The 133,321-nt window shown below is 38.6% G+C and overlaps 1 protein-coding gene across 2 annotated transcripts; it reads right to left on the bottom strand.

The window, feature by feature from the left end:
* Window positions 1–12,733: 12,733 nt before the first annotated feature.
* On the bottom strand, window positions 12,734–80,738 carry LOC103722593 (prolyl 4-hydroxylase 1). Of its 2 annotated transcripts, none has more exons than XM_008813199.3 (11): window positions 80,459–80,738; window positions 73,415–73,462; window positions 58,544–58,600; window positions 51,253–51,318; window positions 42,254–42,328; window positions 30,383–30,457; window positions 17,118–17,188; window positions 16,978–17,029; window positions 16,802–16,891; window positions 13,373–13,465; window positions 12,734–13,205 (listed from the first exon to the last, which is right to left on the bottom strand). In XM_008813199.3, exons 3-11 carry the CDS (start codon window positions 58,580–58,582, stop codon window positions 13,098–13,100), a joined length of 669 nt encoding a protein of 222 aa, XP_008811421.1. In that variant the 5' UTR covers window positions 58,583–58,600; window positions 73,415–73,462; window positions 80,459–80,738; the 3' UTR covers window positions 12,734–13,097. The 2 variants fall into 2 exon arrangements, with proteins under 2 accessions (XP_008811421.1, XP_008811419.1); XM_008813197.4 differs by having other exon boundaries at window positions 58,548–58,600; window positions 80,459–80,737.
* Window positions 80,739–133,321: the final 52,583 nt, after the last annotated feature.

Here is a 133,321-nt window from a genome sequence, read left to right as displayed (position 1 = left end):
CGAGTATATTAAGTTTTGATATTTATCTGCTCTTATACTATACTCTATAAATTAATTAGATTGCTCTCATGTTGCTACATACTTAATATATTGAAAAAAAATTTTAAATGAAAAAGATTTCATATGATATTAAAGATTTTTTTTTTAAAAAAAAAGGGTTGGATTTTCATTCGTGCTTTCTTTGAATATCATTCTTGATACTCCTTGAAATAACTTGAGAAAGATTCTATCTACACTTGAATCTATATTTAGAGATCTCTTCTAGCTCGTATCTCAAATGTCTCATTTTTAAAGCCAAACTTTTCATCCTTAATGTTTTATTATTTTGCAATCTTCTTGATATTGTCAAAACGGGAGAGAAGTATCTGAGTATATGTTCATAATGCTTTATGTTTTAAATTGAATATAAATCAGCTTAGATTGAAATATGTTGATTATGTTAAAGCTGATTAACTCTAAAGCATTATCATAAAGTATGTTCTTAAAGTGTCTCCTAGATTTTATATTTGTTTTGACATGTATTTACTCTTTGTGGTAGTTTGTATTTCTTCTCTAAAATACTGTACTTTTGGCATAGATGAAATACAATGTTTCTCTTGAGTTATGATCTTTTTGATTGTCCTTACAATGCTATCTATTTCATTGTTATTTATTCTTTTTGATGATAACAAAAAGGAAGAGAAAATATAAGAGAGAAACTAGAAGCAAATTCTATAAGAAAAATTATATAAGGGAGAAAATATGAACATCAACCTTAAACTAAGAGTCATATATTATGTACTTAAGGGGGAGACATGTGACAAAAAGAAAATCTAAATTTTGACAAAAAGAAAATCTAAATTTTGGCATATAATCATATAGATTTTTCTTGCCTCGATACATAACATAAAACTCTTGTTTTGGCACAAACTTTTGGAAATTTTGCCTTTAATGATATACAAGAGTAAGGGGGAGCAAAGCCAAAAAAATTTTGACATTCATTTGGATAACATAGGAAAAACTTTCGGTTCATTGATACATACTCTAAATTGGACTATTTTGAAACTCTTGAACCAAAAGCAAGTTATAAATGTTAAATCTAATTTTTCATATGAATACCAATTTGTTTATACTCAATGTTTTGTAATCATCAAAAAGGGAGAGATTGAGGATTCTAGTATTATTTTGATGCTTACAAAGCCATTGAGGCCATATGGAAGTGCTAATGCCATTAACTTAAATGCGTATGTACATAAACACTTAAGGAAGAAAGAAATGATACATTCTCGATACGCTCGATACATACTCGATACATTCATAAAACATCATGGAAACGAGATCAAAACAACTCTCAAGAGTAAATTTCGAGATAAGGGTTATAATAGAGCAAGTGAGAAAACTTAGAAATTAATTATGACAAAGTTTCAAGTTAAGATTACCTTAAAGGGTAATTCTGTAATTTTACTATCAAGAGAATAAAATCTTATTGTGTCTGAGGATGATAGTAGTATTTTGATGATTAATACAATAATCAAGAGTATATTACAAGTTAATTCGATACATCATTTATAAGTCTGTTACTCTCAGTACATTAGTATAATAAGATAAAGATGCATTTTATTGTTTATATGGATGAATCTAACCTTAAGTTGCAGCAAAGTATGGATTGAGTCGACCCCAAGGTGGATTGGGTTGACCCCGGCACATCAAGAAAGCATCTGGCACACTTCTGCAAAAATGGCACGGATGAACAGTAGTTGGGTCGACCCAAGCAAAGAATGAGTCGACCCAAACCTCAAGCCTCTCAAGCCTCAAGAAAACAATTCTCTGGAAACCCTGAGAGGGTCGACCCAAATGAAACTTGAGTCGACCCAAACTTGCGTCAACCCTAAGCTAACATGAGTCGACCCAAAGGCAATGACATTCAAAAATAGGTTCTCTGGAAATCCTGAGAGGGTCGACCCAAGTGGAAGTTGGGTCGACCCAACTGAACCTTGAGTCGACCCAAAAAGATGTTGAGTCGACCCAAGTGAAGGAATGCTGAAATGCAAGGTTCTGTGATTCTGAGAGGGTCGACCCAAGTAAAGGTTGAGTCGACCCAAGTGAAAGTTGGGTCGACCCCAGTAAAAGTTGAGTCGACCCAAGCACGGGCAGAAGCATAACGGCTAGTTCTGCAGAAGTACTTTTTGACCTTCCAACAGTGAGTAACGGCTAGTTTTTGAATTCTAACCATTGGGGCTTGTCCAATAGATGAAGGAAACTATTTAAAGTGGCACTATTCATCAGAGAAAACATCCTTTTGCAAAATATCAAAGATTACACAAGAAAGACAAGTGTCCTAATCTTCTTCATCCAAGTGCTTCATTCAAGAGTCAAAAGAAAGTGGTTGAGCAGATTTCAAGAGACATTAAGAGCTCCATCCACCCTTGAAGAGTGAAGCATTCTTGATAAAGAAGAGAGAAGTCTCATCAAGCGATAACTATTCTCTAAACTCTTCTTTGTAGATTATAATTGTTATATTTGCTCATCTAGGAGCTTAAACTTTCTTACTTCTTTTATTAATCACCTTGTAAAGGTTTGTTGGTGAGCCCGCAAAACCAACGGTGTAGGTTTATTGGTGAACCCGTAAAACCAATTGTAAAGGTTCGTTGGTGAGCCCGGAAAACCAACATATGTTCGTTGGTGAGCCCGTAAAACCAACATAGGTTTTTGGTGATCCCGAAAAACCAAAGTGTAAAGATTTTTGGATTGTGAGCTCGGAAAACAATCCAACTGTAATCCGCGGGATTATAGTGAATTCCCAAGGGGTCGCTTGGGGAGTGGACGTAGGTGCTTAGGAGAGCACCGAACCACTATACTTCTTGTATGTTTGTATTGTGCTTTGTTATATTTCACTAACTCATCAATTGACATAAGTAAGATAGTAAAAATTAAGAGAAACCAATTCACCCCCCCCCCTTGGTTTGTCACCTTGGGCAACAAGTGGTATCAGAGCAAGGTGCTCCTATAGTATTTGTTGATCTCACAATCAAGAGTCAAAGATCATGACAACCCAAGTGGGATGTTCTATGAGTGAGGGACAATCCACAAATAGACCTCTTCTATTTAATAGCACAAATTACACATACTGGAAAGCTAGGATGAGGATATTCACTCAAGCTCTAGACTATGAATTGTGGTATATTATAACTAGAGGACCTCACACACCCACAATTAGTATAGAGGGCGCTATCATACCCAAACCAGAAATGGATTGGAATGAAAGTGATAGAAGATTAGCACAATTAAATGCTAAAGCGATTAATGTACTTTATTGTTCACTAGATGTAAGTGAATTCAATAGAATATCTACATGCATCTCTGCAAAAAAAATTTGGGATAAACTTGAGGTCACACATGAAGGAACTAATCAAGTTAAGGAGTCAAAAATAAACATATTAGTACATAAGTATGAATTGTTTAAAATGGAATCCACTGAGTCCATAACTGATATGTTCACTCGTTTTACTGAAATCATAAATGGGCTAAAGAGTTTAGGAAAGTCTTATACTAACTCTGAAGTGGTGCGAAAAATTCTCAAGTCTCTACCAAGAGTTTGGGAGGCCAAGATAACAGCAATTCAGGAAACAAAGGACCTCAATACACTGCAATTGGAGGAACTTCTAGGATCACTCATGACCCATGAGTTGACCATGAGGCAAAATTCAGAAGATGAGGTCAAGAGAAGAAAGACCATTGCCCTAAAGTCTGCCACTCCAAAACAAGAAACTGAGTCGGAAGAATCTGATGATGATGATGATGAATTTGATGAAGAAGGAATGGCTATGCTTGGAAGAAAATTTAGAAAATTTATGAGAGGTAAGAAGAGATTTCATAAAAAGAAACCCTTCTTCAAAGGTAGCTCAAGCAAAGAAAAGGGTAAGGACAAAGAAAAGAAAAAGAAAACACCTATTTGTTATGAGTGTAAAAAGTCCGTGCATTATAAGATAGATTGCCCAAAATTAAAGTGGATGGCAAGAAAACTTAAAAAGAAAAACTTCATGGCTGAATGGAGTGATAGTGAGGAGTCAAGTTCGGAAGAGGAAGATCATCAAGAGACGGCCCAAATATGTCATATGGCCAATGACGATGAGGTAGATTCTGAACTTGAATGTGATTTTACTGTTGATGAATTACATGATGCATTTTTAGAACTCATGGAAGAACACAAAAAACTAATCAATAAAAATAAAGTTCTAGAAGAAGAAAATCAATCTCTTATCAAAGATAAGCTGAAATTATCTCATAACTATGAAACATTAAGTAGGAGACTCACAAATGAAACCAAGAATCTAATTGCTGAAAATGTCAAGTTAAAAGAAGATTCTGAAAAATATAAATCCTTAGTAGACAAGTTTACACTTAGCTCAACCAAATTAAATATGATTCTTGATAGTCAAAAAGCTGTATATGATAAGGCTGGATTAGGATATAAAACAAATAGGAAACAAAAATATTTAAAGAACATATTTGTAAAAGCTAAAAATAAAAATATTACTTGTCATTGTTGCAATAAATTAGGACATAAAGCTTATGAATGTAACTATAGAAAGTCTAGCCAAAACAAATTGAGTAATAATTATAAGCTTAAATTCAAGAAAGTTTGGGTTCCAAAAGGAACATCAAGTACTAACCCTAAAGGACCCAACATAGTTTGGGTACCTAAAGCTCATTTTTGATCTTGATTGCAGGGGTGTCTTGCAGCTAATAAAGTGGATAAATGATGGAATCTAGATAGCGGCTGTTCAAGACACATGACCGGTGACGTAGACCAATTTGTCATCTTGGAATCTAAGAAGGGTGGAGTAGTAACCTATGGAGACAATGGAAAATGGTATATCATTGGAAAAGGTAAAATTTTCATTACTCCATCTACCTTCATAGAAAATGTCTTATTAGTTAATGGTTTGAAACATAACCTACTTAGCATAAGCCAATTTTGTGATAAAGGATTTAAAGTCACATTTGAAGCATCAGTATGCATAATCACAAATCCTAAAGATAATAGCATTGTACTTATAGGACAAAGGCAAAGAAATATTTACATGGTAGATCTTCATGAATTAGGCAAGAAAAATGAATTATGTTTAATTACTAATAAAGAAAAGAAAAATGAAACAAGTTGGCTTTGGCATCGTAGACTAGGACATGCTAGTATGGAATTAATATCAAAACTAGTCAAGAAGAAATTAATAAAAGATGTGCCAAAATTGATCTTTGAAAAGGACAAAATTTGTGGACCATGCTCATTAGGAAAACAAACAAAATCATCCTTCAAATCAAAGAATATAGTATCAACAACTAGGCCTTTTGAACTCATACATATGAATCTATTTGGACCCACTAGAACTGCAAATCTAGGAGGGAAGAAGTATGGACTAGTTATAGTAGATGATTTTTCAAGATATACATGGATTTCATTTTTGGCACATAAGAATGAAGCATTTTCAGCATTCTTGAAACATTATAATTATATCATAAATGAAAAGAAGCTCACCTTAATAGCAATTCGAAGTGATCATAGAACTGAATTTGAAAATCAACACTTTGAAGAATTTTGTAATGAAAACGGTATCTCACATCAATTTTCAGCACCTAGAACGCCTCAACAAAATGGGGTTGTTGAAAGGAAAAATAGGACCTTGGCAGAAATGGCATGCACGATGTTGTGCGAGTCAAATCTTCCAAAGTACTTTTGGGGCTGAAGCTATAAGCACTGCTTGCCATATTCTAAATCGGGTTTTAATACGACCTATAACCAAGAAAACTCCTTATGAACTTTGGAAGAATAAGAAACCAACCGCTAAATATCTTAGAGTATTTGGATGTAGATGTTTCATTTTAAACAATGGCAAGGAGGATCTAAGTAAATTTGATGCCAAGCAGATGAAGGTATCTTTTTAGGATACTCCACATCTAGCAGGGCATACAGAGTGTTCAATAAAAGAACTCTTGTAGTCGAAGAGTCAGTTAATATCATATTTGATGAGTATGATAGTGAGTCTGCTAGGAAAGAAAATATTCTTGATGATGATGCAGGAATTATTAACTTTGAAAAATTAAATCTTGATGACATGCCAATTCAAAATAAGGAAAATGATAGCGTGCCACCACAATCTCGAGACTTGCCAAAGGAATGGAGGTATGCATATGGACACCCTAAAGACTTAATCATTGGTGATCCATCTCAAGGGGTAAGAACTCGATCCTCTCTTAGAAATTTAAATGATTATCTTGCTTTTGTTTCACAGTTATAACCTAAGACTTATGAAGAAGCTGAAAAAGATACCAATTGGATAAATGCTATGCAAGAAGAATTAAATCAATTCAAAAGAAGTAATGTATGGACATTAACTGAGAGACCAAAGCATAACTTTGTAATTGGAACAAAATAGATCTTTAGAAATAAATTAGATGAAAATGGGGTAGTTATAAGAAATAAAGCTAGACTTGTAGCTAAGGGATACAATCAAGAAGAAAGAATAGATTTTGATGAAACATTTGCTCCCGTAGCTAGATTAGAGGCTATTAGATTACTTCTAGCTTTTGCATGTTTCATGGATTTCAAATTGTATCAAATGGATGTAAAAAGTGCATTCTTAAACAGTTTTATAGAGGAAGAAGTATATGTAGAGCAACTTACTGGTTTTGAGAATCATGAATTGCCAAATCATGTGTTTAGACTACATAAGGCATTATATGGATTGAAGCAAGCACCTAGGGCTTGGTATGATAGATTAAGCAAATTTCTACTAAATAATGACTTCAGTAGAGGAAATGTAGATAAAACACTTTTTCTCAAAAGAAAAGACGAAAATCTGCTAGTGGTACAAATATATGTAGATGACATAATCTTTGGTGCCACAAATGATAATCTTTGCAAAGAGTTTGCTAATTTAATGCACGGAGAATTCGAGATGAGTTTGATGGAAGAACTAAGTTTCTTTCTCGGATTACAAATCAAACAAACTAAAGAAGGTATCTTCATTCATCAAACTAAGTATACAAAGGAAATACTAAAGAAGTTTGGAAATGAAAATCACAAGGGAGTAGGCACTCCAATGAATCCTACTAGTAAGCTAGACAAAGATGAGAAAGGAAAGAGTATTGATATTAAGCTTTATAGAGGATTAATTGGATCCTTGCTCTACCTTACTGCTAGTAGAGACATCGTGTTTAGTGTAGGAATATGTGCTAAATACCAATCAGATCCTAAGGAGTCACATTTAAGTGCTGTTAAAAGAATCCTTAGATATTTAAGAGAAACTACAAACATAGGATTATGGTACTCAGATGCTGATTTTGCTGGATGCAAATTAGATAAGAAGAGCACTAGTGGAACATGTCAATTTTTAGGAAATAACTTAGTATCATGGTTTAGCAAAAAGCAGAATTCAGTAGCACTGTCGACGGCCGAAGCTGAATATATAGTTGCCGGCAGTTGTTGTGCTCAAGTACTATGGCTTAAGCAAATACTAGAGGACTATGGAGTTAAACTAAATAACATTCCTATAAAGTGTGATAATACTAGTGCCATCAACCTTACTAAAAATTCGGTTCAGCACTCTAAAGCCAAACACATTGAAATAAGATATCATTTTATTAGAGATCATGTGCAAAATGGAAACATATGTATTGAGCATGTATGTACTGAGAAACAATTAGCTGACATATTCACGAAACCTTTGAGTGAAGATAGATTTTGCACGCTTAGGAGGGAATTAGGCATATGTGATCCTTTTTATTGAGGAGATATAAAAGGGAGCAAGCAGTCTCATGATACACTCCTCCCATTTCTAAAAACCCATGAAACATTAGTCAAACTTGTCATCTATAGATTTCTTACTCATGTATCATTGTCCCAGTAAGAGTTTGTAAGGATTGAAAGAAAGAAAAATTTTTAAAAGGAAAAAAGGAAGAAAAAGAAAAATTTCTGAACTTGGGTCGACCCAACCCAGAATAGGGTCGACCCAACGTTGAGTCGACCCAAGAAAAAACTAGGGTCGACCCAACGACGGGACCCCAATGTTAAAAGGGGGACCCGTGAGCCATCTAGGGCACTGTTTTCACTTTGTCCTCTTCCGAAAACCCTATTCCCCACTCTCAAATCTCCTCCAATCGTCTCCAAACAGTAGATTACATCAAGATCTTGAAGAAATGGGACCCAAGAGAGCCGTAGCCAAGCGATCCGAGAGAGTTTCACGGATCACCCGTGCGGATAGGGCTGCTACAGAGCCGTCAACAGTGTCTCCACAAGGTGAGACACGTGTAGAGACTCCTCCTCCTCCCTCCCCTTCAGTTCAACTTGCAAAATTTGCGGGGAGACCGGTTACCACGGGGAGAAGGATCCATTCCGAGTTTTTGGATCAAGAAGGGTTCCGTTTGGGGGAATGGATCCGAAGGCAAGGATGGGAGTATCTTTGCTCCCTAGATGTGGTGATCTACCCAAGATTAGTCCGTGAGTTCTATGCCTTCCTCAAAACTGGAATGGGAGGGCTTATATCTGAAGTTCGCGGAGTAAGGGTTAGAGTCTCCGAAGAGAGTTTGAGTGAGTTGCTTCATCTCTCCTGCGAAGGAGCAACTCCAGAAAAGCCCGAAAACAAATTCAGAGCCTTGCAGTTGATTCTTGAGAATAAAGACTTCGATTACTCTGAAAATGTAATAGCAAGCTCTCTTTCAGCTGAAATGAGATTGTTGCACAACTTCATTGGTCGGATTTTATTTCCGAAGAGCGGGAGATTTGATCTCATTTCTGAGCGAGATCTGGTTGTTATGGAGCACATTATTCAGGGCATTCCCCTGAATCTCCCGGCTATGATACTGAGGCAGATGAGAAAGGTTATATGCAACTCCAGAGTCTCTCTGCCTTATGGTATGATACTCACCCTGATCTTCAGACAGCATGATATATCTGTAGAGGGCGAGATCTCCAGGCATCTACTTTTCACTGACACAAACACTGCACGATCCCTTATTCGCATGGGTTATGAGAAGGTGAACGGGCAGTGGGTACGTGCTGGAGCGGAGATTCAGGGTGATGCACCAGAGATTGGAGACCCTATCCCTGAGGATGAGGAGCCTACGGATCATCCTACAGCACCTTCAGAGGCTGGACCTTCGTCATCTATTCCTGCGGAAGACACAGATGAGTTTTGGAGTAGGATGACTGAGCTTATGTCAGCTCAGGCGACAACTATCACTGATGGACTGACGAGCAAACTGAATATTATGACTGCTGAGATCAGTGATCTTAGAGAGCAGATAGGAGCTCTACGGAGAGAGAGAGAGGTTCATGGACCATCTGTGCCACAGGCAGCTGAGTCAGAGATTTCGGCACAGAGTCATCCAGCTTACCGAGCTCCACGCCAGACTCAGTCCCATCAGGCTCGACCTCCCCTCGCCACTTATACTAGAGGGATGAGGACTAGATCACAACCATTAGATACCCCCTAGGCTGATATTAGCATTCTGATTAAAGCCTAGGATATGTATCTAGTTCTCATATGTATTTTGTGTTGATCATGTACTTTGAACTTTGATTGAGGAACATTGTATTTGTTTTGTTTTGGCATTACTGTACTACAATGTTCCATTTTGATCAATGAAACTAAAATGTTTGTTAATTATTGTGTCTATTCCCATGCACCTATTTGATGATAACAAAAAGGGGGAGAAGCAAGGAAAGAGAAATAAGTTGAGCAAGGAAAGAGAAATAAGTTGAAATTATAATAGAAAAGCATATACATTTAAGGGGAAGCAATTTGTAACAATGAAAATGTTAAAGTCTAAAATTTAAAATCGAATTTCAGAATTTGGCATATAGAATTTCAGAATTTGGCACATACCTTTCACACCTCGATACATAATCTGAAACTCATGCTTTATCTCAAATTTTTGAAGTTTCATCTTTAATGACATATAAAAGAAAGGGCGAGTAATTCAAAAGGGAAACATTTGGATGAAATAGGGGGAGACTTCACTCTCAAATTTGAAAAGCTGAAATTCAGCAACTTGAGCCCTTTTAAAACTAATTTTAAGATAAGTATCAATAGGCTCATACTCTATATTTTGTAATCATCAAAAAGGAGGAGATTGAGGATGATAGAGGTATTTTGATGATTAATACAATAATCAAGAGTATATTACAAGTTAATTCGATACATCATTTATAAGTCTATTACTCTCAGTACATTAGTATAATAAGATAAAGATGCATTTTATTGTTTATATGGATGAATCTAACCTTAAGTTGCAGCAAAGTGTGGATTGAGTCGACCCCAAGGTGGATTAGGTCGACCCCGGTACATCAAGAAAGCATCTGCCACACTTCTGCAAAAATGGCACGGATGAACAGTAGTTGGGTCGACCCAAGCAAAGAATGAGTCGACCCAAACCTCAAGCCTCTCAAGCCTCAAGAAAACAGTTCTCTGGAAACCCTGAGAGGGTCGACCCAAATGAAACTTGAGTCGACCCAAACTTGAGTCAACCATAAGTTAACATGAGTCGACCCAAAGGCAATGACATTCAAAAATAGGTTCTCTGGAAACCATGAGAGGGTCGACCCAAGTGGAAGTTGAGTCGACCCAACTGAACCTTGAGTCGACCCAAAAAGATGTTGAGTCGACCCAAGTGAAGGAAGGCTGAAATGCAAGGTTCTGTGATTCTGAGAAGGTCGACCCAAGTAAAGGTTGAGTCGACCCAAGTGAAAGTTGGGTCGACCCCAGTAAAAGTTGAGTCGACCCAAGCACGGGCAGAAGCATAACGACTAGTTCTGCAGAAGTACTTTTTGACCTTCCAACAGTGAGTAACGGCTAGTTTTTGAATTCTAACCATTGGGGCTTGTCCAATGGATGAAGGAAACTATTTAAAGTGGCACTATTCATCAGAGAAAATATCTTTTTGCAAAATATTAAAGATTACACAAGAAAGACAAGTGCCCTAATCTTCTTCATCCAAGTGCTTCATTCAAGAGTCAAAAGAAAGTGGTTGAGCAGATTTCAAGAGACATTAAGAGCTCCATCCACCCTTGAAGAGTGAAGCATTCTTGACAAAGAAGAGAGAAGTCTCATCAAGCGATAACTATTCTCTAAACTCTTCTTTGTAGATTATAATTGTTATATTTGCTCATCTAGGAGCTTAAACTTTCTTACTTCTTTTATTAATCACCTTGTAAAGGTTTGTTGGTGAGCCCGCAAAACCAACGGTGTAGGTTTATTGGTGAACCCGTAAAACCAATTGTAAAGGTTCGTTGGTGAGCCCGAAAAACCAACATAGGTTCGTTGGTGAGCCCGTAAAACCAACATAGGTTTTTGGTGATCCCGGAAAACCAAAGTGTAAAGGTTTTTGGATTGTGAGCCCGGAAAACAATCCAACTGTAATCCGCGGGATTATAGTGAATTCCCAAGGGGTCGCTTGGGGAGTGGACGTAGGTGCTTAGGAGAGCACCGAACCACTATACTTCTTGTATGTTTGTATTGTGCTTTGTTATATTTCACTAACTCATCAATTGACATAAGTAAGATAGTAAAAATTAAGAGAAACCAATTCACCCCCCCTCTTGGCTTGTCACCTTGGGCAACAGTGTCTAGCATCCTAATTTGCTTGGAATATAATATTATTGTTTCAATGTGCATAACTAACCTTCAAAGTGCAAAAAAACATGGTTAGAGTCGACCCCAATTAGTTTAGAGTCGACCCCGATATATTTGGCACGCCTTGGAACGAAGTAACACACCTTTGGAACACTTAGCACAGAGTAGGAGTTGACCCCAGAAGAGATGAAGTCAACTCTGGCACGTTTTGGAAACATTCTGGCACATCCTGGCACAAATGAACAGTAACTCGGGTCGACCCCATAAAAGCTCGAGCCGACCCCAGCTTCAACCACTGCAAAAACAACTTTTTAAAATTGACTGAGAGGGCCAACCTCAGAAAAGCTTGAGCCGACCCCAGGCTGATGAACAGTAACTTGAGCCGACCCCAGATTTGCTCAGGTCGACCCCAGCACGGCTGACAGCGTAACGGCTAGTTCTGCAAAAATACTTTTTGAGCTCCCAACGGCTATAAACGGTTAGTTTCTCCATTCCAACGGCTAGAAAGTCATCTTTGGAGGTTGGAGAAGCCTTTAAGAGCCACTATTCATCAAAGAAAGATATCATGGTGAAAATTAAAGTGTACATTCAAGAGAAAAAAAATCCAAGAGAGTTTCATTTATTGCTTCATCTTAAAATCTGAAAGAAAGTGGTTGAGCAGAATTCAAAAGACTTCAAAAGCTCTACCAACCCTTGAGGAGTGAAGCAATCTCAGCAAAGAAAAGAAAAGGATCTTCAAAGCGATAATTGTTTTCTTATCTCTTCTTGAAGTGCATATTTATTATATTTGCTCACTTAGGAGTTTTAAACCTTATATTTTTTTTATTTATTGTAAGGTTTGTTTGTGAGCCTGTAAAACCAACGGTATAGATTGTTGGTAAGCTCGTAAAACCAACATATGTTGTTGGTAAGCCCGTACCATTGACCAAAAGATTCAATCATTTATTTGGCTTTTTATCGAATTAGCGTGGTATCTCTCTCAAAAAAGTGAAATTTATACCTTCACAGAATATGCAGAGTGGGCATCCACAAAGAAGCCAGACCAAGTAGGATATGAGGAATTTTCCAGATTACTAGTAGGTTTAAATGCACCAGCATATAACAATAACCAAATCGAGAGGAAATTTTGTCTAAAATTATTGGTTCACTCACATGATGCAGGGCTATTGGAATTGAAAAGAATAAATTTCCAATACAATGTTGGTGATACCTACATCCTTTCATGTCTACTTCAATATCTAGTTACCCTGGGGAGATTCCAAAATTAACCGCCACATATTCTTTTAACCACTTCATGTAACCAAGGATCTTTCTGAAATGCAAATTCTCGTAAACGCTGTAAAAGGTTCTTCTCAAATCTAGTGTAAACTTGCAATGAAAGAGATATATACATGTCATCGTAATATTGACCAGTTTTTATATCTAGCATGTAACATGCAAGAAAAATGGAGGTGCTGGAAAAATTGGAGGTTGTGCGGGAGAAAATTATCAATAGCTAGTTCTCTGCCTCATCCATTTCGTGGCTGACCACTTCTCTCCTTTCAAAACTGCACATCCTCCATGAATACTGTTTGGGTCAGACTCCCCATTTAGACCCTGAAAAGAGCAATTACCAACGTTGTATAATGGTACCAAAGAACTATAAACCCAATCCATTCTTTTGAAGCCCACTAAATCATAATGAAAGAAATTCATTCACTCAGCAAGAAGCTAAAAGTTCATTGAAGCACATGGACAGCATTAGCATAGGATGGAAGACAAACCATGCTCCAAAAGAGAACTGCATCTCCTTTAATAGGCTTAACACACAGCCCCTTCATCATCTTTCCTCCACAACTGCATTCACCATTTCCAGCCTGAATATAGAGGACAATGAATATATTTATTAGCAGATTGGATAGAAGAGGAAATTAAGATAGGCCATAGCTCAGGCTGCCAGTGTTGATAGAAAAAGCTTAAGTATCAGATGTTTACCATAAATTCATCATAAAAAGCATTGCCAGAATTTTTTTATTTTCTTTTATCATAATCAGGATGAAACTTTAGATAAGAATTAGCATTTAAACATTTTTTAAGCCAAAACTGAGACCAGCAATATAGCCAAGAAGCAAACATATTTCATTTTGGAAAGCAGCATGTGTAAAATATTGAACATTAGTGAACTATCGTTCCATAACTTCTATTTAAATGTAAGACATTAAAATAAAAGTTTACATTTAGCATCCTTGGGTGTTTGTTTCAAAGTAAGTCAGGAGGGCTCGAGTTAACATGGGTCTAACTGGATTAGTTGGGTTTGCCACAAGATTTGCCGTCTCAGTATCAAATACCGTATTGGTACCATCCTATTAAAATGTTGGTACGTTTGAAATTGTCCTTAGTTCAGCATACCAATTGTCGATATGCCCCTATACTATGTGCTGGTTCGGTACTGGTATAGTATGGTACAATGGTATAATTAGTATGCACTGGAACTGGCCGGTATAGCAAACCTGGTTTACCATATTTAGATCTATTTTGGCCAAGTTAGGTTTACTCAGGGAGGGTATTAAACTGGACTGATCTAGCCTGTGCTGGGTAGATTGAATTGGACCAAGTCGAATCATGTTTGGACCAAGTCGAATCATGTTGGGGTAGGTCAGGTCAAGGTGGGGTTCCCTTAAATATAGTTACTAATCCATGAAAGCACAACTTTAGCTCTCAAGAGGCCAAAATCAAAATGTGATTTTGGGTTTTACAAGGAACTTGATGTTCATCTTCTGATACAGTAGTAGCACAACAGATATCTTGGAGTAATCACTTGTGGGTTGATCTAAAGTTTGGCTCTTCTTCTTATGCCTTTTGAATCAAAATCTAGGATAATTTTAGGTTTTCAGTGCAGGACTTGGCCTTATGCCTTATATGGGAACGAGCTTAGGTATCAGTCATCAAGATGTGATCAAGAAATTATTGTTCAAGATACACAGATACATGCAATATATAAATGCATAGATTCCATTAGCCAGAGCTCTCTCTAATAGCCAAACAATTCAAATGAAACAGCCAACCTCTAAGCAAACTAACAAAAAACATGCAACCAATCATCATGATCCCTGCTATGATACATCTAAATTATGGATTTAAAACAACACCCTACAAAATCCTCAATAGCCATGTCTCAAATAAGACTAATAAGACCCCACCAATGTCAAAAATTCTGACGCCACTTGATAATATCAGATTGGAGATAAAGAAGACTGCTAGTTTTGAGGACGAAATTGATGAGAAACCATAGCAAGACCTGGGTTAGAGCAATCAGAATGATCCAAAATATTAAAGATGTGAATCAATGACAATGAACAAAACAACCGTCTGCAACTTACATAAATCCATACCCAGAATGCTTTCATGACCAACGTCATGGAGGAAATAGGTTGCCATTAGGTTAAAAAGGGGCACGCGGATGAAAAATGAAATAGGTGCAAAGGCCTGAGGCACCAAGAGATCAAACGAAGAAACACGTGGGATAAAGAAGTCAATAATGTTTATGATATCTCAACTGGCAAGATGCAGACATTTGAGATTTTGATTTGGAAGTCAGAGAAATCACCCAAGCATAATAACTGAGAAAATTATATCCTAGACATGGAAGGGCATAGCCAAAAGAAACCACAAGGCGCACCAAACAATATATAGTTCACTAGAGAAAGAGCTTCCTCGGTGAATGGAGATGGAACAAAACAATTGACAGGATCGAGTTGGTTTAAAAAACTTGGAGAATAAAGGCAATCAACAGGTATGTAAGATTCAAAGATCTCAACAGAAAAGCACCTACAGTCCTTGAAGCACTTCAAGTTGAAAAGAGATACCTGCTTGAAGTATTGCAGAACAGCAATGATAAGAAGTCAATGGAAGCACTAGATACAAAGATACCATCAATTAACCAACTCGATTCAAGATAAATCGTATAATTTGGCCAGTAAACACAAACTGAAGGACAAGGGTAGATCTGATACAATTTCTAAGGGAGTTCTCATAATTTGGTTCCTAGATTTTTTTTTTATTTTTATTTGGGCGCGCCATGCCCATTAATAACACCATACAATTTATTACTATGTAATATTAAACACTGTTTCCGTCGCACAAACATAATAAATAGTATTATGTTATGATAGTATGCCTCTCGACAATATAGCATCATAGAATTTAGTACTAAATTACCAAGCCTTTTGGCTTGGTAACAGTTCAAACCTATGCGTACCAAGCATATAAACTGTAAAAGCTTGAAACAATCTCTTATATGATAGCATGAACCCCGTTCATAAGATGCCTGGGCAAGCACATGTGCTCCATGTTCACTCAAACATAGCATGATATATGCCACTTGGTATGTACTGGCATGGGTCAACACACTGAACCATGTGAACAAGTCTAAGCCATCTCCTAGGGATGAGATATATACAGCTTCTTTTGCCACTGGATTGTATCTAAATCTGAGTACTTCCAAAGGAAGCATGCAAAATTCTCTTACCATTACTATTCAAGCATTCTATGGTATGAAATTGATCGAAGACATATTGCTCTAACAACTCTAACTACACAAAAATATGCAACACTTTTCTCTTTTCTTTGTTTCAAGCAGCTGCTTTTATGCTAAGATCAACTTGCAAATGAATAGAGTGTTGGTTGGGCCTAGCGGAAGAGAACAATACAATAAAAGACAGAATCTCTAGTTATTAAAAGCGGAGAACAAAATATCCAAGCATACTCAAGGATGCAATCCTTAACAATTATGAGGATGTTAAGTTATAGTAAGCAGCTTATAGGTTCCAAGAGAAAATATGACATAATTGCAGCAAAAGCCTTAGTTTCAGGTGCAATTATAAACTTATGATATAAATTCGAATCTATTGACATCAACAAGCTAACTGATACAACTGAAATTAGTTTATTTTACAGGTATTAGAACCCAATGTTTTAGTTATAGTATAAAGGTGAGATGCAACCCTATTTCTTAGCAAAACACAGATTTTAAGTAAATAAAATTCTCTGGATTCTGTCATCTAATTTAATCCCCAAAACCATCCTAGATTTAAAATTTTAAAAAAAAAATCTAGATATGCCACTAGAACTGACACAACTAAAAAGCAGGTCTTTTTTCTGATGTCAAATGAAATGAATGATAATGCACCAGAAATTTCACATAATAAACTAACCAAAGGAAAATATGTTTCACCCCCTTCAACATTATCGCTTAAATACATGAGCATTGTTGCTATACGTTGCCCTCCACGCTTCAAGTTGAACTGCATTCAAATGGTTCATAACATTTCTATTAGCATATATAGCAATAAATAAAGATTATCAAATAAAGTTTTAGTAGGGCACTTACAGTGTCAGCAAAGTAATCATGATGCGGTTTGTAATATTGATTTTTTTCATACCTACATAATAACAAGCATTAGCTTTGATATGAACAACTGATTCATGCTTATAAACTCTAGCTAGAGGTGGAGAAGTTCAAAATTTTACCGCAGTACTTGAATGAGCTCTCCATTCTCAGCAGGGACTTGAGAAAAGACAGCAATCCGCTTTTCAATTGCCTGGGCTAACCAAAGAAAAGTAACTGTTGATACATGAAGTTGATCATTGTAACCATATGAAATTTACCTAAACATAAATAACCTACAAGAATGAAAATGCATGAGATTCATCCATTAGACAATATCAAGCATGACACCATGGCTAGACTTCAAAATATAAATACTCTAATGTTGTCAAACTTATTTGATTTCCTCTCTGACCAAATGCATCAAATGCAAACAGTTTCACTAATATGGCTCTTAACAGATAACTCTGGCATAGTGATGGTCAGCAGACCAGACAGCAATGAGAGATAAATTCGACAATAAACATTAGGCAACTTTAAACTAAGGATAGTAGATGTTGTGCATTTATTAGATTGCAGTCTACTAATAGATTATACTCAAGGAACTTTATCATCCTTGTAGGCAATGCCAGGTTAAAGTTTTAGCCATTGACCTTACTTCAATGTCTTCCTATTTTATCAAATTCTGTCAAACAGTTGCCGTGCCCCTCAGCAGATGCTATTATGTCAGGGGCATGACACACCCTTTTAATGTTATTCAAATTACTGAAAATGAAAATTACTATGCATATAAAAACCTTTAACTTCCACAAACCACATAAAAATACAAAACCCTCATGAAAGAGAAAGTGAGAAACAGGCGGTGCTGCCAGGACATACAAATGATAAAAAGTGATAAGATATTATGGAGTAGATAACTTAAATAGAAGGGATGATGTGGCACATAATATAAGCAACGCATGCACATAATATAAGCAACGCATGATCTAACATGGTTTTAAGGTGTTTCTGTCTCAGCATGAGACATACTAACACCCACTAAAACTGAAAAATAAACAGACAACAAAAGAAATTGCAACAAATTAATTAAAAAAAAAAAATAGAAGTAATCCCAATGATTTGCAGCTCTCTGCTGAATAAATGAAGGCCTATATAATTTACTTTTAGTGGAAGAAGAAATAAAAATAAGAAGCTAGTTATAATTACATGACAAAGTACAGCATAAAGTAAGGTTTTAAAAACCAGTACAGATGGTGGTTTCAGTTTTTCCTAGGATGGTTCGACTCTTGGAGCGGTGGTGCACATCGCTTACAGATTTGAAGGGCTTTTTTTCTTCTATTTTGACTTTTCATCTTTTTTAGGGTTCTGATACGTAATATGGATATTAAGTCAATTTTTCCTTATGTGCAATATGGATATGAATTGAATTGAAGTTAATTTAATTGCTTACTATATTGATCTGAATAGCATATATTGTTCTGTAGCACCACCAACTATGGTAGGGAATTGCCTCATGCACAAGGAATAAATTGTTCCACAGTCCCTACCACTCATAGTAAAAACTTATAACCATTTAGACAAATAAATTTTGTTCCCTTTTGTTATTAAGTCAATAATTCTATTTCTAGTATGATTTTGGTACCAGGTTTAATGCTCAATCAAATTTTCTTTCACACTTCACATTGCATCAGCCAATATGGTCATCCAACTTAAAAAAAATGCCCTGATCAGAATAGGCTTGGTATGGACCGAACCAGCCTTGGTACTAGCTCATACCAGTCAGAACCACTAGGGTGAGAGGTTTTTCCAGATCCCATGCTTCAAAAAAAATGTTCACATCTGGAGAGGCTTCGTACCGACTTTACCAGTCTTGGTACCGGTTACTACTAATCAGGAAGGCCATTATGTCATGATCCTGCGCTATTCCGGTGTCCAGGCACCCATACTAGTGTCGGTTTCACATCAGAAAAGTCCAATGTTGATAGTGTAATCCCTTTCCACCAATTTTTGAATCCATGCTGTTATGTGATTAGTTCCATTATCTTGGATCTGTTAAATAAAATAGCAACAAACGAAGACATATATAATAGAATTGAAGTTTATAAATAAAGTGAAATAGTGGGGAGATCTTTCAAGTTTAAGGATGTCGAGTGACTGACAAACTTCTTCACAACTTAAGAGAAAATTTGGTAACACAACAACAAAATTTGCTATGTTACAAAGGTTCAAAATGAGGCAACAAGCAAGATCCAATCAAACAAGATTACGAAAACTAGAAAAGTGAAATATTAAGATGGTTCTGTTGCATAGGAAAAATAGAATTAGGAACAATAATCTTAGATGAGGCATCAAAGTTGCATCAACTAACAAGTGCTGGCTTCATGATGAGTATGGTTGGGCATATGGAAGCTAGTTCTGCAGAGGGCCCCCTACATGTTGTGCTTTTGTCTGTCGACGAGTTTAAAGAGAGCAAGGGAAGATATAGGCTAAACATGGATGATAGATGGAACTTGTGCAATTTAGAGAGACTAAAGGAAGACATTGGCTAACATGGATGATGAACGGAACTTGTGCAAAGTCATATGAAAAGCCTTGTATTAAACGTAAGTAGTCCTTAGAAGTTAGAACATATGTTTGGTGAATAAGAATTTAACCCAAATGGTGAGATAACATAATACTCACATACTTTGCACAAAATATTAAAGGGATTGGTGTTAGATGTATGCCCTAGAAGCCAATTTGGCTGACACATTGTTGATTCTAGGGACATAATTTTGTACTTGACTATTTATTATTGAATAAATAAAAGGCATCTTTTCATTCATATTGTTTATGTGTCTATGAATCGTCCAAGAAATTAATAAGATGATGATACATATTCTCAAGAGTTGAGAATTTGAGCCATGTATCATTGGTGATTAATTTCTAAATGCTCCTGATCAATGGATCATCACGAGGACGGTGATCGATCCGATCAGTGCACAGATCACTTTCCTTCTGGATGGACGAGACTTGAGTCCACAGTGTAGGGACACTGAAGTGATAGTGCAGGTGCTTGTTAGAGAACAAGGGTACTGAGCGTGACCAAGACAAGAAGTCACTTGGATGTCTATCCACTCGTCAGTGACTTGCTTGATGTTGCAGTAGTGTGACTGGTCCTTTGACCTGCGGTGCTTCGGCTACTCACAGTGAGGTTATTGTAGTTTGACTGCACACATACATGGTCTCTAGCCATATGGGTCCATGCAGTGTAGATTGGCTGCAGTAGGTTCACTGTAGGAGTAGGGTATGCACCTATAAGGAATCTATCGACCTTGATAGAAGAGGAGTGATCCTATGTGATTTGTTAGACTGAGTTCTAAGACCTTGGCCAGGGCAGTAATATAAAGTGGAGAAAGAGTTTTCCACTATCGAACTCGAGTCGAATAAATCTTGACATATGACAGACGATGGGGTTTGACGAGTTGTCCATGACCTCCGTCCTGTAGGGATCCACGATAGTAGGACTGTATCACATGTTAACTGCACCTAGAGGTTCATCATTCCATTCTGCTGGGTAGCCACTACATGCTGCTAGGTGTCACTGGTGGATGGTGGGACTCATAGGGATTATCTTGATGATCGATAAACCCTAATGAGTTGAGTTGGAATCGTTCCAACCCATTGAAAGGAGTTTTCAATGATATTGAGATAGAGATCACAATATATCTCACTACCAGTCAGAATAGAACCTATGGGGTCACACACACTAGAAGTATTGACCGATCCGATGGTTGAAATCGTGATTAGGAATCACAAGTAATCAATTTGATTGATAAGAAGTTGAAGAAAGGAACAAAGGGAATTAATTAATTGGACTTGAAACAAGAGTCCTACTTCGGGTAGGATTCCTAGAGTCCTAATTGGATTAGGACTGGGAATCCTAGTTGGAGTAGGACTGGGATTCCTATTTGGAATAGGATTCCTACAATCCTAATGAGATTAGAAATTTTGAATTGGATTCCTACTTGGAGTAGGATTCCTAGAAATCCTAATTAGATTAGGACTTCGGATTCAAATAAAGTCCTAATTGGATTAGGACTAAAATTAAATACATCCTAATTAGATTAGGATTCCTTAAGTCTAAATTAATTATTAATCTAATGAATCAACATGACTCCTAATTGGATTAGGATTGAAGAGTTCAATTGAGTCATGATTCATTCAAGTCCTAATTGGATTAGGACTAGCATAGATTGAACCCAATTTGGTTAAGCCTAATTGGATTAGGACTTAACCACATTAGGGCATCCAAATCCTTACCTAATGAGGATTAGGGCAACCATGAAGGAGGGACACACGCCCCTCCTCCTTTCATTTTGCTTGGTGCGGCAACAAGAGGGGCCGGCGCCCCTCTTGGAATTATTTCAAGGGAGCTCCTAAAAGTTAGGAGCTCCACTTGTTATTTAAAGAGGGCTTCATGGGGGCTGACCTAATAGATGAGAAGGTTTCTTCCTTGCTGCCGTACGCCCCCCTCTTGCTCCTCCTTTGGTTCAGCCGCCATTAGCAAAGGGAAAAGAAGAGGAGGCGTCTCCCTCCTCTTGGTCTTCTTCCTTGGCTTCAACGCGTGTGAAGAGAAGAAGGCTGCGAAGGGCTTTGATCTTCTTCCTCTTCTTCATCCTTCTTCTTCCTCCTCTCAAGTGCAATCAAGAGTTGATTGAAAGAGAGGACATTAGCCATCAAAGCTATCTCTGCAAGGGAGCTAGCACCCCGGTGAGATAGAGAGCTTGGATCGGATCCTGCTTCGTGTGCATACCCGTAGAGGCCGGACGTTTGAACGGCTTCAAGCGAACCCTCTTCCAAAACCACGAATTCAGATTTGCGGTGATCATCTACCCGCGCAAGGTGAAGATTTGATCTTCCTAATAGTTTTAAAAGTTTTAATTCTTACCTAATTACGAAAGGTCTCGAAACAACGTTCATGCGATGAACGTCGAACCCGTGCATGCCGATTCCGCTGCCATCTGAAAAATTTTTGAAATATCAGCGGCATGGGCGGGTTCCCAACAGTGGTATCAGAGCCTAGGCTTCGTAGATTAAGGTAAGAATTAAATATCTAAAGGCATATTAGATCTGAAAATTGAATGATCATGCATGCTGAAAAATTCTGCATGCAGATTTTTCAGGGGTGCTGATTTTTGCATGCTGATTTTTATGTGATAAAAAGATGATTCTAATTGCATTGTTAATGGGATTACAAAGTTTAGAATCATGATTAGCATGATCAGCGACCTATGTCATGATATAATCAGTTAGTTTTCAGATCTGAAAATTATAATTGTTGCATACGGTGATGATCATAGGATTCAACCCCTTTTGGTATCAAATGTAATGACCTGCGATGTGATCTGCGATGTCATGAATTTTTCAGATGCTTGCATGCATCTTATTTGATGTTTTGAGAGGCCTGCGTGCCTCCTAAAAGGAGATGTAATTTATTTTTATTTTTATTTTACATCTGGTTGTATTTCTGTGATGTGATGTACATCAACGATCAAGTTGAAGCAAAGGCATGAGATGAAAGGTGATCCAAGCGGTTGATGGCGATGGGATCAAGGGTTGATCAAGGATCGAATCAAGGAGGCTTGGAACCAATTCAAGAGTTGAAGACCACTTGATCGATTGATGTGCATGTGCTTGTAATACGACCTAATTAGAATCCATGATCATCACCTATTTAAAGTTTAACTTTATTTGATGCTGCGATTATAACTGCCTGTGATGTGCCGTTTGCATGTGATGTAAATGCGAGTCGGGTAGATAGGTTTACATGTGATGTAGCAAACCCAATTGAGACCTAAATCAAAACCTCCTCAATCAAGTCGAGAGTGAACCGACATGAGCAAGTCATATTAGATTAATTGATCTAATTGGTGTCTAGGAAAGCATGAAAGGTGGTTACTTAATTAGGACCTTACTCTCTGAGTAAGAGGAGCCTCCCACCTGCTTACCTGGCCAATTGTTCGATTACCTCTTATGAAGGGCTCAAGTTGCAAACACTAAGACCTGATTAACCAATATTAAGTCAATAGGTCTTCCACTGTAGTAGAGCTGCTAAGGCCTTTCTGATGTTGATTTGTCTCGGCTGGACACAGTGGTCAAGTTGCATCGGGGGGCTGGACCTCTCTATAGACATGAGATGTTGTAGGGTAAAGGTGGGGTTGGGCACCAATAACTGTTAGGTGAGGACCCAATGACGACTTTATTCCTACGGTTATACGGTGGGTCTGACTTAACTAAGAAATGGGACCAATAACTGTTAGGTGAGGTCTTCATGGCTTAGAGACCAAGTTACACTGCAACATGCTTGAGAAGCATTGTACAAGAGTTGTACACTCATCCATCTATGTGTCACCAATAACTGTTAGGTGAGGTGGCATGTAAATTGGTGGGACCGCAGTACCCACTAGAAACCCTAGTCGTGTGGAATTTCCGTTTCCCTACCAGGGGAGTGTGAGGGATTCGAAAAAATAGTGGGAGTTACATTTGTTCTAAAAGACCTTAGAACAGATTAGGATCAAGTACAAAAGTCTAACTAGAATCTTTACTCTCTGCAGATACAATGTCGGCTTCAAACCCTTTGACCCGTATTCTTGAGACCAACCGACTGACCGGAACCAATTACAAAGACTGGCTTAGAAATCTCAAAATAGTTTTGGACTGTGAGAAGATAGGCTACATACTCGATTCAGATATCCCCACACTACCAGCACGTCCTACTGATGTTCAGCGTGAAATGCATAAAAAGTGGTTGGATGATGACATTAGAGTAAAATGCTATATGATGGCATCCATGTCTAATGAACTCCAATGCTAGCATGAAAATATAAAAACTGCTAGGGACATACTGGCACACCTGCAAGAGTTGTATGGTGAGCAGAGTCGCACAGCTCGTTTTGAAGTGTCCAAGAGGCTTTTCAAAGCAAAGATGCGCGAGGGGCAGTCTGTCCATGATCACGGTCTGACCATGATCAAGGACCTAGAGGAGCTTGAGAAGCTCGGTATGGACATGCATAAAGAATTACAAGTGGATTTGATCCTACAGTCATTTCCTGATTCATTTGGTCAGTTTATAGTAAACTACCACATGAATAAGATTGAATGCACTAAGACTGAACTAATCAACATGTTGGTAACTGCTGAGGGAGCCTTGAAAGGTTCAAGGGGCAATGTCCTTGCTGCTGAGTTGACTTCTGGTTCCAAGAGAAAGTCTACTTGGAAGAAAAAGAAGCCTGCTAAGAAGCAGAAGAAAGACAAGAAGCCAAAGAAGGAAGTTCAAAAGAAAAAGGCTAACGACAAAGGAAAATGTTTCCACTGCAATGTCGAAGGCCACTGGAAGAGAAACTGTCCTTCATACCTCGAGAGCCTGAAGAACAAGAAAGGTGACACACCTTCAGAAGGTATAGACTTGCTCATAATTGAAACTAATCTAACGGTTTCTTCTACTTCTAGTTGGGTTATAGATTCTGGTTCTAGTGCTCATCTGTGCACTACCATGCAGGGTCTAAAGGAAAGTAGAAGGCTGGCGGAAGGTGCGGTAACCCTTAGGGTTGGCAACGGGGCAAAAGTTGCTGCTGTGGCTGTGGGCACCTACCATCTGCGACTACCGTCTGGATTTAGTTTAATACTTAGAGACTGCTATTATGTACCTGTTGCTAGCAGAAATTTGATTTATGTTTCATGTCTAGCACAGGAAGGTCATGTTTTTACATTTGACAAAGACTGCTGTTCTATTTATTTGAGAAATAAAATAGTCGCACGTGGTTTTATGATTGACAGTCTCTATCATTTACATATGGATGTATCTGTGAATGTTACCGAGCAAGAAGTGAGTGCCAAAGGATCCAAAAGATCCAGAGATGAGATAAACCAAAGATATTTGTGGCACCTCAGACTTGGCCATATTGGAGAGGATAGGATGAACAAAATGGATAAAGATGGGCTACTCGGCTCATTGACTTCCGAGTCATATCCAGTTTGCGAGTCCTGTCTTCAAGGAAAAATGGCTAGACTGCCCTTTGTAGGACATGGGGAGAGGACCACTGAAATACTTACCCTAGTACATACAGATGTATGTGGCCCATTCGATGTGCTTGCCAGGGAACGTTATTCTTACTTCATTACCTTTACCGATGATTATTCACGGTATGGGTATGTGTATCTTATGAGACACAAGTCTGAATCTTTTGAAAAGTTCAAAGAGTTCAAGAATGAAGTAGAAAAACAAACTGGAAAACCTCTTAAGGCTCTTCGATCAGATCGAGGAGGAGAATACCTTAGTGGGGAATTCCGGGACTATCTCAAAGAAAACGGCATAGTCTCACAATGGACACCTCCGGGTACACCTCAACTCAACGGGGTGTCAGAGAGGAGGAATCGGACCCTGTTGGACATGGTCAGGTCCATGATGAGCTTTACTGATTTACCTATGTTCCTTTGGGGAGATGCCTTACTCACAGCGATTTATTTATTGAATAGAGTTCCCTCTAAATCCGTTCCTACCACACCGTATGAGATATGGCATGGTAAGAAACCAAGTCTGGGTCATCTCAAGATTTGGGGATGTCCGGCCCATGTCAAGAGACTACAGGCGGACAAGTTAGAGGCTAGGACCATAAGTGCTCGTTTTATAGGATATCCTAAAGAGTCATTAGGATACAATTTTTACGTCTCAGAGGATCACAATGTGTTTGTGAGCCGACATGCCATCTTCTTGGAAAATCAGTTTATCCTTGATAGAGGCAGTGGGAGGAACATTGAGCTTGAAGAGAAAGTCTCTGAAAAGCAACGAGTCATGGATCCTATTGAACCCATTCATACAGAGTCAGTACACGATGTCCCTCAACCACCTCGTAGATCTAGTAGGGTCTCCCATCCTCCCGATAGATACTTAGGTATACTAGCAGAGGATACCGAGGAAATGTTCCTAGTGGGAGATAGGGATCACATACAGGATCCCAAAACCTACAACGAGGCGATATCTGATATCGATTCCGAGAAATGGCTGGAAGCTATGAAGTCAGAGTTAGACTCCATGCATTCCAACCAAGTCTGGACCTTAGTAGATCCACCAGAAGGTATTGTACCTATTGGATGCAAATGGATCTACAAAAGGAAGATAGGTTCGGATGGAGAGGTAGAGACCTATAAGGCAAGGCTTGTGGCGAAAGGGTATAGTCAACGCGAAGGCATTGACTATCAGGAGACCTTTTCACCTGTAGCCATGCTAAAATCCATCCGAACATTGCTTGCCATTGCAGCATTTCATGATTATGAAATCTGGCAGATGGATGTGAAAACTGCTTTCCTGAATGGATATCTTGATGAAGATATCTATATGGAACAGCCTTTGGGTTTCACTTCCAGTGATGGAGATCACAAGGTCTGCAAGCTGCAAAGGTCCATCTATGGACTAAAGCAAGCATCTCGGAGTTGGAACACTCGTTTCGATGATGCAATCAAAACGTTTGATTTCATCAAAAACGAAGAGGAACCGTGTGTTTACAAAAAGGTTAGTGGAAGTGCTGTCGTTTTTCTCGTACTGTACGTAGATGACATTCTCCTAATAGGGAATGATATTCCCATGCTAACCTCGGTCAAGGTCTGGTTGTCAAAAGAATTCTCCATGAAAGACCTTGGGGAAGCATCCTATATTTTGGGAATAAAGGTCTATAAAGATAGATCTAAAAGGATGCTTGGCCTTTCACAGAAGATGTACATAGAGGAGGTGCTGAAGAGGTTCAGCATGGAAAACTCCAAGAGGGGTCTCTTACCTCTAAGGCATGGAATTCATCTCTCCAAGAAGATGTGCCCCAACACATCTGAAGAGATTCAACGCATGAGCAAGATTCCTTATGCATCGGCAATAGGAAGCCTCATGTATGCCATGCTATGTACACGACCTGATATAGCTCTTGCTGTGAGTGTCACAAGCAGATATCAGTCGAATCCAGGTGAAGAACACTGGACAGCTGTGAAGAATATTCTTAAGTACTTGAGAAGAACTAAAGATTTATTCTTGGTTTTTGGAGGATCATCAGAGTTAAAGGTAGAAGGGTACACAGATTCAGACTTCATGACTGATGTCGATGACAGGAAGTCAACATCTGGATATGTGTTCTTGTGCAATGGTGGTGCGGTGAATTGGAAGAGTTCTAAACAACCGATCATTGCTGATTCTACTATGGAAGCTGAATACATCGCCGCCTCTGAAGCTGCTAAGGAAGGCTTCTGGTTCAAGAAATTCATTGCAGAGTTGGATGTGATGACATCAGATGCCATGACACTCTACTGCGATAATAATGGCGCCATAGCCCTTGCTAAGGAGCCAAGGTCTCATCAGAAGTCTAAGCATATAGAGCGGCGCTTTCACCTCATACGCGACTATGTGGAGAAGAAATATGTAGAGGTGCAGAGAGTAGACTCCGCGGATAACGTGGCAGACCCGTTCACTAAGCAGCTGAGTCAGCAAAAGACTGAAGCCCACCTTGAGAAGATGGGCCTAAGATATATGACCAATTGGCTTTAGTGCAAGTGGGAGATTGTTAGATGTATGCCCTAGAAGCCAATTTGGCTGACACATTGTTGATTCTAGGGACATAATTTTGTACTTGACTATTTATTATTGAATAAATAAAAGGCATCTTTTCATTCATATTGTTTATGTGTCTATGAATCGTCCAAGAAATTAATAAGATGATGATACATATTCTCAAGAGTTGAGAATTTGAGCCATGTATCATTGGTGATTAATTTCTAAATGCTCCTGATCAATGGATCATCACGAGGACGGTGATCGATCTGATCAGTGCACAGATCACTTTCCTTCTGGATGGACGAGACTTGAGTCCACAGTGTAGGGACACTGAAGTGATAGTGCAGGTGCTTGTTAGAGAACAAGGGTACTGAGCGTGACCAAGACAAGAAGTCACTTGGATATCTATCCACTCGTCAGTGACTTACTTGATGTTGCAGTAGTGTGACTGGTCCTTTGACCTGCGGTGCTTCGGCTACTCACAGTGAGGTTATTGTAGTTTGACTGCACACATACATGGTCTCTAGCCATATGGGTCCATGCAGTGTAGATTGGCTGCAGTAGGTTCACTGTAGGAGTAGGGTATGCACCTATAAGGAATCTATCGACCTTGATAGAAGAGGAGTGATCCTATGTGATTTGTTAGACTGAGTTCTAAGACCTTGGCCAGGACAGTAATATAAAGTGGAGAAAGAGTTTTCCACTATCGAACTCGAGTCGAATAAATCTTGACATATGACAGACGATGGGGTTTGACGAGTTGTCCATGACCTCCGTCCTGTAGGGATCCATGATAGTAGGACTGTATCACATGTTAACTGCACCTAGAGGTTCATCATTCCATTCTGCTGGGTAGCCACTACATGCTGCTAGGTGTCACTGGTGGATGGTGGGACTCATAGGGATTATCTTGATGATCGATAAACCCTAATGAGTTGAGTTGGAATCGTTCCAACCCATTGAAAGGAGTTTTCAATGATATTGAGATAGAGATCACAATATATCTCACTACCAGTCAGAATAGAACCTATGGGGTCACACACACTAGAAATATTGACCGATCCGATGGTTGAAATCGTGATTAGGAATCACAAGTAATCAATTTGATTGATAAGAAGTTGAAGAAAGGAACAAAGGGAATTAATTAATTGGACTTGAAACAAGAGTCCTACTTCGGGTAGGATTCCTAGAGTCCTAATTGGATTAGGACTGGGAATCCTAGTTGGAGTAGGACTGGAATTCCTATTTGGAATAGGATTCCTACAATCCTAATGAGATTAGGAATTTTGAATTGGATTCCTACTTGGAGTAGGATTCCTAGAAATCCTAATTAGATTAGGACTTCGGATTCAAATAAAGTCCTAATTGGATTAGGACTAAAATTAAATACATCCTAATTAGATTAGGATTCCTTAAGTCTAAATTAATTATTAATCTAATGAATCAACATGACTCCTAATTGGATTAGGATTGAAGAGTTCAATTGAGTCATGATTCATTCAAGTCCTAATTGGATTAGGACTAGCATAGATTGAACCCAATTTGGTTAAGCCTAATTGGATTAGGACTTAACCACATTAGGGCATCCAAATCCTTACCTAATGAGGATTAGGGCAACCATGAAGGAGGGACACACGCCCCTCCTCCTTTCATTTTGCTTGGTGCGGCAACAAGAGGGGCCGGCGCCCCTCTTGGAATTATTTCAAGGGAGCTCCTAAAAGTTAGGAGCTCCACTTGTTATTTAAAGAGGGCTTCATGGGGGCTGACCTAATAGATGAGAAGGTTTCTTCCTTGCTGCCGTACGCCCCCCTCTTGCTCCTCCTTTGGTTCAGCTGCCATTAGCAAAGGGAAAAGAAGAGGAGGCGTCTCCCTCCTCTTGGTCTTCTTCCTTGGCTTCAACGCGTGTGAAGAGAAGAAGGCTGCGAAGGGCTTTGATCTTCTTCCTCTTCTTCATCCTTCTTCTTCCTCCTCTCAAGTGCAATCAAGAGTTGATTGAAAGAGAGGACATTAGCCATCAAAGCTATCTCTGCAAGGGAGCTAGCACCCCGGTGAGATAGAGAGCTTGGATCGGATCCTGCTTCGTGGGGATACCCGCAGAGGCCGGACGTTTGAACGGCTTCAAGCGAACCCTCTTCCAAAACCACGAATTCAGATTTGCGGTGATCATCTACCCGCGCAAGGTGAAGATTTGATCTTCCTAATAGTTTTAAAAGTTTTAATTCTTACCTAATTACGAAAGGTCTCGAAACAACGTTCATGCGATGAACGTCGAACCCGTGCATGCCGATTCCGCTGCCATCTGAAAAATTTTTGAAATATCAGCGGCATGGGCGGGTTCCCAACAATTGGATCCATCACTTAATTTAATCAAGTGAATCATTTATGAATGGTACAATTGTAAGATTTCTCCGTGTTCATGTAAATATATCCATGCACATCCTTGCTTCCAATATTCTCCCTCAAATGATGAAAATGTTATTCAAAACCTACATGTCAGCTTTCCACTGCCACTAATTATTCATGTAGTAAATGCAGAAACTTCATATCACTTTATTATTTCAAAAAATTGACAATTTGAAAATGTCATAATTAATATCACCGTCCTAAAAAGTAATAGATTTTGGGATATCATAGTTTCCTTAAGCTCAATTTTACAAAAAAACTTAGGAGAAACATTTGCAACAAGAAACACTCCATTCAGATAAAGTGTTTAAAATGCATGGCAGTCAATTTTAGGAGTTTAAATATAGTACATCTCAAGATTTTTCATAATTAAGAAAATAAGGTTCCATAAACCAAATGGCAAAGATTGAAAAACTTGAAACTGAAACCAACCTGTATAATCGGAAACTTTCTCTCTTCGGAACTCAAAAACATGCCAGAACTTGTACGGACATTACTTTTGATACCCTGGAGAAAAAGGATAATAATCAATTACTAAGGTATGAAGAATTATGGAATCTAAATTATAGATTTTTAGGAGATGAGTACATCTGCTTCTCATGGATTACTGTGTTCTGAACAGAAAATCTAACAAATGTATAATTTGTCTAGCTTTCCTAAAAATTTATGCTACCAACCACACTTCTAAAAGATCCTCATCAAACTCCAGATTCCAAGTAATGGATGCCTATGTTCATAACAATTCTATTCTAGTTGTAAAGGGTATAGATAATTGAAAAATTGAAGGGACACCAAACAATATGAATCTCCATCTATGAACATGGCCTCAACTGTTATTATAGACATGTTACGAACACACCATCAAACTTGTAATTAATGCTAAAGCTCCTTTTCAGAACGGATGAAAAGTTTTATTTCAAAGCTTTACACTGATATACTTGGAGTTCAAATTTAATGAGCAATGGCTATTTTCTATCCAGGAGATCATAAATGAGACTTTATGTAGACATTTTCTGCACAGTTTGTGAATCTACAATAACAAATATAAACTTTCAGTAAAACAACTCAGTCAATTACAACCCCCCATCCCAACACCACCCCCTGCCAAAAAAATGAAATAATGAAAGAAAGAAAGAAAAAGACAGAAATGAATGAAGCAAGTGATAGTCGGAAAAGATGGTAAGGAAGCATCAAGTCTTTCAACAAGGAAATGATGGTAAAAGGATGGTATTCTATTTTATACTAAATCTAATATGCTTCCCAACTTGATTGGTTGCATTATATGTGATTAATATTGAATTAAAGAATTTTGAATCATCCATAATACTGTGAAGCCAAAGTGAGCCAAACGACCTTTTCACATGGTCTACACCAAGCCATATATTTTACATAAGCATAAACAAAGGGAGAAAATTTGGCATCTTGTTAATTAACAGAAGCATCACTTGACAGTAAAAGCTGCCATTTTATGATAATTGTCGATTGTTCATCTCAAACATTGATGCATCATCAACATACAAAGTTGGAGACATGAGAAAAGTAAGAGAAAGAACAATAGAAACATAAGTCATTTGATCATTTGTATAACCCATGTAATAGAAAGAAATAATAAACACATAGCATTCCCATATAATCCTGAATGACAATGTCTGCGGAACCATCCCGAACCTTCCGGTTCGGGGCATACCGATCCCTACCGACGGCGGACTAGGATGATTCCGGCAAGAAAACCGAGACGCGTCGCCGGAGGGGGAGAAGGAGAAGGAAAGAGAAGAAAAGAGAGCGAGCGGGAGAGGGAGGAAGGGGGGAGGGAGGGTGGCGGAGTCCAGCAAACAATGAAGGAGGCAGAGGCCGTTGCCGAATCCCTGTTTCGAAACAGAGATCCGACCACTAAAAAATTTCGAAATTTTTTAGTGAAGTTGGCAAATCGCTTTCCAACTTCACTTAAATATCGCAAATTTTTTACCCAAAATTTTTTAGCGACCGGAACCTTGTTTCGAACGAAACAGGGATCCAACTACAAACTCCATCTCCTTCCCCGTTTGCCGACCTCCGCCGGCCTCCATCTCTCTCCCCCTTCTCTCTTTCCTCTCACGTTCTCCCTCTCCCCCATCTCTTCAACTGTGTTGGTATGGGCCCACGACTCAGGTCCGTACCGACTCGTCCCGCCGGACAATCGGTACGGTGCCCGGTACCGGTTCTGCCAACATTGTTGCATGAGATCATTGAATAGAAACTTAAAAAATTTCTTTCTACGAGAGTAGACCTGAACAATGGTACGTTAAACTAGTAACTACAGATACCCATATATCATCACTATACAATTGAAGTTGAAGCGAAATGGGTGGCAGGAAATAAATCCCAGATCAATTGTGGATGTAATGTATAAAAACAATCAAATTAGCAAATAGATCTCCAAATGAGTCTAGTGAATAGCAAATTGAGGAATGTATTGCAACAATGAGTAAATGACAAGAGTCATTAAACCTGATTATAGTTAGAAGCAAGGTATGCCGTACCGATACCGGTAGGCATACCGATCGCCTACCGGACCGGTACAGTACCAATTCGGACTGATTTGTATTGGTTCCGAACCGGTCTGCCATGGGATCGCGCGCCTGCGCACAGGCACGGTCTGCCGCAGGACCGCATGCCCGCGTGCAGCCAAATGCAGGGAATTGTGTCCCATCAGGAGCCTGCGCAGCCAAGGCAGGGAAATGCGCCGCGGGGAACCACGTTCGGCGCACTAGGCAACACGCGCGGGCGCGCATACCAGTGCGAACCGGTCTGGTTCGCACCAGTATAATACAGTACCGAATTCGGTATCATTTTACTATAAGATCCTCTTTGAATTAGGTATCATTTTACTGTATAGTCTTACCATGGAGCAATACTTCATAGCTGACTAAGGAAAAGCCTTATGTTTAGGAACAAAAATGCAATAACCACACCAAAAAGGTGTGCAGATTCTTCTTAGTCACAGAGATATAATGATGCTCATAAGATGTGCCCTAGGAAGAGTACAAGGAATATGATTAGTCTGTAATAAAATTAAGAAAAAGACCAATGCAACTGATTGCCATACATGAATACACAAGGAGCCATTTTATGCTCATAAGTTTGTATTCAAGAGTCATTAGATACTTGAATTTGTAGTGAAAATGGAGATACTGCAAAATGGGAAAGGAATGCACAAATATGGTAGACAACATGAGGAATCAAGTAGCAAAAATCGGTAAATTACATCAAGTAATAACCGTGGAGTCCAACGTACTACCATAGGACATAGCCTCATCAACACAAAAGAATATTCATACTATGGGACATGAATTGTAGTTTATCCATATGCATTGACCCACATTTGAGTAGAGTGGTGGGGAATCACAAGGTGTTAACAGTATGCTTCATGTGTTTTCCATCAAGTGAATTATACGAAAATTTAGAAGAATGTGTAGAAAAAAGAAGAGCGAGAAAGCCAAAGGATTTGACCAATGTATCTCAACTTGCATACTCTAGCAAATTTTGGTATATAAAACTTACCAACATCTTCTACTAAACCATCCAATTTGGGTCGTACCAACCTGAACTATCCAATTCGGGGTGCACCAATCCAAACCGATGCGAAACTGGATCAATTGGGCCTCTCGGTTTGGGAATTGGTGTAGACTGGCCTGAGCCACTTTGAACTAAGTTGAATCACCCCTTTTTGCTCAATTTGGAGCAGTTCAGGTTGATTCAGGCCATCCCACAACCACTAAGAGAAGAAGGCCATAGGATGCCATTCTCCTCGCTTTTCTTCAAAAGTTGTGAAGGGAACTAATGCAACATGAGGAGCGAAGAGCACTCAAATGCTAGGATTAAATTTCGGAGATCAACACATGAATTGAAGGTAAACTAGATTGAAGAATTCTTCGTTCAATGAAGATACTCTCTTGGAGAATTTTTTTATTAAGATATCAAAAGCACCCTTCACACAATGTATTAGAACCATATATTGGACATATACTAATCTGGGTATTAACCTTCATACAAAATGATAGCAAAGCAAGATCAAATAATAACGACAAATGCTAGAATTTTTCAACTACAAATATAGAAACCCAGCTAAAATTATCAAAGTTTGCTCGTTAAATCTATTCTCTTGGAAACCCTGGCATGCTCCATCTGGCCATAGTACCTGATGGATGCATCCTATGCTACATTAGGAAGGGTATGTTTTGTAAGAAAAAACTCAAATACTCTACCACAAGATTAAGTTCTTAGTAAAAAATTAAAATCCTTGCCTAATTAAAAAGTATTGCAATGGGAACAGTCATAATCATAATCAGCAACATTTTATACTTTTTTATTTTTTTAATTTATCTTGAAGTTTTGCAGTTTTATGTAATTTTAAAACATATTTGAACTCCAAAAGTAATATATTTATGATAAACTAGCCCTATTTAAAACTAGCAGCATAATGCATTATCACCTTCTAGGTTGTTGGAGATCCTTCCTTGATTACCATGCCAAGATCTCTTATAATTGTGTTGCATGAGTCGTTTGATAAAGCAAAAATAATATTGCTTGAAGAAAAGAGTTTCAATTTTTACTATACAAAGCTTGCTCGCTTGAAGTGGAAATATAATTGTCTGAATACCATCTAATAAATTATATTTCAATATTACGCAAAATGAATTCATTTGTTTAAGATATACATATCAAACTTACTACCAATCCCATGTAGAATATCTATGGCGCCCATCCCTATTGCTCATGTTGTGTATGGTACTGCTTGAGACAACTCTTCTAATAATATGTCAAGAGACTGACCATCCTTGCTCAAGATAATGCAAGACATCATATTGGGTCCTTGAAACATTTCCATATAAAGGTCAATAACGTGTAAGAGTGTACTCCTCAGGATATGACGATTGAGGTATACATCTAAATCATATATAAAAAGGGAAGGACCATAATATGCACCCTAATTATCTAATGTGCCAATAGATTCTACTCTAGTGATGATAATGATGAGATGACTTGCTCAGACTCCAATCTACTTCTCAGAGTTTTTTGCCCCATCCATGCCATAAACTCAGAGTATTATCGATGTCAACACTTCCTAGTTATCATTAGCTTCTCCTGAAAATGACCGAAAATATTCATGACCTATGTGCCACGTCCTGCAACAATTCCGGCCCCCCTCCTCCTATAAGCCAGCAACTCCTCACCTTGATATCTAGATCTAAATCTGGCTCCATGGTCCAGCTCCTGCATAGTGTGGGTGAACTTTGCCTCTTTAGTAAATGGACTGATCCCATGTGCTTGACCACTGCCTCCACCCTAACCTCCATGATCATCAAATCCATCATCAATTGCCTCTACCGGATCAATTGTTGCTTTCTTCTTTGATGGGGACTTCTCACGCCTCTCCTCAACTGCACCTCAAGCTCCCTCTTGAACCCCAACTAACCTTCATGCGTTGACTTGCTCTAGCTCACTTCTGGCCTCAATGCCAAGGCTAGCTCTAGAGGCCCATGTGTGATGTCTTGAACTAAACATTCTATGATCAAAGCATTGGTCAAAATCCTCAAATCGCCGACTGCCTGATCTGCCATCATCTCCTCAAGTCCCTTGCCTTCCACTCTAAATGAGGAATAAGTGAGAGAGTCCCCACCACTACACATCTCATACCCCTACATCCTATGCTATTATTCTGCATAGTCAGGGAGGATCTCTTGGCTCATCCAACATTGGTGGGTCTCATGCTTCCCGATATGCAACCTAGCCAAGCATATAGGGTCATCCTCATCATAGACAAATTCCTCAAATGGGTTGTCTTGCTTAGGCTCTTTCCCCTCATTTACATACTTGAGCTTCATGCTCATATAGCAGTGGACAAAAACCAACTCCCACAATCTGTGAGGTTAGATGACTTCTAAGTTTTGTATAGACCAAAGCAAATACACTCCAGTTGCGCTCGTATCCACTTCATAAGACAGTCTACAAGAGGATCTGGTTCTCAGATTTGGTGTAGATGTGCCCGACTGGACCACCACTCCCTCGCATTTGAATAATACATAGCTAGGTTAGCACTCATCCTTAACTGTACATAGATGCGAGGATAGTAACAAGTTGTCCCATAATTATACTTGGTGACATGTTAGATATTAATTTCTCTACTCCTTGCCCTCCAAATCTCCCTTTCCCATCTCGAAAAACTTTCCCCTGCCCAATCAATATAGACTTCATGTTAATGTTCATTTAATTTCAATAAGTTAATGTAATCAAAAAGTTCACCAACAGTCATCCTACGATAGACATCTATTCTTTTATTACCTCACTTATAGACTTTGCAGCCAAGTCTAGATCACCTTCTAGCCTATACACCGCATTCCTCAGATTCATTAGCAACTCCTCGTCCAAGGTGATATTATGGTCATACTAGTATTTAGGATTTAAATAGTGGTCTATACAAAATAATAAGAACAATATTAACTAAGAGCAAAGAAATCCACAAATTATTCAACAAAGGATATTATAAGGTTGAGATCCACAAATTAAATAGTAGTACTGTGCAATTCCCTCCCTATTTTGAGTGTCATATTTGTCCTTAATAATGTGCAAATATGGTGCTGTTTCTTCTAGATTACTGCTCCTATAATCTCTTCTTTGCAAGCTAGCATCTTGCCATATACATAGCCTATGTAAGGGAACTTCTCACTATCCACTACCCATAAAACATCATACTAGATACAAAAGCTTCACTGCATTAACCACCTCAGAGCATCTATCCCAAAAAATCATTACTCAATATAATACCCTCAATATGCTGTCCCTCATATCTCCTTGCATATTTAAAGGCCCTCCATTCATCACAAGTCATCATAGTCCTCAAACAAGGCTTATTAATAAGGAGGCTCTTCAATGCTATGTAGTTTCTGCTAAATCTTATTAACCCTAGCCTAGGTACTACCCTATACATGTTTCCTCATAAGAGCAAGCACCCAGATATGATTGTAGATGTATGTCAATATTGCTTGCCCACTTTCCACTGCTGAGTTTACCTTAGGCAGCTGCCTAGTATCCTTCATCATCAAGTCTATACAATGTGCTTCACAAGGTGTCCAGTATAGGTGTTGCTTCTCGAGCATCAAATCCTTCCCTCCTTTCATGTAATTTGCCCCATTGTCCATGACCACTTAGATGATATACTCCTCAGCAATCTTATCAATTACATCTCTCATCAAACCCAAAATATAATTAGAGTCATGTACTCTATTCAAAGCATTCACTAAAGTATGGAAGATGGTTACCCTATCGCAATAGACCAGGAAGTTAGTGATGCTCCTAGTAGGTCCATACCAACCATCACACATCAATTTCACCTTATAAGTCTCTAGTCCCTTTATCACTATCAATCCAGGCTTTAATACCTTACCTTGCTTCTGCAAAGATGGTCTATGTATTTCATAGGGTATAATTATTAAAATTCACATAAGAACCTAGACATTGGATTCAGGTTGCCTACACTCTTTCCACCTTTTTCTACATTTAATATAATTTTTTCTAATTCAAATATTTTTTATTTAAAAACTAATTTAAAAATCATTGAAATTCTGAACATAATCATTTATGTAAAGAAATTACTCGGGAAAATTCAGAAAAATATTCATTTCATGCATATAAATTACTTGGGGATGTATCTTAATTTTCATCAATTTTACACTCATTATGTTCATTAATTTTCCAAATTTTAGTCAATTATCTATTTAATAATTATGATTTAATTTTATTATTTCATATAATTATTAAAATTCATGATAAGTACCTAGATATTAGACTTAAATTGCCCACACTTGTTCACCGTTTCCTATAATCAACATTTCTTTCAACAAATTTGATAATATTATAAAAATAGAATATATATTGAAAAATAAAAATTATAGTAGTTTGATCATGATCTTATAATATATCACAAGTTCATGCAAAGCAAAAATTTATCATAATTGCCCTCATTTTACTTTACTTTGAATAAATGATAAAAAAAGTGCTCATCTTGACTAAGTTTCTCGATATGGAAGATGGTGACCATGCGAGCACCTCTCTTTCCCTCTCTCCTTTCATCTCTTTTTTTGTAACCCAAGACCTCATCCAAAATGGCTAGTTGGAAGGTATTATTTGAGTTTCTTGATTCTGTATAAGTACTCAAGATCTACCCAGCGAATAACTGATGTGGGACTAAACACACGCTCGCACGGGTCCTCACATACTCTCCCCGTTCAAGTCCTGACGTTCTTGTCAGGCTAAGAGTTTAAATCCATTCAAATCTAATCACAAACACCACATCCGGCCCGTGGTCAGCCTCAATGAATTTGTGCTGCAATGCCCCCTAGTCCACATAGATTATGGGCCGGGTCTGCTCTGATACCATTTGTAACAACCAAAGACCTCACTCAAAATGGCTAGCCGGAAGATATTATTTGAGTTCCTTGATCCTGTATAAGTATCCAAGATCTACCCAGCGAATAACCAATGTGGGACAAAACACAAACCCGCATGGGTCATCACATTTTTAGTTTTCTCTCTCTTCCTCTTCTTATATTGGTCGCAGCATTGATGGGCTGATGCTTACAATGCATCAATAGAAAACAAATGAGATCAGGTTCCTCCCCGACTTTGTTATTTATTTCCTGGAGTAAGAACCTTGGGAGCAAGATTCATAGTAATTAAAAATAAAAAAGAGAGAATCCAATGCAATGATGATGCTCATGAGTTGTGACCAATTAGAGCCCTCAAATAGTCTGAGGAGTGGAATCCATATTAAATAAAAACCAAAAACCATCCAAATGATGTTCGTGACCTACCATATGGGCTCAAAAAGAGTGATTGGGACCTATATTAATTAAAAATAGAAAAGAATTCATATGAGTACAACCGTTACATTATCATATTAATTACAAAAATGAGCGAATCTAATGGCCTCAATCACCATTGAGCTACGCAACTAGATGATGGTGCTCATGACCCATCCAAATGGCCTCAAAAGAAGTGGGACTAAGACCATATTAATTAAAAAAGAAAAAGAGAAATTGCCTCAATCACCACTGAACCAAGCAACCAGATGATGCGCATGACCTATCTCCATGGCCTCAAAAGAAGTGGGAGTGGGACCATATTAATTTGAAAAACAAGAGGAATGGCCTCAATCATCGTTGAGCCAAGAGCTAATAGTCATTTCATAATGGTAGCTGCATAGAGGTCATAATTATTGTAACCTTACTTTTTTTTGGTAGGTATTGTAGCCTTTCTCAGCTCTCCTCCTGCTTAGGTGCAACAGTTACCACTAGATCATAATCCATCCACATGTCATTAAGCCATCATTAGAATTTGGAAAATGATCCTCCCCATTTATTATTAATTTTCATCTATTTTTAAATACCTCTAATTGGTAATCACACATTGTTGTCTCGATAATTAAAAAGAGAGAGTGAGGGAAACTCTAGAGGGTCGAGTGCCTAAGCCATCGTATTAGTCAAAAACAAAAATGGGGCTGAACCAAAGCGACAAAGCCTCCCTCCCTCCTCCCTAGTACCCCAAAAGTCCAAAGTCATCATATTAATTCCCAAAAAAAGAAAAGAGGTGGGGCTAAACCAAAGTGGCGAAGCCTTCCTCTTCCCTAATACTCAAGAGTCGGGGCCATCTGCCATCATATTAATCCAAAAAAAGGTTGGGGCTGAACCAAAGCGGTAGACCCTTCTTCCCTCCTCCCTCCGCACAACCAATTGAAGCGGAATAAAGGGCTGCACCGATCTCCCCCCCTCCCACCACCACCAATCAAACGCTTCCAACCTGACTGATTAAAGCCGAGCTAGAGGGTGACCGATCGACGCTTTCATCCCTCATCCTTGGATGAAAGTGTGTCCGGCCGAAGCAATTGTATCAATCCATGTCCTAGCAGGGATGAAGGCAGGACAGGCAAGACGATGAACGAACATAGGTTTCAAGGCTCCGCACCCGTCCCAGGTGCTATAATCTCAAGGGAATGGGACAAGATAGTTGGGATAGCCCCCATCCTGCCAAGACTTCAACCTTTAATAATCAATTTCCAAATTTGTAGAGAATGACAAAGGCAAGGAGATATAGATCTCATGTAGATTCCCATGAACGATGTTCTCTTAGTTCATCTAGAGAAGGGGTTATTGTTCACAACCACAACATTTAATATTTGAATAAAAATCTTTTTCACCATGAAACCTTTTTCATAACCAATGTCGTGCCCTTTAATAAAAGAATTCACCACCATCTGAGCTTTGAATTGTTTAATTGAACCATCAACAAATAAAAACACTTTCCATAAATATTAATTGGAGAAGGACATTAGTATGGCGAAGAACAAAATGCACTTTCACCATAGCCTTTCGTCATTTAGGAACCTTAGAATCCAACCATAATATTTTAACTCATGACGGAAACAATTGTTGCATAAACAAAATGAAAACCTAAGAAAATCTTGGAGATAGAGAGAGGTATAAATCTAGGAGCAAGATAATAACCAGATCTTTGGTTGTTATGTCCACAAATATATCTGGATAATATAGCCAATGTAAGTCTATGAAATGAAGGCAAAAACATTTTTGGTTTTGGATCTTCCAAATCATTCCCACATTAGATCCAGACTGAACTTTTTCTGCTCCTCAATAAAAAAATTCATTCTCTTCATAAAATAGAGGTGGAGGTAGAAGCCTTTTTTTCATTGTTTTTAGGAATTATTTCAACAAACAAGATATTTCACAATTGGCATGAGACCTGAGACTTAACCTAGTACGTATTTTATTGGACTAGAAGCTTCAAGTAAAAAATTTCAAAATTATCAAATTATATTACTAGATTTAATCTACTTGTTAAAAATAAAGTTAAAAGTAAGGGGAGGATGATAGAAATCAAAAGCAAGAGTTCAAGAAGGTAATGGTTGAAAAAGAGATTTAGCTAGCGAAAACTAGAACATACAATGATTATGTATCTGCATACCAAGTTACAAATCTATAGTTAATTATTATAATTGCATCCATCAAGCAATCATACAATCTCTCAAGACCACTATGAAATAAAATAATATTAAAACACCCATAAAATCATAATTCAAAGATCCATAAACTTTGAAGTAATCTTAATATTAAAAAACTGAAAAAATAAAAAAAGAAAATACAACATAAACCAGTAGCAAACCAATATGCATCGATGGAATGTTGGTATTGTTCAGCTCAGTACCGTATGGTCCCCGATACTAAGATTGCAGACCTTGCTTATCCCATCATAAAATCCCAAGTTTGCAGACATCTTGAAACAAATAAACTGAAGTAACTTGTTTGGTTAAATATCATCATGCTAAGCCTCTTAAGTGTACAGTGAGAACTTATCATACAAAAGCACACGAATCCATAGACAATTGCTTCGTATCTATGGCTGAACAAATAATTTAAAATTTAACATGCATGCCTCTAGTAAAAAGTTTAATATATACTTGAGCTAAGATTTTTGCTCGATGCCTTCACCTCACTCCACAAAGCCTTCCCATGAGCCTTCTACTGTAAAAAAAACCCTAGATTGAACAATTTCCCAATAATCCTCGCATTGCCCTTCACAGACAATTCTAAGAAATTATGAACGTATCCAAGAAAGCAAAGTGCCTTATCCACATGTAGAAAGAGGCTAGAACTTATCTTCAGATATTAAAACTAAGATAAGTAAAACCAATTATTATGTCTATTAAGAAAATAAATAAACTGAGATATATGCACATAATTATATGCTAAGATGCTTACCAGCATCAATTCTTGATAAGGATCAAGTGTAATAATAGCTAGTGTTTTTCAATGAACTTTCAAAGAAAGAGCAAAATCAGATTTAAACAGTTTTGATTGGAATCTTACTTCACGCACCAAACCTGAATTAGTGACAACATCAAACATACGCAAATCAAATTTAGCCCGAAAGCATGATCACGTTATTAAAAAACTGAGAACTAGCATTAGTTCGCTATCAAGCCAAATGCAAAGGATCAAATAGAATTTGTAAATGATAAAGGCTTTATTCTAAATGTCAAGCATGAAACCCCTACATATTCACCTAGGATCAAAAGAGCCACATCCATTTGCAATCCTACTCCAACCTAGTTCTTCAAAGCAGTTTGAATATTTGGAGTGAAAAAGTACGCAAAGCATAGAACAGAATATTAAAGGGTAACCCAATCCTTTTAGGATAAGAGAGGAGTCAAATAGACGAGTGTTAATATTTTGCTCAATAGACATGCAAACTTGCCTTCCCTGTTTTGGTATCTACGACGGTGGAAATCTGAAGACGAGGTTTGGCAATTGCTCTAAGATAATCGCATTCCTGCATCGATTAAAAGGAGTTAGATATCAAGTGATCAACTAATTACATTCAGAATTCAAAAATTTAATGTAGAAAATGTTTAGGCCTAAAGTAAACTTTTGGCAATGATCTGTTGTAATCAAGAAGAGAAAACTGATGAACATTACATTACTTTCAAAAGGGAATAGTTAAAACAAGAAGTTTTCAAACTTAGCCCAAACCTTGGAAAACAAATCTTATCCCATGTAGATATGGACAAGCCTTAGGGATTAAGGAATGTACTGTTATACAAGTTTAAGCAGCACTTTGCAAATATCAAATGAATCTTGAATCTTCTCAAATTCAAGAATCCAGCACTTGGACAAATGCAATATAGACAAGTGAGAGGTAAAGCTAAATTGATACATAAATGGTGAAGTAGCTTCCCTTAACACAAAATATTGTTACTATACAAGAGAATAGAACATATTGTATTTGCAAACACAGTATTAGTAAGAATAAATTTTCTTGAAGGTGCAAACAAAAGATCACAAACAAATTATTAATGACAAAAAATGGGACAATCAAACATATTTCACTTTTTTTGCTAGCGGAGCAATGAATGGGATTTTGACACATGCATACAACACTAAAGAAAACGATGATGATACCAAGTGACATCTGTAGATGCTCATCATCAACGTAAGAAAGCTAAGCATGAAGCTTCATCATAGAATCAGACTTAATAAACATGGTGGTATAGTTAGTTACAAATGCCAAATTTGAGGTATGCCCTTTCTGTGACAAGATATTCGGTTAGACATAATAATCTCCAGACCCAACACTTGCAAAGGGTTAAAATTGACGATGCCACTCCAGTGAAGTAACCGAGGAAATGTCATCATCATCAACATTCAAGTTCACAAAGCATAAAAGTAGGATAAAACACATGCTGTTAAGTGAAGAGAGTATGCATGATAGCTTTTTAATGTACTTAGAATCAAGGTTTTCAATCTCAATATCGGGCCCCATCTCGGTAGCTTATAGATATAGGCCAGGTTAATATGGCCACCCATGTATTAGCACATGGTGCACTGCTGGAGGCGAGATAGCATCCGGTACAGTACCATACCAAGCCCCCGTACTATACCAAACCTTATCTAGTATGATATGCTCACCAGCCAGGATAGGTACCAAAAATTGCTGAGGATTATGCACCATATATGGAAAGCATTCAAGCAAAGCATGAGTTTATTTGATTCCTAGGTGACAAAGTATTGATAGCACATAATTTGGGAAAATATAAAATGGCAACAATAGATGGGCAAGTAGAGCTCCATGAAGATAACATCAAACGGAAATTTTCTCATCCAAAACATGCGAGATCCGTCATACAAGTTTACTAGTAAGTCTTGTACCTCCATCAAAGAGCGCAAGTAACATAGAAGGAAAAGAAACAAGGAGTTGTTGCCATAACTGAAATTGCAAATAGTCTTGTATTCCATAAGTATATGGTAATCAAGCATAATAACTCATTGAACGTCTAGGCTAAGAATTGTTTTCTCCAAATAATAGCTCACTATAAATGTGAAAGGGTAACAAAGGAAGAATTCAGATTGCATGTGACCTTGTTTCCATGAGCATATGAAGCAAAGAGAAGTTGTCACCTTATAAGAGGGAAACCAGATAACAATGGTCCTGAATTCCACATTCCAGTCTGGGATTTTGATATAATGTAACATTTTATGTCCATATATGGTATGCACTTACGCTCAAACCAGAGAGCTAGTTTTAGAGACATTTCAAAGATTTTTGTACGACTACCCAATTAAGGATTACCTTGAATGTCACTTACTGTATAGCCCCTTACATTGTGATTTTAGGCTTAGGTCTTTGGGCCAAAACTATAGTAATAGCCCAGATACTGCCTACTGATAGGTGGATATCCTGGTAATAGTAATTGAATGGTGGATAGTCGGACTTATCTGACCATGCATTGATCTTTTACTTAGAACTACTTATCATTTCTGGAGTTATGAGTGAGCCACAGCCCTCAAAATATCAGGTTTAACATGTTTTAGCCAAAAGTAAAATGTTTTTGTCAAATTGGGTAAAAACCAACAAGAATATCTCATTTATATTAATGAAATTTTGTGACATAAGAAAAAAAATCCTTGAAATATATTCGAATCTATTTGTTTCTTCACTATGCCAAGCTAGAATAATTGCTGCTTTCCTCAAGAAGTTCTAATACGATCTCTACTAAGACATGCAATTCAAATCTAATGGCTTTTACAATTGGAAGAAGCACCATAGCACTTAGAATTTAGCAGATGTTTTTTCATTCTTCAGTTTTCTGCTTAAATATTCCTTCAAAATTGTGATTGTCATGCATAACAACAGATCATGCAAAACTAGAACATAATGTCCATTATGTTCAACATTCAGGAAAGAAAATATAGTTCTTCAACTAATTAAGACCTTGGCAACAAATATCTCAGGAATAAGTACATAGATGTCCTAGAAAAAGTAATTACTTTTCAAATTTCACTAAAGATAATTGTGGGCTTCTCCAATCATATGTAGCAAGATTTTTAGAGCGAAGGTGCAGGCGAGCACTCTCCAAGTGCCTCGCTTTGGGCCAGGTCAGCCAAACAAGCACATTAAAAGGCACAAAGGCATGCAACTCGTTAAAGCCGTAAGGTGCCAAAAAGGCATACCTTTTTTAGATGAGACAGGCATAAATCTCAGCCATCCATCAAACAACTAAGTGGCTTCTTTATTTAGAGAAAAAGGGAAAGAAAGTGGATCAAATTTAAGGCTGTTACGTGATAGTAGGAGTGCAACTAGCATGAGCTGCTCGAGCTCGACTCAGATTCAAGCTCGACTCGACTCGACTCGACTATTAGCAACCTCGAGTTGACCTTAAGTAGCTTAAACGATTTTTTAAGTCAAGCTTGAGTAGCAAAATAGTCGGCTTGAAGGCCCGCGAGCCTAGTCAAGTACATATATTTTTAATAATATTACAATTTATTTATATATTATTATCTTAATATTTTAAAATATAGTATTATGTTATATTTTGTTTTTAACAAATTTTTTCAATTATGTTCAAGGCTCGAATTCGAGCCCAAACTCAAGCTCGAGTATGGCTCGGTTGATATCCGAATTGAGTCGAGTCAATCTTGAGTATGGCTTTTTTTTTATCGAGTCGAGTTCGAGCTTGAATATTAAGGATCAATCGATCTCTAATTGAGTTTCGAGCCCAAGTATTCTGAATCGAGTCAAGATCCAGCCTCTAGCTACTCGACTCGGCACAGTTCGATTACACCCTTAGGTGATAGAAAGGTTTGCCGAATCGGTACCGAGACTCGTACCGGTCGGCCACAGGTACAGTACAGTACCAATTCAATAGCGTACTAATACACAGTATGGGTTGGTGTACCGGTCATCTAACTAGTAAGCCAATTTGTTCTTTTTGTTTGTTTTAACAAAAAATTTTCTCATTTTATTTTGATTTGAACTTAGAAATTTGATTGGATTGCTATCTAATTTGCAAGTTAACCTTGTTTTGATGTCTTTTTATCATGAAATAGAATTGGAGAATACTAAGTTACCAACCAATATATTTATAAGTAGAAACACATACAATACAACAAATTGAATCGATTTTAATATACATAAAGTATAAAATACATACCGACGTCTAAAATTTGAGGGAATATCGATGTGATCCGTACGCATCGGGATCATAATAGTATTCCGAAGGAGCTTCACACCAACTCTCCAAACGGTCAATATTGCGATAGTCCTCCCTAGCGATCCTTTCATAGTCCAATGGATAGCTATTTTGAGAACGGTCATCCGTCTAAGATTGGACAGACCATCTGAAGATGTCGACAGCAAAATTTGACCTAAAAGATGGCTAAGACTGTGAAGAATAGTAACCACTCGATTACGGTACCTCAGACGATCCATATGCATCCGGGTTATAGGCTGCTAGTATGGAATAGGGTCTACTGTGCGACTCGAAACTAGATACATCCAAAGATCCTACTTCACGTGCAATGTTAACCACTGTACCAACATCAAGACCCAAACTACCACAAAGAGACCATCCAATAGTATCCTCACGGGCTCTACCAAGGCATACACAATGGTCCTTATCCATACATAATACTATTTTTTCATATTTTTAATTTAAATATTTTTTAATAATTTATATTTAAAATAATATTTAAATATAAAATATTCAGAAAATTAGTCTGATTTTGGATCAGTATAGCACCCTACCAAGTATGCTACAATATTATTCTCAGTCTGTAGGCATGCACAAACAACAGCTTATTTTTCGAATTTATTCAAATTTCGGGCTATGTCATAATGCGCATGATCATGCCCAAAATTAAATAAATTGACACCAAAATTTGATAGATAGTAACATCCATACCCTTAATTATGCTACTAATTTTACCAAAATTTTTTGATAACTATTTTACATTTTTTAATCATTTAAAAATTATAGATTTAATGAAAAATTATCATGTTGGTGCCACTGTGTAGATCATCCATAGATCTACAATGTATCACGAAATCATGCCAAATCAAATATGATTTCCCCCTATTTTTCCATTTTATTGCCAATTTTTGAATTCTAAACAAACAAACAAAAATGAAACAAGGGGAGATGCATTTTACCTGGATTTAGCTTGGATTTGACTCAAATCTTGCAAAATTCAATGTGTTCTCCATTTTTTTCAAGATTTTTAACAATGTGAGAGGGAGGTGCTGAGAAGGCATCCCTCCTCTATTATTGAAGCGCGAGGGAGGGGGGGAACTGAGGCCGAATCGATGCAAACGCAGTTAGACCCCCGTTTCTAACTGACAAGGCAAACCATCCCGGTTTTCCATCAATGCAATTCAGTATACCTTGAACTGAGCAGTTCGGGGCAGTACAACAAACCTTAGTGATAGTGTTTATACTATTTCTTGTTATTTTGTTTGGTAAATTGATAGTCTGTTGTTGAATGTGTTTAATATAATGCATTTATTATTATTTATAATAATATATATTCGTGTGTTTTGTCATTTTTGTGCCTCACTTTATTCAGGTGCATGCCTCACTCTACGTCTTGAGCATAGGTTCCAACAAATTTGGCACCTCGAGTGCCTTGAGCTTTTAATAACTTTGGCTACAATTCTATAATGGCACCTAGCTAAGGCAGCAAATGGGTCAGGTTGACTCGCGACCTGACCTGACCCAATCCATTTTGGAGCATCCTTGGGGCTGGGTCGGGTCCTAAAATTGGACCCATTCCATTTTCTGGGTTGGGCTGGGTTTAGTGAATTCAGACCCGACCTGACCTATTTAAAATTTGGGTAATTTTGGATTTTCAATCCTACGACCCCACCCGACCCGACCTAAATCTATAGAATTATTTAGGCCCATGGGGGTGCAAACAAATTCTGAAGCCATTGATGAGTTGACCCGAACCTGAACCGGACCCAAATTTTTTGGGTTGGGTCTGGGTTATACATGAATCCGACCAGACCCAAATGATCCATTGGGTCAAAAATTGTAGTAGTGGACCCGACTCGATCTTCTACTAGGTTGGGTTTGGGTCCAAACCTAGGATCCAGAACGAGGAACCAGGTTGCGTTGGGGTCACTCATGACTCGACCCAACCCATTTGCACCCCTACACCTAGCACTAAGTCCATGCGATACCATCTAAAGTATTTTTTAATTTTCATTAAAATATTGAGTTATATTTTTCAACATAACAAAAGGTGGAGCATGTTTTAGGGGCTTGGCAGCAGACTACCAAAACCCATTGGAAACCCAAGGAAACCTTGGATTTTGAGTGTAGGCCATCAACAAATGGGGCTCTGACCTCGTAGGCACGATTCTAAGGCACAAAGAATCATGCCCAAGTATTTTTGTATAGTGATGTTTAAAGATATATTGGTCGAAGGAGCTGACAGCAAAAAATGCGGAACCATCCCGAACCGGACGGTTCCGCCTATTCTGAGCCGTACCGGTAGATTACGGGTATGGTTCGGGCTTTGAAAACGGTTCGCTGCCGACGCCAGAGAAGAAGAGAAAGAGAAGGCGAGTGAGAGAGGGAAGAGCGGCGGCAGACAGCGGCGGAGGGCCGCAGGGGGAGGCGGAGGCTGAGGCCGCGGCCGCATCCCCTGTTTTGAAGAAACAGACGACGCGGCGGCAGAAAAAAATTAAATTTTTTAAGTGAAGTCGGCAAGTGAACCATCCCACCTCCCCACGGCCTACGCTGCCCCCCCGGCATCCACCGGCCCTCCGCCGACGTCCGCGGTCTTCCGCCGACGTACGCCGCAACTCCTCCCTCCCTCCCCCACTCGCTCTTTCTCTTCTTCTTTCCGGCTCTAGCAGGTTTTCTCTCTCAGTATGGGCCCAACACAGTCCGTACCAACTCGTGCCGCCGGGCAACCGGTACGATGTCCGGTACCAACACAGTAGACCTTGGTTGACAGTATCATGCAAAGAAAATATCCAAAAATTTTCCTTGAATGATAGTTTTCAATTACCCAGGCAAAATTTGCAATCTCAATAATGGATCTCATATTGGTACCATCTGGGTATAATATTGACATAACAAATATGGGGTCTGCTTGGCATACCAACACTCAATACACCCCTTGTACCGAGTTTCGGATCAATACGAGTAGAATATGATACATCCGGTATAGGATAGTATACACTAGTACTGCAAACCTTGACTAAGATATGCAATAATGGTTCAAGGAATGTTTTGGTCAAGTACCGGCATATTACACTACCAAGCCAAACTATACCGACCAAGATTCGTCGTCTCGGTACTAGACCCCGCACCAGTACCATCCTACTACAGTGTCAGTATGCGGTGCAGTACGAGACGGCGAGACATACCAAGTATCAGTACAGTACGAGACTGCATACCATTTTTGTACCGGTACGATACGGTATGAACAGTACATTATGGTATCAACTGGTACGTTAAACCTTGATGCCAATATTTAATACACAAACACATACCAGTTCAATATTTCTCGACCTTTTTGTTTTTTTTTAATTTTTGGTTTCTAAGGTTATTTTAAGATTTATGAATATTTGAACTATGATTTTAAGGATATTTTAGTGTTATTTTATTTCATATTGGTCCCAAAAGGCTATACGGTTGCTTAATGGATACAATTGTAAAAATTAAACATAGATTTGTAATAACTAAAAACAGACAATACATATTTTTGAACTTGAAAATGCATATATCAAATTGATTTGAATTACAAAATATATATTGACATCTAGTTCCTCATGGGTTCTATCACTCGTAGGCATCAGGATCTTGTTCACAATTAGGGCCTTGACTCCAACCCAAATGTTGTGCCCACCTTCCGATAATCTGAGCCTCTTGGATAGCTATCCTAGTATTGATCATCTGTTTGATACTAGACTAGCCATCCCACTCTCATCTGAGGGAAGATGGCAGCAATAAAACCTGACCTATAATCTGGTTGAGGCAATGGAGGATAGTAGCTGCCCAAATATCATGTCTCGGATGGAGGATATGCAAACGGGTCATACCCTAGCTATATAGAATAGGATCCGATGTACGATGAGGATCCGGATACATCCGAGGACCCTAATCTATGCATTATATTATCAGTTGCAACATTGTCGTGTCCTCTCTTATTAGTCACAAGGTGGCCCAAACAGGTCAGAACCAAGTGGTTCCGCTCAATTCAGAGTAGTTCGGGCCACTTACCAACCCGAAAGGCCTTATTGGCCCAATTCCGCACCATTAGGGTTAGTACACCCTGAACCAAGCAGTTCTGGTCGATTTGGCAAACCCAGGCTTTGACTCTTCATGCCTTAGATATTCTTTTTTTTTATAGTCACTCTTATTGACAGGCATTTTTATTCATTATTTTGAGATTTCAATAATTTATTTAAAACTTTAGTAAACCCAATAACAAGACACCTTAAATATTGTGCATGTTAGATTATAATCAAATAAATTGCAAGGCAAACTATTATCTAATTTATCATCCTAATTTGTTTTTGATTCTATTTCAAACTTTCTTATTTCTTAATTCCCTGATATTAATTGTAACACACAAAAACTAGCTTCAGATCCAAACCACTAAAACAATGCAAGAATCCCAGAAACATTACCCTTTGACATTGAAAGGGAGCTCAAATAGAGTTCTCTAACCATGCTTACCACTTATTAGAAAATTGTTGGTGCAAGAACAGAACTAAAACACGTTAAGATGTATCTCAACCTAATTTTTCCAAGGATAGAATGTCCTATAAGTGCTATAGTTCAGATATTCATTAGAGGGCATGGCATCAAACTTTCGAATGGCTTCGCTTAGAAAATAAGGTATATCAACAATTTGACAAAGAAGATGAAACATTAGTTCAGAAATTAGATGCATAGATACCTATCCCAAATTATAGTTATAAGAACTCTTACCAAAATATGCACTAGTACTTAGGCCAAAAAATCAAACAATTATTCAGTGAACATAATTCAAAGTCCTAAGTTCAACTAAACAAATACTTGTTCCTAACTTCAAAAAAATATTAGCATGACAAATAATTGATCATAAACCATAATCAAATTCTATCTACTTTATGAAAGTCACGGATAAAAAAAATAGATGTCAGTGACTACAGTAACAATGCCAATGTCTACCAGATATTGGCAAAGTGAACCAAGAATGCTCAATCAAGCATCCCATGAAAAAAAGGACTAAAAAAGAAAAGGACATGCGAAAAGGTGCTACAGGCCTTGCCATATTTCATAAAGAACAAAAAGAATGATGTTATCTATGACTAAAAAATCTCACCAACAAATATTTAAAATCCCTTCATAATAATTAACTCCAGAAAATAAAAAGAAATAGACGTAAACAAAAAAAGGCATCAGCAAGAATTACTCATACCTCTGTGCTTAAGAAATTATGGAAAAGAATTATTCGAGGCGACCAACTGAGAACTTCAGGTTTGACCTAAATTATTCAAAATAGAACCGGAAGTTCAGAATCAGGAATACAAATAAAGCCAAGGTGCAATGGTACCACTAGGAGCAATCGTACTACTAGATATGTCAAGTTTCTTATCAAAAAAGAAAGATGCCAACTTGGATAATGAAGCAGAGGAAAATCATATCATTTGATTTATTTTGCGGAACGTATCCCTCATGTTTAGAAGAATACAAAAAAAGAAACTGACACTATACTGATTAGCATTAGGACAATCCCACATGGAAGAATGCAAGGTTCTGGCTGCCAGTGAAGCATGGAACTGTATGGTTACAGAGCTTATCAACTGCAGTTTAAAGTTTTTAACTGCTACTCTTTGAAGAATGCTACAGCTATGGCTGGGTTTCTCACACCTACATGCCACATGAGCCACTCTTCTCTCACTGATGGCGTCAAGCCCCCAAGCATATTTGTTGGATTCATGCACATTCACATCAGCAGCAAGAAAAGTTGATCCTTGTGTGTAGGTATAGGAAAACCTAGTCCAATGACTTACATCTCGGTACTGGGGCCCATGATGGTACTTTACAGATAAGATACATTATTTCCATACCAACACATAGTACACTATTGGAGTCAGCATAGCATCTATACAAAGTGTCTCTATGGGGCATACCAAGCCCCAATACCATACCATGTTCATAAATATGCCCCATACGACATGGTACAGGTCAATACTGAAAACACTAAAACCTACACAAACATACAGACAAAGCATGTCTCAATAATTTGTCACCTACGATATGGTGAACAATAGCAGAGGTTTTTTAAAGGTTTCACACTTGTCTAGGACCTTCAGACCATGATGCATGGTCCATATTCTTACCTATTGACGTGGTATACTACACCATTCCAGTTTTAGTAGAAAAAAGGAGCATATTAGTAGACCTTTATGCACATGTGGTCAATAAATCATTTATCACGAGTATGTGTGTTTGTGTCGATCAATCTTTTATCATGAGCACGTGTATTTATGTGTGGATGGTAACAACTAAGCAATCAAATGTGTTTTATCTGTGTTCAATCCACTGTTTTGGATAATTTAGAAATAGAAGGGACCAAATCATAGTTCATGTATAATGATATAAAAAAACAATATGTGCAAATATTTTCAAAAGGAAGCATATGAAGATGAATGCCATGATTAGGATCATTTAGAGACAACCATGAATAACATGTGCCATGGATTCAAAACCCACCATAATGGAATGGTACGACTAGTACCGTATCGTTCTGCCACAAGACGAACATGAGTACATGCATCGAGATGCCAAAACAGTCGTACCAATGTGTACCAATCATTCCAGTAGTACCTTCCAATCATACCAGTCAATACCAATGGTTTTTCAATTTTTCGAAAGCTAACTCTTTTGATGTGTACATATGATACCAATACCGTACCGTTCCTATGAGAAACAAAGGCATGGATTGAATATGTTGGTATTTAAAACCTCGGCATCCACACTAAGATTCAATTTTCTAGTAGTACCATTATGAACTCCTCAAAGGATACCAAAAAGTGCGACATCCTCATGATTCTTTAGTATTTCTTTCAATAGAACTCTCTACCTTAGTACTTAACTCGCAATATTGATGAACTTCCAACTTTCGAATATAATTTAATCACATAGGAGGTTTGAGAACCAACTTTTCTCAAGACTTAATCTCAAAGGAGTCAGTATCAAAATGACAGGCAACTTTACAAAATTTAAGACAACTTAGCTCACCATCCACCAAAAAAAATTAAATATGAAATTAACTTTCAATCTGATTTTCCGCATTTGTTAAACACTCCAACACTGAGAAAAACAGCATGCTTTAGAAAACTACAAATCAGCTATGGGTTGACAAGAACAACCAAAAAATATAATGGAAGGTGAGATAAAAGAACCAGAGAATTTTATTTCTGCATATGAAACACAACTGTAGCAAATTCCTCTCAATTTGAAACAATGCGCTGTACTCCAAAAGTTGGACTTCCAAAAGAGTGAGGATTCTTCCAATGCTTAGATAGCAAAACAACAACCAAAGATTTTTCTAAATTAGGAAAATCCTAGCTCTATAAAACCCCACATAAGCCAAATGACTAGGCCAGTCTAAGCCATAGCTTAATATCTACTTTTTAAGTGTGTTGTCTTAAGGCTTGCCTAGCTTGACCTTGTGCTTAGCCCAGCTAAATCGAAAACTTAAAGCCTGTAACAAGCTATAGCTGGCCCAACCACTCCAAGCACTAGGTCCATGGTATGTTGTACCGGTCCAAATCGGACGGTACGGAGCGTACCATATCATACCGGTTCGGAACCGGTATCTAATATGGGTGGCGTATCGACACTCGGTACGCCAAAAAAAAAACTCTGTACAGTACCATACCGATACTGTGCTAGTGTGGCACCAGTACGAGGTCCAGTACCGAAACAGCGAACCTTGACTAGCTCAGTTGGTTAATCCCTCTTAAGTAATGAGGTTAGAGATAGAGAGAGAGGATAATGGATAGGAGATTTTGGATTCAAGAGTGGTGATGATGATGTTTTCGATGAAGATTGAGGAAAGATAGGGCAACGGCAAGCATCAGGATGATGAGGATCCAGTGATAGCAACAAGCAAGATAGTGAAAAACAAAGGTCGACTTCCTCTTTGGGCAATTATCATCCTATATCCAGTGAAAGCCACAAAAAGAAACAGAGATGTGGAAGGCGACCCCCTTTCTTTGTTGAGATGGCTAAGAGAGAGGTTGGAAAAGGAGTTGGGGCCACCAATCCTATGGGAGGTCAATCAGACTAGGTCTGGATATTAGGAAAAAAAGACTATATTTTATGTTTTTATTAAGAGGAGCAAGTTCAGGCCATTGAGGATGTCAAATTTCTTTAGTAAAACTTTATAGTACAGATTATGTTCTTAAGTAGATTTGGAAAAATACATGGTTCTCTCATTGGAGAGAATTCCATTCAAGTTCAAGGATAAACCTGCTTTTCTTTTCCCTCTCAATCACTCTATGTATCATGATAAACCCTTTTTTCTCCTGATTTTATTTTTACTCAAATTTTATCCACTAAAAATTGACTGAATCAATTCAAATTGACAATGATGACAAAGTTTTTTCCTAAACATGCTCTTGTGCATGCTTACATAATAAATATTTATTATATGCTTAGTTCAATCATTTATTGTGTAAATAATTCAATCATTTGGATAGAGCAAAGTAAAATTTGAGCAAACCTAAGCCTGGCCTGAGTTCTAATTGGCTGTAAAAATCAGCATCTGTTCCCAACCCATCGAACCAAAACTATCTACCTAGACCTGCCCAAAATCGACCAGGCAACTGAGGCTAGATATGCTTAGTTCTGCTCCATATAAAAATTCTACCAAAATATACCCAAAAGACAATGCCATTGAGTTTAAACTTTTCAAAAGCAATCAAGCAACCTACACCTAATGTAAGGTTCACAAACTCACCAAAGAATAGCTCCAAAATTGAGTACAAAAATCACAAGAAAATAGAAAATATCTAACCTCCCAAACATTTAAATATGACTCCTAGGAACAATAAAACAATAAATTAACTAAGAATAAAATTAAAAATATAACTTAAAAAATTCTAGTTTTAACCACATCAAGTTAACATGGTTAAAAAACTTAAGATTTGATAATCTAAGGTTTAGGTTCCTCACGGATGCTTTTATGATGGATAATATGCATGATAAGTTCTAGTTGTTTTACAATAGAATAATATCTTTATCCCAAACCCATGGCCAAGAAATCGATGGAGTTGTATAATGAAGATAGTAGTTCTTGAATAATTATGACATGAGACATAGATATACATGATGTAATTTCCAATTTGAAGCTATAGAATTGATTAGAATATCCATTCTTATAGATACAAGGACACATCCCTCCTCCAAGAGACTGTATGATGTGCCTATTAGCCCTAAGTTGTTACTGTATGTCAGTCCCAACTCCCAAGATTGCCCACATTGTCATTTACATAACAAGAAGTATCAATTCATATCATATACCATGTTTTGCAGTCATATGACGCAAACAGTGGTATAACATATAGCATTGCTTATCATTTTTGCTCTTTATTAAAAAGTATCAACCTTTATCAAAACATATCCTAGAATACTGTAGCAAAACACCATGTTGTAGGTGACATGGGTTGGTAACATCATATTTCATAAATATGCAGATGAACTGTACAAACGTTAAACCTAATATTTGGATTCTTTCTTCTCTCTCAAAACTCCCAAATCATTTTAAACTCCAAAGCTCCAACAACTTGAAGAACAAGTCAAATGACTAGATTGAGCCATTGGTGGCATGCAATAATTGAAAGCAAACATGTTGAGGATGAAAGAAAATGGAAGATCTCAAGGGGCAACTTGATGATGTTATAACTTGTTTCAGCACAAAGAAAAGGGTGAGCTATCACTATGTTTGTAGCTCTTCAGAATCTTCAAAATACTAGGATGCAAAAGAAGACCACCCATTTGATGAAAGAAAAACATGGAAGATCCACTGCAACCAGAAAATTGAAGGTCAACTATCTACCGATCTCTCGACAATAAATAAGCGTGTTTTTAAAGTTGAAATACTTGAACACCTCGATGGCAGAAGTTCTAGATATGAAAAACCACTCAAGAAAAATTCAACATAAGATCTGATTGGAGCAGAGTCAATAAATGTGTGTCCTGATCTTTTAGCTAGTGCTCCCACAGCTTTTTGCTACTCAATATTCCAAAATTTTCCACGATCTTGATATTAATGGACAAGTTTACCTTGGCTTGCTCAAAACCAGTGATCCTATAAATTGTTAGTCTCCACCATCAAATTTTAGAGATCAAGTGATGCAGCAAACAAATAGACACCCAGAAGATCTCCATGATGAGAGCCATAAAACAGAAGACTATAATGTATTTAGCTTTAGTTGAGTTATTTATTATAATTATTTTTTTAACTTTCTTTAATTTGATGAGAAGTAGATTATATATTATATATTTTCTTACAGTTTTCAGACTTCATATTGCAGCTATTTTCTAGTGGGTTTTGAAATCATATTTCATAAAATACAAGTGTTGATGGATTCAGCTTTAGACCTAAATTGATAGGAAAGATTTGAAGTCATCAGGATTGTCCAAAACAATTTTAATCAACCAATCTGCTACCTGTGTGATATTGTGCACCACTCAGCCGCTCAGTAACACCATTAGTCTTTCTCGCAACCATTGTCTCCATTGCTTGCTCTCTTTGCCTTGCTCTTGCTCACTCCATCACAATTTCTTCAATATGTGAGAGATAACACGCACCAAACTAATGGCCAATGCGCAACACCAATCTCCCCCCCCCCCCCTTCCTCCTCTTTCTTTTTCCCCAAGAGTGGTACAACCATTTCCCCACCCCCCTCCTCTCATCCAAAACATCCATATAGTCAAAGGACATGACTGTGTTGTTCGGTTCCCTGCCCTCCTCTATAATACCCACACTCAAGTCAAGTGAATGAGCTATCAAGGATTTAAGTACCGATACATACCAAATAACATTGGTCATACCATATTGTACTATACTATTATGGAACCAACACCAATATGCCTCTGACCACTAGTTTATGCTGATACATGGTACATCACCTCATTTTTTAGGTTTCAACACCAAGAGGCATACCGCATATCGATATCATACCATACCATACCAGTAACGTAGGATGAAAGGTTAGTCCCCTAGCATCTTTAGTACCTGTACATAAATTTTTATTTTGTATGAAATTAATTGCTAAACTTTACAATATTTAAAAATTAATATAACAATAGTTACAACTCACTGAGATTTGTAATGCTGCTCTTTAATAAGATCACTGTTAACGTACTCAGATTATTAAGGCTTACAATCTACCAACCACTCAAGCCTAATTCGAAATTAATTGTCAAAGACAACTCCCAAATTTCATTTAAACTAGATCCTGATTGCTCTCATGATCAAGTTTCTCATAAGAGACTTAGATGATTGAGTTATGAGTTTATGCTTATTTACATGTCAACCTATTTTTAAGGAAATTTATAAGGCCCATTGTTAACTAAACTTTTGTAGTTTTGGTTCATATGAAATGGACTTGCAGAGTAGAGTCCACTTTAACATTGTTGTTCTATTATTTCAAATATTATGAAGAACGGTTGCCTGTCTAGAATATTAAAAAATATATATTTCATTATACTTGTTGCTGCATCATCATTATTATTTTGTAGTTAAGGCCTTTTTCGTGTAATTGAACTGATCCTCTACTCAACTTTATTTAATTGGATACTGCTTATGCATCATTGAATGGTCAACTCCAGGTTGATTGAGTGATTTGTAATCAGGGTATGCATTTTTTTGTTATTTTTCTTCTATTTGTATTTTTTTTTTTTTGTAATAATACTTGTTATTTGTGCTAAGCTCTAATGCATGTTGTTGTAGTTGCTTGTACAGATTATATCATAAATGAGGTTATGATTGATGGTAATGCCTAAACATTTCTAGACTGAACTTTTAAGAAATTTTTCTATTATGATTATGTTTACTTATAATAAAATAAAATATAATTAAGACGTGTTAATCAACCATTAGATGATAATGGTGCCCTCCTTGAAAGGAATTCCTGGCTGGCTGGCTCCACCCAAAAAGGTATACCAATATTTTGGGAAACAAAATTCTATACTCATCTACAAGTCTAGCTTATATTGTGGCTAAGCCTAAAAAAATCGACCTTACGACTCTAGTCTCCCTAATTTACTTTATAAGGAGTCTGAAAGATATAAAGTTTACACTATTCTTTCAACTTAAACAAGTTCAAGAGTGAATTAGATGCTCAAACTCAGTTAATTATCTTCTGAACTCAATATGATTCATCAAACACGTGATAGAAGAATTTGGTAAAAACAGACACCTTTTCATGTTCAACTTGGTATGGTTGAACTAATTCACCAATCTAGAGGAAACAAAGTTCATAGTCACCCAAACAAAAGAATTCAATACAATAGGAATATAGATTAGTGATGTCACATTTTTCTCAAAGCAAAACTATAACATGCAGATGTTAAAAAGTACAATACTAACATGGTGAATTTAGCAGATGAAAAAATTAGTAAAGAACTTTAGCAGATGAAAAAACTAGTATAGATGAATAGCAAGTGTATGGTCAAAAACTAAGAGTTCCGACAGACAAATCCGAGACGAAGCACAGTGGCATCTTTGTCATTCTCCCAATGTGAAGTACCTGAAACCAGTAGTTGTACGATAAGGATTATAGTATCAATTATGAATGAAACACTAGAATAAATTGATCTCAATATGTAACTCTAATAGAAATGATCATCAGGGCTATGTTTACAAAACAAAGGGGCATATGAAAGATATTAAACTTGGCAAAGTTATAAACATCTTAAGAAACAGAAGAACAACCAAATGAATGTTAGAAGTACAAAAAGTCAATAGGGCAATTGACAAGACATGAGATAAAAAAGACTGATCGTTTTCACCATTATATAGGTTGAGTTCCATACCTTATGCGGTGTTTTGAATTTCAAATTGCATCATATTTTAAACAAAATTGGATAGTTTATATCAAGATCCGCCGCATCGGGACCGGTCAGCATACCGGTAGCGGCCTAGACTGGCACGTACCGGATCCGTACCAATACGACAGTCGTACCGACCGATTTTCTAATAAAAAGCTCTCAGTGCCGCATCCCACGCTGATCCGGTACCGGTCCTAGCCCAGACCGATCCGTACCGGCCGATACGGGCTGGTACGGCATACCCTAGTTTACATAATACAAAACAATATATGTTTTCTGACCACGAGTAGTTTAGAGATATTAGATCACATATATAGATAGATAGATAAATAGAGGTGTTTTGAATTTCCAATTGCATTATATTTTAAACAACATTGGATGGTTTACATAACATGAAACAATAAATGTTTTCCGACCACATGATGCATAGACTACGGGTCTCCAAATCACATGATTTTTTGGTATGTGAGCAGTTTGGAGGTAGTAGATAGATATAGATATAAATATAGATATAGATATAGATAGATAGAAGAGGGACATCTAAAGGAAACACGAAGATCTAATGGGTAAAATGGAAGAAAAAGCAAGGAGAGAAGAGAAAGGAGAAAACAAATTAACTAGCAAACAGGAAGGGTTGAAATACGAGCAAAGGAGAAAGCAAGCTCCACCGAACCGGTAACAGGGCCCATACTGATCGACGCCCGGTACAATTCGGTACCGATTCAGTACTGTACCGAACTGGTACGAATAGGGCATACCAGTTCACAGGCCGGCACGCCCTTTTTTTTGAGTTTTTAAGAATATTTAATTGGTAATCATTCCTTTGAACTTTTTCAATAATTTTAAGTCTAATTTGATGCTTTTTTAGTATTTTATTGATTTATTTTGATGTTTCTATGATTCCAATTTAACCTAAATAATGGATGTTATTGTTTTAAAATGATACAAATCATAAAATGATTAGTAAGATGTTGCATGCTACAAGAAACAATATAAAATATTCTCAAATCAAGTAGTGACGTAAAAATTATAAAATAATACAATCAATTACATACATTTAAAGATCACACATACCGATATCTAAAATCGGATCATTAGAATAGTCAGAAGACACATCAACTTACTTCTCTAACCAAGCGGCATTATAATCTTGTACTTTCATCCATAAGAAACGTGCGCCAGGTTATAAGCACTCTTGGATCTCTCGTTGAAGCTCTGGCTCTAAGAGGTGTACTCTGGCTAATAATACAGCTGTGGAGGGGCTTATCCGAATATACCGGCAGCAAAATCCGACTCATGAGATGCTCTAAGTTGCGTAGAATAATAGCCACTGGAAGATACCTCAAACACACCATATCCATATCCGTATCCATATGGGTCATAGGTTATTTGTGGCTGCGAAAATAGAATCTAGTATACGACTCGGAACCTGATACATCTATGGATCCTACTCCACATGCGAGGTCATCTGCAGCTGCATCATATCCTCCTGAATAACCTCAACGAGCCCATCTCCAATATGCAATCGTATCCTCGCAGGCGTTACCAGATCGTGCATTGTGGTCCCTATCCTATGTACCATGCGTAAATTGAGACTCACCGGTAAATCGAAGACCACCCAATGGTCGTCGCATAAACGGTGGTCTTTTATCCTCCACTCACTCATGACCACCAAAACTGCTATCCTAGTCTCTGAATCAAAGAGAGCTAACTCCTCGACATTCTTCATTAGGGCTGCAGGCAAGGCTCGCCGGACCGACCGTACCGGCACCGGCATACCGGTACGGTTCCGGTTCGATACCGGCTTGGAACCAGTACCGAACCGAAGCCGCGCGCGCGGCCCCGCATGCGCGAACATAAAAAAAACAATGCGTCCGCGCGCGCGGACACGTCAAATGCCACAGAGTGGCATTTAATGCCACTCTGTGGCATTAAATGGCCCACGCAGGCTGGCAGCCCGCGTGGGCACGGTGCCCCGCACGCGGGCGCGATTCTGATGGGGGCTCACGGTCCAAAGCCCCTCACCAAGCCCCTTTTCTTGGGCTCCTCGCGTGCGCCTCCAAAAACGATGACGATGGACCGATTGTAGGCAACGCCCAGTGGAATAATGCAAGAAGAAGATCAACAATGAAAGCAAACTTGATTTATATTCCTCTAAATTGAAAGCAAATGACAAGAATAAAGAAAGCAAAAGAAATCTAGCAAGAGATTGAGAGATCTCTTTCTAGCCCAATCTAGTGGAGATTGATGGATCTACCACTAGCCCAAGTCCTAGAACACAAGATCTAAGGACCGAAATCGGCACAAACGCTGCCCAAGCCTTACAGCCGACAAAACAACATGACTCTAGAATAACTCTGGATCCCCCTCAATGGTCCTCTACATCTCTTTTTATAGGCTAAGCCCTAGACAAAACTAAGTAACTCCCCTTAGGAAAACATGGCAAATTGTCTTCACATGGATCCAAGGCTTTTCCACCGTTGATTGGCATAAAATGAATGGCTAAAGATCACCCAAGAAGAGCCCTCCCACGGCTGGACCTTGGCTTGCTTTTTGGCTGTTGGATGGAAGAGGATGGAGGGCTGAGATGGTGTGAGACTCGCGGACCGGACGCACGGGACGCGTGTCCCGATTGGCCAGGTCGCGCGTCCCGACTGGACGTGTACCAGTCCGGGTGGGACTGGGACTGGGCGCGCGCCAAGCTGTCATGCGCGCGCGGGGGCGCGCGGGCGGGCGCGCCCGGTGCTAGGCGTGCTGGCGAGCAGGCGCATGCGCATGGCTGGGCGCGAGCCTGGGCGCGCGGGAGCCTAGGCAGGCCCTGTAGCAGGCGAGGTTCGTCCTGCCGAACCTCGCCGCACTGTAGTAGGCTGCTGGCGGGCTGGCTGTGCGCGGGCACTGTAGCTGGCGAGGTTCTTGCCCAAAAACTCGCAGCACTGCAGCAAGTGAGGTTGGCTGCGGCAGGATTTGGCTGCGGCATGGCTTTGGCGGGCTGCGTGCGCGGTGGGCTCGGCCAAGGTTGGGCATGCTTGGCCAAGGCTTAAGCATGCATGGGCGCACGTTTGGCTCGGCCGAGGTTGGGCGTGCTTGGCCGAGTGAAAGGGCTTGGCCAAGGCTTTCCAAGCAAAGTAGTTGGCCTTGGCTTGACCCTCTGTTGGCCTCCTTGTGGCCCGATGGCCCTCCTTTGTTGGCATGGCTATTTTGGCCCTCGGTTGGTGTGCGGTTGTTGCTCCTCTTGCGGCGTGGCTTGCGGGGGTTCTCAACATTCTCCCTCCCTTGAAGAACATCCTTGCCCTCAAGGATGAAGTTGGGGTACTTCTGAGAGACCTCGTCGTAGTCCTCCCATGTAGCATCTTCCTCGGGCAAGCCGCCCCACTGAATCAAGACTTGCCAAATTTTGCATCATTCTCGGCCTCATCGCCATATGCGGTACTTGAGGGCCTCAACTGGTTGAAGAAGTAGCCGGCCCTCCTCATCAAATGTGGGTAAGTCCGGTGCAATTAACGCTGGGTCACCAACCTTCTCTTTGAGCCACGACACATAGAAGACTGGATGAAGCTGAGATGAGGCGGGTAACTCCAGTCGGTAGACGACATCTCCGATGCGTTCTATGATTCTAAATGGCCCATAAAATTATTGAGATAGCTTGCGGTTGAACTTATCTTTTAATGGTTTTTGTTGGTAGGGCTTCAGCTTTAGGTAGACAAACTGGCCAGGGTTGAAGACAACTTCTCGGCGGCCTTGGTCATAGTACCTTTTCATTCTTTCTTGTGCCTTCCGGAGCTCTCTTTTTACATTTGCTAGGACTTCATCTCTTGCCAATAATTCCTGCTCAACTTCCTCACTTCGGGCCGTGCCCCTCTCATATGTAGTCAATAGTGGAGGGGGTCTCCCATACACAAGTTCAAAAGGACTCAATTTAATGGATGAATGGTAGGAAGTATTATACCATTATTCAGCCCAGGGTATGAAATCTTCCCACCGTGATTGTTGCTCATGGCAGAAGCAACGCAGGTATTGCTCCAAGGTCCTGTTGACTATCTCTGTCTGTCCGTCTGTGGGTGGTAAGAGGAACTGGCTTTTAGTTTGCTTCCTTGCAAGGTGAACAGTTCCTTCCAGAAAGTACTCATGAAGACTCGATCTCGGCCGGTGACGATGCTCCTTGGTACTCCATGGAGTCGAACAATGGTCTCCACGAATGCATGTGCAACTGACTTGGCTGTGTAAGGATGTTTAAGAGGTATGAAGTGTGCATACTTACTTAGCCAATCAACCACCACTAGGATCACCTCGTAGCCCTTGCTTGTCGATAGACCCTCGATGAAGTTCATGGTCAGATCCTCCCATATCATGTTCGGAATGGGAAGAGGTTGCAGCAGTCTAGTTGGTGCCCGTGGATCATATTTAGTCTTCTGACATGTCTCGCACTCGGCCACCAAGGATTTGACATCACGCTTCAACCCTTTCCAATAGAAGAAGTGCTTTACACGAAGGTAGGTGCGAAGCCAACCTGAATGGCCACCTTCCTTGCTGTTGTGGAAGTGGTCTAAGATGTTCCTCCTCAAGTCGGGGACGTCGGGGACATAGACATTTCCCTTGTAAAAAATCAGACCGTCGCGTACCTTAAATTCTGCAACTCCCATAGCAGCTGCATCAAGTTTTTCTTGAATTTCTTGCGCTCAAGCGTCAAGCTTTGTTGCCTCACGAACTCAGTCCCAAATCCTCCAATCAGCGCCGCTGATTGCTGCAAAATTCTGCAGCTCGTTCATGTCTTCAACTACCCACAAAATCAGGTCGTTCTCCCTTCGCGACAAGGCGTCCCACTTTGTTTTCTTTGCCGGGTTGATAGATGATGTCGTACTAGAAACCCAACTTTACAAGAAATTTTTGCTGTTCGGGAGTCACTATCTTCTGTTGAAGTAGATGACGAAGTGCTTGCTGGTCCGTGATGATGGTGAAGCGTCGGCCGAGAAGGTATGGCCTCCAAATCTTCACCGCATGTACAACCACCAGCAATTCTCTTGCGTAGATGCTCCAAGCCTTCTTCCTTGGCCCTAATGCTTTGGAAATGAAGGCCAAGGTCGTCGTTCGTGCACCAAAACAGCACCTATACCTTCGCCACTCGCGTCGGTGTAGACCTCGAATGGTTTGGAAAAGTCGGGCAAGGCAAGTACTAGTGTTTGTGTCATAGCTTCCTTGAGGTCTTCAAATGTCTTGCGCGCTTGGATGGTCCACATGAAACCTCCTTTTTTCAGCATGGTGGTCAGCAGCTTTGCAATCAGCCCGTAATCTTTCACGAATCGTCGGTAGTAGCCTATTAGCCCCAAAAATCCTCTTAGGGCCGTGATATCCTTCGGCCATGGCCAATCGAGCATGGCCTGAATTTTTCGTTGATCCACACGTACTCCTTCAGCTAAAATTATGTGGCCCAAGTACTTGAGCTCTGCTTGCGCGAACGCACACTTTGAAGGCTTGATGTAAAAGTGGTGTTCCTCCAAGGTGCGTAGAACAATCTCCAAGTGCTCAAGGTGCTCGTCCATGGATCTGGAATATATCAAGATGTCATCAAAAAATACTAAGACAAACCTCCGCAAGTAGGGTCTGAAAATTTCGTTCATGGCCGCTTGGAATGTTGATGGCGCATTGCATAGACCGAATGGCATCACCAAGTACTCGTAGTGGCCGGAATGCGTCCTGAAGGCCGCCTTGTGCACATCCTCCTCTTTCATTCTGATTTGATGGTAGCCGGCTCGTAAGTCCAATTTGGTGAAGAACTTGGCACTATGCAATTCATCGAGCATCTCGTCCACCGTAGGGATCGAAAAACGGTCTTTGATGGTTGCTTCGTTAAAGGCTCGGTAGTCGGTGCAGAATCTCCATGAGCCATCCTTCTTTCTCACCAATAGAACGGGTGAGGAGAAGGGACTCGAGCTATGTCGGATCAGCCCCTAGCTAAGCATTTCATCAACTTGACGCTCAATTTCTCTCTTTTGAAAGTGTGTGTACCTGTATGGTGGAACATTGACCGCAGCAGTCTCATCTTTTATCTGAATTGGATGATCAAAGCTTCGTTGTGGCGGGAGGAAAGTAGGCTTCTGGAGGACACTTTGATGAGCCTCTAACACCCTCCGAATTGGTGGCAGCCCCTCAAGTACTTGCTGCTGCTGGATTGAAGAGGATCCTCTTAGTTCGGGCTAGCCATAACAACGGCAAAGCAACTAGCCCCTCCTTTGCAAAGTTTCTCTATCACGTTGGCCTCGCAAGGCCGTACTTCCTTGCTGCTCAAGGCCGTCCATGTCTTCTTTCTGCCACCGAGTTTAAACTCCATGATCATCGCGTCAAAATCGGTCACCACCCGACCTAGACTACGTAACCATGCATTTCCCAATACAATGTCTAAGCCGACTAATCGAAGTACATGTAGGTCGGCTTTAACTCTCACCCCTTGTACATTCATCTTTACATTATTAACAATTTCAGCACATAGTAATTTTTCACCACTAGCAATTTTGACTTCAAACGGTGATACCGATGTACCTTTGAGTCCAACCTTTCGTACGATTGCTGAGTTGATGAAATTGTGAGAAGAGCTGCTGTCCACTAACAAGGAGACCTCATGCTTGCCGATCCAAGCCATGAGTCTCATTGTAGATGGTTTTGGTGCGCCGCAAAGTGCATTGAGTGACAATTCAGCATCCTGATTTTCTGCACATGGTTTGGTCTCTTCGGGGTGATCTTCCTCCTCGCTGCTGTTGTCTGAATTTTCAGATGCAGCGGGCTCTTCGTTGCTGCTTGTATCAAGAACGTAGACTTGGCCGGTCTTGCAATGATGCTCCCAACTCCACTTTTCACCACACTTGAAACATAGCCCCTTTTTTATGTAATCTTGCAGCTCATCACGTGACAACTTCTTTACCTCCCTTTGCTGATTTTTGGAACCTGTTGAAGTTATCTCTTTGGATCTGAAATTTACCTTGGATGGTTGTGGTTTGGTGAACTTGCTGATGGCACCATCCTTAGTTGTACGTCGTTTCGGATTGTAGCTTTGGTGTAGGATCTCCGCCATGCGCATCGCCTCTTGTAGCCGCGTTGGTTGTTTGAGTTTGATCTCCTTGGCTAGCCACGGATTGAGGCCGTCGATGAAGGTACCAAGCAAGGCTTTATCGGACCATCCGCTGACCATAGTTTGTAATTGCCGGAACTCATCGATGTAGGTCTGGACTTTGCCCTCCTGTTTAAGTTTTGCAAGTTGACCATGGTGATTGACAACGGGGGATAGTCCCCATTGTTTCATGAATTCGTCCATTAAGGCAGTCCACCCCAACCTTCTCCCTTCTTTCTCATAAAAGGCCCGGATCCACCTCCACCATCGGCTAGCCCTACCCTCTAAGTGGAAACTGACTAGGGTCACCCGATCAGCCCGTGGGATATCATAAACGTCAAAGTATTGATCCGCCTTGTCAAGCCACTTATACAGGTCTCCTCCACCAAACTTTGGGAAGTCAATTTTGGGTTTCCTAAACCCTTCTTCTCTAGGCCATGGACCCCTATAGTCATCATCTCCAAAGTCATTACCCCGCATATTTCTTCCTCTCCTTGCCATGGGTTCTCTCCAGCCATGAGGCCTTTGAGCATAGAAGGGACGTTCTTCGGGTTCACCATCGGCCTCATCATGATTGTTATGGCCATTACTAACCCGCTCATCGTCGAGCCACCTCTCAAATACTAAGCCTTCGGCTTCTATCCTTCCTCCCATTCGCCCATGGTGCCTCATGTCATGATCTACATGATGTGTACCCTGAATACTAATGGGATCGCTCTCATACCTTGCCCGGCCCTGCCGTGCGGCATGCGACCTAGGCACTTCTTCTTGCACCCTCTTGTGTTCCCTCTCTAGAATCCTCCTTTCCAACCTCTCAATGTTGGCATTGTTCTCCCTCCTTATTTCAGCCATAGTATTGGACAAAGTTTCCAATGCCCGGTTAAAGTTTGCCGAACTAACTTCAAGGGCTTCTAACCTCCTATCGTGGTTATTATTTTGGGGGGACTCCATCTCCTCTTAACCCTCTATTTTAGGACGCTCAAACTCTGAGACAACAGCCCCTCTACCTCTCAAAGATCAGAACTCAACCAAGCCCCAAAGACTTGCTGCACAGAAAATTTCTGCAGCAGTCTACTGACTTCAGCAGCCAATATCTTCCTCAAAACAGAACCAAATCAACACGTAAAGATGCCTATTACAGTGACTAATAAGCTCTGAAACTCTCCACAAAAAATCAAAATCAAATCTTCTAAAAACCCGGTTTTTAACAATCCAAACACAGACCTTGCTGCAGAATTTTTCTGCAACACAGAAACTTCTCAAACCAGTCCCCAAACCTCCTGCGGTTGTCACCTAAAGGATGAACCAACCCACTTGACGTGTACACCACTCAATCAGCCTCCGACAGGGGTTTTACAATAATAAAAACAGAAATTAAAAATCCCCCAATCGAATACAAATTCAAGCCCAACATAGGATGCAGAATTTTTATGAACTCCACCACAACTATGATCTGATTTTTAAATTTAAATCTAAAAGAATATGCAAAGCAAATTCAGATCTGGAAGATTGGTATCCAAGCGTTACCTCCTTGAAGGATTCTCGCAATGAAAGCACCAAATTGATGGGGGCTCACGGTCCAAAGCCCCTCACCAAGCCCCTTTCCTTGCGCTCCTCATGTGCGCCATCAAAAATGATAATGATGGACCGATTGTAGGCAACGCCCAGTGGAATAACGCAAGAAGAAGATCAACAATGAAAGCAAACTTGATTTATATTCCTCTAAATTGAAAGCAAATGACAAGAATAAAGAAAGCAAAAGAAATCTAGCAAGAGATTGAGAGATCTCTTCCTAGCCTAATCTAGTGGAGATTGATGGATCTACCACTAGCCCAAGTCCTAGAACACAGGATCTAAGGACCGAAATCGGCACAAACGCCGCCCAAGCCTTACGGTCGACAAAACAACATGACTCTAGAATAACTCTGGATCCCCCTCAATGGTCCTCTACATCTCTTTTTATAGGCTAAGCCATAGACAAAACTAAGTAACTCCACTTAGGAAAACATGGCAAATTGTCTTCACATGGATCCAAAAGGCTTTTCCACCATTGATTGGCATGAATGAATGGCTAAAGATCACCCAAGAAGGGCCCTCCCACGGCTGGACCTTGGCTTGCTTTTTGGCCGTTGGATGGAAGAGGATGGACGGCTGAGATGGCGTGAGACTCGCGGTCCGGACGCACGGGACGCGTGTCCCGGTTGGCCGGGTCGCGCATCCCGGCTGGACATGTCCCAGTCCGGGTGGTACTGGGACCGGGCGCGCGCCAGGCTGTCGGGCGCGGGCGGGCGGACGCTGGCGCATGGGCGAGCGGGCGAGCGGGCGCGCGGGCGATCGGCCTGCAGGGCGCGCTGCTGGGCACGCAGGAGCCTGGGCATGCGCGGGCATTGTAGCAGGCGAGGTTCGTCCTGCCGAACCTCGCCACACTGTAGAAGGCTGCTGGCGGGCTGGCTGTGCGCGGGCACTGTAGCTGGCGAGGTTCTTGCCCAAGAACCTCGAGCAAGAACCTCGCCGCACTATAGCAAGTGAGGTTGGCTGCGGCAGGATTTGGTGCGGCATGGCTTTGGCGGGGCTGCGTGCGCGGTGGGCTCGGCCAAGGTTGGGTATGCTTGGCCGAGGCTTGGGCATGCATGGGCGCACGTTTTGCTCGGCCGAGGTTGGGCGTGCTTGGCCGAGTGAAAGGGCTTGACTAAAGCTTTCCAAGCAAAATAGTTGGCCTTGGCTTGACCCTCCGTTGGCCTCCTTGTGGCCCGATGGCCCTCCTTGGTTGGCATAGCTACTTTGGCCCTCAGTTGGTGTGCGGTTGTTGCTCCTGTTGCGGCGTGGCTTGCGGGGGTCCACAACAGATTTCCTGCTGGGGAATCGCGCGTGGGCGTGGTTTCTGCGTGGAAAATCGCGCATGGGCGCACGTTCTCCACTCGTGCGTCCGCGCGCGATTCCCAAAAAAATTCACCGCGTCCGTGCGGACGCATCAAATGCCTGCCACTCTGTGGCATTAAATGGCCCACGCGGGCTGCCAGCCCGCGTGGGCACGGTGCCCCGCGCGAGGAACCGCGCGTGGGCACGGTGCCCCGCGCGAGGAACCGCGCGCGGGCACGATTCCCTGCTGGGAAACTACGCGCGGGCGCGATTCCCTACTGGGGAATCATGCGCGGGCGCGCGTTCTCCGCTCGCGCGTCCGCACGCGATTTCCAAAAAAAAATTCACCGCGTCCGCGCGGATGCGTTAAATGCCACTTAAGCCACTCTGTAGCATTTAAAAGGCCCACGCGAGCTCCAGCCGCATGGGCGCTCTTCCCCGTGCACGGGGCGCGTTGCCCCGCGAGCGGGCGCTCTTCCCCGCGCACCCACGCGCAAGAAAAATGTGTCGGTACCGGTGCGAACCGGGCCGGTTCGTGCCGGTACAAGTACGGAACCAATCGATTCCAACCCAGTTTGGGTCGAAACCGTTTTTATACGTTGTACCGTATCGGTGCCCGTCTGTAGGTGCCTTTTGTTTTTCTTTTTTAGCATGCTGGGCAGCTGCTTTCTTACCCTTCATGCCTCTCTCTGCCTAGCTATGCTGGAAGAATGTATGTCGCCCTCCTGATTGAGTCGACCGGATAGTATAGTGGCCTCGTCTAAACATCCCTCGATCATATCTCTGAGAGGATGTCTCGGACGAGAAACCATGTGGTGACTGGCTCTCCTGTGACTTTGGCTGATTAGCTGGAAGGATGAGTAGAATATTATGCTCAGCCCATTTTTCTACATCGACCCTAGCCTCGATGATCAACTGGAAGGATGAGTGGAATATTGCACTCAGCCTATTTTCCTATATCGACCCTAGCCTCGATGATCAACTGGAAGGATGAGTGGAATATTGCGCTCAGCCCATTTTCCTACATCGACTCTAGCCTCGCTGGCTACGAAACTAGCCGGTCGTGAAGGTGATCCTCTCTCATCAAGCTCCGGCTCCTATTGCTGGTCCACAAGTTATCCAATCATAGGATCATCCTCATCATCAACGAAAACACTATGAATCGAATCTATGTACTTGAGCTCCACTTCCTCATGAATGTATTTCAGCCTCAACCTTAAATTGTAGGGAACATATACAAGGTAATTAAGGTGCTTTTGTAAAATGGTTCCTCTACTTTCTGTGGATGAGGGCAAAAGTGGACCAATTACACTCACAGCCACTAGATGAGACCGTGAGAGGATCCGGATAGCTAGCCGCTTAAGATTTTTCGCAGACGGCCCAAAATAAATCCACCATTCAGCTGAAAAATATTGAAAAAATTACATATAAGAGAGTAGCATATTAGTAACCATCTACGCCAAGTAAATATCCTCCTGATGTATAACATACCTGCATTTATACTTTTCTTACTTACAACAGCTGCAGAGACGCCAAAGCTATCGCTGCCCTCTTTAAATATTTTGGTCTATGAAAAAGAACCATGTTGTACTATGTTAATAATAGAAGATATCAGTTAAGTTACACATGTCACTTAAGTTAGCTTACCTCTGCTAAAAATAGGATCGCAACTTTTAGATTTAGTTCCATCTTGTAAATCACATTACACAGAGCGAATAGAAGTTTATCAATACGATTCCAGGTACGCTGTACTGGAACCAAGAGTTCAGATAGTATGCTGCACATAAAGTCCATTATTGTCTTAGTTCATTATTTTTCATATTTTTTTACTTATTTATATATTTTTAATAATTTTTAAATTTAAAAATATGTTTAAATATCATAAATTCAGATAAATATTATTTATACCTCAAAAATTACTTTGAATTATGTAATTCATACTATTAATTTTTTATAATTTTTGGTATTATTTATATATTTTTAATTATTTTTTGAATTTAAAAATAATTTTAAATATTAATATTTTAAAAAATTAATTTTAGCTCAGATCTATGTAGAACCCAACAATGGATACTATATATATTTTTTTAGGCTCTCAGGCTTGCATCAAAGGGTACCTATTTCTCAATTATTTTCAAATTTAGGCCTAAGCTACTGCGCACATGATCGCATCAAAACTTGAATGAATGAACACCAAATTTTTATGAAGAGTAGCTTGCAAACCCTAAATACGTTTTTGATTTTATTTTTTTAATTTTTATTTATTTTAAAAAAATATTTTTTAATCTAAAAATATATTTTTAATTTTTAAAAATTATATATAATCTAAAAATTAAAATTTTTTATGTCAGCATGTAGATTGTCCATAGATCTCCAACACATACAAAAATCAAGTCGAAATCAAAAATTTTGGCATGATCTTTTCTTATTTTGCAATTTTTGATCTAATTTTTTCAAGTCCTGAAAAAAGAAAGAATGAGCTTAGAGGAGAGAACGTACATCTTATTTAGCTTTGGATTTTTCTTCTGATAGCCTAAATCGGTGTGGTTTTTAGAGTAGTTGGAAATGGGAAGCAGCGGAAGGACACCTCTTTGTGAATTGTTGTTGGGAAGGCTTCTCAGGCCTTCCCAACAACAATCATTAGGCATCAGACCACCCAAAACAGTCAATCCAGTTCGAAACGGAATTGGCCGATTCCAAGCTGGCTCGCACCCTCTCCGGCCAGTTCGGGGCTGGAAGCGAATAAACAAGGCAAACCAATCCGGTTTCGCCTGTTCGGTACCGGTTCTGGCCGAGTCAGGGCCGGAACTGAATAAACAAGGCAAACCGACCCAATTTCATACCGGATCGGCTCGGTACTGCACGAACTGGGTCAAACCGCCCAATTCGGCAGACCATGGGAGAGATTATCTTCAATAAGCATGAGCAATCAAGATTTGATACTAAAGCACAAATGAACCCCAAAAATCTTTCAAGGTTAAGATCAGTCTTAGACAAAGTTGCATCCTTGCAGTAGTCAAATGAGCTCTGTATTCCTTCCAAGGACTAATAAAATAACAAATATAAAGATACAGAAAGAGGAATTAATGATAAGTGAAATAAAGTGTGGAACAAAGGAACTCAAAGGCATAATATGCAAAATCTAGCTAAATGATCGTAATTTTTATTAATATCACAAGCCATCCATCACTCGTGGCTGAATGGAAAGAATATCAAAAGGCGTTCCCATTTATACAAGCCATATTAGGTATGATAAACCTCAATCACTATTTGATCAATTTATGCTGCTAAAGTAACTAGCTCCCATGTATAAAGGCAAGCCAACTAGCATGGTAATTGGCTCTTCAAAGAGATTATCAGCTCTCAACAACCTCTTTGTGAGGGGTTACTCTAGTTCCTTGAAAGACTTGGTTTGCATAGATTGTATCTCAGTTTCATTTTCTTGCACTATTAGAAAAATGAATTAGACCTCACCTTCAGCAGAAAAAAGAAATGACCTGCAGAAAAATAAATTTTTGACACTCTAGTCAAGTTAGAGATGAGAGCCAACTTCATGATTTCTTCAGTCTTATAATATAGTAGATTATTAGATACGCATGCAAAACCTGGTTACTGCAAAGCTTATTTATTAAAAATTTAATATCACATGCAAGTATTACTATCCATATAAGATGACTTATCTTACAAGTTACAGCTTGATACTCAATTGAACAATTAATTAAACAATATATTGTTTCTTGCTTCTCTATATTACAAGATTTCTACCCACAAAGGTGCAATAGTTTGTAGAATATTTGTTGATGACCATTCATTTTATACATGATACTCTGACCTGAAAGATAAGTATTGATTTAAGGACTAGAATAATCGCATCCAAGTGAGTTTCTTGGAGAATAGCTAAAAATAGCTAACACCATTCAATGCAATAAAATATTGGATCAAGTAATAATGAGGAAACTCAAGCCTTTGTTAAAAATCAAAATCTCATCAATCTGTAAAAAGCTTGGCATTGACCACTGACTATATACAAGGTGGAAACTGATAAATAAATTACAAAATGAAAATGACATTATTAAGCTAATAGCTGTTCGATGCACCAACTAAAGATGCTTAATAACATGGCATGGGTTAAGATTGACGCATTTTCAAGTTTTACTTATTTAACATAGACGGTATTTGAAATGGTGCATCAACATAGCATTTGAAATGGCTGAATACTATGACATGTTCAATTACTAACAGTGAAATCATATGCTAGAAGGAAAAATATGAGTCTGAACCAGATATCCAATTAACAAAGATATAAGATCTTTTAATGATGGAACAAAAATGATAAAAAGAACATGGTAAAAGCATAAATTTGAAGAAAAATAAATAGCAATGCTATTATCAGGTCAATCAAAAACTTGCTATTCAAGATATTAAAACACTTCAAAGAATTAGTCACAGTCACTGGATAGATTTTCTATATTTTATTAAAGTATAAGGCAGCTTACAAGGAATCTGTACATAAAGAATTCAATAAGCGAAGAGTCCGATGAGGGAGAAATTATACCAGATGACTCTTCTAATCGTCGGATAAAAGCTAATTGAAATAAAGAACCTGCATTTATCATAATCAAATCACTAATTTATTCTTAAAAATCATAATATGCAACACAATCACTAGCTAGCAATCATTGTAAGAATTGCAAAACATATGCAAACCCTCATTTAAATGAAGACAAAATATTACATGATAATGATCCTTTACTGAAAATTTACTTTGTTAAAAATTGTGTAAGAGGAAATATTAGGAGTCTTATTTCCTACTGCACAAACGTAATATAGAGCTGATGCAGCACATAATGGCCCTCTGCCGGTAATCGTACACAGTACTACACACCAATGACACAATTCTGATAAGCACCACACACAAGTATTATTGTTCACTGTTTTTTGGGATTTTTTTGAGGAAAATGCATCATAATAAATGCAAAGTTAAAACGAAAATGTCAAATGGCATCTTCTACAGCACTTAGATGTTAAAGATGAGAAGAGTTTATTGGCAGAATTCATGAATATCCAAGTTTTAAATTTTAAGTGTATTATTTTGATAAGAAAAAAGGAAAATCCATTTCCAAACCAGAATTTCTTTCTTGTAATCAGAAAAATCAGATGCATCTGCATTCCTAATAGATAGCTGAAAATTAGGTAAAGTCTTCTATGTTACACAGAGAGTGAAAAGGTTTGAAGCATGTTTCTGTTCCTAATCCTTGAGATAATTTGGTTGTGTTTTATCTGGCTACCTCCCATAAACTTCAACAAATAACTTAAGTTTCTTCTTCGCTCATTCTTTCTATTTACTTTTTGTGAAGCATTAAAAAAGCTGCCAAACATCTTCATTGCCAAATAGCTTTGTTCAGTGAGAATATCTTTTTCAGTGAGACTGCATGGGCATGCAGAGAGAAAAATAAAGGACAAAAGTTTGAGCTTCTCAGTGAGAAACCAATAGAAAGAGACCTGCAGGAACAAGTAGGGAACTTCGGAAGAACAAGGAAATTATCATCAAGGAAATAAAATCCAGCACCATAGGGGAAGGGAGATTCACCAATGGGAAGTAAAATTTCCACTCATATAGCATTTATGAATAATTCTAATTGCATAAGAAAGCAAGATCTTCTTTCAAGAAAACATCATATAAAATCAAGAATGAGCATGTGGAAACTATGTAAATTCTAAACAATAGCTGGATTAATTGATGCACTAACATAGCTACGAGTTTTGTGCTTCGGACCACTATAATGTCAGATTTGCAGATCCAGTCTACTTTCAGTTTATCTTTCTGCAGAAATGCACTACGTTTGATTGATTGGGACACTTTTTCCTGTATGCCTCTCATTATTTTGGACATTGTTGCCCTTGGCACAAAGCATGCAGCTCAATCTTGCATAAGTAGTAAATACATGCAAATTCACTACAAATCATGCGTGCGTTCAAATCTGCTCACACATATAGCTGGAACGACGAACAAGAACCAGGAGCAAAATGTCCAAAAAGTTAAAACTAGGCAAGTTCTACAAAAAAAATTTAAAAAAAGGGGATCTGCAAAAAGGAAAATAATGGGGGTCAGTCTTGCAAAACCACCAAAATGCTATAATGTAATCATGGTAAAACCCTATTACTCTCCTAGGGTTTATAAATTTTACCTTCATTAGATGGACAAGATGATACTAAAAATCCAACAAGGGCCTGATCAACATCAAATGAAGCTCTTGGGCTTGGCTTGTTAAAGCCCTCTAAGGTTTACTAGTAGGCTTCTCTCTCTCTCTCTCTCTCTCTCTCTCTCTCTCTCTCTCACACACACACACACACACACATTTTATCACCCCCCATTTTCTACCCCCCCTCTACAAAACATTTTCATCTAGACACAGAAGCCAGCTCCCTTGCGATATATGTCTCTTAAAGTATAAAAAATAGGAAAAAGTAAAAAGGACTCCAGGTCAGAAGTGGTCCAATGTCAATACCTTTCAATAGGTAAAGCTTAGTGATAATTTAGTTAAAATGGACAAATATTATAACAAAAACAATCCCTATAACAAACATCAGATCCTTGACAGTGCAACATTTTACCAATTAAGTTCTTCCCTTGCAAAATACTTAAGCAATTTAGTACCTTAACAAAATTTGTTTGTGAATTTTTCCCACCAACAATTATAATACATGAGAATTAGGACCTCAGCATTAAAACTAATGCAGCGCCAAATAGAATAGAGCTGCAGAAACTGTTTTAAATTGTAGAGATAAAATCAGATCTACTAATAAGATAAGTGGACATGGAAATCACATCACATAAAACCTTCTAAGTGTAAAGTTTACGTGATTAAAAAACAAACCATGGCTTGATGCTTCACCACAAAAAGCTTGTGGATGTCAAACCAGGAAAAATAGTATGAGTGCCTTTTGCAATCCATTTTCAAATTGAGTACCTCAAGTAGCTTGCCAAAGACCACAGTTGCCATGCTACCACTGTCAGTATTAATATTCTAAAGTGTCCCATGGCAGTTTCTCTGTGCCTTTAAGATACTAGATCTCCACCAATCATGATCAAGCTGCTCATGCACAACTCTGTATGAAATTTGATTCACTAGGCATCTCCCTCAAGTAACACTTTTGCATAAGCATCTCTATTTTCTTCCTTTAACTCCACATCCTTCGCAATTTGTTTTCGTTAGTAACCCTTCTTTTTAGGACAAATATAGCAGTTTTGCCCAGATTAACCACAAGTATAGCACAGGGTTCTCCCTCTCTCTCAGCTCAATCTTCAAAGTTCTACATAGTGGTTCTTGTGAAATTTTCAACATTAGCCAACAGCTTAGGGGAAGGAAACTGCGGCACCACCAATGGATAGGTGTCTTGTGACCCCTTGTGTATAGTCCATCTTCCGTTTGCACTCTAAAATAGTGTAGCTCATGTATAAATCAAAATTCATGACCCACAATCTCACCTTGAATACTGGTCCACAATGAAAAGTTGTAGTTTATTGCAAGTACCACTTCAGAAACAAATGCATAAAGTAGATGTAGGTACAGGTGGATGTCCAGGTATGAGTTTGGACAGCAAGGTTTTATAAGTTGAGTGGAGCATCCACAAATGTTCTTAAAAATATTTATATATTCTTTTACTATAGTCGTTTCTTGTTCCACATTGTACAATGATCACTTCTCATTGTACTTTAAAAAATTAATAAATGTACTCCTAGTTTTAGTTAATGCACTTCTTTCTCTTGAACATTTATTAGAGACTGAATTTGGAGGTATCTGTTTACTGAAAAGGGGTGACTTAAAAAGGATAAAAGATTAATGCTCTCCACCATACTAGTAGTGTCAGATCTAATTTCCAACACCTCATTCAAAATTGGCCCATTTAAAAGAATAAGAACAACCCCACTGATTAACATGTCCCTTGCCTATTCCGGTTTACCAAAAGTTAAGAATCAAGACTAAGATCAAGATCAGAAGGTGAATTAAGGGTTTTCTAGAGCAAAATTCTGATTTTTTTCTCACCAATTTACAAAAATCTCAATCTTTTCAATCCTTGAACTCCATACGATGATGCAAGAGCTGTGTCACCGTCCATACCTAAATCTAATCCCCCAACCACATTCTTTTTATTCCTTCAACCTAACCACACAATCCCACATATCACCCCTCTAACAAAAACCCAAAAAGCTCCTACCTCTCTATCTCCATAATCACCCCCCTCAAGAGATTCCATAAATAATATATGCTCCCTATAGCCCAAATTTAGTTATCCAACTACTTGCTCCCTCCTATCGTCCTCAAAAGCAAAGATCGTTGTGCCTGCATTGGGGCTTGTACTGATTGGCCAACAGGCACGATTTGGTACACCCCCATGCTATACCGTGTCGGGCCCCATACCGACAAAGAAAAGGGGGCGGAGGAGAAGGAGAACGGAAAAGAGGAAAAAAGAGAGAGGCGGGGAGGGAGGGAGAGGAAGAGGGAAGAAGGGAGGGAGAGAGACAGTGAAGACCGGTGCAGTGCAACCCAACACCGCAGAGAGGACGGAGGAGAGGAAGAACGTGAGAGAGCAAAAGCGAGATAAAGAGGGAGGGAGAGCAAGAAGGAGAGGGAGATGGAGGGAGAGACATGGAGACCACCGACAGACCGTGGAGGGCCAGGGAGTAGTGTGGAGGGCCAAGGAGTGGCGCGGAGGGGAGAAGGAGGGGCTCCGCCCTCTGGACCCCTATTTCGAAGACTAGAGCCCTGTTTCATTGGAAACAAGGATCCGTCGGGGCCCTCTTTTTTTATTTCACAAGTTCTAAGTGAAGTCGGCAACCTCCTTGCCAACTTCACTTAATATTTCCAAAATAAAAAATGCCACTTTTTTGTTTTCAAAATATTAAGTGAAGTCGGCAAGAGGATTGCCGACTTCACTTAAAAATTTGCAAAATAAAAAAAGAGGCCCTAACAGACCCCTATTTCAAACAAAATAAGGGTTTGTAGGGTGGAGCCCCTCCTCCACCCCTCCGTGCCACTCCCTAGCCCTTTACGGCCCTCGGGCAGCCTCATCTCTCGCCCTCCCCCTCTCTCTCTCTCTTTCCTTCCTCCTCTCTTCCTCCTTCATCGATTTCTCATTTTGAATGCTAGAACTGTCCCAGCCCGCCGCCAGCATGGCTCAATATGCTCTGAATCAAACGATTCAGGATGGTTCCACATTCCTTCTCCAAAGATTCCACTTCTAGCTTGAGGCCCTACCTATGCCATTCCACTTGAAATCTCCCCATCAGCACCATCTCTTCCCGATGTTATCACAAAAACCAGGATCATGTTCTACTCTAATGCACTCGGGTCTCCAAATGGTCAAAATTGTATTTCCTACACAAGTACAATTCTAAAACATAACATTGCAACTCTGGATCAAAAGCCTTTGGGACTTCGCACGATGCTTCTTAGATTTAGAATCGAAAGGCCCAATCATCATTGCAAGCTTCTTGAATTGCTTGATGTGGGGTTTAATGGCAACTTACAAATTGGATTCAAATACTCTCCAATTTGGGGCTCGATTGGAAATGCGCAATCTTACAATCATGGCTATCCATGTATTGCACAATAGCTATAACTATAGATGGCCCCATGAAGAGCATGAGACATCATGCCTCATGTACTATGTAGACCAACTACAATCACAACCATCAAGCAATACAAGAACAGCATGATTGCAAGACAGGACCTCTCCAAATGAGGCCTGAACTAGAGAGAATCCTGATCGTCATACATCATCACAAAATGTGAATTTCCCATTCATTACTAATTTGTTGGCTTGCTTCTCTTATCCTATACTTTACTAAAGAGTAATGCTAGGAAGCTCCCATTATATGCAGACAAACGATTCTCTTGCCTGTTGGCAAGATGGGATTGGTGCAACTCATGGATTTGCTGCCAAATACAAAAGGTCGGTTAATTATGGAGTTGCCAAGTCAAGAGTTGTGCCCAGATGAACTTCTAAAGCATTTTCCTTTCTTAAATTACTCCTAAATTATGACCCATAAATTAAACTTATTCACTAGAATATTTTTTCCTTATTTCGGTAATAAATAAAATGGAAAGAAGTGATCCCTCTTTCACACACAATACTTTCAACTTTCCTAATATTTTAATGAACAATTTCTGACACATGAATCACCACTAATTTTCTGCATGGACAATTTTCTGTAATAAAAAGGGAAAGATATCAGCTTTTCTCAACGATCCCTGCTTTTATCATTTCCCTCCATCACAAATCTTTCTAATTTTCTCATAAATCCTAACCACTAAATCACTCCTACGTTTTTGACATGGACTGTTCTTTTCCATTTCTTATAATACAGAAAAAAGAAGCGAGCTTTCTTGCATGCAATGTTTCCCACATTTCTAGAAAATCATCAAAACATTCCAAAATAAGGATTTCTTGACCAACCCAAATTTGTTAGCTTAATACTCTTTTTCCCAAATCTCTTCTAAATCCCAAACCACACAGCACTCATAAATATTTCACATTGACAGCCTCCTCCATGTATCTTACTGATGTTTATGTCTAATGGGCATCGTAGACTCCCATCCTAACATATTCAAAATGAGAGTTTTGAATTTCAGGATTATTTTAGGAATATTCAGTATGCCAACTTCCTTTTCTCAAAATGCACTTCCTCTTTTGAACTAATATCCCAAAGGAACCAGTTTCTTCATTCTATTCATGACCTTTGGATGATCCCATGTCTTTCTCCTCTCTCTCTGCTATCTATATCTCTTATATTATGTTTCCATCTTTGACTGCTAATTCTCTTGATTCCTCTCCATTTCCTATTATAGCTGCCCACATTCATATTTTTCATGATCGAGACCACTTTTCAACCATTTCTCTCTCTAAAAGGGTCTTGCTTTTTTCCTCTTTTTGGTTTAAATCACTTTAATAGTGTCCTTGTTAGTATTTCACCATCCCTTACTGAAGAAGATATTGCTCTTCATTTCCGCAAGCCTTTTATTCCAAACACCCTATATATTAACTGTAAAATGAGTAAGAGACGGATCTTTTCCACAGCAAAAGAAGAAGGTCGCGAACACCCCCCCACTCCCCACTACAGGAGTTTAATAATTATCTTAAAACCAAAAAATCTAATGTCTCATTCTATACCTATCACCATCCTGCATGACTATCCCCATCCTTTTAAGTCATCTTTTTCAGAAGTGGCAAGGTCAATCAAGAACAAAACTTCCACCATATACTTCCCCCACAACAGCTGTTCCAATAGCATTTTTAATCCAAAAGTGCATCAAATCCCACTGAAATGAGGGCTATCCGCATTTGTATCCCACTCCAGAAATGAAATGGAAATCAAATACATCATCAATCACAATACTAACATGGCACCTATAAACAAATCAAACTACCATTCCACCAGTCAAGCGCTGCTAGAACTCAAACAAGAACACCTTCAATTCAGACTAACCGCAAACAATGGTGCAAAAGCATCTAATCGTAACCCCTGGAAGATTTAATCGATACCTAATCGGATTTCAATAAATATGCAAGATGGAGGATATGAAGAAATTATCACCTATGATCATCCCGATGGTGACGAAGGTGAGGAGCGCGAGGATGTACTTGGATCGACTCATCACCGAATGATCGGACTCGGTCACCTTTTGCTTTCGTTCTCTCTCGCGCGCGGCGAGAGGTTTCGGAGGACGCCGCTGGATTTATGCACGCCGGGAGGACAAACCGACTTCCTTGCCGTGGTTTTTGGGCTTTGATTTTGGGTCTCGAGCTTTCAAAGCACTCTGACGTGTTGGACGGGTTGATCGGTTGTCGCCTCAATCGTCTCTGGGTCTGGGGTCGCTTTTCGGAAGCTGCTGGGGTAATAACATATCAGGGAAATAAATTATATTTATAACATTATATAAATTTGTCAAAACTATTGTGATACGGTTATAGCGTAAATAACATTTGTGCAGACTAAAATATAAATTACAGTGAATTTCAAAACTGTACGTACGTAGCTTGGCTTGAGTTTAAATTAAAACTGAATTACGAATATATAATTATTATATTTGATATTCAATATATTTTGTAACAATTAAAAATATTTTTATTTTATTTTTTGTTATATATAATCGTTATATTATATTAAATAAACTATGAATTTTATATATTAATCATTACATAAAGTTTTTGAGACTATTATAATGTTTATATAATAAATTAAAAAGTTGTTATTATATAGCCTGTCATTATTCGCTAGCTCTCCTGTCCCATGATTATATAGGCTATGTTATTAACGATAATTTGGAATATGAGAAGAATTTAAATCATATTAATGTTCGCAACTTCACATGGCGAGTGATTAAAAACCATTGATAGATGACTTTGTTTAATACATTAATTCAGATACATGACTATTAATGATAATGTGATATTTGAGAAAGGTAATAATTTCCACAATGGATCTACAGAAAGTTCAAGTTTGTTAGTATTTTTATTTTAGTTTAATAGAATAACTATAATATGCATAAAATTTTATATTGACATATTATATAATTTTGTTATCTTGGTAAGGTTATTGAAAACCTTTCTGTGCACTATGGGTTAAGTGAATCCAAGGAATGCATCATCGTCATTATCTATCAATATTTTAATTCCATAAGTTGATGTTACCCGAGATAAAGTAACATATAGTTGTGCAGGGCTGAAAACTGGTTTTAGGAGTTATAAGCTGACATGGTTAATATTTGGCCTTGACTTTTGTTGATAGTTATGGCATGGTAGACCTCCAATGGGAACTTTCTTCTTTTCAAAATGAATGACCATTTTGATTCTGTAGGAGATAATACCGTTCTTGGTGTCCGAACTTTTGCTCCAATATTTGAACTTGTGATTATTCTTCCCTCTACTATCTAGGTTTCCAAGCGTGTGGCTATCAATCTTTAAATTTCTTAATAGCATCATAGGTGTACCTACTTTTATTTCTAATTTGTGATTTGGTATTTCTAGGAATTTGAGTGTTAAGAAACTCCAATGGATATGGTAATTCTTGATCAACAACATCAGATGAAGCTTTGCATGTTGTGTCAAAGCTTAGACATATTTTTTGATCATCTAGGTGCCGCTGCGAGATGTAGTTATTTATTTCATCAACAATATCATTCCTTGACATCAAAATGGCACTTTTCTTCAGATAATCTGTGTTCGTTTGCATCTATTGAAAGGATGGGTATGTGCAGCGTACCATTTTTTTTATTGGGTTTATTACATCATGTATAAGATATTGCTGTGGTAGTTTGACACCTCCACCTTCACTCTCACTCTCTCAGACACATAGGCACAGAGAGAGACAAAGATGGTGGGAAGATTATCCCAGCAAATAACTTTGGAAAAATTAATGAGATTTGCAAACTATGGATCAGACTTGCACCCTTGCATTGAAGCTCATTTTTTCTTTCACAATGATATCGCAACACGTTAACTAATGCTTATGATCATATTTTTCTAAGTTAATACAAATTTTTGGTGGCTTTCCCCACACAAATTTCTGGTTGGGAATATGATGGTGGTCGTTCTTAGTGGGGGATAGATTTGGCAATAAGGAGCTAGAGATTCACATGGAACCGACCATGTCATCCCCTCATACATTACTTCCAAAACGGCTTTGACATGGTCAGAATAGAATATTTTAAAAAGTTATAAGTTTATTTTGGAGTATTCTATTTACAAAAATAAAATTTAATTTTTTAAAGAAAAATATTCAAGTTCTGCCTGCTTTATTGAGATAATAATTCACTTGCCTCATATGTAATGTAAGATGTTTTGAGGAATGATTCACTTCTCATAATAACAGATCAACTAATTTAGAAATGTGCACATTGCAGACATACATCCAAAGGAAAAGTCGCCACGAGTCGTCTTGTTCATCTGGAAGGTGGCTTGCAGTTGTTTGCCTACTAGAGGCATACTAGTCTGGCGAGGGATGTATATTTCTCCTAAGTGCCTAGACTGCTCGGAGGTGGAGGAGTCAATCTTCCATGTCATCCTTAGATGCATGAAGGCCGCCCAGATCTGAGGGTGCGCCTCAGGCCCCCACATCACCCGACATGGGTGGTCGTCGACCGAGGCTTTTTGCTCTTTCTGGAGACTTCATCGCGGAGGTCGGGTTTGGAGGGACCGAAGATCAGGGCTACCTACCTGGCTTACCACTGCTGGCTAGATATAAATGCCCGGATCTTCGAGGATAGTAGAGCGCATCCGAGGTCGATAGTGGACAAGGCTCTTCTTTATGCGGCGGAGGTCACCCGCATCGCCACGCCATCATCCCTTGAGACGACCGAGGAAACTTAGGGCTCCCCTCTCACTCTTGCAGCATCTAGAATCGTGCTGGTCTACTGGGAGCCCCCAGTCTCTGGCCTTCTCAATGTGAATTTTGACGATTGTGTGGGCGAGGGTGTATTGGAGGCGTGGGCTTCGTCATTGAAGACCACGATACCAGACTAATAGCGGCTGGAGATCGGAGGATCTTCATCACATCTAGAGTCGGTGCTGAGCTTAGGGCTGCAGGGGACCTATGCGAGACGGGTGCTGGTACGGACCACATTCTTCTCGAGGATAACTCGGCCACGGTAATCGGGTGGATCCAGGGTCGGAGATCCGATGCTGGTTCCAATCTCCTGCCACGCAATATTCATAGGCTCTTAGCTGAGTGTGGACTCTCGTGGGCTACACATTTCTACAAGGAGGTGAATAGTGCGGCTAACTGGGTGGTCTCATTCGTAACCCACCATACTAGAGCCTTCACCTGAGTTGATCACATGTCGGTGCCTCACCCTCTGTATTATCTTCTTTTTTTCGATCATGCCCGACAGGTGTGAGCTGTCGTTGTACCGAAAATAAAATTGAAATGGTTCCATAATTTTTGTCAATGATAGTGGAATATTGGACTATTGCATAGCTAATATTACCTAAGTAGCATTCTTTTAGGATAACTTAAAGAGGTTTTGAGAAAGAATATACTTCCAATTCTACAGGTCAATATTATATACCACCCACAATTAGAAAAGAAGAGATATTGTAAGAATTACACTATCTATTCCAGAATAAGAGATGATGTTAAGTAAGAACTTATTTGCTAACCAGTAAATAATGGATGGTACATATGGAAGGAAAAAAAAGTATCTAAGCAAAGACTTATAACAAGCAAACCATCCATGCATAATAGAATAAAATCTCAGCAAATAATGGATGATAACATACATCAGAGAAGAAAGCATCCAAGAAGGAACTTATAGAATTAAAATAGGATTTTTTTTCTTTTTTTTATAGCAGCTAAAAAAGGAGAGATTTGAGATCCAAACGGAAAACAAGAGAAGGGTGATGACCTAGTGCTTGCTAAAGCGGTGGCAAATGATGTGAATCTTTTAGCATAGGAGATGGAGCAACTGGTTCTACTTATGCACCTCCATTAATATTATCGTATTCTTCTTGGGTTCATTACCCACCTTCTATTTATTATCAATATTCCCATATCTCTCAGTATTTTCTTATTTGAATTTTTTTTTAAATCTTTCAATTAAAGTGTTATTTATTACTCTAAATAGATATTTCTTCAATCTATGTGGCGCAAAAAAATAAAGGTTTTTAGGGCTTCTTAATTTTTCCGAAACACTCACATGTGAAATTTTTCAAAAAAAGATCAGTAGATAGGTTTATCTTAAGGATTTTTTGTTGAATAGTTGGCAAGATTTTAAAAAAATTTAGAAATCTTTCGATTAAAGTTCCATTTACCACTCTAAATAGATATCTCTGCAATCTATGTGACACAAAAGATGAAAGTATTTGGAGCTTCTTAATTTTTTTCGAAACACTCACATATCGATTAATAGATGGCTTTATTCTAAGAATTTATTGGATGACAAGCTTTTAAAAAAATTTAGAAGTCTTTCAATTAAAATTCTATTTATTATTTTAAATAGATATCTCTTCAATCTATGCGGCACATAAGATAAAGATATTTAGATTTTTTTATTTTTTCTAAAACACTAACATATAGAATTTTCTATGAAAAGATTAATAGATGGCTTTATTTTAAGAATTTTTTGCTGAATAAATAGTGGTGGGCTTTCACTATGCACACTTGGCAATATTTGCTATGTATACTTGACAATATTATATGCAACCCTTGCTAAAAAGACCAACTTATATATATATATATATATATATATATATATATATATATATATATATATATATATATATATATATATATATATATATATATATATATATGTATGTATGTATATGTAAGATAATTGATGTATAATACTGATGATTTTGTGTTCTTAGAGTAGTTAATTTATTTTATAGGGAGCTCAATAAGTTTGAAAGGTTAAAAAAGCATGAAAAAACTAAAAGAATAAATCTCAAAGTTGGAAAAGCATTTAAAGTGTTTTGGGAGCTTTTGTAGTGGAGAAGTCGACTCCAAGTGAAGAAAAGTTATCTCAGAACTCCAGAAGTTGACCCCAAAAAATTACAGGCTACAAATAGAAGACAACCATCAAACACTTTAAGAATCGACTCGAGAATTTCAAAAGTTGACCCCAGAATTTCAAGAGTCAACCCCAGAATTTCAAGAGTCGATCCTAGGACTTCAAAAGTCGACCATAGAATTTCAGGAGTCAACCCCAACAATTCAGAAGTCAACCCCAACACTTTAGGAGTCAACTCCTTTGCCCTATATAGCCTACCCCAACGGCTCTAATCGGCTAACCTGGGCGGCCGCATAGCCGGATCTAGAAGCTCTTCCAACAGATCTTTCTGGATCATAACATTAAAGACCAAAGTAGTCATAAGAGCCGCTTCGGAAAACAAAGCATTAATGATTGATCCCTTTCGTTCCATCCAGCGATGCCTCGAAAAGGAGCGCGCACGCAACACTTTAACGAGCTCCCACAGCCATTCCCGCTTAAAATGAGGTGGCAGCCTGTTGCCCAAGAAGACAACCCAAGAGGGGGGGTGAATTGGGTTTTAAGTAATAATTGCAAATTAAAACTTAATGAGTAACTAATTAATATTATTGCAGGCTGATTAATTAGATTACTAGTTGTAGTGAGTGGAGAGGATGGAAGAGACCATGAACCAATTACAAACACAAGAGGTTTTATAGTGGTTCGGAGCTAACCCTTGCTCCTACGTCCACTCCCCAAGCTTCACTTGGGAGTTCACTATAATCCCTAGGATTGCAGCCGGTTGTTTTACAAGTTCACAACCCAACTTGTTGTTTTCACGAGATCACAACGAACTCGGTCGGTTTTCACAGGCTCACCGACTAGAACCACCCAATTATTTTTTCGAGATCACAATCGAACCCTTACACCGTTGGTTTTAACTTCGGCTCACCAACAAACCTCAACAACCTTGATTCAATCCCCTGATTGAATCAAGTAACAAGAAAACAGTTTGTAAAGAGTACAGAAAAAGCTTCTTAAAAAGCAAATATGAACAATATAAATAATGTAGACTTAGAAGCCCTCAAACAGATTTTGGAAGAGGAAGAAGGGGCTTCTCGAACTCTGAGTCTCCTCTTTGAATGCACTGATGATCTGATATCAGAGAGAGCCTTGAATGCGAGGAAGACATTTGGAGGATGGACTTCAATGCACTTCTTCCTTCTTTCTCTTGTATTTACTCTTGAGAGGCTTTGGTAGGTGAAAATCCCTTTTTCTTTCAATGGAGTCTCTCTCTTGATATCTATTACTGAGGATGATAGTGTTATTTTGATGATTAACAAGCAATTATCTAGAGTATGTTATAAGTTAAATCGATACTTCATTTATAAGTCTATTACTCTCAGTATATTTGGTTAAATTGATATAGATACATTTTATTATTTATTTGAATGAATCTAACCTTGAGATGCAGCAAAGTGTGGATTGAGTCGACCCAAAGGATGATTGGGTCGACCCCGGCACATCAAGAAAGCATTTGGCACACTTCTGCAAAAATAGCACAAATGAACAGTGAGTTGGGTCGACCCAAGGAAAGCATGAGTCGACCCAAACATCAAGATCCTCAAACAGAAGACAGAAAATGGTTCTCTGGATTTACTGAGAGGGTCGACCCAAGATATAGTTGAGTCGACCCAAGCTTGAGTCGACCCAAACCCTGAGAGAGTCGACCCAAAGGCAAGACAGAACAGAAGACAGAAAAGGTTCTCTGGAAACCCTGTTAGGGTCGACCCAAGAGGAAGTTGAGTCGACCCAACTGAACCTTGAGTCGACCCAAAGAAAGGTTGGGTCGACCCAAGTGAAGGAAGGCTGAATCTCAAGTTTCTGTGGATTCTGAGAGGGTCGACCCAAGGAATGTTTGAGTCGACCCAAGTGAAAGTTGGGTCGACCCAAGAACAGGTTGAGCCGACCCAAACACGGGCAGAAGCATAACGGCTAGTTCTGCAGATGTACTTTTTGTCCTTCCAACAGTGAGTAACGGCTAGTTTTTGAATTCTAACCATTGGGGCTTGTCCAATGGAGGTAGAAAACTATTTAAAGGGGCACTATTCATCAGATAGGATATCCTTTCCAAAGAATATCAAAGAATACACAAGAAAGAGAAAGTGCCCTAATCTTCTTCATCCAAGTGCTTCATTCAAGAATCAAAGAAAGGGGTTGAGCAGATTCAAAGAGTCATCAAGAGCTCCATCCTCCCTTGAAGAGTGAAGCATCCTTGACAAAGAAGAGAGAAGTCACTACAAGCGGTAAATACTTTCTAAACTCTTCTTTGTAGATTATATTGTTTTATTTGCTCATCTAGGAGTTTAAATCTTCTTTCTTTATTTGTTAAACTACTTGTAAAGGTTGGTTGGTTAGCCCGCAAAACCAACGGAATAGGTTGATTGGTGAACCCGGAAAACCAATTGCAAAGGTTCGTTGGTGAGCCCGTAAAACCAACATAGGTTTTTGGTGAACCCGGAAAACCAAAGTGTAAAGGTTTTTGGATTGTAAGCCCGGAAAACAATCCAACTGTAATCCGCGGGATTATAGTGAATTCCCAAGGGGTCGCTTGGGGAGTGGACGTAGGTGCTAAGGAGAGCACCGAACCACTATACTTCTTGTTGTTTGTATAGTGATTTGTTTAAGTTTACTAACTCATCATTTAACACAAGTAAGATAGTTAAAAGTAAAAGAAACCAATTCACCCCCCCCCCCCCTCTTGGCTTGTCACCTTGGGCAACAAGTGGTATCAGAGCAAGGTGCTCCAATAGTACTCATTGATCTCACAATCAAGAATTAAAGATCATGACAACCCAAGTGGGATGTTCTATGAGTGAGGGGCAATCCACAAATAGACCACCTCTATTTAATGGCACAAACTACACATATTGGAAAGCTAGGATGAGGATATTCATTCAAGCTTTAGACTATGAATTATGGTATATCATTACTAGAGGACCTCACACACCCACACTTAATATAGAGGGCACTATCATACCCAAACCAGAAATGGATTGGAATGAAAGTGATAGAAGATTGGCACAGTTAAATGCAAAAGCTATTAATGTACTTTATTGCTCATTAGATGTAAGTGAATTTAATAGAATATCTACTTGCATCTCTACTAAAGAAATTTGGGACAAACTTGAGGTCACTCATGAAGGGACCAATCAAGTTAAGGAGTCAAAGATAAACATATTAGTACACAAGTATGAATTGTTTAAAATAGAATCTACTGAGTCCATAACTGATATGTTTACTCATTTTACTGAAATTATAAATGGGCTTAAGAGTTTAGGAAAGTCTTACACTAACTCTGAATTGGTGCGAAAAATTCTCAGGTCTCTACCAAGAATTTGGGAGGCCACGATAACCACAATTCAAGAAGCTAAGGACCTCAACACACTGCAATTAGAGGAGCTTCTAGGATCACTCATGACCCATGAGTTGACAATGAGGCAAAATTCGGAAGATGAGGTTAAGAGAAGAAAGCCCATTGCCCTAAAGACTACCACCCCTAAACAACAAACTGAATCGGAAGATTCAGATGATGATGATGAATTTGATGAAGAAGGGATGGCTATGCTTGGAAGAAAATTCAGAAAATTTATGAGAGGTAAGAATAGATTTTATAGAAAGAAACCTTTCCTCAAAGGTAGCTCAAGCAAAGAAAAGGGTAAGGACAAAGAAAAGGAAAAAGAAACTCCTATTTGTTATGAGTGTAACAAATCCGGGCATTATAAGATAGATTACCCAGATTTGAAATGGATGGCAAGAAAACTGAAAAAGAAGAACTTCATGGCTGAATGGAGTGAAAGTGAGGAGTCAAGTTCTGAAAAGGAAGATCATCAAGAGACGGCCCAAATGTGTCATATGGCCAATGACGATGAGGTAGATTCTGAACTTGACTGTGATTTTACTGTTGATGAATTACATGATGCATTCTTAGAACTCATGGAAGAATATAAAAAACTAATCAATAAAAATAAAGTTCTAAAAGAAGAAAATCAATCTCTTATCAAAGATAAGTTAAAACTGTCTCATAACTATGAAACATTAAGTAGGAAACTTACAAATGAAACCAAGAATCTAATTGCTGAAAATATCAAGTTAAAAGAAGATGCTGAAAAATATAAATTCTTGGTAGATAAATTTACACTTAGTTCTACCAAATTAAATATGATTCTTGAGGATGATAGTGTTATTTTGATGATTAACAAGCAATTCTCTAGAGTATGCTATAAGTTAAAATTGATACTTCATTTATAAGTTCATTGCTCTCAGTACATTTGCTTAATTGGAAATATATATATGGTCTTGTTCATTTGGATGAAACTAACCTTGAGAATGCAGCAAAGTGTGGATTGAGTCGACCCAAAGGATGATTAGGTCGCCCCTGGCACATCAAGAAATCATTTGGCACACTTCTGCAAAAATGGCACAGATGAACAGTGAGTTGGGTCGACCCAAGGAAAACATGAGTCGACCCAAACATCAAGATCCTCAAACAACTCAGAAAATGATTCTCTGGATTTACTGAGAGGGTCGACCCAAGAAGAAGTTGAGTCGACCCAAGTAAGCCTTGAGTCGACCCAAAGAAAGGTTGAGTCGACCCAAATGAAGAAAGGCTGAAATTCAAGATTCTGAATTTTCTGAAAGTTGGGTCGACCCAAGAAAAGTTTGAGCTGACCCAAGGTTGGGTCGACCCAAGAAAAGTTTGAGCTGACCCAAGGTTGAGTCGACCCAAGAAAAGTTTGAGCTGACCCAAGGTTGAGTCGACCCAAAGAAAGGTTGGGTCGACCCAAGGGAAGGAAGGCTGAATTTCAAGTTTCTGTGTTTTCTGAGAGGGTCGACCCAAGGAATGTTTGAGTCGACCCAAGTGAAGGTTGGGTCGACCCAAGGACAGGTTGAGCCGACCCAAACACGGGCTGAACATAACGGCTAGTTGTGCAGAAATGCTTTTTGGACTCCCAACGGCTATAAACGGCTAGTTTCTTCAATCCAACGGTCAGAAAGGACTATTTGGAGGTTGGAGAAGTATTTAAGAGGGAGTATTCATTAGAGAAAGCAAGCTTTTGGGGAAAATACATCAAGTGCATTCAAGAGAGAACCCTAGCAAGACAAGCTTCATCAAGAGCTTCATTCAAGAATCAAAGAAAGGGATTGAGCAGATTCAAAGAGGCATTAAGAGCTCCTTCCCCCATTGAAGAGTGAAGCTTCCTTGACCAAGAAGAGCAAAGCGACTTCAAAGCGATAATTTCTTTCTAACTCTTCTTGTTGTTCATATTGCTTTATATGCTCATCTAGGAGTTTAAATCTTTTCTTTTCATTTGTATAAACACTTTGTAAAGGTTCGTTGGTAAGCCCGCAAAACTAACAAAGGTTCGTTGGTAAGCCCGCAAAACCAACAAAGGTTTTTGGTGAACCCGGAAAACCAAAGTTGTATAGGTTCGTTGGTGAGCCCGCAAAACCAACAAGGTTCTTGGTGAGCCCGGAAAACCAAGTGTATAGGTTCGTTGGTGAGCCCGTAAAACCAACAAGGTTTTTGGATTGTGAGCCCGGAAAACAATCCAACTGTAATCCGCAAGATTATAGTGAATTTCCAAGGGTACGCTTGGGGAGTGGACGTAGGTGCTAAGGAGAGCACCGAACCACTATATATTGGTGTGTTTGCATTGTGTTTGTGCTTTCATTTTCTCTTGCTTTATCTTCTCTTCTTGCATTAGATTAACTCACTTAAATAACCTAAGAGAGCATCCATCGCACTTAATTTAGAAAGTTTTAAAAGTACCAAAAATTTAGAAGAAACCAATTCACCCCCCCTTCTTGGATTGTCACCTTGGGCAACAAGTGGTATCAGAGCAAGGTGCTCTAATAGTACCCATTGATCTCACAATCAATAGTTAAAGATCATGACAATCCAAGTGGGATGTTCTACAGGAGAGGGACAATTAATTGATAGACCACCTCTATTTAATGGCACAAACTACACTTATTGGAAAGCTAGAATGAGGATATTCATTCAAGCTTCAAACTATGAATTATGGTACATCATTACTAGAGGCCCTCACTCACTCTCTCACACTATTAATGAAAAAGACTTAGCACAATTGAATGCTAATGCTATGAACATACTATATTGTGCTATCCATGAAACTGAATTTAATAAAATCTCTGCATGTTTATCTGCTAAGGAAATCTGGGATACTTTAGAAAATATTTATGACAATATTCTGTTTAGCTCACATATGCTTCAATTACATACTAACAGTGAGCCTGCAGAAAACGATGTTGAATCTCCCAATCCGGAAGAAAGAACAACAAATGAAGAATTCGGTGATGAAAACAAGGATCCATACCCAAACACCGAAAAATTCAAAAGCTTCCTAAAGACAAAGAAGAAGAGGAAGCAAGAAGAAAGTAAGAAAGAGATAAAAAGGAAGAAAGCCTTGACCAAGGAAGAGTCAAGCAAGAAAATAAAAGTTAGGAGCAACAATGATGATACTAGCTCCAAAGAAGTACAAGGGGTAACTAACTTGTGCTTTATGGCACAAGAAGATAAGGTACAATCTGAATCTACTCTTACATCAAATGATTTTCAAGAAGAATTTTCTTATGATGAATTATTAAATGCTTTTCATGAATTGTATTGTGAATGTAGAAAACTAGCTATGAAGAATAAAAATTCTAAGAAACTAAATCTAAAAATTTCAAAAGAAAGAAATTCTTTTGCTGAAATACAAGACAAACTAAATTCTGAAAATGAAAGCTTAAGGTTAAATTCAGAACAATTGATTCAGAAAAATCAGAATTTAATTAAAGAAAATCAAAACCTAAATGAAGAAATCAACCAATTAAAATCTTTTATTAACAAATTCACTGTAAGTTCAGAAAAATTAAAAAAACGATGTTTGAAAGCCAACATGCTGTTTTTGATAAATCAAGACTTGGCTGGATTCCTTTGCTCAATAATAAAACCCTAAAGAAAAAGGTTATCAATTTGCCAAGCAAACCATCAAATAAGATAACTTATTTCAAATATAAAAAGATTGGGCATAAAAACTTTATTTATGGTTCTAATTCGAATAAATCAAATGGTAAAGTTATTACGATTAAACAAATTTGGATTCCAAAAGGAACCATATGCACTAACCCTCAAGGACCCAAGCAAACTTGGGTACCCAAAATGAAAAATATGAGGGTATAGATGTAGGTGTGCCAAGCTACCCATGGAACAAATGAAATTTTCATACAAATGGGTGCATTGACACATAATTAAAGATAAGTCTCATTTTATTCATTAAATTTAGTATAAGGTTTAACATTCTACTTCGTGTATTGAAATTATCTTTTTTATGAAATTACGATACTCTCTGCATCAAAGTTTTTAAATGCCTCATATGTTAAATTTTATCTCAACGAGTTTAGCATGAAACTTTCTAGTGCTTGCATCATGATAAAAAAAAACAATGAATGGATATATATATAACCTTCTTCTTCAAGTTTACAAAAATCTAAATTTCCTCTCTAGTATAAACACTTGATGCTGATTTCATACCTTCATGTTAAAACTTTATTGAGCATAATACTTATGAAATCTTATTTCATTATTTGTGAAGGTATAAGTATAATTTATCATAATATCACTCATTCCTTATGTGATTATTTGAAATATATTATGATTTACTCTATAAGTCGCATGTATGCATCATATGTTTCAATCATAAATGATTAATGTGTCGTGATCATAATGAAAATTCTACTAAAAAGTTTTATAACAATGATTTTTTTTGTAATTCTCAAGACTATTCAAAAAATCTAAGATTAATAAATCTGATCTTTAAAGTGTCTCATTTAGTATAATCACTGTATCCTTGATTGAATGATTAATATCCTTACATAAAATTATCTCGAATTCTATTGATTAATGTTAACACGTCATGTTTAATCTGAGCATAAAAATATTCTAAAAGTATGAATATTAATTCCTTTGAACCATCTCCCATAAGTCAAATATAAAATCTTAATTAATCTAAAAGAAAATTGCCTATCTCTCTAAAACAAGATTATTTGTATTGAAAGCCGAATCATAACCAGAATTTTGATAGAAACAACTATTTAAAATAACTTGATTAAAACTTAACTGGTATATCTTATTGATAATTATTTTAAGCAAATAGAATCTAAGCTAAATTGCTTCTGAAAATAAAAAAAAAATTGGTTTGACTTTGATAAATCTTCCTATTGCCTCACATGGGTGTCCTTGAACCATATTATTTAATAAAATTATCTCTTTAGTTCAAGTGACTTGTGCTTGCTTATATTTAGACAATCTCTTGAGTAAAGTGACTTAATATTCAATTCTTGTCATATCTTATGTTGAGTCATCTAGCTAAAAAAATATATTGTATGAATGTTTTGTATCTTGAAGAAACTAATGACTTTCCTTCAAGAAAGAAAAAGAGTTTATTAATGATACAGGATTTATGAGCAAGAAATTTCAACTTGAAGGACACCTTGATGAAAGATACAATAAACATTCCTTTGCAAACAAAAAAAAGGAGAGAGATTTTCTTCAGCCAAGGGTGTAAAGAATCTAAAAGGTATTTGGCTTGAAGAATGCTAAATACACTGGTAATCTAAACTCTTCTCTTGTGAGTTAGTTGAGCAAAATCAATAATCTGAAATTATATGGTAGCATGATTAAACCTTTAATTGCTGATCATCTTGATATCATGCTTCATTCTCATGCTAGTGATGATTGTTTCATGGTGTGATTAAATTGAAGTTTACTTTTTCCTATATAATGCATAACCATGAAATACACAAGTTTATGCCTCAAATCTCTAATTCAAAATAACTTGTGATAAGCTATGAATCATTGGGCATAATGAAAATGTTGTTTGCATGATATATATTTATATGCAGCATATTAGATTAATTCTTTATTCTGCTCTTTCATGTAACTACTTGAAAATAACAAAAAGAGAGAGAGATAAAGAAAAAGAAAATGAACATTGCTCAGAAGAAGTAAAAGCTAAGTAAATACTCCAATCTTAAGTAAAAGCAGCACAAGCATAATATATTCAGCATATTTGTGAGACTTGTGTGAACATTTTTTTGGAAGGGATAAAATCCGTAATTAATTATATTTAAATAGGGAGAGTTTGGAGTGAATATCTTGTTGCTAAAGAGAATAGTTTAACATTTCTACATTGCTCATTATAGGGATGGTGCCAATGGAGAGGCTAGTGGTAGTACCTGGCACTATTTGACCCAACTATTCGGTGCAGGGCATATTAGGGACGGCACAAGAGGGAGGCTAGTGGTAGTACCTCGTGCCCCTTCCAACTCCACCGGATAGGGAGCAAATAGAATATAGAGCATAAAAAAGTAAAACCGAAAAATAAATGAAGATAATCAAAATGTTCATTGAATGGTTAAAGAAAGAAATTAAAAATTTGGAGAATGAATGATAAATAAATAAAAATATATAAGAAGGTTGTGAAAAATCAAATGAAGTTTGAATCACTTGAAAACACACCTTAAGGATAAAATCAGTGCTAAATTGTATTTAAATAAAGAAAATTTTATTTGAAAAGAATTGATTTTGATCCATGACATGCTTGTTATGTTTTGCATATTTTGAATTATGTGTTTTCAATATTCAAATAGCAAAGATCTTTCCTAGATATAACTTGTAATGCTTTATGCCTATAAATTTTGATTGAAACATGTTATTACCAACAACAACATCATTTTGTTTTAATGAATATATTTTGGAAAAATAAAAAAAATTTAATTTGAATTTGCAAATTAGGCAAAATGGATTGATTCTGACATATCTTTTATCTTGCCTAACACTAGTACATAATATCCTCCAATTTGTACCAAAATTCAATATGAATTACAAAGATTCTGGATGTGCTCTAATGTTCTTGAAATATGTGTCTTCAATCTTAATAATTTAAGATGAGCTACAATGTAGAAGATGCATATCTCAAATTATAATCCTGAAAGGCTCCTTGAAAATTTTTATGAAATTCGGAATCTGATGTTGTATAAAAGCTTAAACTTAATTTAAAAATGCCTCTATCATTGTATTTTTGTAACCTTCATTATATGCTTCAATGATTGCATCATTTTGGCGAATAACTCAATATGAATTTCTAGATAAAATTACAGCTTAAGAAAAATAGAATAATTCTGATGCCTTGATTGCTTGCCCTGATACGCATCTGAAACATATCATTTCTTATCTTCAAAGTGTACTAATATTGGTCTGAATGATGTGTCTTTTGATGATCTTGATTGCAAACAAATATTTTTTAATATATGATTTTATTTTGATATTGAAAAGATTTATTGTGCTTCATATATACATTGCTGAAAAACCTTGATTAAGAAATTGAGTTCTATAAATACATATACTTCAATGGTCATCTATATATTTTTTTTTTTCCTCTCCTACATTGTTAAAGACTTTCATCAAAATATATATGTATATATATTATTAAAAGAGTGAATGATCTCAAGTCTAGAAATATTTCAGCTCACTCAAATGATTCTTAAAAGAAAGAAAATGTAAATGCTCTTGAAAGAATTTGAGCTTCAAATGAATCATTTTCTGATTAATATTTCAGTACATTTTCTCAAAGATTAAGAGGAAGCATAACTTGTTCTTAAAGATTAAAAGAGTGATTGCTATAAATTTTGAATAACTCTAGATCACTCTACATTCTTGATATCATAAAGTTTCAGTTTTATTCACGTTTATCATTAAAATCTGAAATTCAACAAAAGAAAAGAAAGTTTAAAAGAAAATGCATCTTTTGAGGGGGAGCTTTAAATACTCAATCTCTTTATTGAAAATTATCTTCAAACTCTAAACTCTCAAATGGAATGATTAATTAAGGGAGAGAAAGAAAATTTCAGAGGGAGAGATCATATAGAACTTAATCGTATAAATTCGCATCTAAAGATGAGACAAAGAATACTAAATATAAAGTGGTATTAAACTATGTGCTTTATTGAATATCTTTTGAAAGTTGGATTTCCATCTGTATTCATCGGTAAATCATTTATTTCTGAAAATTAATTGACAAGGATTCCGTCTGTCTTAGTATCGAAAATTTATCTTGAATCTACTTATGAGTTCTTATTGGCTTGCACCTTAGTGTTTCAATCCTAAGCCAATTCATTTTAATTGATTTTGATGTTATGATCTTTAAAGGAGTAAAAGAAAGTCTTTAAGAGAGCCTTAAAAGAACTTTCAAAGCCCTAAATTTAATGTATCCTACATTGCATAAATTCATGTTTTGGTATCTATGCCCCAATACTTTTATATCATGAAAGAACTTTGAAGTCATTAAGAATTAAGGATTCAACATAATCTTATATTTTTCGAGTATATAAGTTTTGATCTTTATCTGCTCTTATATTATACTCTGAAAATTAATTAGATTGCTCTCATTTTGCTATATACTTAATATATTTAAAAAAAAAAATGTTGGATTTTCATCCGTGCCTTTCTTTGAATATTATTCTTGATACTTCTTGAAATAACATGAAAAAGATTCCATCTACACTTGATTTCAAAACTATCTTTGGAATCTACATTTAGAGATCACTTCTGGCTTACATTCTAAATATCTCATTCCTAAAGCCAACCACATAGAAATAAGATATCATTTTATTAGGGATCATGTGCAAAATGGAAACATATGAACATATATGTACTGAAAAACAATTAGCCGACATATTCACAAAACCCTTGAGTGAAGATAGATTCTGCACGCTAAGGAGGAAATTAGGCATATGTGATCCGTCTTATTGAAGAGATATAAAAGGAAGCAAGCAATCTCATGATACATTCCTCTCATTTCTAAAAAACCTATGAAACATGAGTCAAACTTGTAATCTATAGATTCCTTACTCATGTATCATTGTCCCATAAAGAGTTTATAAGGATTGGAAGCAAGGAAAACATTTTAGAAGCAAAACGGAAGAGAAAAGAAAAATTCTGCACTTGGGTCAACCCAACCCAGAATAGGGTCGACCCAACGTTGAGTCGACCCAAGAAATTTCTTGAGTCGACCCAACGTCGGGACCCCACTGTTAAAAGGGGGACCCGTGAGCTATCTAGGGCACTGTTTACCCTTTGTCCTCTTCCGAAAACCCTATTTTCCACTCTCAATTAGAGTCTCCCTAGGCTGATCTTAGCATCTATATTTAGAGCCTAGGCTAGAAATCTAGTTCTCGTAGGTATCTTGCCTTTTCTCATATGTATCTTGCTTTTTCCCTTATGAATCTTGTCTTTCCCTTATATCTTTAAATCTTGATTGTGGAACATTGTACTTTTCATCATTTTGAGCATTAATATATGAAAATGTTCCTATTTTGATTAATGAAGTCTGAAGTTTGTTCTTTATTGCATCTTTTCCCATATATATGTTTTTGATGATAACAAAAAGGGGGAGAAGAGAAGGAAAGAGTATATAAAGGAGAAGAGAAGGAAAGAGTGTATAAAAGAGAAGAGAAGGAAAGAGTATATAAAAGAGAAGAGAAGGAAAGAGTATATAAAGGGAGAAGAAAGAGTATTACTTTTGTGAGAAAGAGTGAGTAAATAAGTTATGAAAAGAAAAGAGAAATAAATGGGCAAACAAATTGAAAATCATATAAGAAAGCTTACATATCTAAGGGGGAGCAATTTGTAACAATGAAAATCATCAAATCAAAAATTTCTATCATAATTCAGAATTTGGCACATATAAATTCAGAATTTGGCACGCTCCTTTCTCACCCCGATACATAAGCTGAAACTCTTATTTTATCTCAAATTTTTAAAGTTTCATTGCTAATGAATTATAAATGAAAGGGGGAGCCATTCAAAAAATCAAATTGGCAAATTTTGAATGATATAGGGGGAGATTTCACTTATATATATGAAAAGCTGAAATTCTGAAATTCAATCCCTTTTATAAACTGATTTTAAAGACAAGTATCAATAGGCTTATACTCTTTATTTTGTAATCATCAAAAAGGGGGAGATTGAGGATGATAGTGTTATTTTGATGATTAACAAGCAATTCTCTAGAGTATGCTATAAGTTAAAATTGATACTTCATTTATAAGTTCATTGCTCTCAGTACATTTGCTTAATTGGAAATATATATATGGTCTTGTTCATTTGGATGAAACTAACCTTGAGAATGCAGCAAAGTGTGGAGTCGACCCAAAGGATGATTAGGTCGCCCCCGGCACATCAAGAAATCATTTGGCACACTTCTGCAAAAATGGCACAGATGAACAGTGAGTTGGGTCGACCCAAGGAAAACATGAGTCGACCCAAACATCAAGATCCTCAAACAACTCAGAAAATGGTTCTCTGGATTTACTGAGAGGGTCGACCCAAGAAGAAGTTGAGTCGACCCAAGTAAGCCTTGAGTCGACCCAAAGAAAGGTTGAGTCGACCCAAATGAAGAAAGGCTGAAATTCAAGATTCTGAATTTTCTGAAAGTTGGGTCGACCCAAGAAAAGTTTGAGCTGACCCAAGGTTGGGTCGACCCAAGAAAAGTTTGAGCTGACCCAAGGTTGAGTCGACCCAAGAAAAGTTTGAGCTGACCCAAGGTTGAGTCGACCCAAAGAAAGGTTGGGTCGACCCAAGGGAAGGAAGGCTGAATTTCAAGTTTCTGTGTTTTCTGAGAGGGTCGACCCAAGGAATGTTTGAGTCGACCCAAGTGAAGGTTGGGTCGACCCAAGGACAGGTTGAGCCGACCCAAACACGGGCTGAACATAACGGCTAGTTGTGCAGAAATGCTTTTTGGACTCCCAACGGCTATAAACGGCTAGTTTCTTCAATCCAACGGTCAGAAAGGACTATTTGGAGGTTGGAGAAGTATTTAAGAGGGAGTATTCATTAGAGGAAGCAAGCTTTTGGGGAAAATACATCAAGTGCATTCAAGAGAGAACCCTAGCAAGACAAGCTTCATCAAGAGCTTCATTCAAGAATCAAAGAAAGGGATTGAGCAGATTCAAAGAGGCATTAAGAGCTCCTTCCCCCATTGAAGAGTGAAGCTTCCTTGACCAAGAAGAGCAAAGCGACTTCAAAGCGATAATTTCTTTCTAACTCTTCTTGTTGTTTATATTGCTTTATATGCTCATCTAGGAGTTTAAATCTTTTCTTTTCATTTGTATAAACACTTTGTAAAGGTTCGTTGGTAAGTCCGCAAAACCAACAAAGGTTCGTTGGTAAGCCCGCAAAACCAACAAAGGTTTTTGGTGAACCCGGAAAACCAAAGTTGTATAGGTTCGTTGGTGAGCCCGCAAAACCAACAAGGTTCTTGGTGAGCCCGGAAAACCAAGTGTATAGGTTCGTTGGTGAGCCCGTAAAACCAACAAGGTTTTTGGATTGTGAGCCCGGAAAACAATCCAACTGTAATCTGCAAGATTATAGTGAATTCCCAAGGGTACGCTTGGGGAGTGGACGTAGGTGCTAAGGAGAGCACCGAACCACTATATATTGGTGTGTTTGCATTGTGTTTGTGCTTTCATTTTCTCTTGCTTTATCTTCTCTTCTTGCATTAGATTAACTCACTTAAATAACCTAAGAGAGCATCCATCGCACTTAATTTAGAAAGTTTTAAAAGTACCAAAAATTTAGAAGAAACCAATTCACCCCCCCTCTTGGATTGTCACCTTGGGCAACAATTCTTGATAGTCAAAAAGCTATATATGATAAGGCTGGATTAGGATATAAAACAAATAGGAAACAAAAATTCTTAAAGAACATTTTTGTAAAAGCTAAAAGTGAAAATATTACTTGTCATTGCTGCAATAAATTAGGACATAGAGCATATGAATGTAACTATAGAAAGTCCAGTCAAAACAAATTAAGTAATAATCAAAAGATTAAATTCAAGAAAGTTTGAGTTCCAAAAGGAACATCAAGTACTAACCCTAAAGGACCCAACATAGTTTGGGTACCTAAAGCTCTTTCTTGATCTTGATTGCAGGGGTGTCTTGCAGCTGATAAAGTGGAAAAACGATGGTATCTAGATAGCGGCTGTTCAAGATACATGACCGGTGACGTAGATCAATTTGTCACCTTGGAATCAAAGAAGGGTGGAGTAGTAACCTATGGAGACAATGGTAAAGGGCATATCATTGGAAAGGGTAAAATTTTCATTACTCCATCTATTTTTATAGAAAATGTCTTATTAGTTAAGGGATTGAAACATAATCTGCTTAGCATAAGTCAATTTTGTGATAAAGGGTTTAAAGTCACATTTGAAGCATCTGTATGCATAATCACAAATCCTAAAGATAATAGCATTGTACTTGTAGGACAAAGGCAAAGAAATATATACTTGGTCGATCTTCATGATTTAGGCAAGAAAAATGGATTATGCTTAATTACTAATGAAGAAAAGAAAAATGAAACAAGTTGGCTTTGGCATCGTAGACTAGGACATGCTAGTATGGAATTAATCTCAAAACTAGTCAAGAAGGAATTAATAAAGGATGTGCCAAAATTGATTTTTGAAAAGGACAAAATCTGTGGACCATGTTCATTGGGAAAACAAACTAAATCATCTTTCAAATCAAAGAATATAGTATCAACAACTAGGCCTTTTGAACTTATACACATGGATTTATTTGGACCCACTAGAACTGCGAGTCTATGAGGGAAGAAGTATGGACTAGTTATTGTTGATGATTTTTCAAGATATACATGGGTTTCATTTTTGGCACATAAGAATGAAGCATTTTCAGAATTCTTGAAACTATATAATAATATCATAAATGAAAAGAAACTCACCTTAGTAGCAATTCGAAGTGATCATGGTACTGAATTTGAAAATCAACACTTTGAAGAATTTTGCACTAAAAATGGTATTTCACATCAATTTTTAGCACCTAGAACGCCTCAACAAAATGGGGTTGTTGAAAGGAAAAATAGGACATTGGCAGAAATGGCACGCACGATGTTGTGTGAGTCAAATCTTCCAAAGTACTTTTGGGCTGAAGCTATAAGCACTGCTTGCCATATTCTAAATCGAGTTTTAATACGACCAATAACCAAGAAAACTCCTTATGAACTTTGGAAGAATAAGAAACCAACTGCTAAATATCTTAAAGTATTTGGATGTAGATGTTTCATCTTAAACAATGGCAAGGAGGATCTAAGTAAATTTGATGCCAAGTCAGATGAAGGTATCTTCTTAGGATACTCCACATCTAGCAGGGCATACAGAGTATTCAATAAAAGAACTCTAGTAGTGGAAGAGTCAGTCAATATTATATTTGATGAGTCTGATAGTGAGTCTGCTAGGAAAGAAAATATTGTTGATGATGATATAGGAATTATCAACTTTGAAAAGTTGAATATTGATGACGTGCCAATTCAAGATAAGGGAGATGATTGCGTGCCACCACAATCTTAAAACTTGCCAAAGGAATGGAGGTATGCATATGGACACCCTAAAGACTTAATCATTGGTGATCCATCTCAAGGGGTAAGAACTCGATCATCACTTAGAAATTTAAATGATTATCTTGCTTTTGTTTCACAATTAGAACCTAAGACTTATGAAGAAGCTGAAAAAGATACTAATTGGATAAATGCCATGCAAGAAGAATTAAATCAATTTAAAAGAAGTAATGTATGGACATTAACTGAAAGACCAAAGCATAACTCAGTAATTGGAACAAAATGGATATTTAGAAATAAATTAGATGAAAATGGAGTAGTTATAAGAAATAAGGCTAGACTTGTAGCTAAGGGATACAATCAAGAAGAAGGAATAGATTTTGATGAAACATTTGCTCCTGTAGCTAGATTAGAGGCTATTAGATTACTTTTAGCATTTGCATGTTTCATGAATTTCAAATTGTATCAAATGGATGTGAAGAGTGCATTCTTAAATGGTTTTATTGAGGAGGAAGTATATGTAGAACAACCTCCTGGTTTTGAGAATCATGAATTGCCAAATCATGTGTTTAGACTACATAAGGCATTATATGGATTAAAGCAAGCACCTAGGGCTTGGTATGATCGATTAAGCAAATTTCTGCTTAATAATGACTTTAGTAGAGGAAATGTAGATAAAACACTATTTCTCAAAAGAAAGGACAAAAATCTATTAGTGGTACAAATATATGTAGATGACATAATCTTTGGTGCCACAAATGATACTCTTTGCAAAGAATTTGCTGATTTAATGCATGGAGAATTCGAAATGAGCTTGATGGGAGAACTAAGTTTCTTTCTAGGATTACAAATCAAACAAACTAAAGAAGGCATTTTCATTCATCAAACTAAGTATACAAAGGAAATACTAAAGAAGTTTGGGAATGAAAATCATAAGAGAGTAGGTACTCCAATGAATCCTACTAGTAAGCTAGACAAAGATGAAAAAGGGAAGAGTATTGATATTAAGCTTTATAGAGGACTAATTGGATCCTTGCTCTACGTTACTGCTAGTAGACCAGACATCGTATTTAGTGTAGGAATATGTGCTAGATACCAATCAGATCCTAAGGAGTCACATTTAAGTGCTGTTAAAAGAATCTTTAGATATTTAAGAGGAACTACAAATATTGGATTATGGTACTCTAGAGACTCTTGTCTAGATTTGCTTGCATATTCAGATGCTGATTTTGCCGGATGCAAATTAGATAGGAAGAGCACAAGTGGCACATGTCAATTCTTAGGAAACAACTTAGTATCATGGTTTAGCAAAAAGCAGAATTCAGTGGCACTGTCAACAGCTGAAGCTGAATATATAGCTGCTGGTAGCTGTTGTGCTCAAGTACTATGGCTTAAGCAACAACTAGAGGACTATGGAGTTAAGCTAGATAATATTCCTATTAAGTGTGATAATACAAGTGCCATCAATCTTACTAAAAATCCGGTTCAGCATTCTAAAGCCAAACACATAGAAATACGATATCATTTTATTAGGGATCATGTGCAAAATGGAAACATATGTATTGAGCATATATGTACTGAGAAACAATTAACCGACATATTCACAAAACCATCGAGTGAAGATAGATTCTGCACGCTAAGGAGGGAATTAGGCATATGTGATCCTTTTTATTGAAGAAATATAAAAGGGAGCAAGTAGTCTCATGATACATTCCTCCAATTTCTAAAAATCCATGAAACATGAGTCAAACTTGTCATCTATAGATTCCTTACTCATGTATCATTGTCCCAGAAAGAATTTATAAGGATTGGAAGCAAGAAAAATTTTTAGAAGCAAAAAGGAAGAGAAAAGAAAAATTCTGCATTTGGGTCGACCCAACCCAGAATAGGGTCGACCCAACGTTGAGTCGACCCAAGAAATTTCTTGAGTCGACCCAACGTCGGGACCCCACTGTTAAAAGGGGGACCCGAGAGCTCTATTAGGGCACTGTTTGCCCTTGTCCTCTTCTGAATACTCTATTCCCCACTCTCCAAACTCCTCCAAACATCTCCAAACAGTAGATTACCTTAAGATCTTGGAGAAATGGGACCCAAAAGAGCCGTAGCCAAGAGATCTGGAAGAGTCTCACGGATCCAACGTGAGGAAAGACAAGCTACGGAGCCATCTACAGTGTCTCCACAACGTGAGGCACGTGCCGAGCCACCTCCTCCTCCTTTTTCCTCAGTTATACTTGCAAGATTTGCGGGGAGACCGGTTACAACGGAGAGAAGGATCCATTCCGAGTTCTTTAATCAAGAAGGGTTTAAGTTGAGGGAATGGATCCAAAGGCAAGGTTGGGAGTATCTTTGCTCCCTAGATGTGATGATCTACCCCGGATTAGTTCGGGAGTTCTATGCCTTCCTTAAAACTGGAATGGGAGGGCTTATTTCGGAAGTTCGAGGAGTTAGGGTTCGAGTTTCCGAGGAAAGTTTGAGTGAGCTACTTCATCTACCCTGCGAAGGAGCCACTCCGGAAAAACCAGAAAACAAGATGAGAGCTCTGCAGTTGATTATGGAAAATGAGGGCTTTGACTTCTCAGAAAAGGTAATAGCAAGCTCTTTATCTGCTGAAATGAGATTATTGCTTAGTATCATAAATAGAATTTTATTTTCAAAGAGCGGAAGATTCGATCGCATCACAGAGCGAGATTTAGTAGTGATGGAGTATATTATTCAGGGTATTCCCCTGAATCTCCCGGCCATGATACTGAAGTAGATGAGGAAAGTGATCTGCAACTCTAGAGTATCCCTACCTTATGGTATGATACTCACTTTGGTTTTTCGACAGCACGGCATATCTGTCGAGGGGGAGGTATCCAGGCATCTGCTTCATACTGACACATACACTGCACGAACACTTATACGTATGGGTTATGAGAAAGTGAACGGGCAGTGGATTCATACTAGAGCAGGGATTCAGGGTGAGGCACCAGAGGGTGAGGCAGAGGATGATGCACCAGATATTGGAGACCCTATCCCTGAGGATGAGGAGCATATGGATCATCCTACTGTACCTTCCGAGGCTGGACCATCATCATCTGCTCCTCCGAGAGATACAGATGAGTTCTGGAGTAGGATGACTGAGATTATGACAGCTCAGGCCAGGACCATCACTGACGGGCTGACGAGCAGATTGGATATTATGTCAGCTCAGGCGAGGACTGTCACTGATGGGCTGACGAGCCGACTGGACATCATGACTGCGGAGATCAGTGATCTGAGGCAGCAGGTAGGAGCACTCCGGAGAGAGAGAGAGACCCATGGACCTTCTGTGCCACAGGCTGCTGAGTCAGAGATATCGGCACAGAGTCATCCAGCTCGTCGTGCTCCACGCCAGACACAGTCTCACCAGGCTCGACCTCCCCTCGCCACGTACACTAGGAGGATGAGGACTAGATCCCAGCCATTAGATACTCCCTAGGCTGATATTAGCATTTCTGGTTAGAGTCTAGGCTAGATATCTAGTTCTCATATGTATTTTGCTTTTATCATATATGTTTAAACTTTGATTAAGGAACATTGTATCTGTTTTTGTTTTTGGGCATGAATGTACTAAAATGTTCCTATTTTGATCAATGAAGTTTGAATGCTTGTTATTTATTGTGTCTTTTTCCATGCATCTATTTGATGATAACAAAAAGGGGGAGAAGTAAAGAAAGAGTAATGTAATAGGGGGAGAAGTAAAGACAGAGTGATAAGAGAAGTAAAGAAAGAAGGAGAAATAACGAAATAACTTGTAAAACAACTTGAAAATTATATAGAAAAGCATATGCATCCAAGGGGGAGCAATTTGCAACAATGAAAATGATCAAGTCAAAAATTTCTATCAAATTTCAAAATTTGGCACATAGAATTTCAGAATTTGGCACGCACCTTTCACACCTCGATACATAACCTGAAACTCATGTTTTATCTCAAATTTTTAGAGCTTCATCTTTAATGAATTATAAATAAAAGGGGGAGCAATTCAAAAAGTCAAATTGGCAACATTTGAATGATATAGGGGGAGACTTCACTCTTATATATGAAAAGCTGAAATTCAGCAAGTTAAGCCCTTTCAAAAACTGATTTTAAAATAAGTATCAAAAGGTTCATACTCTTTATTTTGTAATCATCAAAAAGGGGGAGATTGAGGATGATAGTGTTATTTTGATGATTAACAAGCAATTATCTAGAGTATGTTATAAGTTAAATCGATACTTCATTTATAAGTCTATTACTCTCAGTATATTTGGTTAAATTGATATAGATACATTTCATTGTTTATTTGAATGAATCTAACCTTGAGATGCAGCAAAGTGTGGATTGAGTCGACCCAAAGGATGATTGGGTCGACCCCGGCACATCAAGAAAGCATTTGGCACACTTCTGCAAAAATGGCACAAATGAACAGTGAGTTGGGTCGACCCAAGGAAAGCATGAGTCGACCCAAACATCAAGATCCTCAAACAGAAGACAGAAAATGGTTCTCTGGATTTACTGAGAGGGTCGACCCAAGATATAGTTGAGTCGACCCAAGCTTGAGTCGACCCAAACCCTGAGAGGGTCGACCCAAAGGCAAGACAGAACAGAAGACAGAAAAGGTTCTCTGGAAATCCTGTTAGGGTCGACCCAAGAAGAAGTTGAGTCGACCCAACTGAACCTTGAGTCGACCCAAAGAAAGGTTGGGTCGACCCAAGTGAAGGAAGGCTGAATCTCAAGTTTCTGTGGATTCTGAGAGGGTCGACCCAAGGAATATTTGAGTCGACCCAAGTGAAAGTTGGGTCGACCCAAGGACAGGTTGAGCCGACCCAAACACGGGCAGAAGCATAACGGCTAGTTCTGCAGATGTACTTTTTGTCCTTCCAACAGTGAGTAACGGCTAGTTTTTGAATTCTAACCATTGGGGCTTGTCCAATGGAGGTAGGAAACTATTTAAAGGGGCACTATTCATCAGATAGGATATCCTTTCCAAAGAATATCAAAGAGTACACAAGAAAGAGAAAGTGCCCTAATCTTCTTCATCCAAGTGCTTCATTCAAGAATCAAAGAAAGCGGTTGAGCAGATTCAAAGAGTCATCAAGAGCTCCATCCTTCCTTGAAGAGTGAAGCATCCTTGACAAAGAAGAGAGAAGTCACTACAAGCGATAAATACTTTCTAAACTCTTCTTTGTAGATTATATTGTTTTATTTGCTCATCTAGGAGTTTAAATCTTCTTTCTTTATTTGTTAAACTACTTGTAAAGGTTGGTTGGTTAGCCCGCAAAACCAACGGAATAGGTTGATTGGTGAATCCGGAAAACTAATTGCAAAGGTTCGTTGGCAAGCCCATAAAACCAACATAGGTTTTTGGTGAACCCGAAAAACCAAAGTGTAAAGGTTTTTGGATTGTGAGCCCGAAAAACAATCCAACTGTAATCCGCGGAATTATAGTGAATTCCCAAGGGGTCGCTTGGAGAGTGGACGTAGGTGCTAAGGAGAGCACCGAACCACTATACTTCTTATTGTTTGTATAGTGATTTGTTTAAGTTTACTAACTCATCATTTAACACAAGTAAGATAGTTAAAAGTAAAAGAAACCAATTCACCCCCCCTTGGCTTGTCACCTTGGGCAACAATTACTATTTACACTGGCTATTTAAGCAATCCCCATCAAAAAATAGCCGTTAGACACTCTTTTAGGGCCGTTCTGTACAGTCTGCAACTCCTGACATAGTGTCCGTTGAGATCGGAGTCGACTCGCTCGATCTGGAGTCGACTCGGCTGTTGCTGGAGCGACTCATGCTTTACGGAAGACGACTCGTCCACTGTTCAAACTTTGAAATAAAGTGCTGTCCCGTTCTAGAGTCGACTCGGCCAAACTTGGAGTCGACTCGCCAATGTCCGGAGATGACTCGGCCCTCCGAAGACGACTCGTTCTCAGGGTTCCAGAGATCTGTTTTTCTGCATTTCTTTCTCGAGTCGACTCGGATCATCTTGGAGTCGACTCGGTTCTCAGAGCCCGAAAATTGATCCTCTGTGTTTGGAGTTGAACTGCCTCGGAGTCGACTCGGATTTTGTTGGGGTCGACTCGGCTGACTTGGGAGTCGACTCGGGAGCACTTGGAGTCGGCTCGGCTCTCAGGATCCAAAAACTGTTTCTCTGTGTTTTGAGTTGAACTGCCTCGGAGCCGACTCGTACTTTGTTGGAGTCGGCTCGGCTCTCAGAATCCGAAAACTGATCCTCTGTGTTTTGGCTTGAACTGCCTTCTAATCTTGCTTTCCTCTGAGAGTCGACTCGTACTTAACTAGGAGTCGACTCGCCAAACTTCGGAGTCGACTCGTAACCTTCTGGAGTCGACTCGATTGCAGGGTCTGAAATACATTGTTTTGTCTTTCTTCTGTTACCCTTTGGAGTCGACTCGGAAACGTCGGGAGTCGACTCGGCAACCATCGGAGTCGACTCGAACCCTTCTGGAGTCGACTCGCTGACAGGGTCTGAAAATCAACTTTCTGTCTTTCTGTCAGTTCTCAGTCGGAGTCGACTCGAGCATGTGCCAGAACTTCTGAAACACTTGGAGTCGACTCGTAACCTTCCGGAGTCGACTTGAGCTTCAGACTTTGGTTCAAATTGAGTTCCATACTTAGCCAAAATGTATTGAACCAAAGCTAGAGACACTTAAACATAAATTCACAAATATTTGGCTAAAACACTAGATTGAATTCTTTAGTATAACATAAGATATACTCAAATGCTTTGAGCTCATCAAAATCAAATAGGGTTATAATCAATCACTCCACAATCTCCCCCTTTTTGATGACGACAAAACATTGAGTATTTATAAAGTGAATTGCTCAACCAAAAGAAGATTTATAATAAAGTTTTGAAATGAATTCAAGTGTCTAGTCATTTAATTTATCCAAAATTGAAAGGTGTGAAACAGTAAATCCTGAAGTTAAAGCTCCCCCTTTCATTTGGAATTATATAAGCCTTCATGTCATGCAATCAATTGTTTGGCTTATATGTGTTTAATGAATTTGCTTTCTTAAGATTTCAGATTCTCCCCATCAACATATGCATTCAATTTTATTTAGATTCTCTGAATTTTCTTTTAATGTCTTGAAGCTTTTGAGCTTAAATTTCTGATTTTAGAGGAAAAATCTGACAATTTGTTATTGAGTATGATTCAACTAATCTCCGAATATTCCTTGAATAGATTCTGGAGATTACTCCTTTAGGAGCCCCAACAGAGAGATAATGAGCCTCGAGGTATCGAATCCACTTAGAACAAATTACTTTTTGCTTTAAGAATTTTCTTTTTAGTGATTCCCTTTACATTTCAATTTAATATATTTTCTCTCCCTTTTTGTCATCATAGCAAAAAGGCAGGAGGCAAAGAAAAGTACAAGCACTCAAGAATGCACAATTTTGAAAGGAAATTTCTACTCATTGTATTAAATTCAAATTTGAGTACAAGTGTGATCACATATCAAAAGAAGTCCTCAAGGGACTGTACATCACAAAAACAGATAAAAAATACACTAATTCTTCTTTGTAGTGGAGGATGTGGCTCCCTTACTTAGTCTAGTGTGTTGGATGACCATGCTTAACCCCTCATTAATGTTCCCTAGTTGTTCGAGAATCTCCGAGGTGGTTCTAGACTGAGTCGAGGAAATGTTGTTCACACTCTCCTGAAGTGTGTCCAACCTGGAGATCAAGGCATGGGCTAATCTCTCTGCGCCCTGGCTCTGACTGCCTAGCTCCTGTCGGATGCCGTCTCGCATCTTCTTAGTGTCGTCCTTGACGTCACTCATGTTCCAGTATTGAGCTTGGACCAGGCTGCGCACATTGGATATCTCCTCCCTCAGATGCGCAATCATCTCGGCTACGGCTGCTAGGGAGGGAACTAGCTCGGTGGAGGGAGCACTCTGAGGACATCAGAGCTTCCTCAGTAGATCATCTCTCAGTTCCCTCACTATCTCCTGTCGCAACTCTCGGAGCTGCTCAGAAGATATCCGAACCTCCAGGGGCTGCTGCTGAGAAGGTGGGGCAGTGGAGGTGGAGGGCTCAGTATAGGTAGGAGCAGAGGTGGAAGGAAAGGTGGGAGGAGCTATGTCATGGTCCTGATCATGATCGGGACTAGGTGATTGATGAGTGGTAGGGTCAGAAGGTGTGGATGTGGATGTGGATGGTTTCCGTACCCAGACTCCCCCAACTCTATGGAAACCCATCCGATGGAAGGTTCTCTCACCCATGCGATCTGTAAAGCGCAGTGAGCAAGAGGGTTCCCCCTCAAGAATAGGGACCTCTAACTCCCTAAATATAAGGGTGAATAGCATGCCATATGGAAGGCTGAGCCTAGGTTTATCTAGGGGTTCGCACATGTACTTGTAGATGAGCTTGGAAAAGTTGATGGAAGTGTCTTGGAGGAGATGGTACATCAGTGCTAGGTCTCTCTCTGAAATAAAGTCAAACCTACCCGTTTTGGGAAAGAGAGTCCTAGAGATGACACTTAGGAGAAGCCGCATTTCAGCCGAAAGCTGATTTGCGAACACCTCCTCTATGGGGGACAGAGGTGGACTCCCTAAGATGGCCGTAAGGGCCTCTGTCCTATCGGAGGGGTGTGTGGGAACAATCCCCTCACTCGAGAGATGGAGGACTCGAGCAATGAAGTCCTCCGAGATGAAAATAGGGACACCCATAACAGTTCCCTGGATACCCCCGCTAACCCGTGCGACAGTACCATAGAATTTTCTAACTAACCCTGGATAGGTAGGGAGGTCAAGTGTGCAGAAAAACTCTAAACCCTGCGCCCTAAGGTGATGCCCTAGGTTGAACCCTTCTCGGGAGAGGAAGTCAAAGTTGACTTGTCTCCTGGTAGAGACAACCTTCCCGGCGCATGAGCGCAAGGGAACCGGCCTAGGCGGGGAAGGAACCGGAGGTGGTGGCCTTGCTGGTTCATTCCGAGCCTTGGACCGTCGCTCGGCCCCACTCGCGGAGGGGGGTCTCTTTCGGCTCGGGACAATGACCTTCCTAGGCATTTTTGACCTAAAAATGGGGAAGGACACAGAAAATAGGGAGAAACCTCGACGGAGATGACCTAAAGTGGGTCGGAGACGAGGTCGGAGACGGCTCTAGGGTTTTTGAATAGTGGCGGCTGAAAATAGAAGTAAAAAGGAAAGCATTCCGCTTAGGGTTAAAAGTCGGATTCTTGACCTTGAGTCGACTCTGGTATGTCGCGAGTCGACTCGAACTCGAGTCGACTCCCAAATATGCGCGAGTCGACTCCCTCATAAGCCGACTCTAAAATGTATCCGAGTCGACTCGAACTCTGGCACACAACCAAAAATCTTATTATTTTCGTGCCAAAAGAGAGAGTTATGGACTTATCTAGGATTTAAGAACTGATTTGATGATCATAGATAAGAAATCCTATGTCCAACATAAACTAATCCTCAAAATCAATGAACTAGAGGAGAGTATCACTAGAATGGATCAATCACTCCTAACCCTCTTCTTAGTATGCAAAATCAATCTTCACTCAAAGATTTTGTGAAGATATCAGCAAGTTGATCATCAGTACAAACAAATTAAAGTGTCACATCACCATTCAGTACATGATCTCTTATGAAGTGATGTCTTATCTCAATATGTTTAGTTCTTGAATGCTGAATTGGATTTTGAGTTAGATTAATGGCACTTGTATTATCACAGTTTATGGAAATTTTATCTTGTTTAATGCCATAATCTTCAAGTTGTTGTTTAATCCACAAGATTTGAGCACAACAACTCCCGGCAGCAACATATTCGGCTTCCGCCGTAGATAGTGCAACCGAGTTTTGTTTCTTGCTAAACCAAGAGATTAAATTTTCTCCTAAGAATTGACATGATCCGCTGGTGCTTTTTCTATCAAGTTTACAACCAGCAAAGTCTGAATCTGTGTACCCTATTAAGTTTATGCTAGATTCTTTAGAGTACCATAAACCTATATTTTTTGTTCCTATTAGGTATTTAAAAATTCTCTTAACTGCAATTAAATGTGATTCCTTAGGATTAGATTGATATCTAGCACACATGCATACACTAAACATGATATCAGGTCTACTTGCTGTAAGATATAGTAAAGAGCCTATCATACCTCTATACAGCTTTTGATCTATTGATTTACCTGATTCATCCTTATCTAGTTTGCATGATGAGCTCATGGGTGTGCTGATTGGCTTGTTTCCATCCATATCAAACTTCTTAAGCATCTCCTTGATGTATTTAGCTTGATTGATGAAGATCCCTTCTTTAGATTGTTTGATTTCGAGCCTGAAAAAATAGTTCAGCTCTTCCATTATGCTCATTTTAAATTCACTCTGCATTAAGTCAGCAAATTCTTTGCAGAGGTGATTGTTAGTAGCACCGAAAATAATATCATCTACATAAATCTGCACTACTAATATTTTTTTGTTTTTCTTCTTTAAAAACAGTGTTGTATCAACATTTCCTCTAGAGAATTCATGGTCTAATAGAAATTTGTTAAGTCTTTCATACCATGCTCTAGGAGCTTGTTTTAGGTCATAAAGTGCTTTGTTTAGTTTATATACATGATTGGGGTATTGATGATTTTCAAAACCAGGAGGTTGTTCTACATAAACCTCCTCATTAATATACCCATTCAAAAAGGCACTTTTTACATCCATTTGAAATAGTTTGAAGTCTTTGGAGCATGCAAATGCTAGTAATAATCTAATTGCTTCAAGTCTAGCCACAGGAGCAAAGGTTTCATCAAAATCTATACCTTCTTCTTGATTATAGCCCTTTGCTACTAGTCTAGCCTTGTTTCTAACCACAACTCCATTTTCATCAAGTTTGTTTTTATATATCCATTTAGTTCCTATTATTGAGTATTCATCGAGTCTTTCTACTAAATTCCATACCTTGTTTCTAGTAAATTGGTTTAGTTCCTCTTGCATAGCATTTATCCAATTTACATCATTTTCAGCTTCTCCAATATTTTTAGGTTCTAAGTGTGAAACAAAAGCTAGGTGATTATTTAAGTTCCTAAGAGAAGCTCTAGTTCTAATAGGTTGTGATGGATCATCTAATATTAATTCTTTAGGGTGACCGTATGCATACCTCCAAGCCTTTGTAAGCCCATGATCATCAATTACCTCTTGGCTTGTTGAGGTTTCTCCACTTTGCTTTGGTTCATCCTCTTGTAATGTCATATCATCTATCTTTTTCTCAAGTATTCCTGCATCATCATCAAGAGCTACTCTCTTGCTAGAAGAGACATCATTAGTATCATCAAAAACAACATGTATAGACTCTTCAATAACAAGGATTCTTTTGTTGAAGACTCTACAAGCTTTACTTGATGTAGAATAGCCCAAAAAGATACCTTCATCAGATTTAGAATCAAATTTACCTAAGTTATTTTTGATATTATTATGAATGAAACACCTACACCCAAAAACATGAAAATAGTTTACTTTGGGCTTTCTATCTCTCCAAAGTTCATAAGGTGTTTTCTTTATAATTGGTCTCAATAAAACTCTATTTAATATATGACATGATGTGTTAATGGCTTCTCCCCAAAAATACTTAGGGATGTTACTTTCACACAACATGGTTCTAGCCATTTCCTCTAGGGTTCTATTCTTTCTTTCCATAACTCCATTTTGTTGTGGTGTCCTAGGTGCAGAGAAATTATGAGTTATTCCCTTTTTACTACAGAATTCATCAAATAGATGATTTTCAAATTCCGTTCCATGATCACTTCTAATAGCTATGACTGAAGTATTTCTTGCATTAGTTACTTCTTTATGAAATTTCTTAAATACAGAAAATGCTTCATCTTTATGAGCTAAAAACATGACCCATGTATATCTAGAAAAATCATCTACAATAACAAGACCATATTTGTTTCCACCAAGACTTGTGGTTCTAGTTGGTCCAAATAGATCCATGTGTAGTAGTTCAAGAGGTCTAGAGGTAGAGACATAATTTATGGATTTAAAAGAGCTCCAAGATTGTTTGCCATATTGACATGCTTTACAAATTTTATTTTTCTCAAATTTTAGTTTTGGCAAACCTATTACAGAATCTCTTTTAACTAATTTAGATATTGTATCCATACTTGCATGACCTAATTTACGGTGCCATAACCAACTTGCATCATCAACCTTAGTATCACTAGCTACTAAGCAAGGACTGTTTTTAGCAAAATCTTCAAGATCTACTACATAGACGTTACCACGTCTAATTCCTTTAAATACTAAGCCATTGTCAATTGAGTTGGTTATGATGCATAAAGATGGTTTAAACAAAACATCAAAACCTCTATCACATAATTGACTAATGCTAAGTAGGTTATGCTTAAGACCATCTACAAATCGTACATTATCAACGAAGGTTGAAGAGGTGATTTGTACTTTACCTATACCAACGATGTGATCTTGGTTATTGTCTCCAAATGTCACAGCACCTTCCTTCTTAGGCTCTAAAGTGAAGAATTGCTCCTTGTCACCCGTCATGTGTCTTGAGCAGCCACTATCCAAATACCAACAGTTTTTGTCGACTTTGGCTGCAAGACACTCCTATACAAGGAAATCATACAATTTTAGATACTCAAGTTTTCTTGGGTCCTTCAAAGTTAGTAATGTTGGTTTCTTTTGGAACCCAAATCTTTTTAATTTTTTTTTTAGCTTCTACTTTCCTATGGTCACACACATTAGCTTTATGTCCTACTTTTCCACAGCAAAAACAGGTCATATTCTTAGTTTTACTTTCCTCTGCTTTCACAAAGAAATTTTTAAGGAGCTTTTGCTTATTATTAGGTTTATACCCTAAACCAGCTCTATTAAACACAGCTCGTTGATTGTTAAGTATCATTTCCAATTTTTCAGAACTATATGTAAACTTTTCAACAATAGGTTTGTATTTTTCAAGCTCTTGTGTTAGCTTTTGTTTTTCTGTTTTTAGTATGTTTAACTTTTTTGTGAGATTATCTTTTAAAGTTTGTTTACCGTTTTTAAGTTCTGAAATTTTTTTGGTTAGTTTTTCATTATCTTTAATTAAGGTATTAATTTTTTGAATTAACATTTGGTTGCTTGTTTTAAGTTCTAAATTTTCTTTAATGATAAAATCCTTATCCTTAATTAATTTATCGTATTTATGGAAGTGAGATTGATTGGTTAGTTTTAGCTCTTTATTCTTAAGATTTATTGTCTTATATTCATTCATTAATTCATTAAACGCATCATACAATTCATCAAAGGTAAAATCTAAATGCGTTTCAGATGTTACCTCATTTTCATTCGCCATGAAGTAGAAGTTGGCCTTTTCCTCTTGTTCCTCATCCGATGATGATGATGATGATGAATCGGAGTCCGACAAAGTGGAGACGAGGACTTTCTTTTTCTTATATTTGCTACCCTTCTTAAGCAAGGGACAGTCAACTCTGAAATGTCCCGGCTTCTTGCATTCATAGCATCCGATTCCTTCATTTTCCCTTTCCTTACCTTTATCCTTGTTGTAGGAACTTGAGGGACCTCTCCTCTGATGAAAGGACTTCTTCCGGTTGATGAATTTTCTGAACTTTTGCACGAGAAGAGCCTCATCATCATCTCCCTTATTATCTTCTTCTTCGCTGCTGCTACTGCAAGATAAATCCTTGTTAGAAGAAGTAGATTTGAGGGCTATTACCTTTTTCTTATGAGAGGATTCTTCTTCTCTGTGTTGTTTCATTGTGAGCTCGTGCGTCATCAGGGACCCAAGAAGCTCCTCAAGTGGAAGCTTGTTCAAGTCCTTGGCTTCTTGGATTGCCGTTACCTTGGCCTCCCATGACCTTGGCAAACATCGAAGAATTTTCCTGACAAGGTCACTCTTAGTATAACTTTTGCCAAGGCTTTTTAGGCCATTGACAATATCAGTAAATCTAGTAAACATGCAAGTGATAGTTTCATTAGATTCCATCTTAAATAGTTCATATTTATAAACTAGAATGTTTAATTTAGATTTTTTTACCTGATTTGTGCCCTCGTGGGTCACTTCAAATCTATCCCATATCTCTTTTGCAGAATTGCAGGTAGAGACTCTATTGAATTCATTACGGTCTAAGGCACAATAAAGCACATTCATGGTTTTGGCATTTGGTTGTGCCTTCCTAATATCATTGTCATCCCAATCTTTTTCAAGCTTGGGAATAGTAATGTTATCTACAAAAATAGAAGGAATGTATGGTCCATTAACTATGATACTCCAAATTTCATAGTCTTGGGCTTGGATAATATTTTTATCCTAGCCTTCCAATAGGCGTAGTCGGTTCCATTGAAGAATGGAGGCCTATGGGTGGATTGCCCCTCAATAAGTGAAGATCCAAAAGGGGTTGTCATTTTGATCTTTTACTCTTTTGATAGAAGAGCTCCTGCTCTGATACCACTTGTTGCCCAAGAAGACAACCCAAGAGGGGGGGGGGGTGAATTGGGTTTTAAGTAATAATTGCAAATTAAAATTTAATGAGTAACTAATTAATATTATTGCAGGCTGATTAATTAGATTACTAGTTGTAGTGAGTGGAGAGGATGGAAGAGACAATGAACCAATTACAAACACAAGAGGTTTTATAGTAGCTCGGAGCTAACCCTTGCTCCTACGTCCACTCCCCAAACTTTACTTGGGAGTTTACTATAATCTCTAGGATTACAGCCGGTTGTTTTACAAGTTCACAACCTAACTTGTTGTTTTCATGAGATCACAACGAACTCGGTCGGTTTTCACAGGCTCACCGACTAGAACCATCCGATTGTTTTCTCGGGATCACAATCGAACCCTTATACCGTTGGTTTTAACTTCGGCTCACCAACAAACCTCAACAACCTTGATTCAATCCCCTGATTGAATCAAGTAATAAGAAAACAGTTTGTAAAGAGTACAGGAAAAGCTTTTTAAAAAGCAAATATGAACAATATAAATAATGTAGAGTTAGAAGCCCTCAAACAGATTTTGGAAGAGGAAGAAGGGGCTTCTCGAACTCTGAGTCTCCTCTTTGAATGCACTGATGATCTGATGTCAGAGGAGAGCCTTGAATGCGAGGAAGACGTTTGGAGGATGGACTTCAATGCACTTCTTCCTTGTTTCTCTTGTATTTACTCTTGAGAGGCTTTGGTAGGTGGAAATCCCTTTTTCTTTGAATGGAGTCTCTCTCTTGATATTTATTACTGTTTACACTAGCTATTTAAGCAATCCCCATCGAAAAATAGCCGTTAGACACTCTTTTAGAGCCGTTCTGTACAGTCTGCAACTCCTGACATAGTGTCCCTTGGGATCGGAGTCGACTCGCTCGATCTGGAGTCGACTCGGCTGTTGCTGGAGTCGACTCATGCTTTACGGAAGACGACTCGCCCACTGTTCAAAATTTGAAATAAAGTGCTGTCCCATTCTGGAGTCGACTCGCCAATATCCGGAGATAACTCGGCCCTCCGGAGACGACTCGTTCTCAGGGTTCCAGAGATCTGTTTTTCTGTATTTCTTTCTCGAGTCGACTCGGATCATCTTGGAGTCGACTCGGTTCTCAGAGCCCGAAAACTGATCCTTTGTGTTTGGAGTTGAACTGCCTCGGAGTCGACTCGGATTTTGTTGGGGTCGACTCGGCTGACTTGGGAGTCGACTCGGGAGCACTTGGAGTCGGCTCGGCTCTCAGGATCCAAAAACTGTTTCTCTGTGTTTTGAGTTGAACTGCCTCGGAGTCGACTCGTACTTTGTTGGAGTCGACTCGGCTCTCAGAATCCGAAAACTGATCCTCTGTGTTTTGGCTTGAACTGCCTTCTAGTCTTGCTTTCCTCTGAGAGTCGACTCGTACTTAACTAGGAGTCGACTCGCCAAACTTCGGAGTCGACTCGTAACCTTTTGGAGTTGACTCGGTTGCAGGGTCTAAAATACATTGTTCTGTCTTTCTTTTGTTACCCTTTGGAGTCGACTCGGAAACGTCGGGAGTCGACTCAGCAACCATCGGAGTCGACTCGAACCCTTCTAGAGTCGACTCGCTGACAGGGTCTGAAAATCAACTTTCTGTCTTTCTATAAGTTCTTAGTCAGAGTCGACTCGTAGTGTACCGGAGTCGACTCAAGCATGTGTCAGAACTTCTGAAACACTTGGAGTCGACTCGTAACCTTCCGGAGTCGACTCGAGCTTCAGACTTTGGTTCAAACTGAGTTCCATACTTAGCCAAAATGTATTGAACCAAAGCTAGAGACACTTAAACATAAATTCACAAATATTTGGCTGCAACACTAGATTGAATTCATTAGTATAATATAAGATATACTCAAATGCTTTGAGCTCATCAAAATCAAAGAGGGTTATAATCAATCACTCCACACAGCCGGATCCACTCAAGCTCGGCTTGCGAAACTCGGCCTGAAGTCACCAGCCCCTAATAATGGTGTACCTAGCTCGGTGCGCACATCTTCATGAACACCTGGCTATGGTGCAGGACGACCAACAGTCCAGCTACTTCCTTTGCCGGAGCCAAAGAGTGACTCGACCTCAAAAGTCGGAGGGCAAAAAATGGGGGCCAAAATGGATCGTCCTGCTCAGGACAAGGGACCAACCTGTTTCGGCTAAGCAGACCTCAGCGCCAACTAGGCTGGACCTCGGTCCCGCTGAGAGCTAGTCCTACCTCGGATCTCGCCGAAGACCAAGCTGACCTCGGCCAGATCTCTCCACTGTTACGACCTGCAGCAACCTCCTCTGGATTCTATAATGACGACACGCCCTGGCCCGATGTCAAGACGTCCCGTAGTGTCGACTAAGAGCCGAATGATGCCCCGACCCGAGCTCGAGGCACCTTACTAAGTAGACCTCAAAGTCAAGGAGGCTAGGCCGATCTCAGAACCCGCCAAGCCAACCTCACTGAATATTTGTCGTGGCCCCCATGTCGGTTTGACCTCAGCGCCCTACCAAGCGGGCAAGGCCGACCTCGGCCCCCGTTGAAGGCCGAGCTGACCTCAATCCCCACCAAAGGCCGAGCTAATCTCGCCCAGTATGCGCCGCGGCCATGCCCTACAGCAACCTCACTGTACCATACTTCGCTTGATGGCCATGCCAAGACACGTCAATGAAGGACTATGCCATGCCTGCTGATAAGGGCCATATTCTGCGGCACACGCTAGTACCATACCGCGCACAGGGACAGCTCAAACCGTGTGTCGCAATCAAGCTGTGGCCACATGCCACCTAGCCAGCGCCATCTCCTCCCATAATGAGGATGGGCCATACCGCCGCCATCTGGGCACCTCTGCGGAGCTTATAAATAGCCCCATTAGATAATGCCTGAGGACCTTTTGGCCAACAAAAAAGTCCATGCTAACTTAAGCATCGGAAGGCCCTCAACGAAATCACCGGTTAGGCTTTGTGCAGGTACGTCGGCATCCAGCAGGCGAATTTCCTTCACCAACTCAACTAGCAGCTTTCTCGATTCCTCCGGCGCAGTCACCCTCGGGCCAAATTTGAACCACAACAGCAGGCTTAGGTGTGAAGGGGATGAAGGTATAGTTTGAGCTATATTGACGATAGATATAATCGACGAGATCTACCATCTTAGTGTCAATGGTCAAAAGCTGATTGTAATAATACTCGTTCAGACCAAAAAAAGGTAAACAGGGGAATGTTTGGGCGAGACCGAATTGGTGGGTGAAGAAGATCAAGAAATATGCTCAACCCTGCACTTAACTTTGCCTGAATGCTCAATGGTAGAACCAATATGGATGCCTCTAGGTACGAGAAACTGTTTCTATTAGTCATGTATTGCTTTGGCCACTTCTTGATCCACGTCTGCCTAGCAGAAGAAGCCAAGAAGGCTTTGAAACTTAAAGGAATGGATAAAGGAAAGAATTTGTACAGCAAGCCGAACCTTCATAAGATTTCTTAGAGTATTAGGCAAAATAAAGGTCGAGAAGAGGATATTTAGAAATTTTTGCCAAAGGACAAACCTTAGGGAAATAGGTTTAGAGACAAATTTGAGGGATCCACAAGGAACCCCCATAGCTCCAAGTTCCTAAGTTGAAGTACTTCATGTATTGTTAAAGATACCCCAAAATTAAGGGTCCAAGAGATGTAGACCTATCCTTGATCAAGGCAATGGCCAGTCAAAGATAAGCCTTAATGACTTGCAGTGATTGATAGCAGAAAAGAAATTTACATATCTATACATGAAAGAAGGTAATGTCTTTTATTGTGCAAATAAGCCTACTTCAATGGCAAAAAGTCAAAAGGTAAGATATATGGTTCGCATTCTAAACAAATTTAGGGACAAAATTATTAGAGGAGATTTCGAATGGGGTGTTTGTATTGAACACTTCCCTAATGGAGGGAATGTTAAAGAAAATCTTAAATCTAATAGACTGGGGCTGGACGTACCAAAGTTGAAGTAGAAAGTATTTGAAATAGGTGATCAGAAATATGCAACTACCATAATCAAAGGATGGTTGGCTAAAGGAGGAGAATGAAAAAAGATGAATATATTAAAAAGACCATTTTTCTCCTAAACAGATGACTTCTACCGAAAGACACGATTAAACCAATAGAGGTCACACTAAAGGGGCCATGGCCTGTAATAACTAGGATTTTTCTATATTAAGGTCATAAACCCTAGCCTCTCACAAAAGAAAGTCTCTTTGGAGTGCTGTGAAAAGATAGAAGAAATAGATCAAGGTACTTGAGATTTGGCAATGGGACTTAAGAAGCAACAGCCAAAAAGCTTTTAAATTAGTATCTGAGGATCTACTAATTGCAAAATCCTAGAGCGCTCCAATTCTTCCTATTTCTCTTAGGCAAGAGCAAGAAGGGAGGTAGGATCATTGCTTATTTTGCTGCAGAGGATGAAAGAGGTTGAGCAATGTGAAAGAATAGACACATGGTCAGACATTTAAGGCATAGGGCCAAAACAATAACCTAAAAGATTTTTGAAAAAAAATTGATTTATAAATTATTATTACTAATAATTAATTATTTTCAAAAGAAGTTTTGCATAAATAGTTTTTGTAAAAGGATGTCTAATATAGTCCAGAATTTTATTGGCCATACCATCTTATGATGGATTTTAACAATGCTACACTCAGTGGCCATACAAAGATATTGGAATGATGGTGGTTGAACTACAAGATATATCTTATGCAAGAATAAGAAGATCAATTTGTTTCATATTACTCATCAAGAGGTCCAATAATATATTATGAGCTTCATATCTACATGCTAGACCACATTGTTAATGTGTGATTAAAGCATACCTGAAGCAGCAAACCTTTGATGAGTGGGAACCTAAGTTGACCTATCTCAATAGCTCATCTTCTATGATCAAATAGAATAAGATTCTAATTGAAGGTTCTCTTATTAATTGGATAAAAGAGATTTGGATTTTGATGAGAGCACAAAAGTGCGATCTACACATTACTTAAATTAGCATTATTGCTAACAAATAATGATAACAGTTCTGTATTAATATTTTATTTTTGTTGGATACAGGTGATCATAAATCAAAGCTAAAATACGCATTGGGTCCAAAAAGATGCAGTTAACTGAATGGTTCAACCCTAGTTGCACACTAGAAGGAACCTAAGTTCAGCCAGCCAGTTCACTGCAACCAATTTCCAGAAGCCCGTGCATCTCAGCCCGATGGAGCCCACGTGCAGCTCATCCTCTTCTTCCGTGAGTGATCCACAGGATCCTCCCGCGCGTCCCAGCTCCCAGCCTTCTGTCTTCCTCGCAGATCCCGCATCCCAGCTAAGTTTCCGGCCGTCCGCGTGCAAAATCCACCGCGATCCAGCCTCGCCCAGATCTTCTCCGCGTCCGTGAGCCAACGTCCGCAACCTCCCGCAAAGCTTCTCCCAGATTCCGCCTCATCCGCAGTTCACACCATCGGTCAGCGTCCGCGTGTGATCAGCTCCCAGCCGTTCGTGAAGCCTCCCAACGTCCGTCCCGTCCGCTTCATCCGCGCGATTCCTTCCCAGATCCCGCAGGTGTCCGTGATCCCAGCTCCAAACCTCCATCCGAATCCCAGCATTTCCGCATCCCATGGCGATTGCAATCTTCCGGAATATCAGCTCGCTTCCGAGTCCACGCGCATTCCAACCGATCCCAAGTGTTCAAGCCCCAAGCTTCCACGTTCACAGAGGATCTCAGCTGCCTCCTGCGATCAGCCTTCCTCCCTTACCGAAGATCCCGGCTTCTGTGAAGCTTCCCTGCATGCCACGTCACGGCCAGCCAGCATCCGAATCCCAGCAACCATGATCCCGCGATCCACGCCCCAGATCCATCGGGTCAGCTCATCTCCACCGCATGTGAGAAGGGGATCGATCCCAGCTTGAAATAGACCTCTCGGCTGGGTGAGAGGAGGAGGCCCTCTGCGAGATTCAAAGGAAAAAAAAAACAGAGCCACTCCCATTCGGTAGAAACAGAGGATGAGCCATTAGAAAAGAAAAAAAGAAATAAAGAAGAGATACTCTGTTTCAGGCCAAAGAAAAGAAAAAAATGGAAGGGGGACTAATTTGTAAAATGAGTGGCTGATTCCTTAGGTGAAGGGTGATGGAGGAACCTTTGATGTATTGCTTTCTTTGAAGTAAATTCTGAACCTTTGCTCTTATTGATTTATATTTTTGATGTGTTATGGGTTCTTGCATAACTATTTTGTAGATAGATTTTTAATGGTTTATGTTTATTGGTACATGGACTGCTTTAGTATTTGATTTGTCGTTGATGTAATAGGCACGATGAATGCTTAGAAATAGAGTTCATATGTCCATAAAATATATTTTATATTTTGACCTATTCTACTCTTACATCCTTAATCAAGAATCGCAGGATTTATTCTTGAATGCAATATTATCAAGGGGGATTCCGGATCCCTAACTATTTCTATTTGATTGAACCTTGTTCATTGATCTATTATTCTCTGTTTTTAATTTCTGAAAATCAAAACATCATCTTAATCCACATATTTATTCAACTGAAAATTATATCTAAAAATTACGCTAATAATCTATAGATCGTTCCCTGAGGATTCGACCTCGGACTCCCGAGATTTTACTACTTGTGCGATTCTCCTGCACTTGGGAGAACAATTTTATTTTTGCATCAAGTTTTTGGCGCCGTTGCCAGAGAACGGCTGATTTATTAGTATAATTTTAGATTTAATTAGTACTTTAGTAGTTAGTCTTTTTTTTCGAAAAAAAATCTTTACTGCTGCTTTTTTATTCCCTGCATAGTCTGCATCAAACTCTGATATCAAAGTAATTCACCGTCTGATTGAACTCAAATTTGGTCGTCAGTTGCAGGACCTGTGTTTCTTTCATCTGCACGGTCTGATTGATATTCTGAAACTTTTAAGACTATCAGATTAATACGAAAACTTGCTGCTGTCTGTTTTGAATTTTCTGCATTTAATTGTTTTAGATCAGAATTTTATTGTTATCATATCTCATTAACCCTTGTTGCTAATTGAAAATTTAAGAAAAAAAAAGAAAAAACCTAAAATTTCAAATTTCAAATTTCAGAATTCAAATTTCAAACTTCAACTCATAAAATTTTTTAAAAAATAAATAATTTGCTTGATCACCTGTTCAATGAAATTTAATGTCATGTCATAAAATATTAAAAAAAAAATCTCTTGATTGTTGCATATAGTATATGGCATCAGCATAAAATATTCTAAGGGCTGAACCCATTTAAAAAGATAAGGTCGGGATTTCATCACTCGTCCTTAGCCCAAAAATCACCCCATTGCATAAATATCCTAAGCTTAATTAAAATCAACTAGACGTTGGCCCCTAAGGACATTCGAGCTCAATAGGACGAAGACCACCGAAAGTTGCACCAATTTCGCTCTGTGGCTTAGTTGATGTCTAAGCAAGCTTTGTCCCTATAAGGGAGACAGTTCATCTGTTCGAGGCAAGTGGGTTTTAAGTGGGACCTTTGCGAACGCATCGTGACCCCTCCACTTACCTGGTCAACTCGGTTCATTAGACCGGATTGGAGGCTTAGGTGCCCTCTTCAAACCAATTAGGAGCTGTCTAGAAATTTAGGAAAAACATTAGAAATTGAGGTGTAATGTTTAGTTGCATGTTTGATTGTTAATAGATTTTTGTTTTAGGGTGTAGTTTTAGGGTATCTTTAGTTGGTACTTACATTTATATTTATATTTTTTTAAAAAAAACATAAAAAAAATAAAAAAAATTTAATTAAATTTTGTATGCTAGGTTGGAATAGGGACGACACCGGTCGATTAAGTCGTACAACTTTAGATCGTCCCTTAGGACACACCCTTGAAATTTCTTCGCAGTATCTCACATCTTGTGAGATGGCAAATTTTCCTGATGATGTAGGAAGTCACCATGGAGATGAAGGTAGACCCCCAGTTATGACACTTCGACAATACTTACATCCCACTAGGACTAGTCAACCTTCATGCATGATTATTCCTGAAAATGTAGGACACTTTGAAATCAAACCAGGAGTAATTCAATTGCTGCCCAAGTATCATGGGATGGAATCCGAGAACCCTTATCTTCACTGTTGCCCAAGGTGACAAGCCAAGGGGGGGGGGGTGAATTGGTTTCTTTTTAAATTTAAACTATCTTACTCAAGTCAAATAGATGGTTAGTAAGCTAAAGCAAATCACAACACAAACAACACAAAGTATAGTGGTTCGGTGCTCTCCTTAGCACCTACGTCCACTCCCCAAGCGACCCCTTGGGAATTCACTATAATCTCGCGGATTACAGTTGGATTGTTTTCCGGGCTCACAATCCAAAAACCTTTGTTGGTTTTACGGGCTCACCAACGAACCTTTACACTTTGGTTTTCCGGGTTCACCAAAAACCTTTGTTGGTTTTACGGGCTCACCAAGGAACCTTTACACTTTGGTTTTCCGGGTTCACCAAAAATCTTTGTTGGTTTTACGGGCTCACCAACAAACCTTTACAATTAGTTTTCCGGGTTCACCAATCAACCTACTCCGTTGGTTTTCCGGACTCACCAACCAACCTTTACAAGTTGTTTAACAAATAAAGAAGGAAGATTTAAACTCCTAAATGAGCAAATGAAACAATATAAACTACAAAGAAGAGTATAGAAAATATTTATCGCTTTGAAGTGGCTTCTCTCTTCTTTGTCAAGAATGCTTCACTCTACAAGGGAGGATGGAGCTCTTGATTACTCTTTGAATCTGCTCAACCCCTTTCTTTGATTCTTGAATGAAGCACTTGGATGAAGAAGATTAGGGCACTTTTGTTTTCTTGTGTACTCTTTGATATTGCTTTCAAAAGGTTGTTCTATCTGATGAATAGTGTCACTTTAAATAGTCTCCTACATCCATTGAACAAGCCCCAATGGTTAGAATTCAAAAACTAGCCGTTACTGACTTTGGGAAGGACAAAAAGTACATCTGCAGAACTAGCCGTTATGCTTCAGCCCGTGTTTGGGTCGGCTCAACCTGTCCTTGGGTCGACCCAACTTTCACTAGGGTCGACTCAAACATTCCTTGGGTCGACTCTCTCAGAAAACACAGAAACTTGAAATTCAGCCTTCCTTCCCTTGGGTCGACCCAACCATTCTTTGGGTTGACTCAAAGTTCACTTGGGTCGACTCAACTTCTTCTTGGGTCGACCCTCTCAGTAATTCCAGAGAACCATTTTCTGTCTTCTTTTCTGTCTTGCCTTTGGGTCGACCCTCTCAGGGTTTGGGTCGACTCAAGCTTGGGTCGACTCAACTACTTCTTGGGTCGACCCTCTCAGTGAATCCAGAGAACTATTGTTCTGTCTTGTTTTGAGGATCTTGATGTTTGGGTCGACTCATGCTTTCCATGGGTCGACCCAACTCACTGTTCATCTGTGCCATTTTTGCAGAAGTGTGCCAAATGATTTCTTGATGTGCCGGGGTCGACCCAATCATCCTTTGGGTCGACTCAATTCACACTTTGCTGCATCTCAAGGTTAGATTCATTCAAATAAACAATGAAATGTATCTATATCAATTTATACAAATATCCTGAGAGTAATAGTCTTATAAATGAAGTATCAATTTAACTTATAACATACTCTAGATAATTGCTTGTTAATCATCAAAATAACACTATCATCCTCAATCTCCCCCTTTTGATGATTACAAAATAAAGAGTATGAGCCTATTGATACTTGTCTTTAAGATCAGTTTTTAAAAGGGCTTAACTTGCTGAATTTCAGCTTTTCATATATAAGAGTGAAATCTCCCCCTATTTCATTTAAATGTTGCCAATTTGACTTTTTGAATTGCTCCCCCTTTCATTTATAATTCATTAACGATGAAACTTCAAAAATTAGAGATAAAATATGAGTTCAGGTTATGTATCGGGGTGCGAGAGGTGCGTGCCAAATTCTGAAATTATATGTGCCAAATTCTGAAATTTGATAGAAATTTTTGATTTGATGATTTTCATTGTTACAAATTGCTCCCCCTTGGATGTATAAGCTTTCTTATATGATTTTCAATTTGTTTGCCTAATTATTTCTCTTTTCTTGCATAAGTTCTTATTTCTCTTTCTTTACATAACTTCTTATTTCTTTTTCTTTACTTCTCCTTTCTTTAACTTTCTTTACTTTTGCTCTTATTAATCTTTCTTTACTTACTCTATAGATATCTTTAGTTCTCCCCTTTTTGTTACTTTATTTACTCTAAACAATATCTTTACTTCTCCCCTAAGATCTTTACTTCTTCTAAAATAAATACTCTTTCTTTACTTCTCCCCCTTTTTGTTATCATCAAAAAGATACATGGGAAAGATGCAATAAATACCAAACTTCAAATTTCATTGATCAAAATGGGAACATTTTCATACATTCATGCCAAAAATAAAAACAGATACAATGTTCCTGAATCAAAGTTTAAAGATACATGATAAAAGCAAAATACATACGAGAACTAGATATCTAGCCTAGACTCTAAACATAGATGCTAAGATCAGCCTAGGGAGACTCTAACGGCTGGGATCTAGTCCTCATCCTCCTAGTGTACGTGGCGAGGGGAGGTCGAGCCTGGTGAGACTGTGTCTGGCGTGGAGCACGACGAGCTGGATGACTCTGTGCCGAAATCTCTGACTCAGCAGCCTGTGGCACAGATGGTCCATGGGTCTCTCTCTCTCTCCGGAGTGCTCCTATCTGCTGCCTCAGATCACTGATCTCAGCAGACATGACGTCCAATCGGGCGTCCAATCGGCTCGTCAGCCCGTCAGTGATAGTCCTCGCCTGAGCTGACATGAGCTCAGTCATCCTGCTCCAGAACTCATTCGTATCTCTCGGAGGAACGGATGATGATGGTCCAGCCTTTGAAGGTGCAGTAGGATGATCCATATGCTTCTCATCCTCATCCTCTGGTGCATCTCCCTCTGGTGCCTCACCCTGAATGCCTGCTCCAGTGTGAATCCACTGCCCGTTCACTTTCTCATATCCCATGCGTATAAGTGTCCGTGCAGTGTATGTGTCAGTATGATGCAGACTCTTGGATGCCTCCTCCTCGAGAGCTAAACCGTGCTGTCGAAAAATCAAGGTGAGTATCATACCATAAGGTAGTGATACCCTGGAGTTGCACATCACCTTCCTCATCTGTCTCAGTATCATGGCCGGAAGATTTAGGGGAATCCCCTGAATCATACACTCCATCACTGCTAGATCTCGCTCTGTGATGAGATCGAATCTCCCGGTCTTTGGAAATAAGATTCTATTTATTATACTGAGCAGTAATCTCATTTCAGCAGTAAGAGAACTAGCTATTACCTTCGCGGAAAAGTCGAAGTTCTCATTTTCCATGATCAACTGTAGAGCTCTCATTTTGTTTTCAGGCTTTTCCGGAGTGGCTCCTACGCAGGGTAGATGAAGTAGCTCACTCAAGCTCTCCTCGGAAACTCGAACTCGAACCCCTCGAACTTCCGAAACAAGCCCTCCCATACCAGTTTTGAGGAAGGCATAGAACTCCTGAACCAATCCGGGATAGATCATCACGTCTAGGGAGCAAAGATACTCCCAACCTTGTCTTTGGATCCATTCCCTCAACCGAAACCCTTCTTGATCAAAGAACTCGGAATGGATCCTTCTCCCCGTTGTAACCGGTCTCCCCGCAAATCTTGCAAGTATCACTGAGGGGGAAGGAGGAGGAGGGGCCTCCGCACGTGCCTCACGTCGTGGATACACGGTAGATGGCTCCGTAGGTTGCCTTTCCTCCCGTTGGATCCGTGTGACTCTTCCGGATCTCTTGGCTACGGCTCTTTTGGGTCCCATTTCTCTAAGATCTCAAGGTAATCTACTGTTTGGAGGAGTTTGGAGGAGTTTGGAGAGTGGGGATTAGAGTATTCAGAAGAGGACAAGGGCAAACAGTGCCCTAACAATGCTCTCGGGTCCCCTTTTAACAGTGGGGTCCCGACGTTGGGTCGACTCAAGATTTTTCTTGGGTCGACTCAACGTTGGGTCGACCCTATTCAGGGTTGGGTCGACCCAAGTGCAGAATTTTTTCTTTTCTCTTCCTTTTTGCTTCTAAGAATTTTCCTTGCTTCCAATCCTTATAAACTCTTTATGGGACAATGATACATGAGTAAGGAATCTCTAGATAACAAATTTGACTCATGTTTCATGGGATTTTAGAAATTGGAAGAATGTATCATGAGACTACTAGCTCCCTTTTATATTTCTTCAATAAAAAGGATCACATATGCCTAATTCCCTCCTTAGCATGCAGAATCTATCTTCACTCAATGGTTTCGTAAATATGTCGGCTAATTGTTTTTCAGTGCATATATGCTCAATACATATATTTCCATTTTGCACATGATCCCTAATAAAATGGTACCTTATTTCTATGTGTTTGGCTTTAGAGTGCTGAACTGGATTTTTAGTAAGATTGATGGCACTAGTATTATCACACTTAATAGGAATATTATCTAGTTTAACTCCATAGTCCTCTAGTTGTTGCTTAAGCCATAATACTTGAGCACAACAACTACCAGCAGCTATATATTCAGCTTCAGCTGTGGACAGTGCCACTGAATTCTGCTTTTTGCTAAACCATGATACTAAGTTATTTCCTAAGAATTGACATGTGCCACTTGTGCTCTTCCTATCTAATTTGCATCCGGCAAAATCAGCATCTGAATACGCAAGCAAATTTAGACAAGTGTCCCTTGAGTACCATAGCCCTATATTGGTAGTTCCTCTTAAATATCTAAGGATTCTCTTAACAGCACTTAAATGTGACTCCTTAGGATCCGATTGGTATCTAGCACATATTCCTACACTAAATACGATGTCGGGTCTACTAGCAGTAAGATAGAGCAAGGATCCAATTAGTCCTCTATAGAGCTTGATATCAATACTCTTCCCTTTTTCATCCTTGTCTAGCTTGCTAGTGGGATTCATTGGAGTGCCTACTCCCTTATGATTTTCATTCCCAAACTTCTTTAGTATTTCCTTTGTATACTTAGTTTGATGAATGAAAATACCTTCTTCAGTTTGTTTGATTTGTAATCCTAGAAAGAAGCTTAGTTCTCCCATCAAACTCATTTCAAATTCTCCATGCATTAAATCAGCAAATTCTTTGCAAAGAGTATCATTTGTGGCACCAAAGATTATGTCATCTACATATATTTGTACCACTAATAGATTTTTGTCCTTTCTTTTGAGAAATAGAGTTTTATCTACATTTCCTCTACTAAAGTCATTATTAAGCAGAAATTTGCTTAATCGATCATACCAAGCCCTAGGTGCTTGCTTTAATCCATATAATGCCTTATGTAGTTTAAAGACATGATTTGGCAATTCATGATTCTCAAAACCTGGAGGTTGTTCTACATATACTTCCTCCTCAATAAAACCATTTAAGAATGCACTCTTCACATCCATTTGATATAATTTGAAATCCATGAAACATGCAAATGCTAGAAGTAATCTAATAGCCTCTAATCTAGCTACAGGAGCAAATGTCTCATCAAAATCTATTCCTTCTTTTTGATTGTATTTCTTAGCTACAAGTCTAGCCTTATTTCTTATAACTAATCCATTTTCATCTAATTTATTTCTAAATATCCATTTTGTTCCAATTACTGAATTATGCTTTGGTCTTTCAGTTAATGTCCATACATTACTTCTTTTGAATTGATTTAATTCTTCTTGCATGGCATTTATCCAGTTAGTATCTTTTTCAGCTTCTTCATAAGTCTTAGGTTCTAATTGTGAAACGAAAGCAAGATAATCATTTAAATTCCTAAGAGATGATCGAGTTCTTACCCCTTGAGATGGATCACCAATGATTAAGTCTTTAGGATGTCCATATGCATACCTCCATTCCTTTGGCAAGTTTTGAGATTGTGGTGGCACGCTATCATCTCCCTTATCTTGATTTGGCACGTCATCAATATTCAACTTTTCAAAATCGATAATTCCTGTATCATCATCAACAATATTTTCTTTCCTAGCAGACTCACTATCAGACTCATCAAATATAATATTGACTGACTCTTCCACTACTAAGGTTCTTTTATTGAATACTCTGTATGCCCTGCTAGATGTGGAGTATCCTAAGAAGATACCTTCATCTGACTTGGCATCAAATTTACTTAGATCCTCCTTGCCATTGTTTAAGATGAAACATCTACATCCAAAAACTTTAAGATATTTAGCAGTTGGTTTCTTATTCTTCCAGAGTTCATAAGGAGTTTTCTTGGTTATAGGTCGTATTAAAACTCGATTTAGAATATGGCAAGCAGTGTTTATAGCTTCAGCCCAAAAGTACTTTGAAAGATTTGACTCACACAACATTGTGCGTGCCATTTCTGCCAATGTCCTATTTTTTCTTTCAACAACCCCATTTTGTTGAGGCGTTCTAGGTGCTGAAAATTGATGTGATATTCCATTTTTAGTGCAAAATTCTTCAAAGTGTTGATTTTCAAATTCCGTACCATGATCACTTCGAATTGCTACTAAGGTGAGTTTCTTTTCATTTATGATATTATTATATAGTTTCAAAAATTCTGAAAATGCTTCATTCTTATGTGCCAAAAATGAAACCCATGTATACCTTGAAAAATCATCAACAATAACTAGTCCATATTTCTTCCCTCCTAGACTTGTAGTTCTAGTAGGTCCAAATAAATACATGTGTATGAGTTCAAATGGTCTAGTTGTTGATACTACATTCTTCGATTTGAAAGATGATTTAGTTTGTTTTCCCAATGAACATGGTCCACATATTTTGTCCTTTTCAAAGATCAATTTTGGCACATCTTTTATTAATTCCTTCTTAACTAGTTTTGATATTAATTCCATACTAGCATGTCCTAATCTTCGATGCCAAAGCCAACTAGTTTCATTTTTCTTTTCTTCATTAGTAATTAAGCATAAACCATTTTTCCTGCCTAACTCATGAAGATCTACTAAGTAAATATTTCTTTGCCTTTGTCCTACAAGTACAATGCTATTATCTTTAGGATTAGTGATTATGCATACAGATGCTTCAAATGTAACTTTAAACTCTTTATCACAAAATTGACTTATACTAAGAAGGTTATGTTTCAAACTCTTAACTAATAAGACATTTTCTATAAAAATAGATGGAGCAATGAAAATTTTACCCTTTCCAATGATATGCCCTTTACCATTGTCTCCATAGGTTACTACTCCACCTTTCTTTGATTCCAAAGAGACAAATTGATCTACGTCACCGGTCATGTGTCTTGAACAGCCGCTATCTAGATACCATCATTTTTCCACTTTATCAGCTGTAAGACACACCTGCAATCAAGATCAAGAAGAAACTTTAGGTACCCAAACTAAGTTGGGTCCTTTAGGGTTAGTACTCCATGTTCCTTTTGGAACCCAAACTTTCTTGAAGTTAATCTTTTGATTATAACTTGATTTGTTTTGACTGGACTTTCTAAAGTTACATTCATATGCTCTATGTCCTAACTTATTGCAGCAATAACAAGTAATATTTTCACTTTTAGCTTTTACAAAAATGTTCTTTAAGAATTTTTGTTTCCTATTTGTTCTATATCCTAAACCAGCCTTATCATATATAGCTTTTTGGCTATCAAGAATCATATTTAATTTGGTAGAACTAAGTGTAAATTTATCTACCAAGGATTTATATTTTTCAGCATCTTCTTTTAGCTTGATATTTTCAGCAATTAGATCCTTGGTTTCATTTGTAAGTTTCCTACTCAAAGTTTCATAGGTATGAGACAGTTTTAACTTGTCCTTAATAAGAGATTGATTTTCTTCTTTTAGAACTTTATTTCTATTAATTAGTTTCTTATGTTCTTCCATGAGTTCTAAGAATGCATCATGTAATTCATCAACAGTAAAATCACAGTCAAGTTCAGAATCTACCTCATCGTCATTGGCCATATGACACATTTGGGCCGTCTCTTGATGATCTTCCTCCTCCGAACTTGATTCCTCACTTTCACTCCATTCAGCCATGAAATTCTTCTTTTTCAACCTTCTTGCCATCCACTTCAAATCTGAGCAATCTATCTTATAATGCCCGGGTTTGTTACACTCATAGCAAATGGGAGTTTCTTTTTCCTTTTCTTTGTCCTTACCCTTTTCTTTGCTTGAGTTACCTTTAAGGAAGGGTTTCTTTTTATGGAACCTATTCTTACCTCTCATAAATTTTCTGAATTTTCTCCCAAGCACAGCCATCCCTTCTTCATCGATTTCTTCATCATCATCTGAATCTTCTGATTCAGTTAGTTGTTTAGGGGTGGTAGTCTTTAGGGCAATGGGCTTTCTTCTCTTGACCTCATCTTCTGAATTTTGCCTCATTGTCAACTCATGGGTCATGAGTGATCCTAGAAGCTCCTCTAACTGCAGTGTGTTGAGGTCCTTTGCTTCTTGAATAGCGGTTACCTTGGCCTCCCAATTCCTTGGTAGAGACCTGAGAATTTTTCGCACCAAATCAGAGTTAGAGTAAGACTTTCCTAAACTCTTAAGCCCATTTATAATATCAGTAAAACGAGTAAACATATCAGTTATGGACTCAGTAGATTCCATTTTAAACAATTCATACTTGTGTACTAATATGTTTATCTTTGACTCCTTAACTTGATTGGTCCCTTCATGTGTGACCTCAAGTCTGTCCCAAATTTCTTTGGCAGTAGTGCAAGTAGATATTCTATTAAATTCATTTATATCTAATGAGCAGTAAAGTATATTTATAGCTTTTGCATTTAACTGTGCTAATCTTCTATCACTTTCATTCCAATCCATTTCTGGTTTGGGTATGATAGTGCCCTCTATGTTAAGTGTGGGTGTGTGAGGTCCTCTAGTGATGATTTGCCATAGTTCATAGTCTGAAGCTTGAATGAATATCCTCATTCTAGCTTTCCAATATGTGTAGTTTGTGCCATTAAATAGAGGTGGTCTATTTGTGGATTGCCCCTCACTCATAGAACATCCCACTTGGGTTGTCATGATCTTTAACTCTTGATTGTGAGATCAATGAGTACTATTAGAGC

The sequence above is a fragment of the Phoenix dactylifera genome, unplaced genomic scaffold (genome assembly GCF_009389715.1).
Source record: "Phoenix dactylifera cultivar Barhee BC4 unplaced genomic scaffold, palm_55x_up_171113_PBpolish2nd_filt_p 001088F, whole genome shotgun sequence".
Taxonomy (NCBI): domain Eukaryota; kingdom Viridiplantae; phylum Streptophyta; class Magnoliopsida; order Arecales; family Arecaceae; genus Phoenix; species Phoenix dactylifera.
This window is presented reverse-complemented; position numbering and strand designations above follow the sequence as displayed.

Coding starts and splice junctions, on each gene's coding strand:
- LOC103722593 (XM_008813197.4), bottom strand. CDS start 80,519: ATGAGTCGATCCAAGTACATCCTCGCGCTCCTCACCTTCGTCACCATC. Junction 58,601..73,414: donor ACGATTAGAAGAGTCATCTG/GTATAATTTCTC, acceptor TACTGGTTTCAG/GTACTTCACATTGGGAGAAT. Junction 13,466..16,801: donor GTGAAACATATTTTCCTTTG/GTTAGTTTATTA, acceptor CTCTATATTCAG/GCTGGAAATGGTGAATGCAG.